The sequence below is a fragment of the Schistocerca serialis genome, chromosome 5 (assembly GCF_023864345.2).
Source record: "Schistocerca serialis cubense isolate TAMUIC-IGC-003099 chromosome 5, iqSchSeri2.2, whole genome shotgun sequence".
Lineage (NCBI taxonomy): Eukaryota > Metazoa > Arthropoda > Insecta > Orthoptera > Acrididae > Schistocerca > Schistocerca serialis.
In genome coordinates, this window is record NC_064642.1 from 28,451,927 (window position 1) to 28,596,105 (window position 144,179).

A 144,179-nucleotide genomic window follows, 5' to 3' on the forward strand; every position below is an offset into this window, starting at 1 on the left:
TCTGTGAATTTACTCCACAAATAATACGTAGTACATGCTTTTGGACTCTGAAAACTTTTGTTTGACTTGAAGAGTTACCCCAAAATATTATACCATATGACATTATTGAATGAAAGTAGGCAAAGTATGCAAGCTTTTTCATTTTTATGTCACCTATGTCTGCTAACACTCGAATTGCAAATACAGATTTGTTAAGGCATTTCTACAGTTCTGTGGTGTGCTCCTCCCAACTGAATTTATTATCAATTTGTAATCCCAGGAATTTAAGACTGTCAACCTCTTCTATCTGCTCTTCTTCATACTTTATGCATATGCTGGGTGGAAACCTCTTACAGGTTCTGAATTGCATATAGTGAGTCTTTTCGAAGTTTAATGTCCATAGATTTAAGTTTCTCATCTACTGCGGCAAATACACCATCTGCATTTTCCATTAGCCACATCTGAACTACTGCTGATTAACAGACCCATATGTATTTGCACTAGCTGCTCTTCACACAAAAAACATAGCACGTTTTCCCACAGCTGAAGTGAGTCTCACTGGCTCAGTTTCAGTTTCAGTGTAAGACAGCACCTCAAAGCTGTATACACTTCTCAAACAGCTTCCCATACAGGGATGACTGCAATCAGATTGGCATAATGTGTGAATGGACAAAAGAAACTGTCTTCCTTGCAGATACCTAGTCAAAATTCAAAAGTGGTTCAAATGGCTCAGAGTACTATGGGACTTAACATCTGAGGTCATCAGTCCCCAAGACTCAGAACTACTTAAACCTAACTAACCTAAGGACATCACACACATCCATGCTCGAGGCAGGATTCAAACCTGCGACCGTAGCAGCAGCGCGGTTCTGGACTGAATCACCTAGAACCGCTTGGGCACAGTGGCCGGCAGTAACAATTGATGAGAATGCTGTGTAGCATGACTCAAAAGACATCAGTGTCTGCTATACCACATCCTATTTCAGTGCTATCACCTGAGTTTCACCGAGCACTGATGACCATGCAGTTGAGTGCCCCACAAACCAAACACCATCATCACCTGAATGTCACAGACAAGAACTTGCTCTCCAACGTGTTGTCTTATTCTTCCATCCACCTGGGCTTAACCTCAGTTAGCTGAAGCTGTCACAGTGCTTACTAATGTACAGTCTTTGACACACCATACCCAATGTCTTTTATTCCATTCCTCCTCACAATACATGAGTCTGTCTTAGCCTGTGTGTTGAATGAATTGTCCACCACTCCTCACTCCTTTACAAACTTCTTCCCTTGCCTTTCCCACAAAACTGTCTACATACTTCTCCCTGCACCTCTCTGTGATTGTATTTATTTGCCTATAACTTCTTACTTTTTTCTTAGTTGTCTCCCTCTGCACAGCAGAGCAATCCCCTAAATGAAGAAGGGGAAAGAAAAAAACACTCCTCAATGTACCTCCTTGCTGGTTGATATATTTCATTCATTCATTCATTGTGTTTCTCAGGTCTTTTTAGAACGCTTGACGCATGCGGAGATAATCAAGATATTTATCTACAGGGTGACGATTATTGAAACTGTGGCATGCAGACTCTTTATTCAATATATAAATGTCACTACAGATATTCGGATTTAGGTTATGACTTGTTTGATATGCCCACCACCATTGGTGATGTGGCACAGACAAATAGCGAAATTCTACATGACCTGCTGAATTGTTGGAACATGAATGCTGTCAATGACCTCCTCACTGGCTGTTTTCATCTCAGTAATAGTTTTGGCTTTATTGCTGTACACCTTGTCTTTAGTATAGCCCCACAGATAAGGAGTCTCATGTGTTCAGACCTGTAGAATATGGCAGCCAGTTATTGCTGTACACTTTGTCTTTAATATAGCCCCACAGAAAAGGAGTCTCATGTGTTCAGACCTGTAGAATATGGAAGCCAATCGAGGCCCATGCTAGTGGCCTGTGGGTACCCCAGAGCCAGAATGCAGTCCAAAAGTGCTCCTCCAGGACATCAAACACTCTCCTGCTTCAATGGGGCTGAGCTCCATCTGGCATGGACCACAGTTTGTTGAAATCAGGGTCACTTTGGATAATGGTGATGAAATCATCTTTCAAAGCCTTCACATACTGTTTGGTAGTCATGTGCCATCAACGAATATCACACTGATTATTCTGTGACTGGATACTGCACACCACACAGTCACCTGTTGAGGGTGAAGAGACTTCTCAATAGTGAAATGCAGATTCTCAGTCCCCCAAATGCATCAATTTTGCTTATTGCCAAACCAATCCAAATAAAAGTGGGCTTGCTAAACCAAACCATACTATTTCCCATCATGCCCTGTGGCCAACCATGCAGTTTGAATGTCCTAATGCAAACCATTCAAAAGTGATCATCATCACTTTTATTTGATATGGTTCAATAATCGTCACCCTGTATAAAAGGAAATGGTTGTTAGAAACTAATTTTATGCACTACACTAATGATTAACTATCACTAAATTGCTATAGTCCCAGAGGGCTCACCACTCTTTGGTGGGCTACCACAGGGCCACAGCCTTTGCAGCACCTTTTCCCTTCCATGCTACATGTCTATCTTCTTGCTATTCTTTTTCCCCTCCCTCGGGGAACATGTTTGGGGTGTTACTGGGAATGTCCTGGATTGTTGCTGATATAAGAACAGTCTCACCGCTATTTTTTCACTCCCTTTTCCTTTCTTTTTTCCCTCTCCTCTCATTTCTCCACTTTGGTGTTTGAGGTTCCTCTATTTCTTCATCCTCCCTGTGTGGTCCTGAAGGCCGGTCCATGCATATGACACATTAGCGGGTGACTGGGTAACGCATAATTCCCAGCCCCGGGTCAACAGGTAGGGTTTGCACTCACCCCCTGGTACAGCCCAGGCCCAGGGAGGGATGACTGCCTGAGCTGCAACCTTCCCAAATTGCCGATTGGCCCCTCTGTCACATGTTCGGGAGGTGTGACCAATCACCTGAGGCTAATGCACCCCCTTGTGAAGGGGGCTTCCAGCTGGAAGGAGCACGCCATCGGAGACACTGGCAATCATGAGGAATTTTCTCGCAATGAGCCAATCATCTTCGCAATCTATGTCTACAAAATGTAAATGTAATGAGGCTAATGATTCAAAGACACTTCCCACTGCAACACGGTTCCTCATGGTCTCACCCACTGAAGACAGTCAGTCCTTCACCATGTAAATCCGTTTATTTTTCAGAAAGATGTTGACACAATTGCTGGCCCTGCGACATCCTGCTCTCGTTTATCGTTTATGGAATGGCACTTCGCTTTAAGAGACTGCTTCCGATTCTCTAGCACAACAACTGCTTGCTGCCTCACTTCGCCATGGCTACCCTGTTCGTGTTGAGGTCCACAGAATTTTGAATTATTCCTGTGGTATTATTTACACTAGGCTGCTTGATGGTCTAACCAAGGCCGAAATCCAATCTTACCTCTCTGAGCAGGGTGTCATTACCATTCATCGGGCGACAGAAAATGTAGATTCCTCCTTAGTGCCCACCCACTCTCGTTGTCTCACTTTTGATGGAGTGGTGCTCCCATCTGAGATCAAAGTACGCTATGAAATTATCACAGTCCAGCCGTACATTCTGAACCCAATGTGCTGCTACCAGTGTCATCCTGTTAACCACACTAGAATGTCTTGTTGACACACAGCCAAATGTGTAACCTGTGGTAGGGATGCACATGAGGGCGTTTATCCGTCTCCTTCTCCCTGCTGTATCAGCCATGGTGCCTCTTCTCCATTGTCTATGTATCTTGATGAGCAGGCTGTCCAAGAGATTCTGGTAAAGGAAAAAGTGCCCTACCCAGAAGCTTGCAAGTTTTTGGCTGGTCACAAACCCTGCATTCTCCTGTCTGGCACCTATAGTTCTGTTCTTGTTACCCCTCACTCCATGAAGGATACGGTCATGCAGACATGTGACCTTAAATTCAGCTCTGAGGTTGTGAAATTGCCCAGTGTCAAGATAGCATCACCATCCCCCCATCCAGATGTGCAACAAGTCATCAAACTGTCACTAACACCTGAGTCTTCCTCTAACTGGAAAGGTTTGAAGAAGCCCTCCAAAGGCAAATGGTCTTCTCCTTCACCGACTCGAAGATCCTCTTCGACGTAGTTGCCATGTGATACTTTAGCTTGGCTGGCCTACGTCTCGCCAGTGTGCACCACAAACTGTTTTTCACTGTCGGACTCCACAGACTGACAGCACAAGCAACCCGATGCTTCTCTGGACCCCATGGAGCAGGATTCTCCTGCGTCTGTGCCCTGTAGCAATGACAATTCACAGGCAGTTCTCGGCAGCCGTCGAGGTGACACTCCTACATCTCTTCCTTCTCATGACTCTCCTCCAATGTCACATTCATGGCCTTCAGTCCCACAAAGAGGATTTATGGCTCCTTTTAGCATCACAGCGTCCCCTTGTGCTCTGCCTTCAGGAAACAAAATTGCGCCCTCACGACTGCTTTAAGCTTTCACATTTCTTCCCAGTTTGTTTGACCTTCCCTCTGAGGTCAGGATACCATCTCATGGGGGTGCCATGCTGCTCATACGGGATGACGTTCACAGTCAACCCTTCTTCCTGGCTACCCCTCTTCAAGCTGTTGCAGTTTGCCTTTTTCTTCCCCACCTGACCTTTTCCCTCTGTACCATTTACGTACCTCCGTCATTTGATGTCACCAGGGCAGACTTTCTTCAGCTTATTGGGCAGCTACCTCCCCCATTTCTGCTACTTGGTGACTTTAATGTGCATTGTCCCCTTTGGGGTACTCCCAGAACCTGTCAGAGAGTGCCCTCTTGGCTGATCTTCTTAATCAACTCAACCTCTTCTGCCTTAACACTGAGGCACCCACTTTCCTTACTGATTCCTCACACACCTGTTCCCATTTGGACCTATCCTTCTGCACTGGCCAGTTTGCCCATTGTCTTGAGTGGTCTGTTCTACATGGTGCCTACTCAAGCGACCATTTCCCATGTGCTCTCCATTTGCTGACTCCTAACCTACCTGCGTGCACACCCAAATGGTAGCTTACTAAGGCTGTGTGGCGGCTTTACTCCTCCCTGGCGACCTTTGAGGAACAAGATTTCCCAGTTGTGATGCCCAGGTGGAATATCTCACAAATGTTATCCTTACTGCTGCAGAATGTTCCATTCCTCACACTTCTTCTTACCATGCCATCCCCCAGTCCGTTGGTGGACTGAGGCATGCTGTGATGCAATTCGCGCACGGAGATGTGCTCACTGCATTTTTAACCTACATCCTACTGTGGCGAACTGCATTCATTATAAGCAGATGCATGCAAAGTGTCGTCACGTTCTTTGGGATAGCTAAAATGCTAGCTGGACTTCATTCACTAGTTCTTTTAACAGTTCCACCCCTTCCTCTCTCATGTGGGCCAACTTCCGATGGCTCTCTTGGACCAAGATCCATTCCCCCATTTCCAGCCTCACAGTAGAAGACGATGTCATTGTGGACCCTATTGCTATCTCCAACACTTTGGGCCGCCATTTTGTGGACGTTTCGAGCTCTTCCCACTATCACCTGCGCAGTGGTTAGACACTGGACTCACATTCGGGAGGACGACGGTTCAATCCTACGTCCGGCCATCCTGATTTAGGTTTTCTGTGATTTCCCTAAATCGCTCCAGGCAAATGCCGGGATGGTTCCTTTGAAAGGGCATGACCGACTTCCTTCCCCATCCTTCCTAATCCGATGAGACCAATGACCTCGCTGTCTGGTCTCCTTCCCCAAAACAACCCCCCCCCCCCCTCCCCCAACCCACTATCACCCTGCCTTCCTCCATCGGAAACGAGCAGAGGAGGCTTGTGTGATACCCTCCTCTTCTCAGAATTGGTAGTGCTACAATGCCGCCTTTACTATGAGGGAGCTAGATCATGCTCTCACTTCATCCAAATCCTCCACCCCAGGGCCAGACACTGTCCACATTCAGATGTTGCAGCACCTTTCTCTTGTGGGCAAGCACTTTCCGCTTAACATGTACAATCGGGTATGGGCAGAGGGCACATTTTGCGGACTCTGGCGTGAAGTCACTGTCATACTCGTGCCTAAGCCCGGTAAGGACAAAAACCTTCCTTCTAGCTACCACCCCATCTCTCTCACCAGATGCCTTAGCAAAGGTGATGGAATGTATGATTCGTGCCTGGCTGGTATGGTGGCTCGAGTCTCACAATTTACTAACGAATGCACGGTGTGGATTTTGAGTGCAGTGTTCTGCAGTTGACCATTTCATTACTTTGTACACTCATATCATGAATGGTTTTCTGCGGAAATCCCAGGCTGTGACCATGTTTTTTGTTTTGGAGAAGGCCTACGACACCTGCTGGAGAACTGGTATCCTCTGTACTCTTTACATGTGGGGCTTCCATGGCCGCCTGCCCTGTTTCCTTCAGGAATTTTTAAAAGACAGAGTTTTCAAGGTGCTTTTGGGTTCTGCTTTGTCAGACACCTTTATCCAGGAAAACGGTGTGCCTCAGGTTTCCGTCCTGAGCGTCGTCCTCTTTGCTATCACCATTAATCCTATAATGGCCTGTCTCCTGCCAGGCATCTCCAGCTCCATTTTTGTTGACGATTTTGCCATCTATTGCAGTTCTCCATGGACCTGTCTCACTGAGCGGCGTCTTCGGCAATGTCTTCATCGTCTTTACTCCGGGAGCATTGACAATGGCTTTCGTTTTTCCACTGACAAAACCGTCTGTTTAAATTTCTGCTGGCGCAAGTGGTTTCTCCCACCATACCACCATATTTACATCTTGGACCTGTTGCCTTTCTGTTAATTGAAACTACGAAATTCCTGGGGCTCATGCTTGATAGGAAACACTCTTGTCCCTCCCACGTGTCTTACGTGGTTCCTCAATGTCCTACATGTCCTCAATGGTACTTCCTAGGGTGCTGATCGAACCACCCTCCTCCATTTGTACCAGTCTCTTGTCCATTCGAAACTCGACTATGGGTGCTTTGTTTATGCGTCTCCGTGTCCATCCCTCTTACACCATCGCAACACTATCCACCATCGTGGGATCCATTTGGGCATGGGCAGCTTTTACACTAGCCCAGTTGAGAGTCTGTATGCTGAAGCTGCTGAACTACCACTGTCCTACTGCTGTGACTTTCTCCTCAGCAGGTATGCATGCCGTTTGTCTGCCATGCATGGCCACCCATCCTATGCCTCCTTCTTCGATTCCTTGAGATGCCAGTATGGGGCATGTTTCTCTTCTCTGCTACCTCCTGGAGTCCACTTTTGGCACTTGCTTTGGTGGCTTAACTTCACACTACCTGCTACTTTCCCAGTGGGTGTGAATCCTTCACCACCTTGGCTTCGTGAAGTGGTCCATGTTAACCTTGCCTTCATTTGATTCCTAAGGGCACTACTCCAGCCTCACTCTATCACCTTCAGTTTCACGGCCTTCACATTGAACTTCATGATAGTATCTTTGTTTAGACTGATGACTCTCAGACTGACCATGGAGTTGGGTGTGCCTTCGTCATTGGCACCTGTGTCTTTCAATATCGGTTTCGGGCACACTGCTCAGTATTTACAGCCTGGCACTTCACCCTGCATCAGGCCGTGGAGTATGTCTGGTGACACAGAGTTTTCAACTGTGTCCTCTGCTCAAAGTCACTCAGTGCCCGTCAAAGCCTATGTGCACCGTACCCCCCCCCCCCCCCCCCCCCCCCATCCCTTAGTGCAGTGGGCCCAGGAAAACTGTCTCTACTCTTGGTGGAGCCACTGTGATGTTTATGTGGGTTCCTGGTCATGTTAGCCTGCCAGGAAATGAGACTGCTGACACTGCTACCAAGGCTGCAGTCCTCGTACCTCAGCCTGCTAGTTCCTATATTCCCTCCGATGATCTTTGTTGCTGTCTGTCCGGAGGTGGTGTCCATTTGGCATTGCTAATGGTCCTCCCTTCATGGGAATAAGCTCTGGATTATTAAGCCTCTCCCAGTGGCTTGGACTACCTCCTCTTGGTCCTCCTACCAGGCGGAAGTCATTTTAACTACGTTGCAATTGGGCACTACCTTTTTTAGCCATCGTCATTTGGTAAGTGATATTCCTCCTCTACTTTGTACATATTGCGCCCAAGCTTTAACTGTCCACCAATTCCTGATGGAATATACAATTTTTAACCTCTTACGTTCCCACTTGGGTTTGCCATCTGAGTAATCAGCCACTTTATCAAATGACACATAGGCTGCTGACCATGTTTTACTTTTTATCCATCAAAGCAAAATGGCAAAGACAATTTTATTTTTAGTTTTGGACCTCCATTTCTGTATGATGTCTTTTTGGGCCTTCCTCCACATCCCTGTTTTTAGCTTGTCTTCTCTTATGTCAATTGGGACTGACGTATAGTCATTTTTTGACTCCTCTCTGTCTTCGTTTTCTCCAGTTTTGACTTGGGTGCATATGACCCCTGTTGCTTTTTTGTGCCCTAAATCAAAACAAAACCAAACTAAACTGCTATGTACTGCTTGTATTTCCTCAGGCTCAAATAAGCATAATAAAATGGCAGGAGAGCTAGTACTTAAAAAAAAAAAAAAAAAAAAAAAAGAGGCTTCCTAACTTATAGTCAATCACCATTGTTCAACTACTGATGCTGTGTTAATATTTGTGTGATTCCAGTGATAATGAAAATAATCACAGTCATCAATGTCTTCTTCCATTCATTTGCTTTGATTTTATTCTTCAACATCAAGCTCGTATTCAGCTCTGGTCAGATCTGTCTTGGATTTGTTTAAGTGTGACACAATGACATTGTTGTTGTTGTTATTGTGGTCTTCAGTCCTGAGACTGGTTTGATGCAGCTCTCCATGCTACCCTATCCTGTGCAAGCTTCTTCATCTCCCACTACTTACTGCAACCTACATCCTTTTGAATCTGCTTAGTGTATTCATCTCTTGGTCTCCATCTACGATTTTTAACCTCCACGCTGCCCTCCAATGCTAAATTTGTGATTCCTTGATGCCTCAGAACATGTCCTACCAACCGGTCCCTTCTTCTTGTCAAGTTGTGCCACAAACTCCTCTTCTACCCAATTCTATTCAATACCTCATCATTAGTTATGTGATCTACCTATCTAATCTTCAGCATTCTTCTGTAGCACCATATTTCAAAAGCTTCTATTCTCTTCTTTTCCAAACTATTTATCGTCCATGTTTCACTTCCATACATGGCTACACTCCATACAAATACTTTCAGAAACGAATTCCTGACACTTAAATCTATACTTGATGTTAACAAATTTCTCTTCTTTAGAAACGCTTTCCTTACCATTGCCAGTCTACATTTTATATCTTCTCTACTTTGACCATCATCAGGTATTTTGCTCCACAAATAGCAAAACTCCTTTCTACTTTAAGTGTCTCATTTCCTAATCTAATTCCCTCAGCGTCACCCAACTTAATTCGACTACATTCCATTATCCTCATTTTGCTTTTGTTGATGTTCATCTCATATCCTTCTTTCAAGACACTGTCCATTGCGTTCAACTGCTCTTCCAAGTCCTTTGGTGTCTCTGACAGAATTACAATGTCATCAGCAAACCTGAAAGTTTTTATTTCTTGTCAATGGATTTTAATACCTACTCCAAATTTTTCTTTTGTTTCCTTTACAGTTTGCTCAATATACAGATTGAATAACATCGGGGACAGGCTACAAGCCTGTCTCACTCCCTTCCCAACAACTGCTTCCCTTTCATGCCCCTCGACTCTTATAACTGCCATCTGGTTTCTGTACAAATTGTAAGTAGCCTTTCGCTCCCTGTATTTTACCCCTGCCACCTTTAGAATTTGAAAGAGAGTATTCCGGTCAATATTGACAAAAGCTTTCTCTAAGTCTACAAATGCTAGAAGCGTAAGTTTTCCTTTCCTTAATCTTTCTTCTAAGTCATAAGGTCAGTAATGCCTCACGTGTTCCAATATTTCTATGGAATCCAAACTGATCTTCCCCGAGGTCAGCTTCTACCAGATTTTCCATTCGTCTGTAAAAAATTCGCGTTAGTATTTTGCAGCTGTGACTTATTAAACTGATATTTCAGTAATTTTCACATCTGTCAACACCTGCTTTCTTTGGGATTGGAATTATTATATTCTTCTTGAAGTCTAAGGGTATTTCGCCTGTCTCATACATCTTGCTCACCAGATGGTAGAGTTTTGTCAGGACTGGCTGTCCCAAGGCTGTCAGTAGTTCTAATGGAATGTTGTCTACTCCCGGGGCCTTGTTTCGACTCAGGTCTTTCAGTGCTCTTCAAACTCTTCATGCAGTATCATATCTCCCATTTCATCTTCTTCTACATCTTCTTCCAATTCCATAATATTGTCCTCAAGTACATCACCCTTGTATAGACCCCTCTATATACTTCTTCCACCTTTCTGCTTTCCCTTCTTTGCTTAGAACTGTGTTTCCATCTGAGCTCTTGATATTCATACAAGTGTTTCTCTTTTCTCCAAAGGTCTCTTTAATTTTCCTGTAGGCAGTATCTATCTTACCCCTAGTGAGATAAGCCTCTACATTCTTACATTTGTCCCCTAACCATCCCAGCCTAGCCAATTTGCACTTCCTGTCGATTTCATTTTTGAGACGTTTGTATTCCTTTTTGCCTGCTTCATTTACTGCATTTGTATATTTTCTCCTTTCATCCATTAAATTCAATATCTCTTCTGTTATACAAGGATTTCTACTAGCCCTCGTCTTTTTACCTATTTGATCCTCTGCTGCCTTCACTACTTCATCCCTCAGAGCAACCAATTCTTCTTCTACTGTATTTCTTTCCCCCATTCCTGTCAATTGTTCCCTTATGCTCTCCCTGAAACTCTGTACAAACTCTAGTTTAGTCAGTTTATCCAGGTCCCATCTCCTTAAATTCGTACCTTTTTGCAGTTTCTTCAGTTTTAATCTACAGTTCATAAACAATAGATTGTGGTCAGAGTCCACATCTGCCCCTGGAAATGTCTTACAATTTAAAACCTGGTTCCTAAATCTTTGTCTTACCATTATATAATCTATCTGATACATTGTAGTATCTCCAGGATTCTTCCATGTATACAACCTTCTTTTATGATTCTTGAACCAAATGCTAGCTATGATTAAGTTATGCTCTGTGTAATGACATTACACTAAAATATTACTGTAGCGATGGCATCCACATCACAGTACTTTTGCATCTGAGGGCTGACGCATTACTCTGTGCTTTATGTTATACATTTTGATGACTGCATATTACACACTTTTCCATATTTGTGAAGGCGTTTTCACATAAACAAAGATTATTAGACTAACAAGCTGAAGAAATCATAATCACATTATTACTCTGTGTTGAGCCAAAGAAGACCCTTATACGAAAATATTCAGAAAATGTCTGTGAACAACCTCTGAAATTTCGTTGGTGGAGTCTGAGTTCATCTTGTATATGTTAATGGTCTAGTGGACGATATGGGAAGCTCAGTAGGGCAGTTCTCGCATAGTGCTGTTGTATTTAAGGAAGTCAAAGTGCCAGAAATTTGTAGTAACATGTAAGAAGACGTGCAGAAGATCAATACTTGGTGCAGGTACTGGCAACTGACCATCAACATACATGCATGTAATGTATTTTACATAAATTTATGACAAGATCCATTATTGTTTGAATTCATTATTTGTGATAATTCATTGTAAACAGTAAACTGTATAAACTATCTAACAGTATCCACCCACAGTGAAAATACATGTAAAAATAGATTGAAGAAAAACAGTTGCCAGGTTGATACTCATTGGAAGAATGCTAAGGAAGTGTAATTCACACAATATATATTTTGTTTAATTGTTGCGCTCATTTGGCAAGCCATGACATAATATCGGCTGTCCATCTGCCGTCCACCATTTGTTTTGCCACTACGTATCTCTTTTTCACTTTCACCTTATCTACAAACTGGTATAGTTTCCTCTGTCTCTTCTGTTCTCTTTTCACTGATCCCTCTGAAGGATATGACAGTAGGCTTTTGTCCTGCTGGACAGTGCCCTAACCAGCTCTTTATTCTCTTTAAAGTCTCCTTTAATATTTTCTTGTTTCACCAACTCTCTAAACTCTTTCTGTCCAGCTTGTCTTCTTCAGTATTCACATCTTGAAGGCCTCCAGTCATTTTTCATCTTCCTTTCTTAATTTCCCTGTTTTTTCACTGTATAAAACCACATCCTACAGAAAACTTGTTCTTAGCTGTCTATTCAGTTTGCACACAATAACTTCTTCTTCTTGTTGAATGCTTGTTTAGCAACTGAAATTCTGATTTCAGTTTCTTTGGTTCATGGCGTTTCTCCTTTTATTCAGATGGTAAAGTATTTACAACTTTTTTACTTGTTCAATTGTGGCCCCTTGTAATCTTATGGTTCTCTTCTTTCACTCTGAACCAATAACAACACTATTGATTCTATCACCCAAGTGGACCAAAACCAGCAAGTCCAAGCTAATAACCATGTGAAGATGATCAGTGGCTCTGAAAATGGACTACTGAAACTACCGATACCACCGGCTGGAGAGGTGTGCGGTGCCGTCAATCAACTTGAAGGAGCATGTGAACTTTAACCACGTAAACATAAAGTGAAATATTATTATTTTGTTACAAAACTGTCAATATGATGACAATAATGAGGTATATTGCCACAGAACTATATTATAAACACTTTTCATTTTTCATACTATGTTTTTCTTATATGTATATGTCCGATGTGTAAAATATCGATATATAACCAAGGTTGGCAGTACTACACAGTTTGTAAGCTCTGTGAACAGGAGCTGGTTGTTGGCAGGTGTAGAGACAATGGGCAGTTGGTGTTGGGATGTCCTGTAATACGCATGCTTTGAGAAGGTCAAGGATAGAGGGAACGAAATGATGTATTGGAAAAGTTGTTACATTGAAAATTATTGAATATTCATCATGATCAGCATTTATAAAATAAAAGTTGGAAGTTTAACTATGTGTCAGTTCTTACGCAGCAAAATGCACACTCTGGACCTCAAATTGATTTAACAAACGACGGATGGCGAGATTCATCACTGGACGACGAGCGTGCAACAACGACCAATAGACCGTGTGGGGTGGCGCAGTGGTAACACACTGGACTCGCATTCGGGAGGACGACGGTTCAATCCCGTCTCCAGCCATCCTGATTTAGGTTTTCCGTGATTTCCCTAAATCGTTTCAGGCAAAAGCCGGGATGGTTCCTTTGAAAGGGCACGGCCGATTTCCTTCCCAATCCTTCCCTAACCCGAGCTTGCGCTGCGTCTCTAATGACCTCGTTGTCGACGGGACGTTAAACACTAACCTAACCTAACCTAACGACCAATAAAGGTAAGAAAGTTATATTACTTTAAATTCAAATTGTGATGATACCTATCTTTCTCCATGTCTTCAACCCTGTATGTAGTCTGTTGTTAGAGTGAACAGCATGATGGGGACTGGTGGTCGACTACGCACACCAGGAAGACCACACAGGTTTAAAATGATAATTTGTAGCTTAATATACTGCTACTGATAATAATTAATATTTGTCCCCCGGAGAAAGAGGTGCATTACAAGGTGGAGGGATCATTATCTTCTGGCATTGTCTGTACTGCAGTGATGTGACTGTCAGCACAGTCTGCTCCGTAATGGATAACCGAAATCAGCTGACTATCTTACTGCCTATGTAGAAAGAAACAGAAAGCTGACACAGGTGATGAATCCTTAATGCAGCCTCCTGGCTGGGGTGTTTTTCCCCCACTGGCAGCCAGCTGGCGACAGTGCTAGCAGGGAGAATACTTGCCCCCTGCCACGAGGCATTTATTTATGCAGAAATCTTGTGCAGGTATCACATGTTTGTTAGGCATCCCAATACAGTGTACTGAGTGAAAGTGTTTCATTTGAAATGGTGAAATACAAGTATTCTATTTTCTAAAGAGTATTCATCAATTATTCGTACTTGCATATAAGATCAGCACATGCAGTAAGGAGATATTATTTCAAGAAGAATTTCCTTATGTTCATGTACCAAATTGGTGTATCATTCATCGATTGACAAAATGAATTTCATGAAATGCAAAGTGTTTCTGACAGGAAACGTGAACAACCATGTACAGTACTCAAGGAAGAAACTCTGCATAACACTGGGCATGCTGTAGAAGCATTGACAAAATCAGTTTGATGTCTTTCTCAGCAAATGGAAATTTGTGTTCAAACAGCCCCCCCATGAACCATGGACCTTTCCATCAGTGGAATGGATTGTATTGCCTAAGCGATATAGATAGCCATACCATATGTGCAACCACAATGGAGGGGTATCTGTTGAGAAGGCAAACACGTGGTTCGTGAACAGAGGAAGTAGCCTTTTCAGTAGTTGCAGGGGCAACAGCCTGGCCTTGTAACATCAACCAAAATGCCCTTGCTATGCTCATACAGCAGATGGCCAAAAGAAAGGGAAATTACAATCATAATTTTTCCTGAGGGCATGCAGCTCTGCTGTATGGTTATATGATGATGCCATCCATCTTAAGTAAAATATTCTGGAGGTAAAATAGATCCCTATTCAGATCTCTGGACAGGGACTAGTCAGGAGGAGCATGGAATGAATGTTAGCTCCCTTAATCAGGCAGGTAGGTTAGAAAATTTATAAAGGGGAGTGGATATGTTAAAGTTATATATAGTGGGAATTAGTGAAGTTTGGTAGCAATAGGAACAGGACTTCAGTCGGGTGAATATAGGGATATAAAACAAAATCAAATAGGAGCAATCCAGTAGTGGATGTAATAATGAATAAGAAAATAGGAATGTGGGTAAGCTACTGTGAACAGAATACTGAACACATTATTATAGCCAAGATAGACATGAAGCCCACACATACCAACTAGTACAAGTTTGTATGCCAACTAGGTCTGCAGATGACAAAAAGGTTGATGAAATGTACGATGAAAAAAGAAATTATTCAGATAGTTAAGGGAGACAAAATTTAATTGTGACATGGGACTGGAATTTGATAGTAGGAAAAGGAAGAGACAGGAAGATATCTGGTAGAGTTTTGCACAGAGCGTAATTTAATCATCACTGGCACTTGGTTTAAGGATTATGAAAAAAGGTTGTGTACATGGAAGAGACCTGGACACACCAGAAGGTTACATACAGATTATGCAATGGCAAGCAGATTTTAAATTGTAAAACATTTCCAGGGGCAGATGTGGACTCTGATCAGAATGTATTGGTGATGAACTGTAGATTACAACTGAAGGTAGGAAATTAAGCAGATAGAACCTGGATAAGTTGAAAGAACCAGAGGTTGCTGAGAGTTTTGGAGGGAGCATTAGGCAACAATTGACTAGAACAGGGGAAAAGAATATGTAGAAGATGAATGGGTAGCTCTGACAGATAAACTAGTGAAGGCAGAGGAGGGTCAAATAGATAAAAAGACAAGACCTAGTAGAAATCCTTGAATAAGACACGAGATATTGAATTCAAAAGTGCAGGAAATGAATCTGACAAAAGGGAATACAAAGGTCTAAAAATGAGATTGACAGGAAGTGCAAAATGATTAAGCAGGAATTACTAGAGGACTGATTTAGGATCATATATCACTAGGGGAAAGATAGATACCACCTACAGGAACATTAAAGAGGCGTTTGGAGAAAAGAGATGCAGCTGTATGAATATCAAGATCTCAGATGGAAAACTAGCCCTAAGCCAAGAAGGGAAAACTGAAAGGTGAAAGGAGTATATAGAGGGTCTGTACAACTGAGATAAGCTTAAGGGTAATGTTATGAGAATGGAAGAGATGAAGATGAGATGGGAGGTATGATACTGTGAGGAGAATTTGACAAAGCACTGAAAGACCTAACTCAAAACAAAGCAACAGGAGTAGATGACATTCCGTCAAAACTACTGATAGCCTTGGGAGAGCCAGCCATGACAATACCCTTCTGCCTGGTGTGCAAGATGTATAAGACAGGCAAAACATCCTCAGACTTCGAGAAGAATATAATAATTCCAATTCCAAAAAGCTGGTGATGACAAGTGTGAATATTAATAAGACCTGGTTGCAAAACACTAGCAACAATTCTTCACAGAAGAATGGAAAAACTTGTGGAAGCTGACCTCAGGGAAATTCAGTTTGGATTCCAGAGAAATGTTGGACACACAAGGAAATACTTACCCTATGACTTAGAATAAATATTAAGGATAGGAAACCTATGTTTATATCTGTGGTTGAGAAGAGACTGATGAGCAGGAGTTAAAGTTCAGGGAGAAGAAATAAAAATCTTAATGTTTGCTGATGAAACTGTAATACAGTCAGAGACAGCACAAGAGCAGTTGAACAGAATGGACATTGTCTTGAAAGGAGGATATAATATGAATGTCAACAAAAGTGAAGCAAGGATAATGGAATGTAGTCGAATTAAATCATGTGATGTTGAGGGAATTACATTAGGTAACAAGACACTTATAGTGGAAGATGAGTTTTGCTATTTGGCAGCAAAATAACTGATGATTGCTGAAGGAGAGAGGATATAAAATATAGATTGGCAATGGCAAGAAAAGTACTTTTGAGGAAGAGAAATTTGTTTGCACCGAATATAGACTTATGTGTTAGGAAGTCTTTTCTGAAGGTGTGTGGCTGGGTGGAAGTGAAACATGGATGATAAACAGTTTAGACAAGAACGGAATAGAAGCTTTTGAAACGTGGTGTTACAGAAGAATGCTTAAGCTTAGATGGGTAGATCACATTATTAGTGAGGAGGTTGTTGTTGTTGTGGTCTTCAGTCCTGAGACTGGTTTGATGCAGCTCTCCATGCTACTCTATCCTGTACAAGCTTCTTCATCTTGCAATACCTACTGCAACCTACATCCTTCTGAATCTGCTTAGTGTATTCATCTCTTGGTCTCCATCTACGATTTTTACCCTCCACACTGCCCTCCAATACTAAATTGGTGATCCCTTGATGCCTCAGAACAGGTCCTACCAACCGATCCCTTCTTCTAGCCAAGTTGTGCCACAAACTCCTCTTCTCCCCAATTCTAATCAATACCTCCTCATTAGTTATGTGATCTACCCATCTAATCTTCAGCATTCTTCTGTAGCAAGTGAGGAGGTACTGAAAAGAATCCGGCAGTCAAGAAATTTATGACAAAACCTGACTAAAAGGAGGGATAGTTTGATAGGACACCCCCTACCTGAACAGGTCAAGGCCATTAGTACAGTGCTTTTGCCCAAAGACTTTCAGGGGCTTTGCCGCTTCCTAGGAATGGTAAATCACTACCGCAAACACATTCCCCATGCTGCCGACGTAGAAGCCCCACTGATGGATGCTCTCGCAGGAAAAGACACTTCAGGCTCTCGTGCAGTCACGTGGACTCCAGCTATGCAATGCGCATTTGATAACCTCAAGTCAGCCTTACAGACGGACGTTACGCTCGCTCATCCCATCCCTGATGCTCCCATGTCTCTTACTACAGATGCGAGTGATACAGCAGTGGGGGCAGTACTTAAGCAATGCATGGGTTCTGTTGTACAGCCGCTCAGATTTTTCTCCCACAAACTGTCCATTTTCCAATGGAAATGGTCGACCTTTGACCAGCAACTATTTGCTATTTATGCCGTTATCAAATATTTCCAAGACGATATTGAAGGTCGCCATCTCGTGGTATTTACCAACCACCAACTCTTTCCGTAACCCAGGCAAGGACTTATTGCCAAGATGTATTCATCATATGGACCTCATTAGTCAGTTTACGAATGACATACGTTACATCAGAGGGGCAGACAACATCGTCGCCGATTTTTTATCTCGTGTGTCAGTATTATCTTCACAACTGGACCTCAGTGAACTCCCTAAATTGCAAACAGATGATACTGAACACGCCACATTGCGCTCTGATGCTAAAACAGGACTCAAACTAGAGTTACGGACACTTACTGGGTTCTCGTCACCCATCTGGTATGACATTTCAACAAGACGCATATGTCCAGTGATTCCTGCACCTCTCTGCAGGGCATTTTTAATAGTATTCACAACTTGGCACACCCTGGCATATGCGCTGCCACATGTCTGATATCTGAACATTTCGTTTGGCCTGGGGAGATAAAACAATGTCGCAGTTGGGCATGAGCATGTGTGGCTTGTCAGTGCGCAAAAGTAGGACGTCATGCACAGCCCCCCCCCCTCCCCCCCCCCCCCCCCCCATGTGTATATTCAATGTGGCAAAACGAAGGTTTCAGCACATACACATCGATATCGTCAGGCCCTTACGCCTCTTGGGCCTCTTCCGTTACATACTGTCTGCCATTGACAAGTTTACCCACTGGGTAGAGTAATTCCCTTCACTACTATCACAGCCGATGCAGTGGCCCGAACCCTTTTATTAATGTGAATCTCATGCTTCGGCTGCCCAGCTTCTATCAGCACTGACCAGGGCTTCCAGTTAGCCTCTGTCCTCTTCCAGCAGCTTTGTGAACTGTGTGGGGTGAAACGATTTAGGACAACAGCATACCAGCCCCAGAGCAATGGGCTTGTCGAACGCTGGCACCGAATGCTTAAAGCTTCCCCGATGTGCCACTGAGGTGAGCGGGCTGACGCCCTACCATGAGTAATGTTAGGTGTTCGAGTCACGTACAAAGAGGACCTTGGCACGTCCCTGGTGGAAGCACTATACGGAGAACCCCTCACACTCCCAGCAGAGCTAGTCGGGCCTTCACTCCTTCCAGATCAAAACTGCGACTCGATATTTGTCAGGCAAGTTAAGGAGCTAATCACAAACATTTGCGTGCCCCATCCTTGACCGCACTCGCTCCCTCCTGTATTCGTGCATAAGGACTTGGCGTCATGCACTCACATTATGGCACGCGATGACACCGTCCGACTGGCACTCAGCCCTCCGTACTCGGGCCTGCACAGAGTCGTATCGCGGCGTAACGACAAGTTTGTAGTGCTCATTAACAGCACACCTCAAACGGTGTCTGTGTGCAGCCTCAAACCGGTGTGGTCTCTGGGAGAACTGCCCGATACCCCACCCAGTTGGCCTCCACCCCCTGCTACACCCGCCTCGCATGAGGCATCTACCGACAACCCATGGATGAGTGACGTCCATTCCCGCACGTGTGACGTTACCCACTCCCAGTCGTGTGACAGTGTTACAGGTGTGTGCGACATTCCCATACAGAGTGATGCATGTGATGACTCCCCCTCCTAGAGGCAGCCCCCCACCTTTAGTGTCGTATCAGGGGCCAGCCTCAGAACGTGTGATGCCGCCGTCGAAGACTCGTGTGGAGATTCTGTCAGCCCCTATACGGAAGGTGCATAACAGGATTTAGCCCATATGAGTCATGTTGAGATTATTTTAAGGAACACTGATTTCATTTGCAGCTCTAGAGTGTTGTTTGTTATGCATCTGGATATTGTGTGTGTATTCTACGAATGAGGCAGCTTCCCCAATGACAACTTGACCCAGATTCATCTTCGCCAGTCTGTCCCCATGCATGTTGGTACTGACCCATCAATGGTAAAAGTCCTTACTGCAATAGACATTCAGGTTCACTACCCTGGCTTCTCACAACCCACCATCCCCTCCCCAGATCCCTCCACTGCTGTACGAGGATTCACCCGGTCGGGGAGGACTATCCGCCCCCATCACTGGCTTGAAGACTTTATTTACTAATGTAATGTATTGCTTCTGTATAAACACCCTCTCCCTCCTGCCCCCCCCCCCTTCCTTTACATGTGTGCTCTCATATTTGTGTTTGTGCTCCACATTCTTGGGGGGGGGGGGGGGAGACTAATTGGGTGACTATCAACCAAGTCGCATGTAACATCTTTGTTTCGCAAGCTATTTGTGAGCAGACTGTGGTCATGCACGAAGTGATAAACATGTATACCGAGAATCAAGAATATGTATATCTGTATGTGTGTGCTTCGGGCCAGTAAATCATGCTTAATACATGTGGTATAGTTTACATCTCTGGATCTGGCAATCCTACTACACTAAACCCGTAGGTGCACTACTTGGTTTGAGGCAAATATACTGCAGAAGAATAATAGTAAAACTGAAGCTATTGTATTCGATCTGAATGCTCCCGGTCATGATGACAAAACAGTAAAATTATTAGGATTTCATACAGATAAAAAGCTCAGCTGGGATACCCACACAGGGAAGATATGTGGCAAATTGGCACATGCCATATATATCTGCTGTACAAGCTGAGGAGCAGTGTCTGTAAAGAACTTCTGTTAGGCTATATGCATATCTTGCGTTCTCCCATTCACACCTAAGTTACGGAATACTATTATGGGGCAATTCCACAGGCTCAAAACTGGTATTTAAATGGCAAAACAAAGCCACAAGGTGCATAGCAGGACTTAGACCATATGAGTCATGTCGAGATTATTTTAAGAAACTAAATATAATTGCAGAGCCTGGTCTGTATATTTACAACTGCATTGTCTTCATTAAAGAGAATCTGAGTAAATTTGACTTAAGGAGAATAGTTCATGAACATTACATAAAAAGTGGACATAACAATTACAAATATCTTGGTCCTGTCTACTTCAACAAATTACCTGAAAATGCCTGCACAGTGCCAGCAAATAAATTTAAAACTAGTCTTTCGAGGTAAATCAAAAGTAAAGTAATTTACTCTGCTCAAGAGTACCTTGAGTATGTGACAAATGACCCAATTTCCTTATGAGAATGAACTATAAATTTACTGCAAGCTATACATATTCCACACTGTGCAACTATTTTATTACTGTTTCATTGATTTGTTTGATTATTTACTTGTCATTCACTGAACTATGTAGTTCATTCATCTTGAAATTGATCTGTTAGGAAACTTCTTGTTGTTCTTGACATTTGCACAAATATGTATTGTATCCATCTTGGATTATTATATTGTAGTTAATAACATCAATCATGTCGAAGTTTATATTATTATTGTTGTTATTATTATTGTGTTAACACTGTCAACACCAATTGCATGTAAATATGCTCAACAGTGGAACAAAACATTCGTATTTGTGTAAAGAGAGAGAGAGTGAGTGTGTGTGAGAGAGAGAGAGAGAGAGAGAGAGAGAGAGAGAGAGAGAACTGAAAAAAGCAACAAAATCTGTTCATACATTTGCAGCTACATGCATTGAACTCGATGGACACATTTTTGAACATTTATTGTGAATGTATTGTGAAATTGTACGTATGGGAATGGGATGCATGTAGAGGTATACTGAAAAAACTGTCCCACAAATATCTGCCCATAAATATATATTTCCACAGTATTCGTATACATGCAGACAGCAAGAGACATAAATGCAGACTGCTAGATTAACATGGCGGCTCGTATGTCCGATCTCAGTCAAAGATCATGTTATTCTTGGTCAATATGCCCTGTCAACACCACACAGCCACCCCCCCCCCCTCCTCCCACAGTATGGAGTACCACAGATGAGTTTTGGCTGGAGACAGTGTGGGCATTGACACTTTTGGAGGTCATACGAGATGTCAGACGCACAACCGGCACCTCCACCTCAACGAGGGTGGGGTGCAGAGGCGGAACGATGGGAGGCAGGTCCACCTCGAAGTTGTTGAGCCAGAGAGGGTGGACGATTTGGCAGCTTGCCCGTGAGCACGTGGGCAGAACAGCAGATGGCAGGGTGTAGGTGCGGCAAGCCCGGATGCTAACTGAGTCGTCCGGCGAGATGAAGGTACGGATTGTTGTCGGGTCACACTCATGAGGGAGGGTGAGGCTATGTGCAACACTGAAGTTTAGCTGGTCGTTGGGTGGCGAGGTTGTGGTGTCTGTGAGTAGAAAGAGAACTCGGACATCGAGAGTTGCGATTGAAATGTCGTCCACGCGGTGTGGGGGTACGTTGCAGAGCAGGGTGACTATGAGAGAGTGTGTCTCCATAGTCGGTGAGGTAGCTGCGAAACCTGCACACAGGGTGGAGGATGACGTATCCGAGAAACCCGCCAATGGCGACAGGGAGGCGTCTTTGTGTTCATCTGTGACTCAAATCCTTCTCTATGTGGTGAGTGGTAATCTACGCTTTTCATATTGTTGTAACAATGAAATACGTGTAGAATTAGATCAATTCTTGAGCGTTGCTGATCTGTTTAGAATCCTTATCAGGTAGGATTAGTAGAGGAGCTAAAGGAGATCCAAAGAAGAGGTGCATGTTTCGTCATGGGTTCATTTAGCAAGTGTGAGAACTTCATGTAGATGCTCATCAAACTCCAGTGGCAGTCACTATAAGAGAAGCACAAGGTCACGTGTCATGGGGAAGCCTCTGTGTCAAAATGCTGAGAATGTATACTCCAGGTATAATCAGAGACATACTGCTTCCTTCGACACACACTGAGTATGCTGTGAAAATCAGAGAAATTTGAGATTGTTAACAATTGTATGCAGCGAGACTTTGTGAGTCGGAGATCAGTGAAGTGAAATTATTTCGCAAAAGCGTGAATTTTATTGTATTAGTTCTTGAAAAGCTTCATGTTTCTCTGTGTTTATGACGTTTTGCAGAATATCGGAGCGCTCAAGGTTTGAAGTGAAGTTTACAGCAGTGGTAACATTGTCTGTTAGAAGAAAAATCGGAGTAATTGCAACCTTGCACACACCTTCTTCTTTCTTACACGAGGGAGGCTCGAAGAGTAAGGTAACAAGTTCTGTGGAAGGAAAGATTTATGTAAGAAATCAGAGAGATACAAAAGTTGCTACGATTGTCTGAGCATTTGACCGATCGGTAAACTAATCGTTGAAACCCACCTAAAAAATGAAGGCACAGATCTCTGAGCCATGTAACTATAGATTTCTGAGCGTCTGCATGGGTTCTGAAGTGACACGTGCCAAATCACACGATATGGGATCCGGGCTATTTGGAGAGTGTTCGAATACAGTCCACTGGAAACGCTCGACCAAATACTGTAACGTGTAACTGAAGCCGTAGGCGATTGGCCATTGCTGCTCAACGACCCAGTCAGTACCTTTCAAAAGCCGTCCGGTCATTTCCTCTCAACCACCTTCTGCAACCGTTCCAGTGTGGCAAAATCATTGACAGCATTCATAGTTTGCCCATGGCTAAGGAGATCAACCTGCATTACACTGTGTTCGGTAAACTGAAAATCTGTGGCCGTAACGTTTTTTGTGGATACCATAGTTTTGAACATCTAACGCAGAGAAAACAAGGGATGTCTCCATGACATCGATGCTTTCTTCATCTAAGATGTTTTGTTCACTGTGACGGTATGGGGCAAGGGGTGATATCCCGCATGCTTAGTATAGCGTTAAACTTAAATCACTTGGCTTTATTCTCTTCTGCGTTTTGCCCAAGTACCCAGCGATAACACGTCTTCTGTGGATGACCCAGAATACATTGCCAGTGGAGATGGCGAGTTGGTGTGCAGTCTGCCTCACATGAACGTGTCGATCAGCTTGAATCAACTCTCTCACACAGCACACATAGGCGTCTGAGGTGGAGTTACTCGGTGACCCACATCTTTGCTCTTCTAGCACATCTCTTCTGCCTTTATCAAATTCTTGGAAGCACAACCACCCTGTATATGTGACATTACACTCGATCTATAAACCTACACTGCAAGGAATTGCAGCTTGGGTCTTTTACCTTAAAAGCAAAATCTTTATTACATTTCATACTTCAATCACTCACGATGTATCCGTCAACACCTCCAACATGGCTCTGAGCACTATGGGACTTAACATCTAAGGTCATCAGTCCCCTAGAACTTAGAACTACTTAAACCTAACTAACCTAAGGACATCACACAACACCCAGTCATCACGAGGCAGAGAAAATCCCTGACCCCGCCGGGAATCGAACCCGGGAACCCGGGCGCGGGAAGCGAGAACGCTACCACACGACCACGAGCTGCGGACACACCTCCAACATGAAATTATGTTTAGAAGCACATCGGCTGAGCTGCCTCCAGTTACTGACTGCGAGATCCAAAGAAGAGCAGCATGTTTCGTCATGGGTTCATTTAGCAAATATGGAATTTCACTCACACGGGGTAGTTATGAGAGGTGTTTAGAAGTATCGAGAATATTATAATTTCGCGGTTCGTATTAGTCCGATTCACGCGATTTTTTGCTTTTCTGTTGGTAAAAACGTCTGGATCGCCTATGTGTACGCTGGTAACCATATTGGATGTTTAGTCTGTCGTCAGTTGTCATGAAGATTACATGGGTTTGCTTACGAGTGGCGAATATCGATTTGTTTTGAAAGTGGATCAGAGCATTGTTGGAGAGTTTGCTATGAGTAAAACAAAGGTTTACGAGTGGTATCAACATTTCCAAGATGGCCGGAAAGACGTTGAAGCTGTCGAGCTATTGGACGTCCCAGCATATCAACAACCGATAAAAAAGTGGAGAGAGTGAAGAAATGATTGTGAATGATCGCCTAACCACTATTAGAGAAGTTGCTGATGATATTGGCATATCAACTGTTTCATGCAATGAAATCTTTTCGGATGTTTTGCGTATGATACTAATGACAGCAAGATTTGTGCCAAATGCACGTGCCCACACTTCACAGCTTGTTTGTGATTTATTGGGGGAATAACAGCACTATAATGATGCCCCAGCCTCCATATTCGGCAGATGTGGCCCCGTGTAACTTTTTTCTGACTTCAAAAATAAAGATAACGTTAAAAGGCCGTCGTTTTACAAGCATAGACGAGATTAAAAACGCATCTCTAGAAGAGCTGTGCTATTCCAAAGATCGAGTTCCTGAAGTATTTCGGGGACTAGAAGAAGCGCTGGCGTAAGTGTATAGTATCTAATTGTGATTGCTTTGGAAGAGATAACATTAATATAGACGAATAAATAAAAATAGTTCCAAAAAACGAAAATTCCCGATACTTTTTCAACAAAGCTCGTAATCACCCTAGAGAACTCTTGTTACCTTATTAAACCACTCTCGACCTCTCCTGGCAGAGAAATAAACTATTTGCATTTTCGTGTATCTGCTTGCAAATGCTCTACTGTCACATACTGGTATGTTTTTCATGGTCAGATAAAACATGAACATAATTATTTCCAATTTGTGAAGCATTCTGCAACCTCTTGTGATTGCAAGCCATTCTCGCTGTTCCATTCCAACCTTCTCTGTTGTAAACTTTCGAAGTTCTAAAGCTGAAGGCCGTTGTAATACTCGGGGAAGCAGCTTGCACACTCCTGCTAAGTTGCAGCAGATGATGTCCTGCAGCATATGAATGAAGAATTCTAAGTTGCCAAATACACAACATGTGCTCTTATTAATTGTGGGGACAAGGAAAAATAAACAAATGGTAATATTGGTATATATTTATTTCTCTCTTAAATATTACAACGACATTACATAAAACGAGGTATAATTTTACGCTGAATCATGAAAAACAAACAACTAAAAAAGAGAACAAACGTACAACAGGTGAGCAGTATCTTTCATTCAACTAATCCTGCAGACCACTTTCACAAGGGAAGGATGTTCCTTACCCGTGAAAATTCTACGAACATATATAACGGACAGTCTCAAAACAAAAACTTTTTTATTTCCTGGCAATTAATCAGCTGGAGGTAAAACCCTGAAAAATGAAATCAGAACGTCTAAAACGTAAACAATTCTGTGAAAAAATAGAAGTGATAGTACTCAGTTTGAGTCATTTGCTGTGGCTCTTCTACGATGTGAAGAAAATGCCGCTGTAAGGCCTTCGTATATAACAAAACAACGCTACTGCTCTCAGAACGCTTTATGACTGAAGTGCTAATTTACGATACATTTGATTTCCTACGAAAGTACAGATATCTTACATCTTTAACTGGCAGACAGAAATACTGCAAAAATCTCGCTAGATGCTGGCGGGGTACCGTATTCACATACCGTACCTACGTTACTACGCTTACCTATTGCGGTGGACACAGCAGAGGCTGTGATTCCACTATTGCACACATTTCTGTATCGAAGCGATCGATAGTCTATAAATATTTACTGTACAAGCAACACACAGTTGGGAACGACGTCCAAGGCTGTCCCGATAATCACTTACTAGTCAGAGCGCCTTTTTCTAGAATTATTGAAATATTAGAGGATGTGTGAAAGTTTATTTACGACGATTAAATATTTTGATGCGTAAACAGTCACTTCGAGTGAACGTTGGGGATGCAGAACTCCATACGAGATGATTAGGAAGAAAAAGACCTAGCGTAGCCATGTTTTTCAGCCACTAGCAACAGCACAACGATCTGAGATTTGCTGTCAAGAAAATCTCTGAACTATAAGGGGTGCGTGTAAAGTGTATGTAAAGAGCTCAACCGAAGCGACTGGGCTGTGCTGTGCTGTGTCTCAAAACGACTGTACATCAGTCCCAATCAACTAGCAGGACACATTTACGTGCTGTGAACGTTCGGACCGATGACCTCGCTATTTGGTCGCCCCCCCACCCCCTTAACCCCCCTCCCCTCCTCTACATCGCCAAGTCAACCAACCAATCATGCTGTGAAATATCGATCCAAACATCCTATGTCAATGATGTGAAGCTCTTACGTTTCTAGCCGGGTGGCATTGTTAAGATACCATTATCTTCTGGCGAAGATTACATTCTTCCGTCAATGGAGCTCCTCGTCATAGTGAATGACACTGTTTTATTCATTTATTAATTGTCCAACGTTAATGAGAGATGCTTTGATAATCACAGAACGAATATATTGGACAGATTTGAAATATGCGTAGCAGTTATAACAGGCAAGGCATATATAACAAGTGAAATGATATACACTCATGCTCATAAATTAAGGATAATGCTGTTACTTGGTGGAACAACGCTCTGGTGGGCGGTTTGCGGTTTTAAATCACCTCACGGTATGACCATGCGGTGCATTTGACCTGCGGTCGTCGCACGGTGGCGCTGGCAGCAGTCCACATACGCAGAGGTGTGTTGGCGCATGTCACAGTACAGCGCAGCGAGTAAGTGTGCAGACGTTTTCAGACGTGCTAATGGTGACCGTGAGTTAAAAATGGCTCAAAGAACACATATTGATGATGTTATGACGGGTAGAATACTAGCGTGACTGGAGGCTGGTCAAACACAGCAGGTTGTAGCACGGGCCCTCCGTGTGCCACAAAGTGTGATCTCAAGATTATGGCAACGATTCCTGCAGACAGGAAACGTGTCCAGGTGCTACAGTACGGGACGTCCACAGTGTACAACACCGCAAGAAGACCGATATCTCACCATCAGTGCTCGCAAACGGCCACGGAGTACTGCAGGTAGCCTTGCTCAGGACCTTACCGCAGCCACTGGAACAGTTGTCTCCAGACACACAGTCTACAGACGACTGAACAGACATGGTCTATTGGCCCGGAGACCTGCAAGATGCATTCCACTGACCCCTGGTCACAGGAGATCCCGTAAAGCCTGGTGTCAAGAACACAGTACATGGTCATTGGAACAGTGGTCCCAGGTTATGTTCACGGACGGGTCCAGGTATAGTCTGAACAGTGATTCTCGCTGGGTTTTCATCTGACGTGAACCAGGAACCAGATACCAACCCCTTAATGTCCTTGAAAGGGACCTGTATGGAGGTCGTGATTTGATGGTGTGGGATGGGATTATGATTGGTGCACGTACACCCCTGCATGTCTTTGACAGAGGAACTGTAACAGGTCAGGTGTATCGGGACGTCATTTTGCACCAGTATGTCCGCCTTTTCAGGGGTGCAGTGGGTCCCACCTTCCTCCTGATGGGTGATAACGCACGGCCCCACTGCGCTGCCATCGTGGAGGAGTACCCTGAAACAGAAGATATCAGGCAAATGGAGTGGTCTACCTGTTGTATCGCTGCACATCTTCAAACCCCTAGGTCACTTCAGGAGCTCCGACAGGCACTGGTGCAAGAATGGGAGGCTATACCCCAGCAGCTGCTCGACCACCTGATCCAGAGTATGCCAACCCATTGTGCGGCCTGTGTACGTGTGCATGGTGATCATATCCCATATTGATGTCTGGGTACATGCGCGGGAAACAGTGGCATTTTCTAGCACATGTGTTTCGGGACGGTTTTTTCAACTTATCACCAATACCGTGGACTTAGAGATCTGTGTCGTGTGTGTTCCCTGTGTGCCCATGCCATTAACGCCAGTTTTGTGTAGCGCCACGATGTGGCGTTGTGATGGCACCACATTCTGCGGTTATCCTTAATTTATGAGCATGGGTATAGTTCTAATAAATTCGATAAAATTCTATGCTTCCGCATGAGAAATAGTTTGTACTGCTACTGTTGTATCCTAAACATGACATGCCGAATCCCCAAGTACGACTCTGAAATATCGGCTTCTTCCAATATTGTGATTGTGATTGTGCGAACGTCCCCAGCAGTACGTCACGGCATCAGACAGTACGTGTAGTTACAGTCGCATTCTGTAAGACGCTGTGCACTCATTTCGGATTTAACTTGGACAGTGGCACACATTCTAGCGATTGCGTTATCACATCACATCCTTTCACCGACCAAACCTAGTGATAAAAGTTGTGTCCACTACCGTTCTCCCCCACCCCACCCTTTTATAGAGACGAATAGATATACTGCAGTAGGTGTTTTTCTTTCAAGAAAATTGTTAAGAAGTCGTTAGTACGCAGGTATTTAACATGGTCGGAACTAGACTTTTATAATGGCTATTTGCAAGTTGCTATTCGACTTCCAAAAGATTATAAATACTCCAAGCCCTAAGGTCTTGCCTCCCCATTCTCCCCGCTCCCCGCCTCCCCCCCATACGACCCCCACTACAAATTAATCGTACGGGCGCTCTTATGAGCGATGGAAGCATAATATTAACAACTGAAGCATTTGTGGATCAAATTACAGTTCTCTGGCTTATATGTACAGTACAGTGTATTGCTAATTTTTGAAATGTAACATTTAACTATGAACGACAAAACTACTCTGGAAACCGGAAAAATTGAGCGTTTGCGTCTGTGTCATCAGTGTGGTAACTATGCTTTATCGATACTGCAACGAATTGAGCAAGTTTTTCGGGAAGAAATGGCAGTAAGTAGGATAGCGCATAAACTCATTCATTTGGTAGCCGTAACATGCAGTTTAATACGATAAATGTGCGTATCGGAGTATATCATTATGATGGTGCATGCAAGGCTACATTCTGGCTAATACTCCACGAGTCTTCCTCGGCAGTCATAACGCGACACTCCAGGAAACTATATTTTCACAATTTCGTTTACGGATATCACAGATTTTCTGTAACTGGTATTTACTGATCTGTTCCGTTATGTCGGTCGCTTCGGCAAAAGTTGACTTTGCTACTGTGTATTTCAGAAGTTTTAGTAATGTTTCAGCGTTCTTTTCACTGCTCGAGAAGCCTGTAGGGTGGTTCAAATTTCGGCCAACAGTCGTATACTACCGGAGACACACATGTAATATGGCTGGAGACGCCACACAATCACAGCGATCTTCTATTTGGAGAAGAAATATGTTTTAGTAATTTTCTTCTACAGTCTTCCGAGGAGCGATTCCGAATGGCAGCCAGTGACGAACGGTGTTGACAATCCGGTATCTTCCACACGCCTCCTGCACGACGACCACCGTGAAGAGGCCAGACTGTAATAACAACAAAAAAGTCTTGAGAGCCGACAGACAAGTACTTCACGCGGTACTCCGCGACTGTTCACTGGGGCATTTCGCTCAGCTGGAGTAGTGCTCGCCGGCCACGCTCAGCGGTCGCTGGGCGGCCCCGACAGGCGCCACACGGCGTCGACGTCCGCGTCGTGGAGGCCGTCGCCGCCGAGGCGCGCCGCGGGTCAGTGCTGCAGCGAGTCGGCACTCAGGGTCAGCGTGGTCAGCACGCCGCGCCGCGACGGGTTCACGCCCAGGTTCTCCCAGTTGATCCACGACAGCCGCGCCGTCAGGTCTGCAACGGTTACGTACGAATACTACTACACTCGTCTACAGCAGCTGCAAAAACTATAGTCGGAGTCACGAACGATGGCGGTCGATTTTAGGACTGTTGTGTGTGTGAAATCTTATGGGACTTAACTGCTAAGGTCATCAGTCCCTAAGCTTACACAATATTTAGCCTAAATTATCCTAAGGACAAACACACACACCCATGCCCGAGGGAGGACTCGAACCTCCGCCGGGACCAGCCGCACAGTCCATGACTGCAGCGCCTTAAACCGCTCGGCTAATCCCTCGCGGCTTAGGACTGTTCTGCGCACCTACGTCACGTAGGTCCCCGACAGCCAATGAGCGTTCAGTGCGTTCTGAGTTCTCTGCTGTGAATGCCGCAGCTAATGCGAGCATTAAACGTGATCGTAGCTATTTGTTTAGTGAATTTCGATTCCATTCGTTGCGAGTTGCTATCGCTGATTGTGCTGGGAAGTGATAAATTCTGCACAAGTAAGCGAAGTAGTAAAGGAGTTTTGCTATTTGGGGAGCAAAATAACTGATGATGGTCGAAGTAGAGAGGATATAAAATGTAGACTGGCAATGGCGAGGAAAGCTTTTCTGAAGAAGAGAAATTTGTTAACATCGAGTATAGATTTGTGTCAGGAGGTCGTTTCTGAAAGTATTTGTATGGAGTGTAGCCACGTATGGAAGTGAAACATGGACGATAAATAGTTTGGACAAGAAGAGAATAGAAGCTTTTGAAACGTGATGCTACAGAAGAATGCTGAAAATTAGCTGGGTAGATCACATAACTAATCAGGAGATATTGAATAGGATTGGGGAGAAGAGGAGTTTGTGGCACAACTTGACAAGAAGAAGGGACCGGTTGGTAGGACATGTTCTGAGGCATCAGAGGATCATAAATTTAGCATTGGAGGGCAGCGTGGAGGGTAAAAATCGTAGAGGGAGACCAAGAGATGAATATACTAAGCAGATTCAGAAAGATGTAAGTTGCAGTAAGTACTGGGAGATGAAGAAGCTTGCACAGGATAGAGTAGCATGGAGAGCTGCATCAAACCAGTCTCAGGACTGAAGACCACAACAACAAGAACAAGTAAGCGAGGGACCTAATTTGCGGGTGTACGCTTTCTTCATGCGGAAAGCTCGCGCATGCGCGAACGCAACTGTCGCTTGGAATCGTCAACAATGCAATCCCAAAGGCCGTGCTCCAACATGCGCGAACCGCCATCGTTCGTGGATCGGGCTATAACAAGAGCGGAAAGCTACCTGTGGCGATTCGGGTGAGGGGTATTTAATTTCATTGCACTGTGTGGAAAGTTTTTTTGTTATTAATGAGTTACATAATTAATTGTTTGTTTGTTTATCTGCAGTCCAGAAACGCACAAAAATCCCATCGCCACAGTGCTGTTAGCACGCCTATAGGGGAAGTAAAACAAGCTGGTGCAGCCTATGGACACCCACAGAGACTCTGAAATTGCAATTTTTATAGTAAGTGAGTTGATCTGCTCGAGACGTATCATACAACAAGAACTAAATTTTAAAGGTGACGAGCCGGCCGAAGTGGCCGTGCGGTTAAAGGCGCTGCAGTCTGGAACCGCAAGACCGCTACGGTCGCAGGTTCGAATCCTGCCTCGGGCATGGATGTTTGTGATGTCCTTAGGTTAGTTAGGTTTAACTAGTTCTAAGTTCTAGGGGACTAATGACCTCAGCAGTTGAGTCCCATAGTGCTCAGAGCCATTTGAACCATTTAAAGGTGACACATAACAGCTTATTATGCGTGGGTTGGATGAAAAGTAGTAGCAACCTGTAATTCTTATATCGATTAGGAGTAGGTTTATTTTAAGCAACTGTGTATCTGCAATTTATGAAGTGTGCATTCTGTGTTGTTTGAACTCCTTGATGTAAGGCAAGAAAATTACAATTTTGTAATGTATATATGAAAAAAGCAAAAGAATATGTGGAAATTTTAAATTAATATAATATGAATATGTTTATGAAAGAAGTATGTTTGTTAAAAGGTAGTTCATGCTTAGGGCACTTGTATTTGTAACATGTAAACGCTGTAGGGAAGTCCCCCCGGAACGAAAGTGGCATGGCGCGATGTAGAAGGTGGGTTTGGCGGTCGAACTGAGCAGCTCCTTTGTGTGAACGACACGCAGCGTGTGGCTAGCCTTAGAACGGTACACCTCGATGGAAGCAATTGGAAGCTGCATTAGAAGGGATTTGTTTCGGATGTGGATCTGGCTATTATTTGGTATTCACGGAATAATGGAATGGCTCTAATATGTTGAAAATCCGACGCCAAGAAGAGATTTTATATTGATTTTATAGAGGATACGCACGTCAAAAACCGTGAATAGAGTTAGCCGCCATTTCGCCTGCCACTAATCTTCGCCACTGCTTCACAGACTTCATACATTCAGTTACGTGATGCATATTGGTGTGGACCAGTTAATTTGTGTGTTGTTCCAATAATAATCACATAAAACGCCGATTCGTGTTCGAAACCGTAACTTCAATCCCTATCACGATCCTGCTTATGATCCTCACCCAAGTGCTACTAAAACCGAGCATCCTGATTTAAATGAACAATTCTGGCACTCATGTGTTTAAAAGGGATTTTTTTTGTCGAAAGTAAAAGGAGTAGCAAAAGTTAAAGTAAGAGTAAAATTTGGATGCTTTGTCCATGGACTACTCCAAGTGAAACTGTTGAGGTAGGAAGTTTAAGTACAAAATTTAAAGATCAGTCAATAGGAAAGTGGAAACCTTAATTATTTGAAAGCTAAAACCATAAAAGTGAAATTGGATAGGCTTTTACCAAAGTATCCTTAGTTTATTATAAAATATAGGTTTATAGGATTACAGTGCAAGATTGAGTAAATATTATTGCCAAGGATATCTGCTTCACAGGTGATTACAGTACAAGTACATATAAATCTTTAATGAAACGATTTGCAGCAGTTCCATTAGAAGTGAAGTTATGCACATTTTCAAAGACAGGGTATTTTTGGTACCAATCATAAATGGTTCCTTTAGAAGTTAATTAGGCCCAGTATTGCATTTTATTACCTTGCAAAGTGATTTAAATGAATGATTAGCTTTAAGAGATAGTTTTTAATTTTGCAATAATCAAAGAACCTTGGCTAGTGAATCTATACCAGTTTATGGGTCCACATCACATTGTCGTCCTATTAAGAAAAAAATGAACTATTACTGTTACTTAGGAAAACTGCTACAAGCAGAGGAGCTTAAACAGTGTATTTAAGATGTTATTCATCTTTATTTGTGTTATTCATGTCAGTCAAGATAGAAGCGCCTCATGTCAAATTTAGTTCTGCACTTCATACAGTGATGTTTCAGTATTTTGAATAAGTAATACTATTGATTGTGGCCGTCATTAGTATGAGCTCGGTGCAATTTTGCTCCCCATAATTTACTGGTGTGTGTGTTATTGGTAACTGCTGCTACACACAGTACAGAGTGCACTGTGTCAATTTGTATCCTGTTTGCTGTGCAAAGGGAAATCTCAACAAAAGTAACTTTAATAAGTAATACCCAATTTTCTCAAATATTTATTTCCAAATTGATGTGCCTAATTAGGCTGGCGACCGTTTATTTTTTTTTCATTCACTTCTAATTTTACCACTTCTGTTAACTCCGCCGCGCGGTATTAGCCGAGCGGTCTAAGGCGCTGCAGTCATGGACTGTGCGGCTGGTTCCGGCGGAGATTCGAGTCCACCCTCGGGCATGAGTGTGTGTGTTTGTCCTTAGGGTAATTTAGGTTAAGTAGTGTGTAAGCTTAGGGACTGATGACCTTAGCAGTTATGTCCTATAAGATTTAACACACATTTGAATATTTTTTTGTTAACTCCCAAGGTTAAGGCCGGTTTGGTTTTACTGTTTGCGAAGTTATAGTCCGATACCCTTTTCCATTAGACACACGCACGGTCGAACTTTGAAATCCTCTCAGAGGGTAACGGTAGCGTGTTTCACGGCACGTTAGTGTTATACGTAGCTTTTCCCATGACAGAACTAAAGGTTCAGTAATTACGGAATAGAGTTATAAACACTGCCGTAGCTTGAAGGATGTGCGTCAAAAGGCAGTGGCGCTGTCTGTAGCTGTGTTTGAGTCAGCTGCAGCGTGCGGGAGGCCAGTTCAAGCGCCGTAACAGCACGTTTAAGGAAACACGAACAACGTGCGTGGATCAAGACTGAGGTGGCACGAGGTCGGAGTGCATGACATTGTTTTCAGGGAGTGTGTGAGGTGCGTGTGTGGGACGCAGCGTTGCCATATCCTATAGTGGCGAACTCCGTGGCAGAGCTCCTGTGTGCGCAGGGGGTGGAGATACTGTAACATCCATTGTATTCACCCGATAGAGCCCGTGCGATTACGACCTGTCAGCCAAAATGAAGGACCTCTTCATGGCATGCACTACGACACAAGAGAAGACGACATTCGCGCCATAGGGCGGTTCTTGCGAAACATCGACAGAGACGGGGGAAGGATATCGAGATGCGGGGCAATTATATTGAGGGCATGTGGTACGGCGAACGCCTGTCAATAAAGTCTGATATGAATTATAACAGTGTTGCCACTACTTTTTATCCAACCTATGTATACCACAGAACTGAATAATTGTTGTAGGTCGATTGGTAATTAAAAGATTAGCATGATTTCACGATTATCTTCAAAGTGCATCTCTTTGTACACTATCTGATCAAGAGTATCAGGACACCTGCTACCGGACCTTAGTATGCGGTGTAAATGACGGCTTGAACTCTGCTGGGGATAAAATTCCTTTACTTCACGTCAAAGATCGCAAATTGTTTCATCATCAGACCACAGTCTATAATGCCCATCTTCAGATCTGTTTTATAAAAACTTGTCCTAATATGTTCAAATGTGTGTGAAATCTTATGGGACTTAACTGCTAAGGTCGTCAGTGCCTAAGCTTACACACAACTTAACCTAAATTATCCTAAGGACAAACACACACACCCATGCCCGAGGGAGGACTCGAACCTCCGCCGGGACCAGCTGGACGGTCATGTCCTAATATGCTGGAACCATAGTGGTATCGTCAAATGCTAAACACTAAATTAGCGCCAGCGTGGTCAAATGTATATACTAAATATCAGTGTTTCGGCAACGTGTTTTAAAATGTGCACTTATTGTATTTCATTGTACCTTTTATTATTACTGTTTTTAACTACCAATGCAAGAAGTGACCCATCGTATATCTAAAAAATCCAATTTATTTTTCACCTTTAAGTTTTAAATCCGATCTAAATATCTCCTCTATCTGTTTCTTGTTTTTTTCCCCCTAATTTAATTTTTATTGTGAACTGGCTGAAGAGCTCGTTGCCTGTACTAGGACTGTTGATATTTTTCAAAATACCTAGAAACGGATATATTGATTTAAAAAAATATGCAATTATGCGCCTCCGATATATCGAGAATAGCATCGGTGACATCGGCATCGACAGCAAAGATATCGACGTGACTGCCTATAAAATATCGGATGCACATTGTAAGCATACTGCCGGTTTTAAAGCTATATATTTAAGTACTGTTTTATTATTAGATATTCTGTACATCAACAAGTTAGCACCCTGCCTTTTCCTTCTAGAACAAGAATTGAAAGGAAAACGATGCACTTTCATAACCACTGTGCCAGCAATGGTAACTGCATGTAAGTGGCACAATAAAAGGTGTCCCATGGGTCCGTCGTTCGGTTTCGTCACATATCGGATTTGCCTGGAACACTTCATGACGACTTGCCTGATTTTTTCGTTTCTGCCAATGCCAGCGACCTCGCGGTTGTAGTGTCAAAACTGTGTGGTATTGCTAAACGTTGCAGTTTCATGTTGGTAGCGCCGAGAGCCGACTACGTCAGCATTTCCCCTCGCACGTTTCCGCCAAACACCAACGCTGTCATTTAGATTTTTGTTCATCATTTTCAGCAACTGTTTTCGAAGAACGCCGATGAGAAAAAGAAAGTAGTAGAGTGCTATTCTTCATATTGGAAAATCTTGTTATTCCATTCACACCCCTGCATCCCTCCCTCCCCCTCCCCCCCCCCCCCCTCCCAGTGCAATTGGACTTCTTTTGTGCCCACGTACACTTACTTGACGCAGTCAGAGAGAAAGATTGGACGTGATGAAATCTCGAAAAGTGGTAAGACTCCTTCACACTGTGAAAGTATAATTGGGCCTAATTGTGCAATAAGGATCCAACCACAATATTCTGGATTTTTGGATTTATGTTGGAAAATGTGCCTGAAGGTGTGTACCATGTTATGCAAAACAGAACCAATTCCTTTCTGTAATGTGCTGCCATCTAGAGAGTGCAGAACTGCCAGCACTAGAATCGAAGGTGCAGTGATTTGCAATACGGAACAACGTCATGTCTACAGGTCCATAGCATGCAAGAACATGACTTTAAAAGAACTGCACAACTCGAAAAGAGTAATGTTAATAGTAAAGAACACATACATCAGAACAAAGTAACCTTGCTGCAACTTCGTCAGATTAGAATCTTAAAGAGCAAACCCTTCTCTGTATTTATGAATACAGAATTAGATGAGAATTTTGTTGAAGTTGATGTCAAGAAAAGAAGAGCTGGCAGCCCAAAGTCTGCAGTAAACTTCTCCTCGCTCCTGTTACCTTTGTGGCCTATTGGAAAGCCTGTATCACAGCCAAAATTGGACGACATCGCATCCATTATACATCTCATTCCGAGTGATGCTGCCACGTTTAACAGTAATCTTTCAATAGATTGTGGTATTGTGGATGATGCTTATGGGATTTATGGGGAGCTGGACTTCACCTTGGAATAACATGGAATTCGTTGTACAAACTGTATTATTTTTCTTGCCATTGCATTGTATTATGTTCATATTGTTTGGTAAGCAATTAATGATGATTTTTGGTTTGTGGGGCGCTCAACTGCGCGGATATCAACGCCCGTACAAGTTCCCAATCGTTGCTCAGTCCAATGTCGCCACTTTTATGAATGATGATGAAATGATGAGGACAACACAAAAAACCTAGTCATCTCAAGGCGGGTGAAAATCCCTGACCCATCCGGGAATCGAACCCGGGACCCAGTGCGCGGGAAGCTAGAACGCGACAGCGAGACCACGAACTGCGGACGTAAATAATTGAAATTGAATATATTAATACATGCTGACATCACTATTGACAGGTTTTTCACGCTCTTGAAGTACACTGTCCAGTCCCTCAAAATACAACACAAAAGATCCAAATGCCATTTTAACCTATTGAAGTAAGCAATAAGGAACCAACTCCCGTTTGGGCCCTTTCCGCCTACGGAAATCTATATTTTATACCTTTCTTTATTTTAAATGTTGGTGTCTAACATGTACACTTTAATAACATTCTCACATTGTCTACATTGTACGTGTTGAATTTTATTTTCAATGTCTCGCAAAACATGATGTAGCTCAAAACTACTAGGGTTGGAACTTAAATAGTAGCAAGTATTTATTTACAGTTCGTACAAAATAGATACGTGTTTCACAGTTTTACTGACCTTCAAAGTCGTCACCAGCATTGTGTATAGCCCGTTGCCAGCGATGTGGAAGTCGTAGGATACTCTTAGCAGTGCCAGTTGTGTTGACAGTTCGAGCGGCGTAGTGTATTGCCCGGCGAATTTGTAGCAGCTATGAAGCGAATGCCGTGAATTGTTTCCTTCAGTTTAGAAACCGAGTTGAACTCGGTACGGGCTTTTGTTCAAGTTTCGAGAACATACCTTCACCGAGGAGTCAAGCAGTATATTGCTCCAGGCATAGCGACAATCTTTCTTCCCACGAACAATACGAGACTGGAATAGAAGGGAGAACCGATAGAGGTAGTCAAGGTATCCTCCGCCACACACCGTCAGGTGGCTTGCGGAGTATGGATGTAGATGTAGATGAACTCACGAGGGCTTAAGTCAGGGGAGTGCAGTAGGTGGTATAGCACTTAGCAGCCCCATCAGTGAACCAAATCAGTAACAGCTTGCCCTGTATGTGCTCGAGCATTATCCTGCAAATTGATGGTTAGATCCTGCAGAAAGTGTCATCACTTCTGTCTCCATGCTATTCATTTTTGGAAGAAATCCTATGACCAGCTTAGAGACAGAAGTGATGACACTTTTTGTAGAACCGGACCATCATTTTGCAGGACAATGCTCAAGCACGTACAGTGCAAGCTGTTACTTATTTGTATGACTGATGAAGCTGCTAAGTGCTACACCACCTACTGCACTCCCCTGATTCAAGCCCTCATAAGTTCAATTCAGTTTCTAAACTGAAGGAAACACTTCACGACATTCGCTTCCGAACTGCTACAAATGCGTCGGGCAATAGACAGCACCGCTCGAACTGTCGACACAACTGGCACTGCTAAGAGTATCCTACGACTTCCACATCGCTGGCAACGGGTTATACACAATGCTGGTGACTCCTCTGAAGGTGAGTAAAACTTTTAAACACGTATCTGTTTTGTACGAGCTGTAAATAAATAGTTGTCACTATTAAAGTTCCAACCCTCGTATAAATTTGGAGTTGGTTCCATATTGGATAACTGGGCCCAATTAGTTGTACTGCAATTTTAAAAGAACAGCTACAAATATTTACCAAAATTTTGAAAAAAAATATAAAATGAAAATATCGACACTCGATATTTTCATTTTTACATCTTTCTTTCTTTCTTTCGCTTTCGGCATAGTCCCGCAGCTATCCCAGGGTCGGCGTGGTTAGAACGGATTTGGCAGTGTTAGTGTGTAGGGGGGGCCGGATGCCCTTCCTGCCGCCTCCCTGTACCCCCAGGGATGGAATCAGTGTACCCCATCTGTCTGCGTCTAGTGTAAATCGTAAAATAGTGCGAACGTGTTTCAAATGCCTGCGACGCGTGTAACTTAGGCGGAACGTGGGGACCAGCCCGGTATTCACCTATCTGGATGTGGAAAACCGCCTAAAAACCACATCCAGGCTGGCCGGCACACCGACCCACGTCGTCAATCCGCCGGGCGGATTCGATCCGGGGCCGGCGCGCCTACCCTAGTGCAGGAAGCAGTGCGTTGATTTGATTTTAACAGGAGAGCTAAAATAGCTTAGGTCTAACCCGGCACTGCCCGCACGGAAACTAGGTTTATTGTGCGGTATCGCTCCCTGTATATCTAGTAAAGCCAACCAGTGCCCTTAAATAGTGCAAGGAGTCCCTCTACCAGTTATTTGTTAGACACAATTTCTTCAGATCTAGTTGTCCCGAAGATTGGTTCAAATGGTTCAAATGGCTCTGAGCACTATGGGACTCAACTGCTGAGGTCATTAGTCCCCTAGAACTTAGAACTAGTTAAACCTAACTAACCTAAGGACATCACACACATCCATGCCCGAGGCAGGTTTCGAACCTGCGACCGTAGCGGTCTCGCGGTTCCAGACTGCAGCGCCAGAACCGCGCGGCCACTTCGGCCGGCTGTCCCGAAGATTCTGTATCTTTTACTCTCCAATGCCATGCATTCAAAGATTAGGTGTGATGCAGTTTCTTCACCCTCATCACGGATCCTACATTTAGGGGCCTCGGAGCGCGTTAGTACTCTCGGCTACCCTGGCGGGTATTTTCATTTTTACATCGATATATCGGAATAAACAGTCGATACACGTCGATGTTATTGGAAAAAGTATTCGCCAACAGCCCTAATCTGTATCACTGACAGGTCCCCCGCCCACATGGTGCGCGGGGGGGGGGGGGTATAAAATGACAAGAATAACAATAGATAAGTAAACACGAGGGAGCGCCAGCGCCGCCGCCGACTGACCGCTGGTGTTCCACTCTGCGCGCTCGGCCGCCTTCACCTCGCCGCGCAGGCAGCGCTCCACGTAGGTGAGCGGGTCGCAGTCGGCCGCCAGCACCTCCCGCAGCAGCGCGATGTACGCGATGGCCAGCCGCAGCGTGTCGATCTTGCTGAGGCGCTTCTCGTACGGGAACGTGGGCACGTGCACGCGCAGTTCGTCGAACGCCGAGTTGATGCTGCTGAAACCACAACAGGGACCGAGCACAGGTTGATGGCGTGCGTCCCTCCGGCGCCAGCCACTTACACTCTACCGTTATCGTTAGCTTCCTAGCGTCTAGCGGGCGAGAGCGACTCTACGGTGCACCTGAAACTGTACAAAGCCGAGCTGATCCATCGTAGCTTAACCGCTCTCCACTGGAGCCTATCCCTCGACAGCATACCTCGTGTGACTAACCTGATTGAGGTCATGCGGCAGTGGTTGCTAGGTGACCTCGGAGGCCAGGAACGCAATTTATACACTACTGGCCATTAGAATTGCTGCACCAAGAAGAAATGCAGATGACAAGCGGGTCTTCATTGGACAAATGTATTATACTGGAACTGACATACGATTACATTTTCACGCAATTTGGGTGCATAGATCCTGAGAAATCAGTACCCAGAACAACCACCTCTGGTATTGAGTCAAACAGAGCTTGGATGCCGTGTACAGGTACAGATGCCTATGCAGCTTCAACACGATACCACAGTTCATCCAGAGTAGTGACTGGCGTATTGTGGCGAGCCAGTTGCTCGGCCGCCATTGACCAGACGTTTTCAGTTGGTGAGAGATCTGGAGAATGTGCTGGCCAGGGCAGCAATCGAACATTATCTGTATCCAGAAAGGCCCGTACAGGACCTGCAACATGCGGTCGTGCATTATCCTGCTGAAATGTAGGGTTTCACAGGGATCGAATGAAGGGTAGAGCCACGGGTCGAAACACATCTGAAATGTAACGTCCACTGTTCAAAGTGCCGTCAATCCGAACAACAGGTGACCGAGACGTGTAACCAGTGGCACCCCATACGATCACGCCGGGCGATACGCCAGTATGGCGATGACGAATACACGCTTCCAATGAGCGTTCACCGCGATGTCGCCAAACACGAATGCTGTAAACAGAACCTGGACTCATCCGAAAAATGACGTTTTGCCATTCGTGCACCCAGGTTCGCCGTTAAGTACACCATCGCAGGCGCTCCCGTCTGTGATGCAGCGTCAAGGGTAACCGCAGCCATGGTCTCCGAGCTGATAGTCCGTGCTGCTGCAAACGTCGTCGAACTGTCCGTGCAGATGGTTGTTTTCTTGCAAACGTCCCCATCTGTTGAATCAGGGATCGAGACGTGGCTGCACGATCCGTTACAGCCATGCGGATAAGATGCCTATCATCTCGACTGCTAGTGATATGAGGCGGTTGGGATCCAGCACGGCGTTCCGTATTAATCTCCTGAACCCACCGATTCCATATTCTGCTAACAATCATTGGATCTCGACCGACGCGAGCAGCAATGTCGCGATACGATAAACCGCAATCGCGATAGGCTACAATCCGACGTTTATCAATGTCGGAAACGTGATTGTACGCATTTCTCCTCCTTACACGAGGCATCAAAATGGTTCAAATGGCTCTGAGCACTGTGGGACTTAACACCTGTGGTCATCAGTCCCCTAGAACTTAGAACTACTTAAACCTAACTAACCTAAGGACATCACACACATCCATGCCCGAGGGAGGATTCGAACCTGCGACCGTAGCAGCCTCGCGGTTCCGGACTGAGCGCCTAGAACCGCTAGACCACCGCGGCCGGCACACGAGGCATCACAACAACGTTTCACCAGGCAACGCCGGACAACTGCTGTTTGTGTATGAGAAATCGATTGGAAACTTTCCTCATGTCAGCAAGTTGTAGGTGTCGCCGACCGTGCCAACCTTGTCTGAATGCCCTGAAAGCTAATCATTTGCATATCACAGCATCTTCTTCCTGTCGGTTAAATTTCGCCTCTGCAGGACGCCATCCTCGTGGTGTAGCAATTTTAATGGCCAGTAGTGTATCCGTGAAGTCTTTTGCTGCTGCGTACTTGTATCAAGGTAGACACGAAACCCACTGACAAAATTCCGCCTGTTGTTTAGCGATATTGTCTGAGTATTTTAGAACAATGTAAGGCGTCCGTGGTGTCTCGTTGCACAGTACTAATGTAATTAAGATCTGTTCGTTGGCACAATTGCCTTCGTTTCTGTGAAACTAACTACACAGCAGTGAGAAAGCAACGTCAAAACGTGCAACACAAAACACACAGAGCCATACAACAGCGACCCTCACATGCTAAAGAAATGTGACGTGCCTGCCGTCTCTTCCATTGCATTCACTGGACCCGTACACGAAGTACGTATAAGCCAATTCTTCATCAGTAAATCTTCTCGTACTGCTTGCGTATCACTGTTGACGTACAACTAACGCTGCTGGAAAAACAAAACCGAAACTGAACCGAAGAGTACCGAATGCAAGCTCGAAGGAATAGAATGAAGGGAGGCGAGACGGGGGGGGGGGGGGGGGGGGTAGCGCTGTCAACAACAGGCCCCAGAGTCAATGAAACAAGTCTGTTTTCAAACGAAACACGTAGGATATAGAGGGTTACAATTATTGATCTATATGAAATAAAGTCGTCATAGCTTCTGAACGGTTTGCGTTAGGACGTTCACACTGCACGGTTGGCCGCGGGGCATGATGGGAATTGCACGGTTTGGTTTTGCGACGAAGCCCACTTTCATTTGGATGCGTTCGTCAATAAGCAAAACCGAGCGAGGTGGCGCAGTGGCTAGCACACTGGACTCTCGTTCGGGAGGACGACGGTTCAATCCCGTGTCCGGCCATCCTGATTTAGGTTTTCCGTGATTTCCCTGAATCGCTCCAGGCAAATGCCGGGATGGTTCCTTTCAAAGGGTACGGCCGTATTCCTTCCCCGTCCTTCCCTAATCCAATGAGACCGATGACCACGCTGTCTGGTCTTCCCCCTCAAAACAACCCAATAAGCAAAATGGCTCATTTGCGGGACCTAGAATCCGCATTTGAATTTCGAGATCTCTCTTCACCCTCAACGGATGACTGTGTGATGTGCAATATCCAGTCACGGAATAAACTGTACGATATTCCTTGATGGCACGGTGGCTACCGAACGGTAAGTGAAGGTTTTGGAAGATGATTTCATCCCCGTTATCCAAACTGACCCTGATTTCGACAAGATGATGTTCATGCAAGACGGAGCTCGACCCCATCGAAGCGAGAGAGTGTCTGATGTCCTGGAGGACAGCATTCTGTCTCGGGTGTACCCAGAGGCCATTGGCATGTGCTTCAATTGGCCGCCATAGTCTCCGGGTCTGAACGCGTACGACCCCTTTTTGTGGAGCTATATTAAAGACAAGGTGTACAGCGATAGCCCCAAAACCATTGCTGAGCTGAAAACAGCCATTCAGGGGGTCATCGACAGCATCGATCTTCCGGCACTTCAGCGGGTCACGCAGAATTTCGCTATTCGTCTGATCCACATCAATGATGGCAGGCATATCGAACATGTCATAACCTGGGTCTAAATATCGGTAGTGACGTCTACATGTTGAATAAGGCGTATGCATGCCGTAGTTTGTAACTAATTTACGTTTTCTTTCATATAGTTCAATAACTGCCTCTCTGTACCATCGACATTTACAGTGTTGTGCACATATTTTGAGTGCAATACACGTGCAAAGATATATGGGGGAAAGCAATTAAACGAAACGCAGTTACTTCGTGGCGTGCCCTTGGTGACTACGCTTCGCTTGTTCCACAATACTCAGAAAATATCCCTGACAAACTTACGAAATTTTCTCAGTGGGGTTCGTGTTCGCCTTCAGTATACAAATGACGCTATAAAGACCTCAGTGATTCAACGTTACAACCACTGCAAAAGCAGCTACTTGCGTTCTGCAGACGAAGCTGAGCAATACACAGAGCGTAACGGATATAAGTGCAGACATTTCTATTGGTGATCGGTATTTACGCCAGTATTTACATCAGTGTTTACGTCATTTGCACACTAATCATTATAGCTACTACGAGTCGCGTGTTTTTAGGTTGGTTACTACCTCCGAGTATGTGTGCCAAGAGCAAGTCATTAATGCTTATTTTTCCCTGGAAACGGTTCGCTGTTGGACTGTGGTCGCACGGAAACAAAACGGTTAGTCTATACTGACAGGTATAGTCCACTTACAAATGGAGCAGTTACGACCATGCAGAAAACATCAGGACATAAGGTTTGTGACGTGCTTATGGGATTACTGCCCGAAGCAGAGAAAAAAACAACCGACACAGTGATGTGTGTACGTATCAAGGCGCTACGTATAAAAATAGCTGCACTTGTACCCGTTACACACTGTATGTCAAACAGGCACACCAAGGTGTGAACAACAACAGCTTGGCATGGATAACGAACTGAAAAGGAACGCTTTTGTTTTGAGAAAAATATATCATTTTTCTAGTATTTAGTCTGACGACAGTCACTAATCTTACAATGAACCAGTTTCAAGCTGTGGCCCACATCCATTATATTGCTTCTTTTATCTCGCCAGGTGACAGTCACTGGTTTTGTACTAGTAGTACCAGGTCGTCCACACACCACTCTAGAACACACTGACCACTCAGCTACGGACGTGGACGCATAAACAAAGAGAAGTCTAAAATTCTGTATGAATCTTCATCTTTCATTACGACTGTCAGATAAAAGATTTATTTTCATATTTACAGAATAATGTAGAATAATTAGGAGACAACACAACGAAAAGACAAAAAAAATCGTGAAACTGCACTGTAATACTATCCATTAAAAAGTCACGTTCATAGATCAGATCATCCTAGCCAGAAGGCTGGCGAGCAAAGCCTTCTGTCGTTTCTATGGTGTGAAATATACTACACTTCTAAGAAATACTTTCCGAAAACACTTTCTAACACATTTACAAATGAATAATAACAGATTTTTCTTTTTCTTGCAACTGCCACTGCGCATTTTACATCCACTTTATTTCTGTACTGTCAGTTTTTGTGGCTGCTCAAATGTAAAAAGTCATCTACTACTTTCAGTGCCTCATTTCTTGTTCTAATTCCCTCGGCAATCAGCTCAACTACACTCAGCTACCCATTTGCTACTTTTTTATGTTCATCTTGTAACCTTCTTTCAAGAGAGTGTCCATTCCGTTTAACTGGCCTCCCGTATCCTTTCCTGTCTGTGTCAGAAGTACAATGTCAAATCTAGAGATTCCTGTGTCTTCGCTCTGAACTACGTATAATTTTCTTTCCAAATTTCTCTTTAGTTTATACTGATTGCTCTGCTTACCGATTGAGTAACTTGGGGGATAAGTTACAATCCCCTTCATATCCCTTTCATATCCTTCGACTCTTATGACTGGAGTCTGGTTTCAGGACAGGTTGTAGACAGTCTTTCACTGCCTGTACCTCATCCCCTATAACTCCAGAATTCCGAAGGGCGTATTACAGTCAATATTGTCAAACATTTTTTCTAAATATACTAATGCTATAAACCTACGTTTGTCTTTCATCAGTCTATTTTCTATAGTTAGTCGTGGGGTCAATATTGTCTAGCGCGTGCCACGTTCTTCTGGAACCCAAGCTGATATTTCCCCTCGTCTGTTTCTATCAGTCGTACCATTCTTCTGTAGATAATTTTTCTTGGTAGTTGTCAAACGTGACTAATTGAACTGGTGGTTTGATAATACTGACACCTGTCAATAGTGCCATCTTTGGTTTTGGGATTATTACATTCGTCTGAGGGTATTTCGCCTTTCACTTATATCCCGAATAGCACCTCGAATAGTTTTTCCGATGTTGTCTCGAAGTACTAAAGGCTTGTGTCGACTAGCAAGTAACTTCTGCATGTACTGTCTGAGATGTTTACACTAGAACAAAAATTTGAGGAGGTTTACTTCAGGAAGTCGCTTGGGCAAGTTAATTTCGGGAACTAGCAGAGGTGTTTCCACTGGAGTTGTGTCATGAGATAGGGAAGTCAAAGTTTACAGTTTCATGGTTAAAAATAGAGCAGCCGCAACCGTCGTTGTAACAGTCGGTTGGAAAACTGGATGCGGAGGCGTAGACATTGAAGTTGTTAAGAAACAGTACTGAATGGACTAAAATCGAAGGATTCCGCTCAGATTAAAAAATTCTTGAGATTTTGTATGCAAATTTGGAACATCTCTTGTCTGCCGTAGAATCAAATGTTCGAAAACAGGGTACAAAAATGCGGCAAGCTATACCAGCAAGAGATGTCATACAATGGCTCTTCAAACTGGGAAACAATGTTTATTACTTTCATTCCAAATATGATGCATTTATCTTCACGCTAACATTAAAAAAATCAGTTGAAATTTAAAGATCTCTGTACTGCCATTCTACTTCCTCTTCAGGCGAAACAAAGTAATCGGCAAATTCATGTTGCACTTTCTTGGTTGACGAACGTCAATTATATATGTTTATGGGTTCTAGTGGTACATTTCTTTAGGCTCGTCAGTCTTTGCGTAACTGAAATTATTGTACAAGCACTGAACACACAAAACTTGTGCAACTTTCAGGAACTGGCAAGCTCGAGAAGTACTTGCAGCAAGATGAATGAAACTGATTCAACCAAATTGCGGAAGTTACTTCCAGAAGTTGATAAAACTTGGGGAAGTCAACTTTCTGTGGGAGTTTTCGACGTCAAACAACTTAGAGAAGCACACTGCTTGAGAAAGAAAGTGAAGCAGGCAGAAGACATGATCGGATGTCAACGTAATTTCGTACGTATACGAGTACACACCGACGGCGGAGAAGTACACTACTGGCCATTAAAATTGCTACACCACGAAGATGACGTGCTACAGACGCGAAATTTAACCGACAGGAAGAAGATGCTGTGATATGCAAATGATTAGCTATTCAGAGCATTCAAACAAGGTTGGCGCCGATAGCGACACCTACAACGTGCTGACATGAGGAAAGTTTCCAACCGATTTCTCATACACAAACAGCAGTTGACCGGTGTTGCCTGGTGAAACGTTGTTGTGATGAATCGTGTAACGAGGAGAAATGCGTACAATCACGTTTCCGACTTTGATAAAGTTCGGATTGTAGACTAACGCGATTGCGGTTTATCGTATCGCGACATTGCTGCTCACGTTGGTCGAGATCCAATGACTGTTAGCAGAATATGGGATCGGTGAGTTCAGGAGGGTAATACGGAACGCCGTGCTGGATCCCAACGGCCTCGTATAACTAGCAGTAGAGATGACAGGCATCTTATCCGCATGGCTGTAACGGATCGTGCAGCCACGTCTCGATCCCTAAGTCAACAGATGGGGACGTTTGTAAGACGACAACCATCTGCACGAACAGTTCGATGACGTTTGCAGCAGAATGGACTATCAGCTCGGAGACCATGGCTGCGGTTACTCTTGACACTGCATCACACACAGGAGCGCCTGCGATGGTGTACTCAACGACGAACCTGGGTGCACGAATGGCTAAACGTCATTTTTCCGGATGAATCCAGGTTCTGTTTACAGCATCATGATGGTCGCATCCGTGTTTGGCGACATCGCGGTTAACGCACATTGGGAGCGTGTATTTGTCATCACCATACTGGCGTATCACTTGGCGTGATGGTATGGGGTGCCGTTGGTTACACGTCTCGGTCATCTCTTGTTCGCATTGACGGCACTTTGAACAGTAGACGTTACATTTCAGATGTTTTACGACCCGTGGCTCTACCCTTCATTCGATCCCTGCTAAACCGTATATTTCAGCAGGGTAATGCACGACCGCATGTTGCAGGTCCTGTACTGGCCTTTGTGGATACAGAAATGTTCGACTACTGCCCTGGCCAGCACATTCTCCAGATTTCTCACCAATTGAAAACGTCTGGTCAATGGTGGCCGAGCAACTGGCTCGTCACAATACGCCAGTCACTTCTCTTGATGAACTGTGGTATCGTGTTGAAGCTGCATGGGCAGCTGTACATGTACACGCCATCCAAGCTCTGTTTGACTCAATGCCCAGGCGTATGAAGGCCGCTATTACGGCCAGAGGTGGTTGTTCTGGGTAGTGATTTCTCAATATCTATGCACCCAAATTGCGTGAAAATGTAATCACATGTCAGTTCTACTATAATATATTTGTCCAATGAATACCCGTTTATCATCTGCATTTCTTCTTGGTGTAGCAATTTTAATGGCCAGTAGTGTAGATGATAAGAACTGCAACTGTCTGTGAAAGGTAGAATGGGCGCCATGGTGCGTTAGTGTAGTTCGTGTTTAGTGTTGTTGCCACGCCTGGTAGGATAAGATGTCGTGTGATCACTGTGAAGGACGTGGAGACGCATGCCACTCGTGTGAGACAGCGTTATCAGCACTCAAGGGAGTTTAAAAGTGGCCTCATTGTAGGTCTCAATTTTTCCCAACTAGTCGAATCGTGCAATATCCAGATATGTGGGGCATTCGACTGTAGTAGTGGCCCGATGTTGGACTGTGTGGGAACGCGAGAGCAGACATACTCGCCGTCAAGGTTCCCGCCGACCACTTTCGTCCACCACAAGGGAGCATCGACATGTGTGCACCGAGGACACTGTAGCCGCTTCACATCTGCGCCTGCCGTCCGAGAACAATTAATGGACTCCCTGCAAAGTTCTATGTCACCTCGCACGGTTGGCCGAATGTTAGCAAGAGGCAGACTAGGGGATTACTGACTCGCACGTAGGCTGTCGATGACGCCGCAACAGAAGAGGCTGCGTCTGGGTTGGTACTGTGACCGTAAGGCTTGGGAGTTGGTGAATGGCGTCGCGCTGTGTCTGTGTTGGGCGATGCTTCGCGGTTCTGCAGTATCAGGGACGACCAATGGCGGCGACCGGTGGAGAGCGGAGAGACACAGATGTGTTAGGCCTACTCCTGACGTCAGGGTCTACAGAGCCATTGGATATGACTTCGGGTCACTGCTGCTAGTGATTGAGGCGACTCTGACAGCACAACGCTACATCACGGACATCTTGCGTTCTCGTGTGTTACCTGTCAAGTGGAAGTATGTAAGCAGCTACAATCGCTTAGTACTGGAAAGGGTTCAGGACCATATGAGATACCTGTAACATTCTATAAAGATTATGCGAAAGAACTTGCTCCCCTTCTGGCAGTAATTTATCGTAGATCGCTTGAGCAACGAAAAAGAGCGCAGGTCATTCCCGTTCTTAAGAAAGGCCGTAAGACAGATCCACACAATTACAGACCTATATCGTTGACGCCAATCTGTTGTACAATCATGCAACAAGTTTTATGCTCGAGAATTATGACGTTGAAAATGAACATCTCCTCTGTAAAAATCATCATGGATTCCGCAAACAGAGACCCTGAGGAACTCAGCTCGCTCTGTGCCTCTGTAACATCCACAGCGCAGTGGACAACGGCGATCAGGTCGACGCCGTGTTCCTTGATTTCAGTAAGGCATTTGACACCGTCCCGAGTTGCAATGAATGAAAACATACGAGTTTACGGAGTATCGGAGCAGACCTGCGATTGGATTCAAGACTCTCTTGCAAACAGAATTCAACACGCCGCTCTTAACGAAACTAAATCGACTGGTGTAAAGGCAACATGCAGAGTACCACAGGGAAGTCTGATAGGACCGTTGCTGTTTACAATGTGTATAAATGATCTAGCAGAAAGCGTCGGATGCTCTTTAAGGCTATTCGCAGATGATGCATTAGAGTCTATACCAAAGTAGCAACGCCAGAAGATAGTAAGAATTTGCAGAACGACCTGCAGAAAATTGATGAGTGGTGCAGACTCTGGCAGTTGATCCTGAACGTAAATAAAGTAACATATTGCGCATACATAGGAAAAGAAATCCACTACTGTACAGCTATACTATTGATTACAAACAGCTGGAGACAGCGTCTGCCGTAAAGTATCTAGGCATAACTATCCAAATTGTTCAAATGGCTCTGAACGCTATGGGACTTAACTTATAAGGTCATCAGTCTCCTAGAACTTAGAACTAATTAAACCTAACTAACCTAAGGACATCACACACATCCACGCCCGAGGCAGGATTCGAACCTGCGACCGTAGCGGTCTCGCCTAGAACCGCGTAACTATCCAGAGCGACCTTAAGTGGAATCACCATATAAAGCAAATAGTGGGAAAAGCAGACTCAGATTCATCGGAAGAATCTTTAGGAAATGTAACTGATCCACGAAAGATGTGTCTTATAAGGCGCTTGTTCGCCCTATTCTTGAGTACTGTTCATCTATCTGGGATCCCTATCAGGTATGACTGAAAGAGGAGATAGAGAAGATCGAACGAAGAGCTCCGCGTTTCGTCACGTGATCGTTTAGCCTACGAGAGAACGTCACGGAGATGCTAAACAAACTCCACAGGCAGATATTACAAGAGAGGCGTTGCGCATCACGAAGAGATTTACTATTGAAATTTCGGGACAGTACTTGTCAGCAGGAGTCAGACACATATTACATCTCGCGTATTGACCACGAGGAGAAAATTCGAGAAACTAGAGCCAATACAGAGGCTTATCGACAATCATTCTTCCCACGCACTATTCGCGAGTGGGACGAGGTTGGAGGGATCAGATAGTGGTGCCGAAAGTACCCTTCGCCACACACCATTAGATGGCTTGCGGAGTATGATGTAGATATAGATGTAAGTGACAGTCTTCAACAGGACAATGCTCTTCCTTACATGACATGTGTGTCTCTGAACTCCCGTGGCCACTTAGATCACTAGAGCTGCCCCCGATAGAACACGTGTGGCAGCAGCTTGGACGTTCCCCCTGCACCAGCGCCATCACACAGGATGCAAGTTGTGGGCCAGAATGCCTCAGAACAGCATACAGGAGTTTCCTGATACGATGCGGAACTGGGTCAGTGTATGCATCCAGGCCAGAGCGGGTAAAACACATTTCTAATAAGCGGTCTCATATTACAAAGTTCTTTGTAAATTTGACCCGAAATTGTAATCACGGAAATAACATCAGACACTATCTCTCAAGCTGTGTAGTTTCATTTCGATGCATGCTTCACTTTTTTTGACAGGGAATATAGCTTGTGCAAGTGAGTTGCGCAAGTTTTCTTGATAGTGGACACACACCTTAAAGATGTAGGGTAGGTGGGATGAAATGACGCTTTGGGAAAGAGTACGTATCAAGTTTTAGGGTGCCTAAAGCAGAAGTTCACCATTTTCCCTCCAGGCAGCGCATACGCCATCATCCCCTCAGTCCTATTCCGGAACCTTGTGGCAGTCGGACACTTTCACCTGGAGAAAATGTTGTAAGTAACTTTTCTAGGTTTTCGATTGAAAATTTGTGTAGCTTTGATTGAGTGTTAAGTGAATTTAAATCTATTTAAAAGTTAGATAAATTACATGGAGAAAGACATCAAGCATGGTTTAGATTAGATTAGATTAGATTAATACTAGTTCCATGGATCATGAATACGATATTTCGTAATGATGTGGAACGAGTCGAATTTTCCAATACATGACATAATTAGGTTAATTTAACAACATACTTAAGTTAATATAACAACTTTATTTTTTGTGTTTTTTTGTTTTTCTTTATTTTTTATTTTATTTTATTTTTATTTTTTTTAATATTTTTGTTTTTTTTTCTTTTTTTCTTAATTTGTATCTAAAAATTCCTCTATGGAGTAGAAGGAGTTGTCATTCAGAAATTCTTTTAATTTCTTCTTAAATACTTGTTGGTTATCTGTCAGACTTTTGATACTATTTGGTAAGTGACCAAAGACTTTAGTGCCAGTATAATTCACCCCTTTCTGTGCCAAAGTTAGATTTAATCTTGAATAGTGAAGATCGTCCTTTCTCCTAGTATTGTAGTTATGCACACTGCTATTACTTTTGAATTGGGTTTGGTTGTTAATAACAAATTTCATGAGAGAGTATATATACTGAGAAGCTACTGTGAATATCCCTAGATCCTTAAATAAATGTCTGCAGGATGATCTTGGATGGACTCCAGCTATTATTCTGATTACACGCTTTTGTGCAATAAATACTTTATTCCTCAGTGATGAATTACCCCAAAATATGATGCCATATGAAAGCAATGAGTGAAAATAGGCGTAGTAAGCTAATTTACTAAGATGTTTATCACCAAAATTTGCAATGACCCTTATTGCATAAGTAGCTGAACTCAAACGTTTCAGCAGATCATCAATGTGTTTCTTCCAATTTAATCTCTCATCAATGGACATACCTAAAAATTTGGAATATTCTACCTTAGCTATATGCTTCTGATTAAGGTCTATATTTATTAATGGCGTCATACCATTCACTGTACGGAACTGTATGTACTGTGTCTTATCAAAATTCAGTGAGAGTCCGTTTACAAGGAACCACTTAGTAATTTTCTGAAAGACAGTATTGACAATTTCATCAGTTAATTCTTGTTTCTCAGGTGTGATTACTATACTTGTATCATCAGCGAAGAGAACTAACTTTGCCTCTTCATGAATATAGAATGGCAAGTCATTAATATATAATAAGAACAACAAAGGACCCAAGACTGACCCTTGTGGAACCCCATTCTTGATAGTTCCCCAGTTTGAGGAATGTGCTGATCTTTGCATGTTACGAGAACTACTTATTTCAACTTTCTGCACTCTTCCAGTTAGGTACGAATTAAACCATTTGTGCACTGTCCCACTCATGCCACAATACTTGAGCTTCTCTAGCAGAATTTCATGATTTACACAATCAAAAGCCTTTGAGAGACCACAAATAATCCCAATGGGTGGTGTTCGGTTATTCAGATCATTCAAAATTTGACTGGTGAAAGCATATATGGCATTTTCTGTTGAAAAACCTTTCTGGAAACCAAACTGACATTTTGTTAGTACTTCATTTTTACAGATATGTGAAGCTACTCTTGAATACATTACTTTCTCAAAAATTTTGGATAAAGCTGTTAGAAGGGAGATTGGACGGTAATTGTTGACATCAGATCTATCCCCCTTTTTATGTAAAGGTATAACAATAGCATATTTCAGTCTATCAGGGAAAATGCCCTGTTCCAGAGAGCTATTACACAGGTGGCTGAGAATCTTACTTATCTGTTGAGAACAAGCTTTTAGTATTTTGCTGGAAATGCCATCAATTCCATGTGAGTTTTTGCTTTTAAGCAAGTTTATTATTTTCCTAATTTCAGAGGGAGAAGTGGGTGAGATTTCAATTGTATCAAATTGCATAGGTATGGCCTCTTCCATTAACAGCCTAGCATCTTCTAATGAACACCTGGATCCTACTATATCCACAACATTTAGAAAATGATTATTAAAAATATTTTCAACTTCTGACTTTTTGTTCGTAAAGTTTTCATTCAACTTGATGGTAATACTGTCTTCCTCTGCTCTTGGTTGACCTGTTTCTCTTTTAATAATATTCCAAATTGTTTTAATTTTATTATCAGAGTTGCTGATTTCAGACATGATACACATACTCCTGGATTTTTTAATAACTTTTCTTAATATAACACAGTAGTTTTTATAATTTTTGATAGTTTCTGGGTCACTACTCTTTCTTGCTGTCAGATACATTTCCCTTTTCCGGTTACAAGATATTTTTATACCCTTAGTAAGCCATGGTTTGTTACAAGGTTTCTTACGAGTATATTTAACTATTTTCTTGGGGAAGCAGTTTTCAAATGCATTTACAAAAATGTCATGAAATATATTATATTTTAAATTGGCATCAGGTTCACGGTACACCTCATCCCAGTCTAACTGCTGTAAGCTTTCCCTGAAATTTGCAATTGTTAAATTGTTGACTGAACGTACTACTTTGGAGGACTGTTTAGTATTGCTGAATGGAGCTATGTCATATATTGTAACTAGCTGTGCACCATGATCAGAAAGACCATTCTCAACAGGCTGAGCATTTATCTGGTTAAACTTATCTTGGTCTATAAAGAAGTTATCTATCAGTGAGCTGCTATCCTTTACCACCCGAGTAGGAAAATCAATAACGGGTGTCAAATTGAAAGAACCGAGTAATACTTCAAGGTCATTTTTCCTATTACCCTCTTTCAGAGAATCTACATTGAAGTCCCCACAAATAATAATTTGCTTCCCCCTGTCTGACAGATAGCACAACAAGGAGTCCAAATTTTTCAGAAATAGATGAAAATTTCCTGATGGGGACCTATATACAGTTACAATTATAAATGTGCCTTTATTTAATTTAAGCTCACAGGCACATGCTTCTATATGTTTCTCTACACAAAACTTTTTTGTTTCTATACTTTTTGCACAATGATAACTTTTGTTCATGGTTCAAATTTCAAACACACAAAACAGAAGAAAACGCCATCAACATCAAAAATGGAAGGAGAAAAATCACACAAAATATTAGGAGAATCAAGAGAGGATTCCATAAAGACACAATAAACTATATAGAATATAATTACCACAAAACCGATTCCACAAACTACTATAAAATCTTTGAGAAACAACTATAACAGCATGAGCCCCCGACGCTAATACTAAAATGTGAAGATGGAAGAATGGCACACAGTAACAGAGAAAATGCTGAAATCATGGAAAAAGCATTTAATAAACATTTTAATTGCAACGAACCCAAAAAACTCTTACAAATCGACGTAAATACCCCTATTAAAACTGAACCTAAGAAATTAGACTCCACAACTTTCCAAGAAGTAGAAGAGTCCTCAAAGGCAAATAAATTATAAGGCGTGGAGAAGATCAGGTTTTTGTTGAAGAGTGAAAATATTCAAGTGACACAGTCAAGACCTCCTTACACAAGGCTCTGACAAAAATTTAGATAACAGAACAATTCCCTGAACACTGGACCACAGCCATCATGCATCCACTACACAAGAAGGGTGATAAGAGCAATCCAGATAATTACAGAGCAATCTCTCCCTAGACTGCAGATACATGATTTCATCCAGGACCCTACCGGGAAGAATCAGGGAGCAACTACAACGGGAGTTAGGGAGACACCAGGGAGGTTCCAGATCACGAAGAAACTGTGCAGAGCAGATCATTAGTTTAAAATTGATTATGGCATACTACATGAAACGGAAAAAAGTCTTGCAATAACATTTGTAGAATTTAAGAAGGCATATGACTGCCTCTAGCGACGTTCAGTACTAAAAATTCTAAGCAATCTATGACTCCATCCAAAACTAATTAGGTGAATAGGCGTCACTTTTACCAAAGCGAAGGTTCAGTTTAGGAAGAGAAGTTTCTGAACCATTCTTTATAAAAACAAACTTAAGACGGTTCAACTGTGCTCTGGAATACATAATGAGAGAATGGTACAAGAATAACCCAAAGAACATAAGAATTGCAAGAGCTAAAAATGATATAAATTTGAACTGCTTGGGATTTGCTGATGATCTTGCTCTCGCAGTGAACAATGTACAAGAAACCAGGCAACAAGTTAAATCACTACAAGACATAGCACAGAAAATTGACCTCAGAATACCATTTGAAAAAAAAACAGAGATACTGCTAACTGACACACCACTTGCAAAGAAAATTGCAATAGGAGAACAAGAATCCAAATTGTGGATAAATGTAAACATTTTGATGAACTCGTAACTTACAGTCGAATTGAGGAACCATCATGCCAAAAGTAGAAAAAAAATGAACAAAGAAAATTACATTACCAAAAACGCATACAATAAAAAGGGCCTATCCATAGATGCAAAATTAAAACATTATAAAACAGTTACACAACTAGAAATAACTTACGCAGCTGAAACCATCTTCAAAACAACTAATACATCTGAAATTGACAAAATACTAAAGATAGAAAGAATAATAATTAGGACATGCGTAAATAAACAATACCAAGTAAATGGCTATTGGAGAATAGCTTCAAATGAAACAGTATACAATGAAATAGAACCAGTAATGAGCACGATCGGGAAGAAATGTATTTCATTCTTTGGACATCTGATGAGAACACCAGAAACTAGAATTTGTGAGGGAATAACAGAAAAATTGTGGAAAAATAAGAGCAACATTAAATGGCTCAGAGAAGTTAGAGAAGATACCCCAAATTACAATAGACGACTTAGAAAACAGAACAGAGGAAACCAGAATACTGCAAGACACACATACCAGGCTACAAACTAAGATCAATGAAAGGGCTACAGGAAGAGTGATCATTAACAAAAAAAGAAAGAAAATATCTGAAAGAATGAAGAAATATTGGACAAACAGAAGAGCAAAACACCCTTTACATAATAATAAATTATAACAATCTCTGTATAACTACCGCACTATTGAATTTATTATTGGATTATAATTGAACTGTATCGTACTATTGAATAATAACAACCGGTATGCACCTTTGCATAACTGACTAGATTGGTCCAATGAAGGCCATTAAATAAAAATAATAATAAAAGTTATATAAACTCGGTATTGGAAATGATGCCTATGAGCTTCCAATTTCCTTCTTGATCTCCATAACTTTAGTTGTTTGTGTTATCTGTAGATAGCCGAAAAAGAACTAAAGCAATGGGGTAAAAGTACGCTAGTCCAATGGGGCAGAAGTTCGCAATACGCACTTTTGCCCCATCAGGAAACTACACACATCAAAAAAAGTATTGCATCACCCCAGTTACAGAACTCCTGAAGACAAACGTTTTTGTGGATATTGTATCACAGACACAGTCCCTTTGACTGTTCAGAGATGTCACTAAACCCGCCCAAAGATGTAAACAACCATGTTGTAAGTAGACACGCTGGTCTAGTCAAGGAAAAGATGTCAAAGAGTGTTATAAACTGCAAACGCATTATCGCTGGGTGTGCGAGCGCGCCAAAAAAAGTAACAGTTCGGAGTCGCGAGGAGGCGATTGGTGTCGTTGGTTGTGTGTATTCACCAGAGTGACTATGCAGAAGTGCGGAGCAGTGAAAACTGAAATGGTTGATTTGGCGGATGTTTAATATGGGCAATCTATGTGTATGGCATTTATTGGGTACAGTACAAATGCAGCAAGAGTAATTCACATAACATCAAGAGTACCGTGGGCCCTTGTTGTTGCCTATGGTGTGGTAAGAAGATCATCCTGTGCTCTATTTTACTGCTAAGTGAAGCCACTCGACAAACCAACGGCATCACGAAGTGAAGTAAGATCTAGACTTTTTATAACTAGAAGTGTAATAGACTGACCAGCGTAGTTGGAATCTTATTGCTTAAATAACATTGTTTTCGTGCATGTTGTCACGTAAACAATTTTCCTAAGTCATCATCCGAGTAGTATCCATCCTATCCCTTTGTATGAACCGAGATAATCAGAAAATGAACTGAAAATGAAGGGAATATTAATTTATTAGATTATCAAAACCTAATTTTTACAACTTTTGGACAATTACGTAATTATGAAATCTTTGGCTGTAGTATGAATAATGTCAGAAATAGAATGATGACTGTCATAAGACAAAGTGCCTGTTGGCTTCTGTCTCGGGTTCTTTGGCCGACGTTCGTCTGATGATTTTTCTGACGTTTCGCTAGCGCTTCATGAGTATAAACAGCTAGTTGTGTTTCACAAGAATGATGTTTTCTAAATCCATTTTGACTGTGTGTCAATAGACCGTTTTCTTGTTTTCTTCTAGGTAATTCATAATGTTGGAACACAATATATGTTCCAAAATCCTGTTGCATATCGGCGTTAACGATATGGGCTCTCATTTTTTTTTTTTTTTTTTTTTTTTTTTTTTTTTTTTTTTTTTTTTTTTTTTTTTTGGGTCAGGGCAACGCACCGGCGCACAAAGCCCTCGCAACGCTGGAAACTCTGCGCCACTGCGGGCTCGAATTGTTATGTCACCCGCTACGTTCTCCAGATTTGGCTCCATCAGACTTTTTTCTTTTCCCAAAAGACCTTTTATTTGAATGATTCTTAGAAGTTATCTACATCCATACTCCGCAAGCCACCTGACGATGTGTGGCGGAGGGTACCCTGGTACCCTGAGAAGGGAACCTCCCCATCGCACCCCCCTCAGATTTAGTTATAAATTGACACAGTGGATAGGCTTGAAAAACTGAACACAGATCAATCGAGAAAACAGGAAGAAGTTGTGGGGTACTATGAAAAAATAAGCAAAATATACAAACTGAGTAGTCCATGGCCAACATAAGCAACATTATGGACAATTTGAAGTGAGGGGCGCCGTGGTCCCGTGGTTAGAGTGAGCAGCTGCGGAGCCAGAGGTCCTTTGTTCGAGTCTTCCCTCGAGTGAAAATTTTACTTTCTTTATTTTCGCAAAGTTACGATCTGTCCGTTCATTCATTGACGTCTCCGTTCACTGTAATAAGTTTACTGTCTGTGTTTTGCGACCGCACCGCAAAACCGTGCGATTAGTAGACGAAAGGACGTGCCTCTATAATAGGAACCGAAAACATTTGATCGCGAGGTCATAGGTCAACCGATTCCTCCACAGGAAAACACGTCTGATATATTCTATACGACGCTGGTGACGGCATGTGCGTCACATGACAGGAATATGTTGTCGACCCACCTAACTTGCACACTTGGCGAATGGGTAAAAAGATTCTTCTACCTTGCCCGATTTAGGTTTTCTTGTGGATGTGATAAACACTCCCAAACAAGTGATGAAAACATAAGAGTTTGTCACATAAACTGCAACAAATAAATGCAACAGTTTCACAGTCGCACAGTTTTCCCTGTGCTGTGTCAAAACAAGTTTTTTTACGTTTTCAAATGTTTCCGTGTGTAGACCGTCAAATCCTGCATATGTCCAAGCAAATCTGAACATGTCCTGGAATTTTGGAGAGCGAAGTTGATTATGTGTGAGTGCCTGAACTTTGATAATTGTCTGAAAATAAAAAATTAAACTTTTCACTCGAGAGAAGGCTTGAACCAAGGACCTCTCGTTCCGCAGCTGTTCACGCTAACCACAGGACCACGGCGCTCGTAAGCTTACACTCTCCTTGATGTTGCATATCTTGCACATGGACTACTCAGTTTGTATATTTTGCTTACTTTTTTCATAGTTCCACAAAACTTCTTCCTGTTTTCTCGATTGATCTGTGTTCAGTTTTTCAAGGCCTACCCCTGGGCCAACTTATAACTAAATCTGAGGGGGGTGCGATGGGGAGGTTCCCTTGTGAGTACCTCTATCGGTTCTCTCATCTATTCCAGTCTCGTATTGTTCGTGGAAAGAAGGATTGTCGGTATGCCTCTGTGTGGGCTCTAATCTCTCTGATTTTATCCTCATGGTCTCTTCGCGAGATATACGTAGGAGGGAGCAATATACTGCTTGAGTCCTCGGTGAAGGTATGCTCTCGAAACTTCAACAAAAGCCCGTACCGAGCTACTGAGCGTCTCTCCTGCAGAGTCTTCCACTGGAGTTTATCTATCATCTCCGTAACGCTTTCGCGATGACTAAATGATACTGTAACGAAGCGCGCTGCTCTCCGTTGGATCTTCTCTATCTCTTCTCTCAACCCTATCTGGTACGGATCCCACACTGGTGAGCAGTATTCAAGCAGTGGGCGAACAAGTGAGCATGCGCAAGTGTATTAGTGTACACAGGTATTATATTGAAAAATAATTGGTAGTATGAAATTTCTGTCGTTCTATTTGTTAGGCTAGAAACTTTTCGACCCCCCCCCCCCACCCCCCCTACGTATTGTGCTGTCAGCCGACCGGCGGCGCGTCCTCTGCACGGAGGAAGCGGGCAGCGATGCGAAATTAACGATAGTAGCGGGCTGTCCGTGACAGGAACAAGGCGCGCCCGCTGCGTGGGAGTGCCAGGCCGCCGGGGGTGGGGGTGGGGAGTGGGGGAGGTGGCGCCGGCGCCTGCGTGTGATGGCCCGTCGTCGCAAGGCGCGGCGCGGCTCGCAGTCCACGCCCCTCTGCCTGGTATTGATTTCCTGCTCCCCACAACCAGTGCAGCGTTAATTACAGCTCTCAAAATACGGACGGAGCTACAAAAGGGTGTCTAGTGCTGGTGAAGCGTGGCCACCCTACACATATCACAATACGATAACATGATAAAAAGTTATCGGTTTGGCATACAGATGGCGATGATCTTCTTCCTCCTCTTATCTTTGCGTTTGCGTCAACATTCCTTCATTGTTTCTCAATGTTTCTTTTTCCTGTCTTTAGACCACCTAGTTTAAGTTTACCTTTCCTTCCTGACTCGGAGTCCGTCCAGTTTTAAGACTTTTCCCCTGAAAAACTCTCTTTCGAATACTTATGTTATTCCTTTCCAAGTCTTTTCCGATCCTCCTGAATCAAGGTGGTTGTTAATATCTTTTCTCTGACATATTTGGAGATCAGCTTCGAGAGTCTATTGTCATCCATAGAAGCCAGTACGTTGTCCTCGATGGGGAGTGTTCATCGGAGGTGAGGGTATCATCTGGAGTGCCCTAGGGAAGTGTGGCAGGTCCGCTGTTGTTTTATATCTACATAAATGATCTTTTGGATAGGGCGGATAGCAATGTGCGGCTGTTTGCTGATGATGCTGTGGTGTACGGGAAGGTGTCGTCTTTGAGTGACTGTAGGAGGATACAAGATGGCTTGGACAGGATTTGTGATTGGTGTAAAGAATGGCAGCTAACTCTAAATACAGATAAATGTAAATTAATGCAGATGAATAGGAAAAAGAATTCCGTAATGTTTGAATACTCCATTAGCAGTGTAGCGCTTGACACAGTCACGTCGATTAAATATTTGGGCGTAACATTGCAGAGCGATATGAAGTGGGACAAGCATGCAATGGCAGTTGTGGGAAAGGCGGATAGTCGTCTTCGGTTCATTGGTAGAATTTTGGGAAGATGTGGTTCATCTGTAAAGGAGACCGCTTATAAAACACTAATACTGCTCGAGCGTTTGGGATCCCTACCAAGTCGAATTGAGGGAGGACATAGATCATCACGCGAGTGTTACGGAAATGCTTCAGGAACTCGGGTGGGAGTCTCTGGAGGAAAGGAGGCGTTCTTTTCGTGAATCGCTACTGAGGAAATTTAGAGAACCACCATTTGAGGCTGACTGCAGTACAATTTTACTGCCGCCAACTTACATTTCGCGGAAAGACCACAAAGATAAGATAAGAGAGATTAGGGCTCGTACAGAGGCATATAGGCAGTCATTTTTCCCTCGTTCTGTTTGGGAGTGGAACAGGGAGAGAAGATGCAAGCACCGTATGGTGGATTGCGGAGTGTGTATGTAGATGTAGATTCTGCAAATGTGTCTAAAAAGTAGTAATCTCCTCTTCCTTATTGTTTACAATGTGAAACTAGTGGACTAAAGCACGAAAAAATATCATTTCAGACCACGGTTGCCAGGTATCACATTTAGGTGCGATTGTCCCGAATTCCCAGTTGAAAAATCGATTCCCGTTTAAACCGTTCGGTATCGGTAAAAATCCCGGTCACACAAAAATGGTCAATACTTCATATAATATTATGGTCTCCACTTGAAACTGTTCGTTGTGATTTTAAAATTGAGAAGCAGTCTTGTAAAAGATACTTAAATTTTAAGTTCTGCTTTTAATTTTAGTCAGAGAGCTAAGCTGGCAAACTTGATTCAACAGCCGTTGTTTACCAGTAGCGAGTCAGAAGTGTTTAATGGTTCTCTTGAAGAACAACTGTGTAGTGCTGTGCAATTTCCGTTATCTATGACATCCTCGGTTGTCAGTAAAGATGATCGTATCAGATGATCCAAAAGAGAAGCGGCCAGTTACTTGCAACTTGATTTAGACTGTTTTGACAAATGACTTGACTTTGAAAAGAGCGTGTACAAAGCTTTCAAACCATTTTCGTTAACAGATAAACAGCGTTCAATTTCAGAATTCAAGGAAATGACTTCTCCATATGAACATCGTGCAGACGAGGATTTGATATTCGAAGAATGTGTGCAATCAAACATATTTCTCAAGAAAGAAGAGGAGAATTTTTTAAAGATGAAGTCAGATGATAAGTGAATGAAATATTTTCGTCGTTGTGACACTGTGGAAACCTGTTCAGAGTTGTCTGTTTCGTGTTTTCTATACTTCACTCCAATGCGTCTAAGGGAAACCATTCGTCAGTGGTTACATTAGAAGCTAAACTAATGGTGAATATGGATTACTCATTAACGTGCTTTCGTTGTTTTCTCGATGGGGAAGAATGGAAGGTCGTACTGAGGACCGGGTGCAAATATCAACTGAATAAAAAGATGTCCTTTGTTACAGTGTATTTTGAATTTTAGGCCTGAGTGTGATTTGTCTAAATTTCGTGAGAAATCCCAATGTAGTACAGAAAAAAACGTGGTAATACTCTTACAGACTAACAATCCTATCTCATTTTGGAATTTCATTTTCTACCTTCTTCAGTGTTCGATTTCAGTGACAGAGTGGAAGGTCCGCTGTAAGAAACCATCATGTTAGGTGGCAGCTAGCAAGAGAAATCCGCAATTGCTTCGTGCAATCCGTCGAGGCCCAGGATTCTGTGGAGTCCCATCTTCCGCAAGAAGGATGAATCACACCATCCTTTGAGTCCTTCCGGGTTTACATTGAAGAAGAGATTCTTTGCACACCCTCTTAATATAAATTCAATGCTAAAAGCTGGCACACAGAAAAACGGAAATTTTTTTAGGTAGACATGAAATCCGGACCTTAGCCCTTCAAGAGACACGATATATAAATGAGAATGTGAGATAGACAAAAGAATATAAATCTTTAACGGTAAACCTGCAATCAAATTTATGAAAGGAACGACAGTACTAGACAGAGCCTTTTATGTTAATAAAACAATAGTTTATGATATTACCCAATACAGATTCAGGCGAAAAAGATTATTTCTTTTCACAATGAAATGAAGAAACAAAAAGTATACATTTATTAACTGCCATCCGCCAATAAATGAAGTTATCAGGAAGAATCCTAGTAAAACCAAAGGACTCTGGAGTCTTCTGGACGATGAAATATCCAAAATCCCAAAATCAAATATTATTATATACCTAGATGATTTTAACGCGCAAACAGGCGTTAACATTCATTTTTATTTTTTTATGGTGCAAGTTGTACAAAAATATTATTCGTCATAGTTACGTTAACATGGCTCTTAAAGCAGTATTCTGTCTGAGTCAGTCGAGTGGATAAATTTCAATACATTGTGTTCATAAAACTTTTGTTTTGGGCAGTTTTTCCAGAACGGATATCCACCCAGAATTTGTGCGGGATTTGTTCTCGAGTGTTCAGGAATGTGTGAGTTAACCTTTTCGTGATCTATTAATTATAATATCACACATTATTATAAAAACTGGTTTTATTCTTTTGGAATGGATACCTAGTGAGGCCATGTTGCTGAATTTCGAATGTTGTTCATAGCTTTATAATTATTTTACGATGCACGTAAGTGTTCCCCTGGACTCAAGGAGGAATAGTTGGTTCCATTTTTTTATTCCTGCTCGCGTCCAGCGAAACGTATGCGTCCCATTTAAAAGGACTTTTCTACTAGGGATTAGACTCTGTAAAAAGAAGGAAGTAAGTACGATTATTATGTCAAACAAATTCCAGAATAATAAATCGGTTACAGTTTTGTCAACTGCTCACCACGCGAAAGGTATAAGATTTGTCACAAGAAAAAACAAAGCCGCTACAACCAACTCTGCCTCCACAGTTGTGATGGGAACCGGCGGAAAGAAAGATACGCTACTAGCAGTAGATGGTTGTTGGCATTAACTTTCTTATATTCTTTTGGGCTCCGCCATAGCAAACAGTTTCATCATGTAGAACTGTAATAACGGAGTAAAATGTGAACAATTTACTTTTCGCTTGCTTTTGTGAGGCACATGTCAGTTGGAAGAAATATAAAGACACGGCGGAAACAAGCATTCGTCACAAAAACAAACCACGAGTTTTTGGAGTTTTTCGTTTCATATCAAATGAATAGAAACAAAACAAGAGTAATGGAATGTAGTCGATTGATGAGATGCTCAGGGAATTAGATCAGGAAACGAGACACTTAAAGTAGTAGACGAGTTTTGTTATTTGGGCAAAAAAATAACTGATGATGGTCGAACTCGAGAGGATGTAAAATCTAGACTGGCAATGGCAAGAAAAGCGTTTCTGAAGAAAAGAATTGTTAATATTGAGTATAGACTTAACGTTAGGAACTCCTTCCTGAAAGTATTTGTATGGAGTGCAGCCATGTGTTGAAGTGAAACATGGATGATTGGATGACGAATACTTTAGGAAAAAAGAGAATGGAAGGTTTTGAAATGTTGTGCTACGGAAGAAGATTAGATGGGTAGATAATTTAACTAATGAGGAGTTACTGAACGGAATCAGGGAGCAAAGAAATTCGTGGCACAACCTGACTAGAAGAAGAGACTGGTTTTCAGGACATATTCTGTGACATCAAGGTAACACTAATTCAGTACTGGAAGGAAGTGTGGGGGTAAAAATCGTAGAGGGAGACCAAAAGATGAATGCACTAAGCAGATTCAGAAGGATGTAGGTTGCAGTAGGTACTGGGAGATGAAGGGGCTTGCACAGGATAGAGTAGCGTGGAGTGCTGCATCAAACCAGTCTCTCGACTGAAGACCACAACAACAACAACAGCATCAAATCATGGGAAATAAAACAACATTACAGCACCGAATAAAATATACGAATGTAAAAATTTTGCCACAAATATTAAAAAAAGACGTAAATAGAAATTATCTACATGCACTGGCCATAACGCTACACTATTAAATGAATTTCAAAGTGTTATATCGATAAATATGTCCACAGATCTGTATTTTAGTAGCAAATAGTGTAAAAAAGACAAAAAAATACCTTTACAGAGCTTATCTATTGCAGACGGGAAAAAATTACATAAAACCGTCAAAATAGAAGGTGCACAATGCACAATTGAAACAATGAAGCGATATCTCGCGCATTAGGTGCCAAATAACGAGCCTGTTGTCTTCAAACAGTTGATATATTCGACGATAGACCGCAGTCCCACACAGACATGGAACTTTCATATCCCTTTGAACCCAAGGAAATAAATATGTAAATATGTAGGACACATATGTCCCACTGATCACGAAATGGTTAACTCAAGCGAGGCTACGTGACCCCTGAAGATGAGCTACCGTCGGTCGTCTAACAACTACAACCGAAGAAGAAAACGTCTAAAACAGGAACAACATGGAATCCGAATGTCGCCGATTAAAGATTTACAGCGTAGATAACGCTATCGCCAAATCAGAAGCAAGGGAACACTTAAGTTTTACCGTTTAGGAAACTGTGAGAAACTTCTGGTGCCTTAGTCCCAAGAACATGCACTTTATATACACTTCTGTAATAAGACTTATGACAATTCCTGAGGCTTCAGTACGATGGAATAACGTAGAACAAAAGGTGTGTGGGGCGGCGGGTGGATTAATTGTAATGTATAATGTGTAGAATGTAATGTAGAGAAGATGAATTTCCCGGTCGATTAGCACCATATGTGGGGCGGCGGGTGGAATATTTGTTATTAAACGTTTTGTATTTATGCTGTTGTTTGCCATTCTCAACACTGGCTCTCTAACTACAATATTGGCAACCAGAAAGTGATTAGCAGAACGTGAAGCCTGTAATTAGAATTCCTAGCGCCCACTTCATCTGAGAAATACACTTATAGCTACAGCTTATAGCTCTGAGGAATTAGGAGATTGTCTAGGATTCATAATCAAAAACGATTCTCTCTAAAATGTTCACGATATTCTGAAAGTCACAGACCAAAAAGGAATCCACACAATCCAACTACCAGAGCAGTTCAGAGTCTAATGCGCTGATGCAACTATAACTGTTCAAATTAAAGGTTTAAGTGAATGCTCGCCATAATTTGATGATAATGTTCATCAAACGCCACGCTAAATAATGGTAGAATGTCTGTCCCGTGGCGGCACGTGAAAATACGACATACGCAAACTGAAGATAGATCATTAAAGTCATACCAGAATCAACACTTCACTCGAAAACGATTTCATGGTTACGCGTATCCCGAGTAACTTATTACGGCATCCGAGGCTGTTTATAGCAATGATACCGATGCGACGCGACTCCCGACACAGATGGTGCGCTAATCAGAGAGAGAGCTGGGGCCTTTTTTTTCTCGCGCAGCGTTCTTATATATAAAGCTGCGGTGCGGACGGCTAAGGGAACGCCTGATTAAATCCGCTCTCCCGACTAGCCGCTTGGCTAGTACTGTACCACTTTAAGTTATTGAATAAATCATTGCTTCCTTTGCTGATGGCCGATGAAGCTCTCAATTTAAAGGTGCAATCAGCACACAGGTAAGTAATCATAATAAAATATCTGACGTGGCTAAGCCAAATATTTTGGGCGATAGAAATAATTTAATTACACTACACGCAGTAGACGAGCTCTGAACTTGCCCTTTGGAGATACGCTATCTCTATAGTTTTATAGTTATTCAGTTGAAACTTCTCATATCTTTATGACTATAGCGGATCTCCCTTCTACTTAAATTTAAACATCCTAGCCTTATTTATTCGCCTACTTAATCTATCTTGCTTCCTTAATTTCTAAGACAAAAACCAGGAAATCATGAATTTCAACTAAAATTTTAATTTGTGAGATCCAGAATACTGTTTCTACTAAATTATTATGAAAAGGGAATCTAAATATAAATTTTTAAGTTTCTAGCTCTTTTCTGTTGCGCCAATGATTTTTACAGAAAAACATCCAAATTTCTAAAATGGTTAAAGTTATTGAACTGATATCCAACACATCTTGATTTTGTATTACTCCTGAGATGCTAGAAACGTTTCAGGTTATTTACTTGATTTTTAAAGTATTGCACAACATTTATGACGTCAGAGCTAGTTACAGCGGACTGGCTGGCACACAATGGAAAGACTGATGTGAATTTTATACGGCGTGAGTAGGCTGCTTCCCTACAGGTGGTTGCTAAGGACCTCGAGAAGGTGCAGAGATTGGCCTACATAGACGTAATAGGCGATATTAGCAGTACGCCCACTGCTGAGATGGAGACCATGCTGGACATGCATCCATTACATATTTGGGCTAGAATGCAGGCAACAACAGATCATACATATTATAAACCGGAAATATCCACACTCCCGCACTAATAGAATGAATGTAAGTACAGGAATGATCGTAGAAATGCAGGCGGACTGCACAATGACATCCAGCTGCTTCAATAAATCTTTCTGTTTAACAAATGCTAGAAGCATCGTAGCATCTACATTCATTTAGACAGTCGAGCAGCTCTGAAATCTCCAATAGCCCCTGCAACGAGCTCAAAGATCGTTGCAGAATGCCATGAACCTCTTATGATGGTAGAGGAAACCAACAGAGGTATTTGCTGTGCGCCCCTGGTCACTCATGTGTTCACAGTAACGACAAGCTGATGGGCTGGCCAGGCCAGGGGCGATGACTCCATGTGTTGGACCGGAACCTGTCTTGATTATCACTAAGGCCATGGTTACAGTATCAGCACCTACCCGCCGACTCGTCTGCAACAGCTTGCACATCGGCGTTTCGCGGGTAGTCTAGCTTCAGGTGTCGTCCGCAACCGATCAGGCGTTCGTCATTCCCGTGTGCACGTGTATCACTCGCACACGCAGATACTGTACTGATTAATTCTAAAGTACGTTGCTGGATCAGGGGGCAGCCTGCAGAACATTCGACTTAATCTTAAAAACGAAACAAACAAGCTAATGGTGCCCAAATCATGTTTAAAGAGAAGTTGTGTAATCCTGGGCTGCCCTCCTCCCCCCCCCCCCCCTCCTCTCTCTTTACCCATCATTTCCTCCTATCCTCGCTCTCTCTGCAGATCACCTCCTTTTCCCCCCCCTCTCTGTTCATTTCCTCACCCCTCTTACCCATACCCCTGGCCTTCAGCCTTGTTCAATGTTATTGCAAACGAAACCTTCCTTGGAAATTGAAGTCGCTTAAAATAAATGGGTAAAACAGTTTGAGTCATTGATATACGGGGTATGAGAGAGAGACCTCTCCATCTGGTGAAACTCTGAGGGTAGCAGCTTCAATTAGAGTGTTTCGCAAAGATTTAATCTGTGAATGGGTAGGATTAGAAAGTTTTGGACGGATCGGATTCCGTAGCGGTATTCTAATCATAAGCCGCAAATATACGAGGGTTGGAACTTTAATAGTGGCAACTATCTATTTACAGCTCATACAAAGTAGATACGTGTTTCAAAGTTTTACTGAGCTTCTAAGTAGTCACCAGCATTGTGTATAACCCGTTGCCAGCGATGTGGAAGTTGTAAGATATTCTCAACAGTGCCAGTTGTGTTGACAGTTCGAGCGGCGCGGTCTATTGCCTGACGAATTTGTAGCAGTTCTGAAGCGAATGCCGTGAAGTGTTTCCTTCAGTTTAGAAATCGTGTTGAACTTACGAGGCCTTAAGTCAGGGGAGTGCAGTAGGTGGTACAGCACTTAGCAGCCCCATCAGTCAAACAAATCAGTAACAGCTTGGACTGTACGTGCTTGAGCATTGTCCTGCAAAATGATGGTCAGGTCATGCAGAAAGTGTCATCACTTCTGTCTATAAGATGGTCGTAGGATTTGTTCCAAAACTGAAAAGCACAGAGGCAGAAGTGACGACACTTTCTGCAGGACCTGACCATCATTTTGCAGGGCAGTGCTCAAGTACGTCCAGTGCAAACTGTTAGTGATTTGTTTGACTGATGGGGCTGTTAAGTGCTATACCACGTACTGCACTCCCCTGACTTAAGCCCTCGTGAGTTCAACTCGATTTCTAAACTGAAGGAAACACTTCTCGGCATTCGCCTCAGAACTGCTACAAATTCGCCGGGCAATAGACTGCGCCGCTCGAACTGTCAACACAACTGGCACTGCTAAGAGTATCCCACGACTTCCACATCGCTGGGAACGGGTTATACAGAATTGGTAACTACTCTGAAGTCAGTAAAACTTTGAAACACGTATCTGTTCTGTACGAGCTGTAAATAAATAGTTTCACTATTAAAGTTCCAACTCTCGTACCTTTTCTGTTCCCTTTAAAACCAAAAACAAGGAATAGAAAACAAGACACTGTTATGCATACAATTTTTTCTTTGAAATTACAAATAAAGAGAAAGAATATATATGTGACAAAACAATTTGTCTAATGGTTTACATGCTTAGGTGTCGTGGCTGAAAGTGACTGCAAGAAAGATAATGGAACTGCACATGTTCACACCACGACGCAGCATTTTCTTTCTCACAGTCGGTGTTAATACGAACTTGCACATCATCACGTGTAGCCTATTCACTCAGAAGGTTTATCAGCGTGTCGTGTAAAAATTTAAAATAAAACCGTCAAGAAATTTTCGAGATTTTTGGTAACATTTCCCCTTTAAGCATTATATAAATATTTATACATGATGTATGTGTTAAAAATATATAGCCTTCGTCCGTCCGAATGTTCATTCGACTATAGGGTAAAAATTTGAAGTACATCGGTCAAAAACTTTTCCAGATTTCTGATAACAACTTTTCCCGTTTAAATATTAGATATTTATATTACAAGTACAATGAGATGACAAAAGTGATGGGATAGCGATGTAGACATATAAAGGTGGCGGTAGTACCATGAGAACAGTTTATAAAAGGGCGGTACATTAGCGCAGCAGACATTTGTACCCGGGTGATTAGTGTGAAAACGTTTCCGACGTAATTGTAGCAGCATGACGGGAGTGAACAGGTTTGAATGACAGAGTTAGACGCTTGGACTTTCTATTTCGGAAATCGTTAGGGTATTCAGTATTCCGAGATCTACAGTGTCGAGTGTGTGCTGCGACAAATTTCAGGCATTACCTCTCAACACGCACAAGCCAGTGGCCGGCGACGTTCACTCGACGACCGAGAGCAGCGGCGTTTTGCGTAGAGTTGCCTGTGTTAACAGATAATGCAACATCGCGTGAAACAACAGCAGAGATCAATGTGGGACGCACGAGGAACGTATTCGTTAGGACAGTGTGCAACAACAACAACAACGCTGTACTATTGTACATATAAATATTATGTTTTTTTTTCTCTTCTGAATTTTCGATAAATTAGTGTAATCGATGTTCTGATTTCATTTTTTTTTGTTTCATGCCATTATGTTAAAGAAACTGTAAACAATTTTCGATGTGAATATTAATGTTTATGTCAAATTTCAAGCAATATTATAACAGAATTCAAATGTAAGAAACATTGAAACTATTGTAAGATGTTAAAATTGTAATTTTGCGTCTGGTCCATACATAGTGTAAGTAGGCTGTTTAGGTTTTTTTATTGGTAACGCCACCTCTGTATGAAAATCACTGGCTGTGCTGTGTGCAGTCTGTGGCTGCTTTGCATTGTTGTAATACTCGCCATTGTAGTGTTAGGCAGCTGGCTGTGAACAGCGCGTAGCGTTGCGCAGTTGGAGGTGAGCCGCCAGCAGTGGTGGATGTAGGGAGAGAGATGGCGGAGTTTTGAAATTTGTCATGAACTGCTATATTTATATATGATGGTATCAAGGTAAATACATTGTTTGTTCTCTAAAAAAAAAAAAAAAAAAAATATGTAACGTCCCCTTTGAACAATTATACAAGACTGTGCTTAAACTGACACACAATATTTTGTTAGCGCAACGCAATCTGACTTTCAAAATTCCCTACAAAAGAATGGCCCTGACTAACATTAAACTATACCTTTCACAAATCACTTACCTCACAAAAATCTTCGCTGCTCAAGCTACTGCAATACAGCGAGCGCCACTACTGCCAGCTAAATAAAAGATTCAAACTATGGAAGGCGCTAACTACTGATAGGGATAGTTAGCAAATGAAAGATATTAATAGAGAACAAACAATGTATTTACCTTGATATCATCATATATAAATATAGCAGTTCATGACAAATTTCAAAACTCCGCCATCTCTCTCCCCACATCCACCACTGCTGGCGGCTCACCTCCAACTGCGCAACGCTACGCGCTGTTCACAGCCAGCTGCCTAACACTACAATGGCGAGTATTACAACAATGCAAAGCAGCCACAGACTGCACACAGCACAGCCAGTGATTTTCATACAGAGGTGGCGTTACCAATAAAAAAACCTAAACAGCCTACTTACAATAGGCAATGTATTAGGATATGTAAAATGCAAAACCTCGGGTGAATACCCTGTCTGTAGGGGAGCGGTAAAAGGTGGATGGCACACGGGCGCTGCACGGGATAACGGGCTCAGCAGTAGTAGTTGGAGTTTGGCATTCGTCTGAGCAACACGTCCTGGATCGAGGAGGCTCTCCTGGAAGACGTAGTTTCATTGAGCCTCGGATATGCCGTTCCGACGCCTATACAGCATGGCAAAATTCCATAGGCACTAAATGAAAAAGTATTGCGACGCTAAGAAGAAGTAAAGTGCCGATACGACAAGAGCCATTGCTGTGGTTGTATGTGTGCTCTGTGCCTCGCCATCTCGCCGCGCGCCAACTGCCGCATCGATACGAACAGCTTGAACTTTTTAATACTGTATTCGTACGGACCAGTGTTACTTTTATTCCATACTGTTCAATAACAACTTAAATTTTACCAGAACTGTCCTATCATTTAATTATCCTCACAACTAACCTAGACAGGGTCCTTTCCAAATGTTGTGCAATCCGAGTGTCCCGAAATGAAGAATTAAAGTTTATGTTAATAATAATTACCTGCAGACCTAGCTATGTTAGAATGATGTTTAAAGAACTTTTTTGTTAATGAACTAATAGACGAATAACAAAGGTCTGACAAAGTTGGAAGATAATTTTGATATTGATTTAGTAATGAAGCTTAATTATTTCGAGACAGATATAATGGTATTTAAATGAGCAGGAAATAAGACAAAAAGAGTAGTAAATCATATATTGGAAATCTTGAGGGCATAATGATTTCAGTAATTAATTGTTTTAATACAGTGAACAGTTTCAGGGTTCCCCCCCCCCCCCCTTTTTTTATTCATTTGAATTCTGAAGTGGTCTAAACTGATTTGACCAGCAAAGTCAAAGCCAAAATAGAAACCAAAATTTATCAGTGTTTTACCTTTATTAAAATTGACATTGTGTGAGTGTGTTTCGAAAGTGCTATTTCTAGGGTAACCTATCCCCGATTTTAATCAGATCAATAGGCAGTACGAAGTTTTGTAGTAAACATTATAGTGTAATGTTATGTATTTATGGTTTATCCATATTAGTACAGAAAGTGAAATTATCAGTTCAGTAGATTTTCTGGTTCTAAAATTTACCATATTATGCAGTGTTATTACGTGTGGTTTTGCATGAACGTACATCAACTTGTACGGGGAAGAAACTCAGTTAATGCCTAATTAGGCTGGCGACCGTATCATTAACAAATTGGTAGCATCTTCTGTGTTGTTTCTTGTCCGTCCTGACGTGTAGTTGCATTTCGGACTTGCTTGACGTATCATTGTTATTACAGAGTGGGTGTAAGTCTGATTTGCCTCCATTCAGGTACACGCGGTCAATTTCTATACAAAAATCCTTTCTCATAAGGTGAAGCCCGTCAACTTACCATAGTACAGGCTTTAAGGAGTATCGTGTGCCCCGAAAGCGCAGCGTTACAAGTGCGGCGAAATGTGGCGTTAATGGTCTATGGCAGCGGATGTGCGACGCGAGTGCCTTTGCTATCAGCACGAGATCCCCTGCGGCGCTCCTTCTGTACTCGTGACCATGTCGGTTGGATCCTAAACAACTGAAGAACCGTGGCTTGGTCAGATAAGTCCCGATTCTAAGAGCTGATGGTAGGGTGGTAGTGTGGCGCAGGTCCCACGAAGGCTTGGACCCAAGTTGTCATCAAGGCACTGTGCAAGCTGTTGGTGGCTCCACAATGGTGCGAGCTGTGTTTACATGGAATGCACTGGGTCCTTTGGTCAAACTGAACCGCTCATTGACTGGAAATGATTATGTTCGGCTTCTTGGAGACCATTTGCAGCCGTCCATTGACTTCATGTTCCCGAACAACGATGAAACTTTTATGGCTGACAATTCGCCATGTCAAGAGGCCACAACTGTTCGCGTTTCGTTTGAAGAAAATGCTGGACAGTTTGGGTGAATGATTCGGCCACCCAGATCGCCTGACATGAATCCCATCGAACATTTGTGGGACGTAATCGAGAGGTCAGTTCGTGCTCAAACTCCTACACCGGCAACGTTTTCTCAATTATGGACGGCCATAGAGGAAGCATGGATCATCATTTCTGTGGGGGACTTTGGCACTTTCAGCGACTTGTTGAGTCCATTCCACGTCCAGCTGCTGCAGTACGCCGGACAAAAGGAGGTCCGACACAGTATTAGCCGGTGTCCCACGAGTTTAGTCGCCTCATTGTATGTAGCCTTCTTCCGTTCGAATTTTCATTAGAGTATCGTGTAAAAATTTGAGGGAAGTTGATCAAGAGATTTTCGAGGTTTATGGTAACAACTTTTCCCGTTTATATGTCACATATGTACTTATGTATAAGACGTATATGGAAAATGTATTACTCATGTTCATTAGAGTATCGTGTTCATTAGAGTATCGTGTAAATCGACCAAAAACTTTTCGACGTCTTCGGTTGCAACATTCCCCGTTTATATACCACACGTATATTTATATATCTTGTGTGTATTGAAAAATATACCGCCTACGTCTGTCTGAACGTCCATTAGAGGATCGTGTAAAAATTTAAAGTATCGGTCAAGAACGTTTCGAGATTTCTGGTAACAATGGTTCCAGTTTATATGTTACATACGTACTTATACATCACAGATATTTAAAAAATCTACAAACTATGTCCGTCCCAATTTTCATTAAAGTCAAGTGTAAAAATATGGAGTAAATATATAAATTGCTTTTCGAGATTTATGGTAACAACGTTAAAGAAAGACTTGTCTTTATATAGTAGCATAAATTAAGGGGATCCGGACATGTTTAAACGTACTAACATTGCTACTCTTTTATCAAAATTATCTGTTCAAACCAAGTGAAAATTGAAACTTGCGTAAGATGTCATAATTTCTTCAAAGCGTATTACTTATTTAACTGTAGCGTTATTATTTCGCTAGAAATCCATAGAAAAGTACGTGACATAAAAAAACCAGCATTTAAAAAATATATAAATATTTGTCACAATCGCCATAATTCTAATGACGTAATTAATTTCTGCACCAAGTTTCACTGAAAAACACAATAAGATAACTTCCTGAAATCATGCGTCTACTTCAAAACACCTCAAACACGTAAACAGAGCGCTGAAGAAACTGTTACGTACACTCGCTTAGCACCAGGGTGACCAATTCGATGAACAGTGGCCAAAGACAAAGGAAGTCTGCTGCAGCCGGGATAAAACAGCTGAACTGACAGCAGACAGAAGGGAGCCTGTCACTGTTTGGTAAATGTTTTCTCTTTCCGATCAATACGCGCCAAACAAAACAGAAAAGATAAGTATTCATGTTCTGAAAGGATCAGGCTACAGCTTAACACAATAAAAAGATTCGTTGCTTCGACGGATTATCACCTCCTGGATCCCTTAATACTAACAGTGTCTGTGCATCTAGTAAACTTAAGTAATCAATTACCTTGCATACCTGTTATGGCGAGTATCAGTAATTCAGTCCGAGTGAATGTAATATTCAGTGAACTCTGGGAACAGCGAAGATTTTACGTTTTTTCTAAGATTAAATTTTAGAGATGTTATAATCATTTCATTAGAAACGTACCAGGTTTCCACCACTTTTAATAGCTTTTTTTGGATAAAATTCTACTTCAATTTGAAAGATCAATTGTTTTACTAATCAATTTTTATATGATCTTTGTTCATGGCTGATATAAGGCATATTAGGGACTTTCTTGTTACGTTAATAATCCAAAGAATACGAAAACACTGAGATGACTCAGTGAGAGGTGCGTGGAGGACGTCAGAAAACTTGCTGGAGCAACTAGGATGAGTGTAGCTGAAAACAAAAATCGTGTAAAGTCTACGGGCGGTCCTTATCCAGTGGTGCAGATGAAATAGATGACATACCGTACCACCAGTACAGGTGGAGAAACTAGAGGGATGCTCTCTATTTGGTTGTATGAAATATTATGTAATTTTTATTGTGCAAAAGCAGCTACGTTTCGCACAGAGAGCTGACAAGCGAAGGCAGTGGTAGCAGCAGCAGCAGCAGCAGCAGCAGAGCGACAGAAGCGATATTCTGAGGGCGAGAAGTGCTCCTCACTTTTTGCCGCCTGACCTCAACATGCGCTTGCGCTCCCGGATGTTGGCGGCGTGCCGCTGGATGCGGTACGGGCTGCCGCCGCCACCCCCGCCGCCCCCGCCCGCCGCCGGGTAGAAGCCGCTGCCGCCGCCGCCGCCCGCGGAGGCCGAAGAAGGACCGCCGGGGTCGTCGCCGGTGCCCTCGTCCGCTCCTGCGGGACACCACACACTCTGCTCAGAGCGGTCTACCACACACTCTGCTGTAGCTGTACATCCACGCACACTTCCGCTACAGCACAGGGCAGAAATCGTGGAAGTTACGTGGTGTGCGAAACTTAGGGACGAATGTAACTTTCACAAATGGTTCACTATGGGACTTAACATCTATGGTCATCAGTCCCCTAGAACTTAGAACTACTTAAACCTAACTAACCTAAGGACATCACACAACACCCAGTCATCATAACTTTCACACGATGTACGTAATGCGAGGGACAATCAAACAATTTAAAATCCAAAACATTAAGATAGTCTACATGACTGAAAGTCCAAATCCGCATTAGCTGTTTACTGTACGTAATTTGAAGGACAATCAAACAATTTAAAATCTAAGACGTTACAATAGTCTATATGACTGAAAGCCCAAATCCGCATTAGCTGTTTACTATGATTTTCCCTTTTTGACGACCAGTTTCATACCCTGGACGTATATCTTCAGATCATATTTGCATATACACAGAGTCGCCAAAGAAACTGGTATAGGCATGCGTATTCAAATACAGAGATATGTAAACAGGCAGAATACGGTGCTGCTATCGGCAACTACTATATCAGACAACAAGTGTCCGGCGCAGCAGTTAGATCGGCTACTGTTGCTATAATGGCAGGTTATCAAGATTTGAGTGAGTTTGAACGTGGTGTTATAGTCGACGCACGAGCGATGGGACTCAGCACCTCCGAGGTAGTGATGCAGTGGGGATTTTCCCGTACGACCATTTCACGAGTGTACCGTGAGTATCAGGAATCCAGTAAAACATCAAATCTTCAACATCGCTGCGGCCGGAAAAAGATCCTGCAAGAATGGGACAGACGACCACTGAAGAGAATCGTTCAACGTGACAGAAGTGCAGCCCTTCCGCAAACTGCTGCAGATTTCAATGCTGGGCCATCAACAAGTGTCAGTGTGCGAACCATTCAACGAACGTAATTCATATGGGCTTTCTGAGATGAAGGCCCACTCGTGTATCCTTGATGATTGCATGACGAAAAGCCTAACGTCTCACCTAGGCCCTTCAACACCGACGTCGGACGAGTCTCGTTTCAACTGTATCGAGCAGAAGGACATATACGGGTATGGAGACAACTTCATGAATCCATGGACCCTGCATGTCAATAGGGGACTGTTCAAGCTGGTGGAGGCTCTGTAATGGTGTGAGGCCTGTGAAGTTGGAGTGATATCGGACCCATGATACATCTAGATACGTCTCTGACAGGTGACACATTAGTAAGCATCCTGCCTGATCACCTGCATCCATTCATGTCCATTATGCATTCCGACGAACTTGGGTAATTCCAGCAGGACAATACGACACCCCACATGTCCAGAATTGCTACAGAGTGGCTACAGGAACACGATTCTGAGTTAAAATACTTCCCTGGTTACCAAACTCCCAGACTTGAACATTGTTGAGTGTATCTGGGATCCCTTGCAACGTGCTGTCCAGAAGAGCTCTCCACCCCCTCGTAATCTTACGGATTTATGGACAGACCTGCAGGATTCATGGAGTCATTTCCCTCCAGCACTACTCCAGACATTAGTCGAGTCCATGCGATGTCGTGTTGCCGCACTTCTGCCTGCGTACGGGGGCCCTACGCGATATTTGGCAGGCGTACCAGTTTCCTTGGATCTTCAGTGTACTTACAGATACAGTAATATTTACATGTGCTTAACTTTATTTTACGTTCGTGAAATTTTTCGGAGCGAAGTAAATTTTGCCGCTTATCTCTCGGGCAGAGGGGTAAGTAGTGCAGGATTTGACAGACGGAAAGTTTGACTGTCTTTCAGATATGTGAACTCAGGGCCGTGCGCGACTCTTACCGACCTTCTGCTTTGGTACAAATTTCGACACGGAAGTGATATGGATTCTTGAATTAGATAGACAGTGATGTAAAGCGATACTTAACTGTAATTGTAGCGAGGACTATGAAATTAAATTGAGGTTATTGTAACATAACGCAATGAGTAGAAGAAAAATTACATTTAAGACAGTTAGCAAACTTTTGTGATCGTCTATATAAGTGCAATTACTGGTATTAATCAGTTAATCATGCGCTCACACATACAACACAACAACACTTCGTCAGCCAATGGCATTGGCACAGTTCTCGTGTCACTGAGGGTGGCAGCAATCTGAAACGCAGAACAATCAACACGAACTGTTCAGAATGGTACCTACTATCAATTATTAGTACTTGGGGGCTTCTATTGTGGGGTCATAACATACCAAATTTATGTAGGTTACCAACCGAAGAGGGGAAACGGAAAACATTCTGAACGCCAGTTTTGCACAAAACTCGTTTCCAGTGCCGTTGTGCTCTCGGTACTCTTTCCATGCAAATAGACTCGTTCCAAGTGTCGTATCATGGAGAAAGTGTTTCAGACATTGATTTTTGGTGGCACCAAGCAGTAGAACCCAAATGCCACGCGTCAAGGCTACCTCCATTTAGCCCGGAATGCTTTAAAAAGATAACACACAAGTTTCTGGTGAGTGGGCACCGTTTTCTGACCTACGACAGATATTTGGCAAATATAGAGAAAAGAAGAAATGTAAACAAGACCTTTGTTGCTAAAGATTTACACAAGACTGTTGAATCAGCTATATCTATGTATCCTTTCCCTGTAATTCCAGTGCAGACAACTGACTTGTTTGATTTTAAAGGTGCTGCTGAAGCACTGTTGCCAACGCAGACGTATAGATCTCCCAATGCAATATGATCAAAGCGTTCCGTGCTCATCTATCTCAAATAGCTATATAAAAATCCTTGCTCTGGAACAGAAGAATGCAAAAATGTCAACGTATTTAAAAGAGGAAAGGCCGTGGCAGATGTATGCCATGTCGTAGTTCATCTGAAAGAACAGCCATGTTTATTAGTTGCAAAACAGAGAGAAAAATGTTAACATTTCTTCCTCAGCACAGGGAATTTTAAGGTAAACTTTGCAATATATGATCCCAAGAATGAGGTCGTTTAAGAAACGGAAGTCGATACTGAGAGAGTTCTTCCTGAATTTAATTATGTTATTCTTTTGTGAAAATCATAAAAGAAATGTGAGCCGCGCGGGGTAACAGCGCGGTCTCGGGCGTCTTGTCACGGTTCGCGCAGCTCCTCCCGTCGGGGTTCGAGGCTTCCCTCGGTCATGGGTGTGTGTGTTGTCCTTAGCGTAAGTAGTGTGTAAGCTTAGGGACCGATGACCTCAGTAGTTTGGTCCCTTAGGATCTTACCACAAATTTCCAAAAGAAATGTGAAACGCTTTTTGTTGACTACAGTTCTAGTAGTTAAAATACTACTGCTATATTCCTGTACTCGTATTACCAGAAATAAAACCTAGTGCCTGTGTATGAATACCGTTTGAAACCAAAACCTGATTAAAAAGTTCTTAATAAATTATTCATTTTCTAATTTGCAGTTCAAAAAAAATGGTTCAAATGGCTCTGAGCACTATGGGACTTAACATCTGTGGTCATCAGTCCCCTAGAACTTAGAACTACCTAAACCTAACTAACCTAAGGACATCACACACATCCATGCCCGAGGCAGGATTCGAACCTGCGACCGTAGCGGTCGTGCGGTTCCAAGACTGTAGGGCCTAGAACTGCTCGGCCACTCCAGCCGGCTCAAAGGAATGGAATGAAGGGTAGAGCCACGGGTCGTAACACATGTGAAATGTAACGTCCACTGTTCAAAGTGTCGTCAGTGCGAAGTAGAGGTGACCGAGACGTGTAACCAATGGCACTCCATACAATCACGCCAGGTGATACGCCAGTGTGGCGATGACGAATACACGGTTCCAATGTGCGTTGACCAAGATGTCGCCAAACACGGATGCGACCATCATGATGCTGTAAACAGAACCTGGATTCATCCGAAAAAATGACGTTTTGCCATTCGTGAACCCAAGTTCGTCGTTGAGTACACCATTGCAGGCGCTCCTGTCTGTGATTCAGCGTCAAGGGTAACAGCAGCCACGGTCACCGAGCAGATAGTCCATGCTACTGCAAACGTCGTCGATCTGTTCGTGCAGATGGTTGTTGTCTTGCAAACGTCCAGATCTCTTGACTCAGGGATCGAGACGTGGCTGCACGATCCGTTACAGCCATGCGGATATGACGCCTGTCATCTCGACTACTAGTGATACGAGGCCGTTGGGATCCATCACGACTTTCCGTATTACCCCCCTGAATCCACCGATTCCATATTCTGCTAACAGTCGTCGGATCTCGACCAACGCGAGCAGCAATGTCGCGATACGATTAACCGCAATCGCGATAGGCTACAACCCGACCTTTATCAAAGTCGGAAACGTGATGGTACGCATTTCTCCTCCTTACACACGGCATCACAACAACGTTTCACCAGGCAACGCCGGTCAACTGGTGTTTGTGTATGAGAAGTCGGTTGTAAAATTTCCTCATGTCAGCACGTTGTAGGTGTCGCCACCGGCGCCAACCTTGTGTGAATGCCCTGGAAAGCTAATCATTTGCATATCACAGCATCTTCTTCCCGTCGGTTAAATTTCGCGTCTGTAGCACGTCATCTTCGTTGTGTGGCAATTTTAATGGACAGTAGTGTATCACGTCTCCACGTCTGGCGATCTTACTGCGCTGTTTCCTTACAACTGACTGGCGCTCACACGACACTTCACTGCCGTAACGTACGTCGGCGTTTGGGGGGAGGGGGGGTCACGTTACCGCCTAGTACCGTTTCTACCTTATCTACAGCACTAGAAAGCGACAAGTATGCTATTTGGGGGGGGGGGGGGGGGGAATAGCTTGTATTTTGTACGGTGAGCGTAGCAAGGCTTCCAAACACATTACATCAGTAATAACGGGATCCCCCCTCGTGGGTGTCGAGTTACTCGGAACAGTGCGCCTGCAGTTTGCAGCTGCGACTGGCAGTCTGTGTCGCTGGCGGGCCGCATCTGCCGCGCGTGCTGCGGGTAGCAGCAGAGCGAGGGGAAGCGTGGCGTGGGCGGCACCTGCCACCTGCTACCTGCCGCTGTAAGGCGATACCAGGCAGTGGGGGCAGCCGGCGCCCGGATGACGTCACTCCTTTGTCAGCCATAGTCACTAAAGTGCTGTAGAAAACGTTAACAGACGTAATGACACGAACGTTATTAAAAATATCGTAAATGTGTGTCACTATAATACGGATGTGCTACTCACAATTTTTCCCATTCTTTATTGTAAATATGATAAACATGTCTTACTCTATAAATCTTTAAATATCACACTGAAGAGCCAAGGAATCTGGTACATCTGCCTAACAGCGTGTAGCCCCCTCCACCCCCCTCCCCCGGGAGCACGCAGAAGGACTCTACTAATGTCTAAAGTAGTGCTGGAGGGAACTGACTCCATGAATCCTGCCGGGCTGTCCATAAATCCGTAAGAGTACGAGGGGGTGGAGATCTCTTCTGAACAGCACGTTGCAAGGCATCCCAGATATGCTCAATAATGTTCATGTCAGGGGAGTTTGGCGGACAGTGAAAGTTTTTAAACTCAGACGAGTATTCCTGGAGCAACTCTCTAGCAATTTTGAACGTGTGGGCTGTCGCATTCTCCCGCTGGAACTGCCCAAGTCTGTCGAAACGCACAATGGACATGAATGGATGCAGACAGGATGCTTACCTACATGTCATCCGCCAGAGTCGTATCCAAACTCCACACGCCCTGCACCATTACAGAGCCTCCACCTACGTGAAAAATCCCCTGCTGGCATGCAGGGTCCATGGATTCATGAGGTGTCTCCATACGTCCATCCGCTCGACATGAAATGGTTCAAATGCCTCTAAACACAATGGGACTTAACATCTGAGGTCATCAGTCCCCTAGAACTTAGAACTACTTAAACCTAACTAACCTAAGGACATCACACACATCCATGCCCGAGGCAGTATTCGAACCTGCGAACGTAGCAGCATCGCGGTTCCAGATTGAAGCACCTAGAACCGCTCGGCAACAGCGGCCGGCCCCAATCGATATGAAACGAGACTCGCCCGTACAAGTAACATGTTTCCAGTCATCAAAAATCCAATGCCGGCGTTGACGGGCCCAGGCGGGGCGTACAACTTTGTGATGTGCAGTCATCAAGGGTACACGAATGGGCCTCTGGCTCCGAAAGCCCTTATCGATGATGTACGGTTGAATGGTTTGCACGCTGACACTTGTTGATGAGCCAGCAGTGAAATCCGCATCAATTTGCGGAAGGGTTGCACTTCTGTCACGTTGAACGATTCTCTTCACTCGCCAGAACAAAAACAAAGATGTGCTGACGCCTGGCGTGACTCAATTGCAACGTAGAACGCGGATAATTCTCTTCTGTCAAAAATCATCAAGGATGGCGAGACTCGGTGTTATCAATACGAATCTACCAGAAAACGACAAAGTGCAGAAATTCACATGAAGGGTCAACACCTTGACGACATAACCGGCGTTCAAGCCAGTGTGAGGCGTGAGCTGAACACCATCCTACAGAAGGACTTTTCTGACGGTTTCACCTGCTCGTATGAACGTTCTGTGCGCTGTACCCACGTTATGTCCGATTAAGTAGAACACATGAAGCATTAAACGCACCATCTTAATTTTTCTCAATTTTTTATTACTTCAGCCTCGAAATTTTTTGGACTGACGGGGATTATTCGCCCTACGCGAGGGCTGTGGTGAGACGAAGTACCTCGCGCACAGCCGTCTCAATGTTAATGTCGTAAATAGGTCAATGTTGATTGTTCAGGCCATAGTGTTGGCAACAACTGACGTCCATTCAATCTGCTGCGACCTGTCCTGGCGCTGGTGCAGTGTGGTCGCTGCATGACATGTCCACCGTCAGACCGTTCAATGAGATGGTAAGAAGAAAATGCGCTGTGCTCGTTCACAGCATAAGTAACGAAGTCCTTTTACATCTACATCTATATTTACGTCTGTACTTCGTAAGCCACTGTGGCCGAGGGTACATCTTACTAATATAATAGATTTTCTTTCTTATACCAGTCAAGTATTTCGCTTATGTTGTTGATGTCGACGAACTGTGTAACTATGCTCTGTTTTTTACATGAGTAAATATTCTTTGGGCTGTAATTATAATATGAACTGAAAATATTATTCTGTATCTAACATGCCGCAAAACGACGTGGCACGGACTCTACTAACGTCTGAAGCAGTGCTGGAGGCAACTGACACCATGAATCCTGCAGGGCTGTCCATAAATCCGCAAGAGTATGACGGGGTGGAGATCTCTTTTCAACAACACGTTGCAAGGCATCCCAGATATGCTCAATAATGTTCATATCTGGTGACTTTGGTGCCCAGCGGAAGCGTTTAAACTCAGAAGAGCGTTCCTGGAACCACTCTGTAGCAGTTCTGGATGTATGGGGTGTCGCATTGTCCTGCTGGAATTGCCCAAGTCAGTCGCATGCACAACGGACATGATGCTTACGTACATGCCACCTGTCAGAGTCGTATCTAGACGTATCAGGGATCCCATATCACTCCAAGTCCACACTCCCCTCACCACTACAGAGCGCCCACCAGCTTGAACAGTCCGCTGTTCACATGCAGGGATTCCTGATATTCGCTGCATACTCGTAAAATGGTCGTATGGGAAAATCCCCACTTCAACGCTACCTCGGAGATGCTGTTTCCCATCGCTCGTGCGCCTACTATAACACCACGTTCAAACTCAGTTAAGGGGCTCCGGAAAGGCTCAAAATCATGAAAAGTTAATTTTTTACTTTTTTGCGTTTTCTGAATCTGCAGACTATTACCTTTTAATAGATATATAATTTATTCAATTTCGAAGACTACAACTATTTCTAAATTTTTTTTGAAATGTGTTCTACATGGGCGTGACCCACTGTGGCGCTGTTAAACTGCTGTCAAATGGTGTTATTATTAACGTCCGTGTTCATCAGGTACATTTTAGTGATTTGAGATAAAGTATGTGTTGTGGCTAACCTGTGATGGTTCAATATATATCGCTGGTGTGATTGTCGATTGTTTCAAACTGTGTAAGATGTATTCATTGTAGTGAAGTTGGTCTGGAACTCTCCATAATAAAGCACGTAGGACTTGCTAGTGACATACAACTGAAATGTGATAAGTGTTCATACATGACCACCTTTTGGAACAGTGTTGCAGTAACTGCAACTGAAGAAAATGGTAGCAAAATCTACGAACACAACAACGAGCGATGCTTGCTTTAGACAAGGAACGCCTTCGGGCTGCAGACAGGGCTGTAAAGAGTCTAGAAATACAAGCAAGAGTAAACAGGAGGAGGAACAAGAGGAAGCTGGAGGTGGAGTTTGCAGAGGATGAAGATAATCCATCCTATGGACCTGGAATGCACTAAAAAGTTAATCCAATCTTTGTCGCTCGATTCCCAAAACTTTTATTTTCTCATACTAATTACATGTTTTCTAAGGATCTTCCAAACATATTTGTTTCAAACTTTCAGTAAATGTTACACAGTACCTTCTGCATAATTTAACACAGCCTTTTCCCAAAAAACTGTATATTTTTGAATATATAAATAAAAAATTGCAAAAAAATGTTGTGAATTTTCATTACAATTGAAAAAAAATCATCTTTAATAAGTGAACTAAAATTTTGTAAAATCCCTGTGTTAAGTTGTAGCCCATATTCCAATAAATAATCTGTAAAAAGTTCAACTTCCTACCTCAAATACTTTGTGAGGAAAGATGTAATTTATAAGCGTTATTTTAACATTGCAAGTATAGGGCGTTCCGGAGCCCCTTAACTCTTCATAACCTGCCATTGTAGTAGCAGTAACCGACCTACCAACTGCGCCAGACACTTTTTGTCTTATATGGGCGTTGCCGACCGCAGCGCCGTATTCTGCCTGTTTACATACCTCTGTATTTGAATATGCAGGCCTATGCCAGTTTCTTAGGCACTTCAGTGAATAATGTCCCTGGTGCCGTGTGTCGCGGCTTGAGGCACGCGTGTACGTGCAGCGTGCAGGACTCGCCCCCGAGTCGTCGCCGAACCTGTGTTGTACCGCAGAATGGCATCAGCCCTGGTCTGGTAATATGTTTTCGAAGAGGCGTAGCAATGAAGTACTTTGCTATATTCGCTTTAAAAGATTAAAGATTTGCTTGCCATTTCTACGTAGTGAGATCCAGTTAGAGATATATTTTATCTATGTAAAATTTCGCCAAGACAAAGGAGTTCCTGTTACCGAAACAAGAGAATGTGAATAGCCGTGTTGGCAAGAAGACGCTCAGGTGTTGCAGACGCAATGTGTAGAGTTTTTTATTGTGAAGCATTTTGGTGACGAATTAGGGCTTGGTCTGTGAGGAATTTCGGAAGTGGTTAGCCAGAGACCCTTTTGGTTGTACTTCGCTATGTGAATACGACGTGAAGGCTGTCAAATAGTAGTTTTGTACGCCGTAGTATTACGTAAATGGAGCTTGTTGCTTTGTTAAACACGAAGGTTGTTAAAAGATTACGGTCATGAATGTGAATAGCGTGGAATACGGAAGTTTAATAAGTGAGAATTTCTTATAAGAACTGTGAACTGTGGTAACTTGATGCTGCAGTGTATCGAACTATGATTTTTCTTCACGGACGAGTTAAGAAGAGATTAAAATTTAAAGCAATGGACCGAAGTTTAAATAGACAGAAGCGGACCGACTGTACGGCCCATTCGCACATTTTGTCCGTTGTTTGTGTGGAATAAAATAAATTTGGACGCTCTGATGAAATAAACTTGGAACGGGAGTGTACTGTTAACTTTATTAACCGTCTATTCTAGCGTCCGTCCCGTGGCTGTTGAGACTTTCAGCACATCGCAAACTGTCGAACAGTGAACTTAAAGCGTGAAATCCATAACGCCGAGTTTTAATTCGTTTTTAAACATGGGAGGTACGACGTTACCAAGATCGTCCATTTTGTCTCGATGCAGCGGCGGTCGCAGCTTTTATTGCAACATCAGCGATGCTACGTCATCCCAAGCTATGTATTCTCTGACATCTCTCTCCTCTTTGACGAAACTCAGCAGCAGCTTTTGGGAACTTTATACGTAAATATGTATTTACGGAATGAAGTTGATAGATGCTAAAGCAGAATTAAAGCTAGTAAAAGAGTAAAAAGGTTATCACTTTCGAGAAAAACTGATTTGTAGTTAAAGATAAAAAATAACTCATCTACTGAGGAAGGTTACGTGACATGTCGAGAGCGAGGTATCTGGTTGACAGCTGGGCAACAGCATTCGACAACCACTGAAACTGAGTAGCATGCAGTATCGTTAATTATTTCATGCCGATATCTAAAACAGAGACGAAAATTGCTACTATTTATCAAGAGGTTTTGAAGTGACAGATATTGAAAGTCGTACAGAATTACTTCCGGCAACCGACTGCTGTCACTAAGGGCCGGCTACTGTGGCTGAGCGGTTCTAGGCGCTTCAGTCCGGAACCGCACTGCTGCTGCGGTCGCAGGTTCGAATCCTGCCTCGGGTATGGATGTGTGTGATGTTCACAGGTTAGTCAGGTTTAAATAGTTCTAAGTCTAGGGGACTGACGACCTCAGATTTTACGTCTCATAGCGCTCAGAGCCATTTGAACCATTTTGCTGTCACTAATCTTTATTTTTCTGTTACGTTAGAACTGTGGCACATCGTGTACTATGGCTGAGAGAAAGCATACGTGTTCTATGTGCTATTTACGCTCAACTCGGACAGATTAGGAATTGAATACAGCATTGTGGAAGAAAATCTGTTTAGTGGAGAACAATGGCAGCCACTAGGAGTATGCAGAGCTATAGTCTCTGTATGTGTCCTCACACTTCATATCTTATTTTCATCATCACTACGTGAGATACAGTATACGACGGCGGCTGTATAGTCCGTAATGGCTGCAAAGTCTTCTTCAAATACAGATACTCTAAATAAACCGAACAGGGTTTCGTGATAGCTACGTCGTATTTCTTTGAAGGATCCCCTCTTAAATTTGCCGAGCACTTCTGTTACACTTCCGTTACTATCTTAGTACCTTGCCATTGAATTGATTCCATACATGTTGCTATTTCTGTCTAATGAGGTTATTACTCTTTTTTCTAATGTTATCTTACATTTATTCACATTCAAAGCGCCTGCCATTCTTTACACCAAGTGAAAAATTTTTTTATGTTTTCCTGAGATTTCTTACGGTCGCCCAGCGACGTCACCTTCCTGTAAACATCATCAAAGCCAGCGAACAATGTTGTACTGCTACTAATCTTGTCTGATTAATCGTTTGTGTATTGAAAACATTAGAGGTCCCATTAGCTTCGTTGGGGCGCGCCCGATATCACTTTCGTTTTTGTTCAACATTCGCCTTTCAGCATAAGGTGCTGGATTCTGTTAGACAAACATTCATGAATCCAATCGCATATTTGCGAAGTTATTCTGTGTAGTTGTATGTTAGTTCGTAGTCGACCATGTTGTACAGTGTGGAACGTCTTTCGAAAATCTAGGAAGACGGAATCCAACTACTCTCCCTCATCTAATGTCTGAAAATGTTGAGTATGAGAAAGCAGACTGTATGTCACGCGAGCGGTCTCTGTGACAAACATCACCTGTCTCAGTGTCAAGCCAGTTTTACTCTTTATGACCAAAATCGTCTACTCGTTGCTAGTGAGCGTCATGCGCTTGCGCGTAAATCAGCCGATCACCCGCCAACCACATCGCGAATGGATCGGTCGCGTCAGTGATCAATAGACTGTGACGTGTGTGGAGTTCTGACATCTTGAGTATGCTGCTGACTGCGCATGCTCAGAAATGGTAGACTGTGGCTTCGTTTGCTAATATAGGAAGCTAACCTATTCTTGCCGACTCCACCACCTGTCGAAGTAATGGATTTTGTGCCTTCTTGTTGTTGGCTATGTTTTCGTGACACATTGCGATGGTTGCTCACGGCTTGGTATTTTTATTGCTCGTGTTTCTTCACAATAGAGACGAAATATCTGAAAGCAGAAAGGTATTTACGTTTCACAGTACCTGGCAAGGAAAAAGCCTACATTGTGCATAAACAAGAACGTTTTTAATGAAAATCGTTACAATTGCGAAAAGGTCATTTCTGTTTAATGAGAAAAATAATTTTCGATATTATTTGACCCAAAGAAAGAAAAAAAAATACAAAGGATAAAGAAGAACACAGTTTTCTGCCTTCTAAATATTGTCTGATGTGTTTGTAAATAGATATTTTTTCGATTAAATTTAGATGTTTTGAAATGTTTTGACGATACCTTTTCTTTCTTTTATTTCCCAGGGGTGTGGAGAATTTATCATACGATCTTTATCATGAATATTCACTATGAACTTTGCTTTTATCATTAGTAATCTACTGTAGCATTCTTGTTCCTATGTTTTATTGCTATATTTCGAGTCTTCGAAAAAAGGATAGTCGCCCATAAAACCCCTTCCACCGTTCAAGTGGTAATTGCACAGAAGCCAACTCTGACAACACGCGTCATTTTGGTGCTGCCGTATAAACGGAAACGACCACTCGTGATAGACGAGAGCAAAGCATGTGCAGTCGCGACGCTAGCGCCCCTAGCGGCAAGAAAGTCTTTCGTCGCCTGACGTCATATAAGTTTAATATTTGTTTTCAATTATTTTTCTACCTAATTTGCGGAATAGCTACTATGTTTCTGAGTCCCAAGCGTTGGTACAATAATCACAAAATAAATGTGAACAGAGCCAAAGCTCATGAATGAAATGACTTTATCTGCAATTTCTTGGTGAAAAAATACTCTGAGAATTGCATGCAATTGTAGCTGTTCCCATTCAAAGCAAAGCGAGCAAATGTAAACACAGTATTTCATCCATTAGAAGCATATGTATCTCAGTTTTAAGTGTCCTAATGATTGGCACTTTCCTCGACAAACAGCAATATTGCTCGAATTCTAAAGATTTACTCATTCTTGCGCTTTGCCCGTCTTTCCAACTGACGAATATTTGTTTAATATAATTACTTGTATTTTTAAAATATGGCTGTGTTGAAAAAATTTGACGTTTGTGGCTCTGATGTATAAGAACTACAGAATTGGTTTCTTTCGCTTCGGGAAAGAGTTTCATTGTTTTTGTCATTTTATTATCACTCCTGTTTGATAGTTTTCTCTTCAGCTAGAGCTATTGTGGTTTAACTGGTATGTTAAATAATGTAAGTGGTGCATTCCATACAAGTTTCCTAGTTTTTTACGGATTTATAAACTGGTATGTTTAGTAGTGCAGTGAAGGAAACTTCACCTTATTGCGTAGACGAGTGACGCCTTTCAACAGTTCATCATATCTTCTGCTGTTTCGTATCTATTTCTTGTTATTGAAAGAAAACGTTATTCTTCAGTAAATGGCTTTAGATTACAAGAAAACTGTTACCAAAAATGCCTGTAATATTCTGTTTCACACCTCTCATGGTCCTTAGGAAATCTATACAGGATGATCCGTTGTTAGTGGAATCCACACAAACGCATAAATTAAAAGTGTCACTAAAATATATTGCCGAGAACACTTAGAAATAGGTGAAAACAGGCGTAAGGGTATTTTATTTTTCGTACTGAGAGATTACATTTCGTATTTACAGGATGTTCAAAGCGTCTACAGAACGTTGTTCAAAGCGTCCAGAACTGAATTCAGAACATGGCTCTGTCCTTCTGCACAATGACCATCGCACGCGTTGGAAAATCTGAGGCATTACCTGAATCGTATTTGCAGCAGCCACTATTTCGCTCCACAGATCTTTTGTGTTAGATCGCTGCGAGAATACATGTTCTCTCTCATGGTAAAGGACGTGAGACCTAGAGACCGTGCTGGCGACACAGCAGATCCTTTACGTCCAGTCGTCCTGCCAGGGTAATGTTCACTCTAATAGTGAGCCACAGCAAGCTGAGATTGTGCAGTGCAGCAGCCACATGTTCTGTCACGTTGCCTCCGGTGGACCAGGAAGAACGGTCCGAATAAACTACAAGCAAGCGACACGTCGTAGTAGTCCAGGCAGTTCAAATGGTCCAAGCAGCTAATCACCAACGATTCCTGCTAAAACACTGGTGGAGAACTGAATCTGGGAATGGTCCTCCAGAGTGGCGTGTGGTACTTCGGCAGCCCAAACAAGGTAACTGTGTTGACTGAAAATGCCATTTATGGCAAATGTTGCCTCATCCATTGCCAGTACTTTACAGAGCGTATGTCGACCTGTGACGTGTTGGTTCAGCAGCCAATCGCGGTGTTGAAAAGCAGGATATGGTTTCAGCTCATGAAGAAACTGCACATGGAAGGGATTCAGTAACTGTTCAGTACTGTTCTTCACACAGACTGCTGTGATTGTCGATGGCTCACGGTAACCTCTGAGTACTTAGTATTCGTAAACCAGCAGCATACTTACGAAAAGCAGCAGCACAATTCTGAAGTTCCTGACCGGAAAACTAAAACCATATCACTCAATTCATGATTTCCATAATCTATCGTCTTCTGCGAACCAAAGCAAGTAATTTACAAAATGTTTATAGCCCATGATAATGCGCTGCAGCGGTGCGTGCACATAATACCAACGACGTTGCCATAGCTCATAAAGCTTTTTCGGTAATATGTTGTAACGACACTCTAAGAGATATTTTTTGGTGCAGATTCCACTAGTAACATTTATCAACTATTACGGGTAACCACTTGGCGCACTGCTTTCGCTGTGTATTACAAAAATCAGCAGGTGTGTCGCGACTGTACGTGTAAAGCGATCCTCATACACTCAGTATTTATTGCACAATAATATTGTGTCAGCGAATTGCACGAAAATGTGAGGCCGAGAACGGCAATATTGATGTTAGGGACGCATCAGTTACTATTATGACACTATGACAGTTTCTTCTGACGTTGTGGCGATGAGGTACTTGGCGTCTCCTACACAGTCAGCAACTTCATTTCTCAAAGTACAGTATGGTTTTTTTATATATACATCCTCCATCACACTGCTTGATCTTTTGTCACTCACTTTATTCAGTTGTTTGCGAAAATTCCTTCGGAGCGAAGGCAGAAAGTGCGTTTTATTCCGCAATGCTACCCTTACACAGTACAATATACACTGAAGCGACAAAGGCCATGGCAGTGATATGCACATATACAGGTGGCGATAGTACTGCTTACGCGGCGTATAAAAGGGCAGTCTATTGGCGGAGCTGTCATTTGTACTCAGGTGAGTCATGTGAAAAGGTTTCAAATGCTTCAAATGGCTCTGAGCACTGTGGGACTTAACATCTGAGGTCATCAGTCCCCTAGAACTTAGAACTACTTAAACCTAACTAACCTAAGGACATCACACACATCCATGCCCGAGGCAGGATTCCAACCTGCGACCGTAGCAGCAGCGTGGTTCCGGACTGAAGCGCCTAGAACCTCCCACATCATAGCCTACGTAGTAAATGTTAGCACACATTTCCATCAGTGCACACACATGTAGCAGCTATAACTGTCATTTTTTTAGACATGTATAAAACAGTAATGCTTATTCTAATGACTTCACAAAGACAACAAATGACAGCTCCCTCGAACCGTACTTAGGGTACTGGCGGCCCGTGTCGGAGTGGGCTCGACATAGGTCGTTAGCAGCTACAACGCAAAGTACAGTACCTTTCCAGCCAGCTGCCGTTTTCCTGTGTTCGTGAAGTCATTTGATCTCATACAAGCATTACTATTTTATACACGTCTAAAAATACCAGTTATGCCCATTGCATATGTGTGCACTGGAGGAAATGTGTGTTAACGTTTACGACGAAGGTTACGGTTTGAGATCGGACAATGCAGTCGTAGACTAGTCACCACAGATAAAAAATTTTGACTTTAACTGTGACAGAAACTAGAAACAACAAAACTTTTTTTTTAGTTTTTTTCCATTTCAGTTCGTATATCTACATGCTTTAAACATACAATTTTCGGAATACATGCTAATTAACACATACCTAATTGTAATTTTTATGAAAAATGCGAGTCTTCTTATTTCTAATTAGTATCGCACAGAAATATCCAGTTTTCATTGAAAATATAAATTGTTAATAACTGATCTTTTATAAAAGACCGCTTAAATTTTGAAAATTACAAGTACAATCTTTTTCATCTTTATGTATTTTACGCTTGACAAATCCCGCCCGAGGCAGGATTCGAACCTGCCACCGTAGCGGTCGCGCGGTTCCAGACTGAAGCGCCTAGAACCGCTCGGCCACACCGGCCGGCCATTACTGACGAACTGCGGTCTTACATGCAAGTAATAACGAATATTGCAGAAAAATCTTAACTTACATGAATAACAATGTCTCAGAACGTGTTGCATATATGAGGAGGAAAGAAAATTTTTTTGCATCTACCCATTCGCGAACGCGTGACGTTCGCATTCCCGCGCGCTAACCACTTTTTTTTTTCATTTTGTTCGTTATTGATCGTTGTGTTTGGCCGTTGCGGACGTCGCAAGACATCCTGTTCAAGTTCGGTGGTTGATCCTTCCACTCAGTTTTTCATTATAGAGGCGAAACGGCTCTCTGACCGAACACGCTGAGCTACCGTGCCGGCACCGCTACAACCCGCCACTTGGCCACCCCAAACAATAGAAGCGCTGACTTCTTTTGCCAAATGGTGCTGTGTAAGTCATACATGCGTGATAGTTTGGAAGGTTTCCAGTATCAGGCTTCACATAATTGCTTTCCAATGTTACTTGAAAGTTGCAAACACGTTTCGATAATTACTAACTAACCTATTTGTGGGAAAAAGTACACAAAGGCACTAGTAACGTCAGTTCACACTCATGTACTATACGTAAGCAGAGCCGATGTCTTGATATTTAATGATATTTAAACTCTTATTTGCATGAAAATAACACGTATTTTGAGAGAATATTGGCCGAAAACGTTTTTTTTTGTAGTCATTCACAGTAACAATCTAACCTACCCATATTTATAACAAAGGAAAATAGTCTATTACGAACTCACTTTCCAACTGGATGCGTCCTCAGGTGATTCTTTAGTAACACGATCACTAAATCCAAAGCTAAAATAGCCAAATATGTTTCAAAAAACAAATTATAGGTGTACATAAACCACAGCTCACCGATCTACAGGGCCAGACCGAAATCCAAAACCTCTCGGTACAATTGTCGTAAAATCGGTAGGAGGACCGTTCGGCACCAAGTCTCAGAAACTTACTGAATAGGATATTTCGATAAAGAACCGAAAATGACGTCACTACCGAGACTAGCCTACTACACCGATCGGTATGAACGATCAGGGGATCCCCCACTACCACTCAGTGTTGCCAACACTCAAAAAAGAAAAAAAACCACAGCCTGTTATGGTCGCAGTACACTTGGATCTCGAACGTGCCTCGTAGAAGGGACTTTAGTGGGATAATGTTGTGAGGTGAGGCTACAAGTTGGTACGGGTACGCGGACGGTGCACCGACCTGCGAGTCCGAGGTAGTGCATGCCGGGGTGCTGGTGCGGCCCGTTGGCGGAGCTGCTGGAGGAGCAGACGGCGGCGGCGGCGGCGGCGGCGGCGGCTGCGGCGGCGGCGGCCGCGCTGCGCGCCGCGAACGCGCACGACGGCAGGTCGGCCAGGTCGTCGTCGCTGCCGTCGCAGGCGTCGTGGCCGCCCGACTGCGACAGGAAGTAGCCGGCCAGCTTGTGCGCCGCCTGCCCGTGGTGCTGCTGGCCGTGCTGGTGGCCCGCCTGGTGGTGGTGGTGGTGGTGGTGATGGTGGTGGTGGTGCGGCGACGAGCTGGAGTCGGCGCGCGTCACCTCGACGACGCCCCCGCTGCGCGGCTGCGGCTGCGGCTGCGAGGAGCCGGGGGACGCCGCCGACGCCGCCGACGACGCCGGCAGCCGGTAGCCCGGGCTCTGGCTGCTCGACATGGCCAGCCTGCTCTTCCCGCTCCCTCGCCTAACACGCGAAACCTCTATTCTGCAACAATGCCCTCTATTGGCAGCCCCTGCATTTGCCGGTAAAGACGCGAATTTCACTGCTACCGAATCCTGTACAGAAATATTATCACCCTCTTTCACTGCCAAACGTGAACTAGCCCGTACAGTAAACTTAATTCCGCTCGCCTATACAGCGCAATCCGATGACAGTTATCAGCTACCTAACGGGTGTTTACCGCACGCTCAACTCCAGTGCAGTTTCAGCCCGACCCTCGAAGCCTGACGCTGCGCACTTCTGCCGTACCGTCTCCCTCCGTGCGAAATCTGAGTCTTGTTCGCGACAATTCTCACGCCACTACAAGCTCCATCTTCCTGCGAATCACCTGAAACAAATGCATATATTGTACGTTAGTGAATAACCAGTATCCTCTCTCCCTCACGGCCAAAATTCCTTAAATAATCCGTATCCCATACAAAAAACAGCTTCAAAGGCCTGATTATTTCACAAATGAGTTGACGTGTCAAGTATTTCGCGTTAAGCGTGTAAAATCTTGAGTACATAAAACGATAATTATGTCGGTTTTATCAGTTTCGGATTATTCATCCATAGATTAAGAAAAAAACTCAAAACAAAAATTGGTAAATCAGAAAAACAACAACCCCTTTATATGAAACTTCCTAGCAGATTAAAACTGTGTGCCCGACCGAGACTCGAACTCGGGACCTTTGCCTTTCGCGGGCAAGTGCTCTACCATCTGAGCTACCGAAGCACGACCCACGCCCGGTACTCACAGCTTTACTTCTGCCAGTATCTCGTCTCCTACCTTCCAAACTTTACAGAAGCTCTCCTGCGGTAGAGCACTTGCCCGCGAAAGGCAAAGGTCCCGAGTTCGAGTCTCGGTCGGGCACACAGTTTTAATCTGCCAGGAAGTTTCATATCAGCGCACACTCCGCTGCAGAGTGAAAATCTCATTCTGGAAACATCCCCCAGGCTGTGGCTAAGCCATGTTTCCGCTATATCCTTTCTTTCAGGAGTGCTAGTTCTGCAAGGTTCGCAGGAGAGCTTCTGTAAAGTTTGGAAGGTAGGAGAGGAGATACTGGCAGAAGTAAAGCGGTGAGTACCGGCCGTGAGTCGTGCTTCGGTAGCTCAGATGGTAGAGCACTTGCCCGCGAAAGGCAAAGGTCCCGAGTTCGAGTCTCGGTCGGGCACACAGTTTTAATCTGCCAGGAAGTTTCATATCAGCGCACACTCCGCTGCAGAGTGAAAATCTCAATCTGGAACCCCTTTATATGGTTATGTAAAATCTTTTTGGCAAAGAATGCATTGTGCCAGGTCGTTTGTTATACGCTTGATCGTAGTAAAAGTAAGTTATAAAACGAAGATCATTAACTGCAAATTAACAATGAAATGTTCTCCAAATATTAAGGTGTCAATTTTATTTTTTTTACGTGGCACCAATATTTACAGTGCAGTCCTGGTATTCTGCGGTGCCTTTTAAGGAAAAGTTAGTGTTTCGCGCATCTCAATCTTTATTATATCATATCTCCTGAACTGCGTGTGGTACAATGCATTAATTTTGCAGCTGCATTTAGTGCTATATGTGGATGCTGTCTGCAAAATGATTTTCTAATTGAGCTAAGTAAGTAATAAACTAAAACGTTGTGCTTCGTGCTGAAGTTTTATTGCATGAAATGCGAAAATGTAGAGAGCGATAAACTCTTGTTCACTTCATTACTTTATGCGTGATATCAGCGAGAAAATATTAGAGAAGGTTTGAAATTATGTGTAAAGCTTGTTGCAAGGTGCTAAGTGCTCTAATCGCAAATTACTGGGCGAATATTGTCTGGATAGTTTGGACGCGATGACTTAAGCCGCCTCAAGACATATAAAGTTATTCACTTTAATTGTTATCTTACAGCGTTAAAACTTTATTGTAAGATTATAATTCTTTCTGAGAAGATTATGTCAGCAATTAAAATTTTTAAATGTAGTCAGTAATCGTACAAATTCTGAGAATAAAATCTTTGTTGACCCTGAAAGCCGTTAGATACACAATCCGCAACAAGGATTGGAGGATTTTAACCTTTTCCTAATATAGACGTCCAGCATTCTGAGCACAGACGGTCTTGTTAAAACTCGACTACGCAGCTTGTCATCTTCTCCCTCCGGCTATAAAGTGTCTCTCTCTTACAAAAATGACGTACAAAAATTGGAAATGATTTTCGGCATATCTGCACTGAGGTGGCAAAAGCCATGTGATACCTCCTAATACCCTGCACCAGCTTGAAGTGGCATGCACTTCACGAGTCTTTGGAAATGTTGAGTCAAGCTGTCTCTACAGCCGTCCACAATAGCGAAAACGTTGCTGGAGCAGGATTTTGTGCACAAATTGACCTCTCGGTTATATCCCATTTCACGTCGGGCCATCTGGATGGCCAAATCGTTTGCTCAAACCGTCCGGAATGTTCTTCAGACCAATCGCGAATAATTGTGATAATTGTGGCCCGGTGACATGGCGCAGTGTCATTCATAAAAAATGGTTCAAATGGCTCTGAGCACTATGGGACTTAACTTCTGAGGTCATCGGTCCCCTAGAACTTAGAACTACACTCCTGGAAATGGAAAAAAGAACACATTGACACCGGTGTGTCAGACCCACCATACTTGCTCCGGACACTGCGAGAGGGCTGTACAAGCAATGATCACACGCACGGCACAGCGGACACACCAGGAACCGCGGTGTTGGCCGTCGAATGGCGCTAGCTGCGCAGCATTTGTGCACCGCCGCCGTCAGTGTCAGCCAGTTTGCCGTGGCATACGGAGCTCCATCGCAGTCTTTAACACTGGTAGCATGCCGCGACAGCGTGGACGTGAACCGTATGTGCAGTTGACGGACTTTGAGCGAGGGCGTATAGTGGGCATGCGGGAGGCCGGGTGGACGTACCGCCGAATTGCTCAACACGTGGGGCGTGAGGTCTCCACAGTACATCGATGTTGTCGCCAGTGGTCGGCGGAAGGTGCACGTGCCCGTCGACCTGGGACCGGACCGCAGCGACGCACGGATGCACGCCAAGACCGTAGGATCCTACGCAGTGCCGTAGGGGACCGCACCGCCACTTCCCAGCAAATTAGGGACACTGTTTCTCCTGGGGTATCGGCGAGGACCATTCGCAACCGTCTCCATGAAGCTGGGCTACGGTCCCGCACACTGTTAGGCCGTCTTCCGCTCACGCCCCAACATCGTGCAGCCCGCCTCCAGTGGTGTCGCGACAGGCGTGAATGGAGGGACGAATGGAGACGTGTCGTCTTCAGCGATGAGAGTCGCTTCTGCCTTGGTGCCAATGATGGTCGTATGCGTGTTTGGCGCCGTGCCGGTGAGCGCCACAATCAGGACTGCATACGATCGAGGCACACAGGGCCAACACCCGGCATCATGGTGTGGGGAGCGATCTCCTACACTGGCCGTACACCACTGGTGATCGTCGAGGGGACACTGAATAGTGCACGGTACATCCAAACCGTCATCGAACCCATCGTTCTACCATTCCTAGACCGGCAAGGGAACTTGCTGTTCCAACAGGACAATGCACGTCCGCATGTATCCCGTGCCACCCAACATGCTCTAGAAGGTGTAAGTCAACTACCCTGGCCAGCAAGATCTCCAGATCTGTCCCCCATTGAGCATGTTTGGGACTGGATGAAGCGTCGTCTCATGCGGTCTGCACGTCCAGCACGAACGCTGGTCCAACTGAGGCGCCAGGTGCAAATGGCATGGCAAGCCGTTCCACAGGACTACATCGAGCATCTCTACGATCGTCTCCATGGGAGAATAGCAGCCTGCATTGCTGCGAAAGGTGGATATACACTATACTAGTGCCGACATTGTGCATGCTCTGTTGCCTGTGTCTATGTGCCTGTGGTTCTGTCAGTGTGATCATGTGATGTATCTGACCCCAGGACTGTGTCAATAAAGTTTCCCCTTCCTGGGACAATGAATTCACGGTGTTCTTATTTCAATTTCCAGGAGTGTATTTAAACCTAACTAACCCAAGGACATCACACACATCCAAGCCCGAGGCAGGATTCGAACCTGCGACCGTAGCGGTCACGCGGTTCCAGACTGTAGCGCCTAGAACCGCGCGGCCACTCCAGCCCGCCATTCATAAAAATTCCATCGTTGTTTGGGGACATGAAGTCCGCGAATGGCGGCCAGTGATCTTCAGGTAGCCGAACACAACCATCTCCAGTGAATTATCGGTTCAGCTGGACCAGAGGACCCAGTCCAATCCACGTAAACACACCCACACCATTACCGACCCACCACCAGCTCGCACAGTGCCTTGTTGACAACTTGGGTCAACGGCTTCGTGAGGTCTGCTCCACACTCGAACCCAGCCATCAGCTGTCACCAACTGAAATGGGGACTCATCTGATCGGCCCACTGTTTTCCAGGCCAGTAGGGTCCCACAGATGCGGTCACGAGCCCAGGAGAAGCGGTGTAGGCGATGCTGTGCTGTTGACGAAGGCACTCGCTTCGGTCGTCTGCTGCCATAGCCCACTAACGCCAGGTTTCGCTGCAGTGTCCTGACGGATGCGTTCGTCGTACGTCCCACACTGATTTCTGCGGATATCTCACGAAGTGTTGCTTGTCTGTTAGCACTGAAAACTCTACGCAAATGCCGCTGCTCTCAATCGTTAAGCGGAGGCCGCCGGCCACTGTGTTGTCCGCGGTAAGAGGTAATGCCTGAAATTTGGTATTCTCGGCACACTCTTGGCAGTGTAGATCTCAAAATATTGAATTCACTAAAGATTTCAGAAAAGGAGTGTCCAATGCGTCTAGCTCCAACTACCATTCCGCGTTCAAATTCTGTTACTTCTTGTCGCGCGGTCATAATCAGACGGGAAATCTTTTCTTACATGAATTATCTGAGTACAAATGACGGCACTGTCAATGCATTGCCTTTTTATACATCGTGTATGCGATACTAGCATGTAGAGCTGCATGGAGAGTTGCACCAATCCAGTTGTAAGTAGGCTGTTTAGGTTTTTATATTGGTAACACCACGTAGCGCTCTGTATGAAAATCACTGGCTGTGCTGTGTGCAGTCTGTGGCTGGTTGGCATTGTTGGAATAGTCGCTATTGTAGTGTTGGGCAGTTGGGTGTGAACAGCGCGTAGCGTTGCGCAGTTGCAGGTAAGCCGCCAGCAGTGGTGGATGTGAGGAGAGAAATGGCAGAATTTTAAGAGCGGACGATCTGGACGTGTGTCCATCAGGGAGAGTAAATTTGTAAGACTGGATGTCATGAACTGATATATATATATATATATATATATATATATATATATATATATATATAAAATGACTTTTGAACACTATTAAGGTAAATACATTGTTTGTTCTCTATCAAAATCTTTCATTTGCTAACTATGCCTATCAGTAGTTAGTGCCTCCAGTAGTTAGAATCTTTTATTTACCTGGCAGTATTGGCGCTCGCTGTATTGCAGTAGTTCGAGTAACGAAGATTTTTGTGAGGTAAGTGACTCATGAAAGGTATAGGTGTCAGTCAGGGCCATTCTTTTGTAGGGATTATTGAAAGTCAGATTGCGTTGCGCTAAAAATATTGTGTGTCAGTTTATGTGTTGATCAGAATAAGTAAAGAGAGAAATGTCTGTGCACGTTCAGTTCTGCTCAGCTGTTTGAAAATCAAGTAACGTAAGGGGTTTATCAGCACAGTAATTCACTAATTTTTCTAAGGGGACGTTTCACAGTCTCCAGACAGACGACGACAACACCACATGCGATACTACCGCCATCTGCGTGTGTGCGTATCGCTAACCCACGACTTACGTCACCCCAGTGTATACTGACTCTAATCGTACCACAAATATGTTTGTTTTTAATTTAATTTCAATAAGGATAGAACCTGAAACAATGAATTAAAGTTTGTGTTACTGCCAAAACTTGGACTCAGGTGTCCTGCGTAGTAGGCATATGTGCTAACCACTACAGCACCATGCCACAGTGGTGTATTAGTTAGCACATCTTACTATTAAGGAGGAGACCTGCACTCAAATTCCAACTGTGGCACAAATTCACAAATTTTAATTCATTGCTTCAACTTCTGTCCTTGTAACAGATAAAGTTGGGACACATATGTCTGCAGGAAAATGTATCTTCCAATTTTAATTAGGGCCAGAGTTACGTTAATATTTTTGAAATTTATTTAATTTTTCCACCTCATTTGGCAACGTATCTTCCCAAAAATGCTTATTTGGTTGCGTATATTGCACATAAGCAAATGAGATTTCTTCTTAATTTTGTCAACATTTGAATCTTAACATGTATGATGTTTGAAATCTCTGTCTCCTAGAAAAATCACGTAAAAATGCTGAAATTCGCATGTGGTATAGATCTCTGCAGTGTCTCTAAGCATGTCAAAATCTGTTCTTAATTTCAATCAGGCACACAATGACTTTTTTCTTGAAATATTCGAAAATTTCGCTTTCGGTTAAGTCCCCTACTTTAGAATTGGCAGTGGCAATCCTTGGCGCAGCAAAAGTGGCAACACAGTGGGAGCCAATTCTACCCCACTGCCTGTCAGACGCCGGCCGACTGCTTTAGGCCGGACTACAGCAATCCACCGACATAACAGGCTAAATAGTATTGGTTCGTGGGTTCTTTTGATCTTGGATGTCAAGCGCGTATCTTACACAAGGTCATACAAATGTAAGACTTACACACTATTCACTCTAACTTAATTTAACTTACAATAAGGACAACACACAGACCCATGCTCAAGGGAGGACTCGAGCCCACTGGGGGGAGGGGGGGGGGGGGCGCCCCGCGAACCGTGGCAAGGCGCCCGAGACCGCGCGGCTCGGGATGCAACAATGAGCACGAAGTACATCTTTATCAGATTAACATGTCTTTGATGGAATAGTTGCTTAAAACTGAATATCTCTCTACAATCGTCGGAAATATATTACGTAGACAAGGATGTAATGCACAGGGTGTTTGGTAACGTCTTTTTTCTGGAATTTTCAAAATACTAACTGGGGGGGAATATTTATTTAGATAGGTAAAAGTAAAAAACACATTAGCCACATATCTGTGGAATTATTGACTTACTTTACTTAATCATTTTCCAGGGAGTTCCAGCAACGAGTTATAATTTTTCAAATAGAATTTGTTTTCTGTCTTGTACCTGATGTAGATAAACCAACTATGTAGGCACAAATTTCTATCAAAATTAGTTAGGAAGCGAGAAACGTTCAAAGTTTCGGGGTGTATGTAACATGTCGTACATGAAATTGTTGTGCCAAAGGGCGGAAAGCTTCCTAGAAGCGCTTTTAATGGAAATTTAATTTATATTGATTAATGCACAGTTTGTTTAAACACATCAGCAACTTAGTAGAAAAAAATAATTTGCTGTTTAAAAAATTGTAACTCGTAGCTGTTACTCTTTGCAAAATTACTAAATAAACTATGTTCATAACTCTGTAGAAAGAGCAACGATTCTTACGTTTACCTGTCTACGTAGATATTCATCTCATTTGTTATTTTGTAAGTCATAGAGCAAAATATTTCAACTGAAACAACCTTTACAGAGCCCGGTATGCGAAAAGGTGCTTTTTGTTGTGGACTAAATTTGCAAGGATAAGGTCATTTTCTTTCGCTGGTGTTAGTTTGCAGTTTTTGCGCAAGGAATGCTGTTGTATCGGGTCACATAGAGAGCCTTTGGATGATACGGTAAATGCAGTATATACATTTATAAATCAGCTGAACGTTTAAAAAGTGGTATTAGTTGAAATATTCGTAACATTATTGTGGACACTTTTTAACTGAAGAGGATTGTCACGAGTTAACGGTGAACTAGAGTAAATTCGCAACTTGTGCAACAGGCTTTGGATGAATTAGGAACAATGTTGTGTACAACAAAAATCGTAATATCGCTGTTATATACAAGGACTTTGAAACTGTTATTCCAACACAGTTATGCCACCTGAGAGTATAGAAAACACAGAAAAAGGAAAATGAATGACTTATTACATCACTGGAGGAGAGGTATTCACGTAGGTATGATGGAATATGAAATAGGATTCTGAAGATGTGGGGTACCATGCATTAGTGTTACAACGCGTCAGCTAGATAATGCGTCTATTAGAAGCGGTCAGTGTTCAGACACATCACGAAAAGCGGCAGAGGGATAGTACAGTTACTATAAGACCCTGTCGTTACTGTTATCGTGTGCTGTCGTGTCTGAGAAGCGAAGCTTTGATAAGTAGCAACACATAGCACTACTCACAACTTGTTTCATTCTCTCAGAAGAGGGCGGCCAACAGAAAATGGAGTTTATTCTTATGTACGCAAAGTACTTTCAGAAAAATGCGAAATTTAGGAGGGCAGATTTTTTTTTTTGTGTACTGTGCATTTTTCATCGAAAACTGGGCATACTTTCACAGCGTCCGTAAATGGGGGACAATTTGTACCTCCCCCTTACGCAAAAAGCATTCACTGCATAAAAGAAAGTAATTAGAATAGTGTTTGGAATTCACACAGGTACATCTTGCAGGTATTTCTCTAAGCAACTGGTAATATTGACCACAGCGTCACAGCATATTTATTCACTTATGAAATTTCTTATCAATAATCAATCTGAATTTGAGAGTAACAGAGATGTAGTAGTACAACACTATCAAGAAAAATGATGTACGTTACCCTTTAATGAATCTATCTTTGGCACAGAGGGGGATTAAATTTGAGCTGTAAACCTCTCTGACAGTCTACCCGTGGAAATAAAATGTTTGACAGGTAGCAGAAACGTTTTAAAATATGGATTAAAGGTGTTCCCCTTCACAACTCCTTTTATACCGTAGAAGAATTCTTGAGTAAGAATAATTAGAAATTTTTAAAGAAAGAAAACCTGTAAATGGGCAGCATTGTCATATAAATATTATTTTTTATATATTTTTAATTGTATGTAAGTGTTCTATGTTTGCTGCGTTGACACGTATCCACATCATAACGTTAATCGCGAATTTTATCTATGGAACAAACTCTTGCGGGGGTGGTGTCAAATATTTGGTACCCCAGGATTCTGTGCGTCTTACAAAAAAATTAATTTGTTCTTAGAACACAATGTAAACGTTTTACCAAATAGCACAGTTGATAATATAATCATGTGGCGCCGAAGAAGACAATAGTTTATACGTTTCACTGAGAAATGCCGTCTATAGGATAACAATGACTCGAAGATTAAGTACGTAATTATCAGACCATAAATCGTTTGTACGATATTTTTGTCTCTTATCGCTTTCTTTACTTCTGGCAGTACGCTGTTGATGTCAAAATTAGCAGAAAGCTCCGTGGTTGGGAGCCCACGTTCAACTGTAGGTCCTGTGATAACTGAATGGTTAAGTCAGTTCAGAGATCGGAGGAAGGCAATGGCATAGCACGTCCCATAGAACACTAAGACGTTCAAATCTTCCTTCAAGTTAAGAACAGCTGTATCTTATATACTGTAACACTGTTTATTATATTGTAATAAAACAAGGAATAAGAGTAAAGTCTGTTTGCTTAAGTAGTGAAAAATTACATTTGGACCTGTGATGACGGAATAAAGGCGAATCAACAGATGATGTAAAATATAATAACCTACTAACATTAAAAGACCCGCATAAATTTACCTGAAAACACATGGGATAAGAAGCTTTATTTCATCATAACAAACTTCACAAAGATGGCAGTCTACACTGATACAAGAACTAACGAACAGGGTCAAGTGATTACCGCAAAAACTTGTATGAAATGTAAATAACTTATGTATGCGGTTTATTTGCTTATTTGCAGCTTCGTTTCATTCTCAATCAATTCAGCACCTTCAGGGATCGCACACAAATCCTTTCTTGGTTATTTGATCAGTATTATAAACGGTGCAAAATGAATTCGCAGAGAGAATACCACAAGGACATAAGGTAAAAGTCTGGCAACGAATGACAATTATTTTAAGGTTAAAAATAAACTTATTTCTCTATGAAGTTTCTAGTAGTAGCCCACTGCACACTGGCTCACATTTTTCGGGAAGGGGGGGGGGGGGGGGGTTGATTCGATACCTGAAGTGTAAATCCTTGATAGCCTGCAATATAGGGATCTACGACATATTAACAGTTCCTTGAACTCAGAACGTACCAAAGCAAGAAACTTACTTAGACATAGATACAGGTGGAACTCAGAGGGTGCTAATTCTGATGAAAGGGATATATGTTCCGACGATTCGAATCTGAACTTCTGGATTTCTCACAATACCGAAGCACATTATTCTATTGCCCTGAAGACAGATGACTTTTTTGATTTTGTCTCACAGGCACCTTCTCAAGCACTTACTTTTATCCGGGTTGTCTAGAAGACTAGTTTAGTATTCGTCAGATATTACTTTATCATAGTAAGGCGATCAACAAGAACAATCTCTTTTGAAAACATTAACCACCATTTTAGTATAAGCTGGGTTATTTTTATTGCAGAGCCATCGGGTTCTGCCGATGCGTTGACTGCCGTTCGTTTCTGATCTGAAGTTGTAGACAGTATTACATCGATGCATAGAATCTATTCATTTTAACTCTCTTCAAGCACTGCCGAGAAAATCGTTTTCCCATTTTCTTTAGGTCGGCATTCAACGAATCTTGCACAATCCACTCCCATACTTTCGGCTCAAATGCTTGTTCCTTATACATGTCACATCTTCGGTCAACGAAGACCCAAAACGATACTACCTGATCTTTCGAATTTTTCGCCTGTGGTGGCGGTTTTCGGACGTCACATGAATCATTCTCAAGAGAAGTACGGTCGTGTTATAACTGTTCAAACAACCTCGATGAACTTCCTTAAGAGATAACCCGCCAAAACAAATACTTGTATGCCGGCAGGGTATTCCAGTTTACGTATTTGAAATAAATTCACAGTATAATCTTACTTTAAAAAGCCTAATAAACGAAGATTATTCCGTGGATCAACTTGATATCAAGCTACATGAATCAACATAACTAAAACAAACATTAGTTGATATTAACGGCGTATTTCTATGATGTCGAGTTAATTATTTCTAATCCACCTGACAACTAATATCGCCTCCAGGCAACTGCAGTATTTAAATCCGAGGTCTTATGGTTAAGCTCAAGGAGGGAATGAACAATATGACACTTGAGAAGTAAAGCAGCCTGCTGGAACAGTAAACGCAATACAATGCACAATTCAAATGCCACAAAAAAAAATTACAGACGAAAATACAGATCGTCTTTTGGAAGAAGTTCTTATCTTAACTCAGCTTCTGTTAGCTATGAAAGTATTTATGTCTCTCCGCCGCAATGTTTGCGGAATTGGAGACCAAAATTTATGTCATGATAGCGAAATCTATCCCAGAAACAATAATGAGGAAATAATAAAAATTGAAAAGTAGTGTGTAGAGTACAAATATAGACTGAGAGGAAATAAAATAATAAAAAAAAGAGGATATCTGTGCACCGTTCAATCTTTCGACCAACTTTGTTGTATGGGAGCGAAAGCTGGGTGGTTTCAGGTTACCTTATCAACAAGGTTGAGGTTACGGATATGAAAGTAGCTAGGATGATTGCAGGTACTAGTAGATGGGAACAATGGCAGGGGGGTGTCCACAATGAGGAAATCAAAGAAAAACTGGGAATGAACTCTATAGATGTAGCAGTCAGGGCGAACAGGCTTAGATGGTGGGGTCATGTTACACGCATGGGAGAAGCGAGGTTACCCAAGAGACTCATGAGTTCAGCAGTAGAGGGTAGGAGGAGTCGGGGCAGACCAAGGAGAAGGTACCTGGATTCGGTTAAGAATGATTTTGAAGTGATAGGCTTAACATCAGAAGAGGCACCAATGTTAGCACTGAATAGGGGATCATGGAGGAATTTTATAAGGGGGACTATGCTCCAGACTGAACGCTGAAAGGCATAATCAGTCTTAAATGATGATGATGATGATAAATGATGATGATGATGATGATGATGATGATGATAAATGATGATGATGATGATGGGTAATGATGGTTAGTAGAAATGAAACGAAAATAAAATTTAGTTGATATTAACGGCATATTTTTACGATGCCGAGTTAATTATTTCTAATCCGCCTAACAACTAATATCGCCTACAGACCACTGAAGAATTTAAATCCGACTTCACTTCAAACTATCGGACCGAATAGAATACGAAGTGAGGGGACTGTGCTGCCTCGGAAGCAAAATAACTGATGACAGACGAGGCAAGAACATAAAAAGCACACTAGCACAGACACACACGCCATTCCTCGCTAAAAGATGTCTTCGACTATCAAACTTGGACCCTACTTTGAGAAAGAAATTTGTAAGTATGTACGCCTGGTGCACAGTATTGAGCGGGAGTGATTCATACGCTATTTGGGATGTGATGTTCTATAAGAATGCTGAAAGTTAAGTGGACTGATTAGATAAGAAATGAGGAGGCTCCCTGCAGAATCGGCAAGGAAAGGAATGTGTGCGATGCACTAACTAGAAGAGGCGACAGGACGACAGGTCGCGTGTTGAGAGATCGAGGAAATGACTTCCATGTCGTAGAGGGCACAAACTATAGGGAAGAACAGAAATTGGAATTTATCCACAATAAGAGATTAGTAGGGTGGCACTGGAGAGGCAGTTATTGCGGGTAGCAAGAAACTAGTCAGAAACTGATGAAAGCACCACGAAGTTCAACGAGAGCCATCGACGATAACATGACATGTACTTGTAACTACCACGATGCAGTTAGCAGCTAGACTACTACGAGACCGGACAATATTGACGCAGATGTCGATAAAGAAGAGAGTGAACGAGTGAGCGAGCGAGTGAGAGAGAGATACCTGCTGGGGCGCTGGGCAGCTGGTGTTGACGGTTCGCTTCCCGGGCGGCTACTGACGGGCTGCGGCAGCTTCAGCAGGGCCGCCTCCCTTCACCCTCACCGCCCCCACCCCAGGGTGGCGCCACCAACGCCTCCTATTGGCCAGACGGGGCGGCTCCACCCTCCCTGTGTCGTCACAGGTCCAGCCGGGATTCACCGTTTCCAAAGAAACAAGCCAAACGACTCCCCGCCAACTTGCCAGTTCTCCGTCGATTTCGCTGGGGAAGGCCGGCCTTCTGCCAATGTCTCACTCAGCGTAAGGCTCACATGTTCGTTTCCACTACATTTACATGAGGCTCCCAACACCAGATTTCGTAAACCGATTATCTTATACCGTTTCTGTTTGGCCATGCAGACACTCCAATATCGATTCTACAAATGCGGTTCTAGCTTCCGGGTTTACTCTTCCGCTATCGATTTTCTCTTCCATGTAACCGATTTTGAAAGATGCTTGGGGGTTAGATTACGAACTGTATTTAAAAATTTTCGGCTGAATTAGGTGGAGAGACTTTTTGTTCAATGAAGGAGAAAAAGAAAAAACTGAACATGAAGTCGTTTACTTCCGGCATTTAACTGAAGGGAAACAGCCACTGCGCTGACTTAATGAGAAACTGGAACAGCTGGTTTCCACAGGCCATACACTTTTTGGAATTTTCCTCGCGGGTCTGCTCCAGGTGGCTTTCGAGAATTGCAATGTTGGAGTACATCTGCATACTAGGAAAGATGGAAGGCTTTTCAATGTCAGTCTTCTGAAGAGTAAGACAATGCGCTACGAGATAGTCACTCGTAAACTCCTGTAAGCTGATGGTGCTGCAATTGTTGCGAACTCCGCAGAAGAGCTGTAAGAGCTAGTATCGAGATTTAGTCACGCATGCCACCTATTCTCGATGAGTGTAAACAGCAGTAAGACAGTAATTATGGTTCAGGGTGCTAACACAAAGCCGAATATCACACTAGATGGCACTACTCTGCAAGTCGCAGATAACTTCTGCTATCTTGGATCTACTATAGAATCAAACATGTCTGTTGACAAGGAAGTTGATGCTCGCATTGGAAGAGCTGCGACAACTTTTGGCAAACTCTCTACACGTGTTTGGAAAAACAACAAACTCTCTTTGACCACAAAAATTCTTGTATATCAAACTTCGTCCTCAGCATCCTTTTGTATGCACCGGAAACATGGACTACCTATGCCGAATAAGAACGTCGCCTTAATGCTGTCCACATGCGGTGCTGAGATCCATCCTCGGAGTAACTTGGAAGGACCGAGTGACCAACGAAGCAGTGCTATCTAAAACTAACTGCAACAGTATTTCAGCTGTCCTGAAGCGGAGACGACTCCGCTGGCTGGGACACGTCTACCGTATGGACCCTGACAGATTACCACGTGAGGTGATGCTTGGAGAGATCTCTATAGCCAAAAGACCTGTAGGACGTCCTGTATTGAGGTTCAAGGACTCCTGTAAACGAGATATGGAGAGCTTTGGAATCGACACAAACAGATGGGAGGCACGGGCTAGAATGAGAGCAGAGTGGCGTGATGATATATCATCTGGAATGTCGAAGCACGATGAAGGCTTGTTAGACAGATTGAGGCAGAAAAAGCTTCGCAATGCTACCACTGCTCCTGCCTCAGCAGCCAGATACACTTGTGACAATTGCGGCAAGAGATGCCGTGCTGCCATTGGCTTGACAAGTCATACGAAAAAATGCAACCCATAAATACACAGACACTGCAACAATCATCTACCAAGATGTCGTGGCCAATATATATATATATATATATATATATATATATATATATATATATATATATATATATATGTGTGTGTGTGTGTGTGTGTAAAACAACTGACGCCGGCCGCGGTGGCCAAGCGGTTCTTGGCGCTTCAGTCCGGAACGGCGCGACAGCTACGGTCGCAGGTTCGAATCCTGCCTCGGGCATGGATGTGCGTGATGTCCTTAGGTTAGTTAGGTTTAAGTAGTTCTAAGTTCTAGGGGACTGATGACCTCAGATGTTAAGTCCCATAGTGCCCAGAGCCATTTGAACCAAGCCAAAGTAACTGACGATCCGGAAACCAATATTTCACCAGCCTAGCAAAACCACTTCGGGACTTTATACGTGAATACCACAGCGAAAAACGAGTTTCCAAATTCGGTTTTCGTCTCCCGGGAGTTGAGTCTTACGTAAACGTGGTGTACGGGAGAGAGACTACATTGCGGCGGCTGCAGGTTGTCGTATGTCGGCAGATTAAAGAACGAGCATCCGATAACGTCACTCCAAACTCCAACTCCCCCCTCCCCGCCCCCCCACCCCCCCTTCCGTCATCCATACTCAGCTTATTCTTATTTGTTATTCCACCTCCTCATTACAGGTGGGTGTTGTCGGGAGCCCAGTGGCAATATTTAAAATCCTCTCTCCACACAGAGAGATGAAAATATATACAACAATCATTTAAAAACGTAAAAATTTGTTAGATAACGTCTATATTTACGTACTGACTTCGCAAGTCACTATATGGTGCATGGCCAAGGGTACTTTGTATCACTACTAGTCATTTACCCACAAATGGAGCGAGGAAAAACGATTGCCTATATAGCGCCATACGAGCCCTGATTTTTCTGATTTTGTTTTCGCGATCCTAGCACGAAATGTACATTGGTGACAGTAGAATCATTCTCAGCTAATACTGTATTCGAACACTACGGGATTGTTTCTCCTGCTCAGTTGCGTTAATTTACATTTTCCTATATTTAGAGTCAATGGCAAGGAAATCGTTCCTGAAGAAGAGAAATTTGTTAACATCGAGTATAGATTTAAGTGTCAGGAAGTCGTTTCTGAAAGTATTTGTATGGAGTGTAGTCATGTATGGAAGTGAAACATGGACGATAACCAGTTTGGAGAAGAAGAGAATAGAAGCTTTCGAAATGTGGTGCTACAGAAGAATGCTGAAGATAAGGTGGGTAGATCACGTAACTAATGAGGAGGTATTGAATAGGATTGGGGAGAAGAGAAGTTTGTGGCACAACTTGACTAGAAGAAGGGATCGGTTGGTAGGACATGTTTTGAGGCATCAAGGGATCACAAATTTAGCATTGGAGGGCAACGTGGAGGGTAAAAATCATAGAGGGAGACCAAGAGATCAATAAACTAAGCAGATTCAAAAGGATGTAGGTTGCAGTAGGTACTGGGAGATGAAGAAGCTTGCACAGGATAGAGTAGCATGGAGAGCTGCATCAAACCAGTCTCAGGACTGAAGACCACAACAACAACAACATATATTTAGAGAAAGCTAGCATTCATCACACCAACTAGAAATATTCTTTCTAAGTCGTCCTGTATACTCCTACAATCACTCAGTGACGACAACTCCCATACAACAGAGCGTCATCAGCAGACAGCTAAAGATTACTGCTGAACCTGTCCGTTAGATCATTTACCTATGATGCACATACCGAATAACAGCGGTCCTATCACACTTCCCTGGGGCACACCTGACGAGGCCCTTGTCTCTGAAGAACATTCGGCAACGAGGACAACGCACTGGATTCTATTACTTAAAAAATCTTCGAGTCACTTGCATGACTGAGAACCTAATCCATATGTTGGGACCTACTCTAACAGCCTGCCGCGCGGCACTGTGTCAAACACTTTCTGGAATTATAGCAATATGGAATCTGCCTGTAGTCTTTCATTCCCAAGAAATTGTGCGAGATAAGGGCAAACTGAGTTTAGCACAAGCGATGCTTTGAAATACGTGCTGATATGTGGGCAGAAACTTTTCTGTTTCAAAGGAAATTTATCGTATTCTTTATTTAATCCTTCTTGTATATGGGAGTCACTAACACTACAGCCGACCGGAGTGGGCGTGCGGTTCAGGGCGCTACAGTTAAGTCCCATAGTGCTCAGAGCCATTTGAACCATTTTTTTGCACGTCTTCCAGTCGCTTGCCGTTTTGCGCTAGGAAAGAGATTCGCGATAAATGCAAGCTAAGAAGGGCCAGTGCCGAAAAGTGTTCTCTGTAGAAGCCTGATTGGTATTCGAACCGGAACTTGCGACTTATTTGTTTTTAATACACACATCAAAAAAAGTTTTGCATCACCACTGTTGCCAGAACTCCTAAAGATAGACGTTGACAGTGGATATTGTACCACAGACACAGTCCCCTTGACTGTTCAGAGATGTCACTAAACGCGCCCAAAGATGTAAATAACCATGCATGAGCAGCGACTATTAGACAGAGGGAGACCGTCAGCCGATCAGTTCCAGTCATTCCACCAGGAAGGGGGTACACGGCTCGTGTTGTCTGTAGTTCAACCATGCCTAGACGATCAATACCGCGGTTCGATCGCGTCCGCGTTGTTACTTTGTGCCAGGAAGGGCTCTCAACAAGAGAAGTGTCCAGGCATCTCGGAGTCAACCAAATAAATGTTGTTTGGACATGGAATAGATACAGAGAGACAGGAACTGTCTATGACATGCCTCGATCAGGCCACCCAAGGGCTACTACTGCAGTGGATGACCGCTACCTACGGATTATGGCTCGGAGGAACCCTGACAGCAACGCCATGTTGAATAATGATTTCCTTGCAGCCACAGGACGTCGTCTTATGTCTCAAACCGTGCGTAATAGGCTGCATGATGCACAACTTCACTCCCGACGTCTATGGCGAGGTCCATCTTTGCATCCACGACACCATGCAGCGCGGTACTCATGGGCCCAACAACATGCTGAATGGACCGCTCAGGACTGGCATCACGTTTTCTTCACCGATGAGTGTCGCATATGCCTTCAACCAGACAATCGTCGGAGACGTGTTTGGAGGCAACCCGGTCAGGCTGAACGCCTTAGACACACTGTCCAGCGAGTGCAGCAAGGTGGATGTTCCCTGCTGTTTTCGGGTGGTATTATGTGGGGCCGACGTACCCCGCTGGTGGTCAAGGAAGGCGCCGTAACGGCTGTACGATAAGTGAATGCCATCCTCCGACAGATAGTGCAACCATATCGGCGGCATATTGGCGAGGCATTCGCGTTCATGGACGACAGTTCGTGCCCCCATCGTGCACATATTGTGAATGACTTCCTTCAGGATAACGACATCGCTCGACTAGATTGGCCAGCATGTTCTTCAGACATGAACCCTATCGAACATGCCTGGGATAGATTGAAAAGGACTGTTTATGGATACGTAATCTACCAATCACTCTGAGGGATCTACGCCGAATCGCCGTTGGGGAGTGGGACAATCTGGACCAACAGTGCCTTGATGAACTTGTGGATAGTATGCCACGATGAATACAGGCATGCATCAATGCAAGAGGACGTGCTACTGGGCATTAGAGGTACCGGTGTGTACATCAGCCTGGACCACCACCTCTAAAGGTCTCGCTGTATGGTGGTATCTCTGTTAATCTCTATTCGAAGTTTCTGTACAAGCTTTGGAACGCTCGGAACCGAGGTGATGCAAAACTTTTTTGATGTGTGTACTTTCAGTTGCTTCTCAAAACCAGAGAAGCCTGTAGGTATAGGTGAACCGTGTCAGGCTGGAGCCAGTCTGCCTTTTCATTCCTTTTATTATCTACATCTACATCTACGTCTACATATATTCTCTGCAAGTCACAGTACGGTGGGTGCCGGAGGGTACCCAGTACCACTACTTTTCATTTGCCTTCGTGTTCCACTCGCAAATAGAGCGAGGTAAAAACGACTGTGTGCCTCCATATGAGCCCTCATTTCTCTCATCTTCGTGGCCCTTACGCGCAATATTTCTTGGCGACAGTAGAATGGTCCCGCCGTCAGTTTCAGATGCCGGTTCTGAATTTTTCCAATAGCGTTTGTCGAAAAGAAAATCGCCTTACCACCAGGGCTTCCCAGTTGATTACCCGAAGCCTCTCCGTAGCACTTACGTGTTGTTCGAACCTACCAGTAACAAATCTAACAGCCCGTCGTCTGAATTGTTTCCAACTCTTCCATCAATCCGACCTGGTACGAATCTCCAAACACTCGAGCAGTACTCAAGAACAGGTCGCACCAGCGTCCTATATGTGGTCTGCTCTACAGGCCAACTATTCTTTCCAAAATTCTTGCAGTAAACCGAAGTCGACCATTCGCCCTTCCCTACCACAGTTCTCACATTCTCGTTCCACCTCATATCACTTTGCAACGTTACACCCAGATATTTAAAAGACTTGTCTGTGTCAAGCAGGACACTAGTATAAGAACAAAGGCTTCCGCGGCCGGTGTCATAGTAATTAGAATTCTTCTGGGTATTATGCCGCGTCATTGCCAAAAACTAACAATAATAAACTAACACAGACGTTTCGGCCGAATTGCTACGGCCTTCCTCAGGGGCACGCCTGGTTTTCAGTGGGGATAGGTGCTCCTGGTGCGCGCGGAAGTGGACTGACATTTGCTCTACAGCTGTTTGTGCAGATACTTCCGTGTCCCGTGTGGCTTCTGCCCCGCGACCGCTCGCGGCCCGTTGGACTGGGATGGCCGGCAGCCAGGACGCCGGGAGTTTGTAGCCGTCTTCTCTGTTGATGTTAGGCTGTTTAATAATTTCGATCGCCCCCCCCCCCCCGTATTTTGCGTTCTCGCATCCACGATTCTTTCGCCAGTACTCGGGCTTCCTGGAACCTGATAGGTTGTCCACAGTCACGGCGGTGTTCTGCTATTGTCGATTTATTATGTTGTTGTAATCGTACATAGCGTTCGTGTTCTGCTACTCGTAAGCTGACAGGTCTCCCTGTTTCTCCTATGTAGGCAGCTCTGCACCCACACCGTAGTTCGTAAACACCTGCAGTGTTTGTTGACTACATCCTTGGTGGAACCTATCATTTCGTGGATCCTGACACAGCCAATAGACTTATCACCAAGGTGTCTGTTCCTCCTAGAATCTACGGAATACCTAAGCTCCATAAGGAGGGTTATTCGCTGAGACCCATAGTGAACGCAATAGATTCACCTTCGTATTATGTTGTGAAACATCTGGCACCTAAGTTACGCCGTCTTGTGGGACAAACAGACACCTACGTGGAAGACTCTTCCCACTTCATACAACAGCGAATAAAGCCATCAGACATTATGGTCAGTTTTGCCATCAAGTCTCTCTTCGCTACCGTACCTATTGAGGAGACTACGCGCATTCTACAGGATCGGATCCAACCAGATATCTGCGATCTGCCGGCCGGTGTGGCCGAGCGGTTCTTGGCGCTTCAGTCTGGAACCGCGCGACAGCTACGGTCGCAGGTTCGAATCCTGCCTCGGGCATGGATGTGTGTGATGTCCTTAGGTTAGTTAGGTTTAAGTAGTTCTAAGTTCTAGGGGACTGATGACCTCAGATGTTAAGTCCCATAGTGCTCAGAACCATTTGAACCATTTTTTTCTGCGATCTGGTGCGCTTATGCCTCTCATCTACGTACTTCACCTGGCGGGGAAAATATTACGAACAGTTACATGGAGTGGCAATGGGTTCCCCACTCTCCCCTGTAGCTCCGGACATCTCCATGGAAGCCTTTGAGCAAACGGCCCTAGCTTCTGCTCCGTTACGTCCCAGTTGTTGGCTACGATATGTGGACGACACATTCGTTATCTGGCCTCACGGTGAAGCGGGATTGGGAAACTTCCTCCAGCACTTAAACTGCCTGCACAAAAATATATAAAGTTCACACATGAGACTGAAAACAATGGTTCCTTGCCATTTCTGGATGTGGAAGTATACAGAGCTGCCGAAGGTAAACTGGGACACAAAGTGTACCGGAAACCAACGCACGCTAAACGGTACCTGCTCGCGGAGAGCCACCACCGCCCAGCTCAAAAGTATTCTGTTCTGCATACGTTAACTGCCCGAGCCTACCGGATAAGCGGTGAAAATAACACCAAAGAAGAATTAAAGGAGCTACAACATACGTTTTGTACCAACGGCTATGATGACAACATCACAAGTAAGGTAGCTAAAACCAAAGCGAGCAGAACACGAGAAGAGTTCAAAGAAGAGAAGCTTCCACTGGTACACTTACTATATGTAAAAGGCGTCGGTGAACGGCTAGGCAACGTCCTCCGCCGACGAGGTTTCAAACCGATTTTTCGAAGCAGTCACAGGATCCACGAATTGAAAGGTTCCACCAAGGATGTAGTCAACAATCTTAACACTGCAGGTGTTTACGAACTACGGTGTGAGTGCAGAGCTGCCTACATAGGCGAAACAGGGAGACCTGCCAGCTTACGAGTAGCAGAACACGAACGCTATGTACGATTACAACAACATAATAAATCGACAATAGCGGAACACCGCCGTGACTGTGGACAACCTATCAGGTTCCAGGAAGCCCGAGTACTGGCGAAAGAATCGTGGATGCGAGAACGCAAAATACGGGAGGCGATCGAAATTATTAAGCAGCCTGTCAACATCAACAGAGAGGATGGCTACAAACTCCCGGCGTCCTGGCTGCCGGCCATCCCAGACCAACGGGCCGCGAGCGGTCGCGGGGCAGAAACTACACGGGACACGGACGTGTCTGCACGAACAGCTGTAGAACAACTGTCAGTCCACTTCCGCGCACACCGGGAGGAAAACTTGCCGACCAGAAGCCGAACGCTGATTGGTGGACAGCTACCAATCGTTGACGACATGGACATCCACGAATAGCGTCTTTCCTTTCATCTTCCCTTACGTCGTGACTAGCCAATCGTATTAGAGGGCCAATTAAAAGTTTTACAACAGTGACGTCAGATATCGATAGTCTGTAGTAAATAGGAGCATCTATCCCCATGCAAAACCAGTCGGTTTTAGATCATTATTTTTGGTTTTTAGCAATGACGCGGCATAATACCCAGAAGAATTCTAATCACTAGGACACTAGTAATTCTGTATCCGAACATTACAGGTTTGATCTTCCTACTCATTCGCATTAACATACATTTTTCCAAATGTAAGGCTAGTTGCCATTCATCGCACCAACTGGAAATTTTGTGTAACTCGTCTTGTATCTTCCTAAAGTCACTCAACTGCGACACCTTACCTTACACCACGGCATTATCAGCAAATAACCGCAGATTGCTGCCCATCCTGTCAGCCAAATCATTTATGTATGTATAGAACAACAGCGGTCCTGTCACACATCCTTGGGGCACTCCTGACCATATTTTTCTTGATAACTGTTGTTTTACACTGAACAGGTGCAAAGTGTTCAAGTAATACTTTATTTGTAAACTGTTAACGTCGGCAATAGTGGCAATATTGTTTTTGTGTCCACATTGTAGAAGGTGCAGACTGATCATTGAGTGGTGTTGCAATGTTACGCGGCCTTCCAGATTTTCGCATTGTAGCTTCAGTTCCATCAGGCGACTCTTGTTCTGATCGGTCAACAATATAGCCGCTACAGTAGTAGCTACCAAGTCTTCTTCTTTGACGACATTCCATCATATGGCCACAAGCCTGTTGCCTTAAAACCGTTTAGTGTTACGCCCATACAAACTGATCTGGAGTATGCATTAGCCAGGAGCTTTGCAATGTTGGCGTGTTTTGTGACACTGCCAGGATCTGAACGTACAGTAGGCACCAAGATGCCGCTTCATTGTGGTTGTTTTTAGTGTTTTAAAGAAGGATATGCTCAATGACCGCAGAGAATGAGATGTGTGAGCAGGAAATGAGACCACGATTCTACCATAATCAGAAGCCACCTGAATTGCTTCTAAATTTTTGGCGTGTTGTGCTATGTCCATCCCGTAGAACTTTTGTGCATTTTATGAAGTGTTCTAGCCATCGGATAAACAGTTCTGAGGTTACCTATCCATGTGTCGAGCATCCAAATGCTGTGTTTGGTGGAACTCCCTTTGTTAAAGCATTAAGCATTCTGATGCGCTTAATATTGACGTCTCATGTATGAATTCGCCGTTCATTGCACATACTAATGTCATTGTAAGATTTCTTTCTCCGCTTGCGACTGCGCCCACTTGGTGTTTCTCTTTTCGCATAATTACTTTAGAACTGTGGATAATGCGGTTTGATCCACATAATGTATTTGGTCAACAGTAAACTTATGCTCATCTAATATATCCTTGTATTTATCAAAAAACTCATTAACACGCTCTTTGTTAAACCCCTTCCTTTGTGCCATTGACATTGCTACACGAACTCGCATGGACAAAATGGTGTAATCTTTTTTAAACCTGTAATACCATTTTGTACTGGCTATCTTTTTTTCTTTATTGAAGCGATACGGTAGATGATACTTCTCAGCAAGTCGGTAGGCAAGTTTCCTTATTCAGTAATATTTAATCCGAAGATACTGGACTCTACATCAATTACATCCTAATTCATCTTCCATCTCTGCTCTCATATCATTTGGTCTTCCGAATTTTGATGATCTATTTGAAAACTTAAATGATGACGCAGTGTAGGCTTCGGTATATTATACACTGAAGAGCCAAAGAAACTTGTACACCTGCATAATATCGTGTAGAGCCCCTGCGAGCACGCAGAAGTGCCACAACAAGATGTGGCATGGACTCGACTAATGTCTGGAGTAGTGCTGGAGGGAACTGACACCATGAATCCTGCAGGGCTGTCCATAAATCCGTAACAGTAGTAGGTGCTGGAGATCCCTTCTGAACAGCACGTTGCAGGGCATCCCAGATATGCTTAATAACTGGGGAGTCTGGTGGTTAGCGGAAGCGTTTAAACTCAGAAGAGTGTTCCTGGAGTCACTCTGTATCAATTCTGGATGTGTGGGGTGCCGCATTCTCCTGCCGGAATTGCCCAAGTCCGTCGGAATGCACAGCGTTCATGATTGGATGCAGGTGATCAGACAGTATGCTTACGTACGTGTCACCTGTCAGAGTCGTATCTAAACGTATCAGGGGTCCCACATCACTCCAACTGCACACGCCCACAACATTACAAAGCCTCCATCAGCTTGAACATGTCCCTGCTGACATGCTTGGTCATGGATTCATGAGGTTGTCTCCATACCAGTACACGTCCATCCTCTCGATACAATTTGAAACGAGACTCGTCCGACCAGGCAACATGTTTCCAGTCATCAACAGTCCAATGTCGGTGTTGACGGGCCCAGGCGAGGTGTCATCAAGGCTACACGTGTGGGCCTTCGGCTCCGAAAGACCATATCGCTGATGCTTCGTTTAATGGTTGAAATCTGCAGCAATCTGCGGAAGCGTTGCAGTTCTGTCACGTTGAACGATTCTCTTCAGTCGTCGTTGCCTGATCTTTTTCCGGTCGCAGCGATATCGGAGATTTGATGTTTTACCACAATCCTGATATTCACGGTAGACTCGTGAAATGGTCGTACGGGAAAATCTCCACTTCATCGCTACCTCGGAGATGCTGTGTCCCATCGCTCGTGTGCCGACTACAACACCACTTCCAAACTCACTTAAATTTTGATAACCTGCCATTGTAGCAGCAGTAACCGATCTAACAACCGCTCCAGACACTTGTCTCATACAGGCGACGCCGATCGCAGCGCCTTATTCCGCCTGTTTACGCATCTCTGTGTTTGAATACGCATGCCTGTAACAGTTTCTTTGGTGCTTCAGTGTATATTCTAAATGCTTCACTGAATCCAGTTCCACGACATTTGAGTATACATTTGTCCATATCCTCCTGCTTCCACTTACTGTACGGTGTCTTCGTGATAGTGACCAGGTGTAACAAACAATTTTTAGCTGGTATGGAACTACCATCAAGGCTTAAATCATGGAGCTAACATCAAGGGTTAAACCGTACCGGTGCGATTAACGAATTCTCCACAGGTGCAACCTAGGCAGTGAGATCGTTAACGTTTCCAATTAGAATTACAGGAATAACTGCAAATTTTTCGACCCATTGATTATGCTTAAATGAATGGTGGAGTACCACGAAAATAGACATGATACGAAACAATTACTTTATCATCATATTATTCTTTGAAATTGCTTACGGGTGAGCGAGAGAATGTAATAAAAACAGTCGAAGAAACTTACTTGTTAATTATTTTTTTGTCATTTCAGTCAGCGGCAAGCTCACTTGTCTTTTCTTACTCGCACGAATATTTGGTTCAGTTTAAAACCACTTGACGTGGGACCAGATATTACGGGTGCATGACTTCGGCTGTGGTACGACTAACGCAACTTTACCCTACCTGGGTGTTGCACTTCCTTCGCACGGACATGAAATGGAACGATCTCATCATTTCAGTCGTAAGTAGGTAGCACACATCGGTTTACTGGTAGAATATTGGGGACATGCAATCAGGGTAGAAAAGAGTGCTTACAAATCACTCGAACGACCGATCTTAGAATACTGCTCAAGTGTGTGGGACTCCTACCAAATAAGACTAACAGAGGGTATTGAACGCACACAGAGAAGAGCAGCACGAGTGGTCACAGGTGTGTCTGATCCGCCGGAGAGTGTCACAGAGATGGTGAAGAAACTGAAGCGGCAGACTCTTGAAGATAGACGTAAAGTACCCCGAGAAAAGCTACTTATAAGACCTGTCGTCAAATGACGACTATAGAAACACACTGAAACGCCCTACATATTGGTACCATAGCAGTCGTGAGGACAAGAGTGGTAATTAGAGCACGCACGGGGCGTTTAAACAATCATTCTTTCCCGTTCCGTAGCTAAAAGAAACCGAAAAAGTCCAAATACGCTACTGGCCATTAAAATTGCTACACCAAGAAGAAATGCAGGTGATAAACGAGTATTCATTGGACAAAAATATTATACTAGAACTGACATGTGATTACATTTTCACGCAATTTGGGTGCATAGATCCTGAGACATCAGTACCGAGAACAAAAAGCTCTGGCCGTAATAACGGCCTTGATACGCCTGGGCATTGAGTCAAACAGAGCTTGGACGGAGTGTACAGGTAGCTTCAACACGATACCACAGTTCATCAAGAGTAGTGACTGGCGTATTGTGACGAACCAGTTGCTCGGCCACCATTGACCAGACGTATTCAATTGGTGAGAGATCTGAAGAATGTGCTGGCCAGGGCAGCAGTCGAACATTTTCTGTATCCAGAAAGGCCCGTACAGGACCAGCAACATGCGGTCGTGCATTATCCTACTGAAATGTAGGGTTTCGCAAGGATCGAATGAAGGGTAGAGCCACGGGTCGTAACACATCTGAAATGTAACGTCCTCTGTTCAAAGTGCCGTCAAAGCGAACAAGAGGTGACCGAGACGCGTAACCAATGGCATCCCATACCATCACTCCGGGTGATACGCCAGTATGGCTATGACGAATACACACTTCCAATGTCGCCAAACACGGATGCGACCATCATGATACTGTAAACAGAACCTGGGTTCATCCGTAAAAATGACGTTTCGCCATTCGTGCACCCAAGTTCGTCGTCGAGTATACCATCGCAGGCGCTCCTGTCTGTGATGCAGCGTCAAGGGTAACCGCAGCCACGGTCTCCGAGCTGATAGTCCATGCTGCTGCAAACGTCGTCCAACTGTTCGTACAGATGATTGTTGTCTAGCAAACATCCCCATCTGTTGGTTCAAGGATCGAGACGTGGCTGCACGATCCGTTACAACCACGTGAATAAAATGCCTACCAACTCGACTGCTAGTGATACGAGGCCGTTGGGATCCAGCACGGCGTTCCGTATTACCCTCCTGAACCCACCGATTCCATATTCTGCTAACAGTCATTGAATCTCGACCAATGCGAGCAGCAATGTCGCGATACGATAAACCGCAATCGCGATAGGCTACAATCCGACCTTTATCAAAGTCGGAAACGTGATGGTACGCATTTCTCTTCCTTACACGAGGCATCACAACAACGTTTCACCAGGCAACGCCGGTCAACTGCTATTTGTGTACGAGGTATCGGTTGGAAACTTTCCTCATGTTAGCACGTTGTAGGTGTCGCCACCGGCGTCAGCCTTGTGTGAATGCTCTGAAAAGCTAATCATTTGCATATCACGGCGTCATCTTCCTGTCGGTTAAATTTCGCGTCAGCAGCACGTCATATTCGTGGTGTAGCAGTTTTAATGGCCAGTAGTGTATCTGGTACAGTGGGACGTACCCTCAGCCATGCCCCTCACAGTGGTTTACAGTGTATAGGTGCAGATATAAAAGTAGATCATTTAGTCTAGACTGTTGACTAAGTTTCTTGACGTAAATATTTAATGTAGTGTTGTTTCTTCTTTCATTTGTGGAAACCATTGCAAAGAGTGTAAGAAACGATGTCTCCCACAGACGCCATGTCGTCAGTTCTTTAAATATCGGTATGAGAAATTCTTAGCAAAGAATAAAGAAGCAATAACTGCAAATGATGGCTGCAACTCGAAGCTTTGACAGTTCGCCTGGTTGTAGACATTAAAACCAGGCGCGATTACAAAAAAGTGCTTAAGGCTCTGGAGCGAAACTTGAGCGACGCTAAACAAAGAGGGATGGAACGATTTATCTGCCGGCTCTTGTGGTGCAGGGAGCCCTCCGCCCAGTGGACGGAGTAATTGCGCCGTTTGCCAGCAGGAGAGGCTGTTGGCAGCAGGCGGACGTCACTTACAGCGGCGGCCTGCGGGTGACAGTCGGGCCATGGCGGCGGTTGGCGGGCCTCCAGCGTGCTGCTGCCGAGGGCGTGGCCGCCGCCCGCCGTCAGCCAATCGCCCGCTTCCCCTCCCGTACGCCCCGCCCACTATTGGCGCGCGCTTCGATGCGGATCAATACTCTTGCGGCTCGGGCGCGGCAACGGAGGGCTGAATACAGCTTTAGGATAATTTTCCACCCGCCAGTAAGTTTCTCTCTTGGAAGTAACTGGGTCTTACAAATGAGATACGCTATACTGAAATCAAATAACGAATGAGGAGCGGTAAAGATTACGGTTCACCTGGAAATCCTCTCCTCCTTTCTCTCTTTTTTTAGGAAGTGTACGAAACTGGCTTCATTCAAGAATATTCGTTTTTTGTTGCTTTACAAGATGCGTTTCGAGCCCTCTGGGTGCATAATTTGTTTATTTACATGTGTTTCGTATCTTTTGAGATGTTACAGCAGGAAAAGAAAGAAGTTTGAGAAAAGCCCGAGGAAAAGTTATCTGGAAGAGAGATCCGACAAGTATTTCTAATAGTAAGGTCCAGTTTAGCGGAGCTTATATTGAGCCAAGACGGTAAATCACGCTCGAGGATATATATTTGTTTGTGGAACCAACATAGTTCAGGAGTACGGTGTACAAAGAATTAGACGTACACGAGGTCTCTTATTCGATGCTAAGTTCATGCAATATATTTTGACATATGGCTGGGCCGTTCAATGGCTGCGTGTTATTCTACAAATCTAAAGGTACAGGGTTCAACCTCTGTCAGCACTAAGCTCTTTTTTTTAATTTTTTTAATTTTTTTATTTTTTTATTACTTCATTCACCACAAACTATGTCCAGTTACTGTAAAGAATTCCAACTTCATCTTAATGGAGTCTAAGGTAGGCTCTGATTTGTAGCTTCTCCTATAACTTATTGCGTAAGTCAGTTCGAAATAATCTTATTCATTATGGATAATGTGGTACGCTACCCTATGATGCGTTTTAAGTGAAGCATAAATACAAATAGCTGCGACAGTCACTTATAAAATATGTATTTCATTTTCATTAATTACTTTTCCTGTCTTTTCAGACTCATCTACAGGTGAGGCATGCAGAAGTTCGCATATTTGTATTTATAGCAATATGCATGGGTCTTAGAGGTTGTTCTTCTGTGACAAGAAAATATCAAACACTTTCATGGATTACATTGTATGGAAAACAATGGTCTTTACTTTCTGCGAGGGTATGGACAGCATGGAAGTTAATATCAAACTCTGTGTTTATAAAACAATAGTGCCAAGTAGAGAATATAATGAATACTGCTTAGCTCTGTGTCTGTCAAACAATGGCAGTGGAAGCTGCCAGGTAGATGTTAACATACGTACTGCCCATACTGTCACACATAGTACACGCTTAAACATTCGTTTTTCGCCTCAGCTTGTCATACAACAGCACACAAGACGATACATTAGATGGTTTTGTATCCTTTTGCCACAGAGAAGCAATCATCTGTACACAGAATCACCCAAAAGAATGACCTCCTGCATGCCTCACCTAAAGATGAGCCACAAAAGGCATGAGAACTAAGTAAAGAAAATAAAACAAATATTTGATAAACAACTGGTAGTAGCTATCTGCATTTACGTTTCAAAGCTAGTTCAGAGGTTGAGGGAAGGCGTGAGCACAACATCTCCAATACGATCGCGCCTACCGAGATAACATTACTTCTACTGATGTGCACTGATATTCTTAGCGGCTTCCATTGTATTTCAGTGCTGGAATTCCTTGGCTCTGTAACAAATGTTCGAAATTACTGAAATGACTGTAACTAGGAGAAATGAGTTTATGTTTACCATGTAGTTCAGGACAAAATAATGGTATCCGATTTTGCAGCTGCAAATTAACCAAATATGTTTCACCTACTCAAATTAGGCCTCATTACTTCTCTGTAAAATAAAGGAACTACATATACGCCTACTCTCTGTAAACCGCTGCGAAGTACATAGCAGAGGCCTACTAGTTCTTAGGGCTTCTTCCTACCTGTTCACTAGCGTGTAAGTAGGCTGTTTAGGTTTTTATGTTGGTAACGCCACGTAGCGCTCTATATGAAAATCACTGACTGTGCTGTGTGAAGGCTGTGGTTGGTTTGCATTGTTGGAGTATATGCCATTGTAGTGTTGGGCAGTTGGAGGTGAGCCGCCAGTAGTGGTGGATGTGGGGAGAGAGATGGCGGAATTTTGAGAGCGGACGATCTGGACGTGTGTCCATCAGAAAGAGTAAATTTGCAATATTGGATATCATGGACTGATATATATATATATATATATATATATATATATATATATATATATATATACAGAATCACCCAAATGACTTTTGAACACTATTAAGGTAAATACATTGTTTGTTATCTTTTATTTGCTAAGTATGCCTATCAGTAGTTAGTGCCTTTTATTTAGCTGGCATATTGGCGCTCGCTGTATTGCAGTAGTTCGAGTAACGAAGATTTTTGTGAGGTAAGTGGTCAAAGGTATAGGTTATTGTTAGTCAGGGTCATTCTTTTGTAGGGGTTATTGAAAGTCAGACTGCATTGCGCTAATATTGTGTGTCAGTTTAGTGATGACGAGAATAAGTAAAGAGAGAAATGTCTGAGCACGTTCAGTTCTGCTCAGCTTTTCGAAAATCAAATAACGTAAGAGGTTTACCAGCACAGTCATTCATATATTTTTCTAGGGGATGTTTCACGTTTTATTCGAGATACTTCATTGTGTTTCAGCTCAGATTACGTTCTGAGATTCTACAGCAAATGGATGTCAAGGATACTGGGTTGTAGTTTCGTGGACCACTTCTTCTGCCTTATTGTTGATGGATGTGGTGTGACCTGTGCTTTCTTTCAAGTATTGGGACTGTTTTTTTGTTACAGGAATCTTCGACGTATTTTGGTGACAAGATTGGCAGCTCAGCTACAGAATCGGTATAGAATGTAACAGGGATTCCACAGACCCTGGACTTTGCTCAGTTTCATCTACTTCACTTGTTTCTCAATGCCACTGTCTTCAATATTTATTTCTTCTCTGCAGTGGTACGAGAATTAAAATGGAGCATTACTCCTGGGTTTTCCTTTGTGAAACAAAAGATGATTATTTAATTATACAAAATGAGGCATGTAGTGTTTCCTGGCAGTACATTCAAATTACCTTACTACTTACAACCATGATTTACCACTTACTTGTATGTCTTCTATTCTTCTTGTGTGTCCACTAGTGCTTGTGTAGACTCTAAATGAACACAGTGCAGGCTGCTAATTGACTGTACGCATCAACTTGCATTTCACAGTACATAACCCTTCTTCTTGCTGCACTCTGTAGTATCATGAGGGCCGCAGAGGGTGGCAATGGATTTGGCAGTTCTGATAGTAGAGACATTCTGTATGTATGTGTTACTTTTTTTAAATTTTGCTTTTATAATTATTTTTATTGAAATATTTTTTATTTCACTATTTTTTTTTTAATATTTTTTCATGGTAAGCTATGCATTAGACAGAACGTTATCTTGTTATTACATCTTTGATCATTGATCATTTTTTTCCATTTTTCTTTATGGCTCTCTGTATGAAACACTCTTTTTGGAAAATGAGCGTTCAATTTGTTTCGTTATTGTAGCTTAAGACTGCTATGTCTGTTTTCATGCAAGTATGGTGGTGATTTTCTTCTAATAGATATTCTGCATATGTGTGGGTGTTGAATTCACTCTTCAGTGCCCTTATATGTCCATGTGGCTGACATTAAAATTTCTTGCAGTCACTGCAATACATTTTGAGTTGCAGCTAATGCAGTTTAGTTGGTATATTCCTGAATATTGTATTTATCATTCGCTTTTGTCACAATTTATAATTTATTTTGTATTGCACATTTGAAGATGTTATTAATTTAGTATGTCGGCTGGTTGCGGTATGTCACAGTGTGTTGTGCTGCAGGATGAGTTTTCTAGAGTGAGTGTGCATTGCCTGTTACTGTTCAGTGTTAGTATGTTTTCACTGTTCTTATTTTTGATTTCTTCTGTTTGTATCTTCTTATTAAGGGTGTTGCATAGCTTGTGTTCTAGCTTGCTGTTGTAGCCATTGTTTTGTGCTGTGTTGATGATCATGTTTAGGCCTATTTGGTACTCATTTTTGCTTGGAGGTCTTCTGCATTGTCTACATTGCATATGTCTGATTGCTACTATTTTCCTGAATGAGGGTGGTTTGATTTCATGTTTTTTTTTTATCATGTCTGTAGTTGTTTCTTTTCTGAAAATGTTAAAACTATGTCTGTTGTTGGTATTTGCAAGTTTGAGGTCAAGGTCAATTGAACATTGTGGTGTACGTCATGTTTCTGCATGTGTAAACTGGTTTTTTTTTTTTTTTTTTTTTTTTTTTTACGGTTTGTCTGTGAGGCATACCAACGCCAGTACATACAATAGAATGCTAAACTGAAAGCACTTTAGCTCGACGATTACTTTCATGGTTTGTATAATTTCCGTCTGTGGTATTTAGGATTTCAGGATTTCCTGCCAGTTGCACTTTTGCGACGTTAATAGTGACACCCAGTGGAACTGAAGTATTCTTTCACATTAAAAGATAATCAGTTTTGCAGTTTGTGAGATGTGCATATCTTTTGTTTTTAGGGTTTATTGTAAGGAGTTTTTATACCTCTGTTGTTCACTGTTTTATAATGATCAGGTAAGTATTGATATGCGAAATATGTAACGCGCTATTTGGAAGCACTCTTCAAATTGATAACTGTTCTCATAGGGATAGTGTCTTTATGTATTCTGGACTGACATCTGAAAGTTTGTGTTACTGAATTTGTTGCGTTGTTTTGTTTATGTATTTTGCTGAGTAAATTTTTTAAAATTCTTTATCTGTTTTCAAGTTAATTTGAAACCTATTGCTTGGCTCAGACTTTAGTTCTTCATTGTTATTTTCTTGTGATAAGTCTTTTGTTTTATTCATGTTTTCCGTTTATTCATGAGTTGAGTACGACAGTGTTACTTTTGTCTGCTTTTCTAGCGATTTCCCCAATTCCTGCAGGTTTTTCTTAAGCGGCTTTTGGTCGTGTTCGGTTCTCATTCGCTAATGTTCGCTCCTTTTTTGCTGTATGTCGACCTCTTAGAAAACCGTGAAAGGGAGAAAGGGAGTTCACATTCTCTCCGTTTCGGAGCCTGCAATACGGAAAGCTTTCGTCTCCTACCTTCTCTTGTTGGGATGAGTTGCATGAGCAATGGAGTGGTGTGAAGAGCAGTGGCGTAGCGTGGTTGTAAAGGTTGGAGAGACTCTACGGTTATTATAGGGAGATAAAATAGAGCAATAAACAATAATTTAAACAAATGAAACGTAATGCGTCAAATAAAACAACAACAACAACTACAGCAATTACTACTACTACTTCTACTACCACCACCACCACCACCACTACCACTACAACCACCACTAATAATAATAATAATAATTTGTTCCAAAAACGATGACAAATTTGTAGAACTCCAGCAGCAAGAGAAGAAGCACTTATATTTTATTGTATACAAGTCCAATGCACCTGTCTTTTCTTTCCACGAATAAGTCTATAACTAGGTCTACAAATATCTGATCACTAGATAGCTCTCCAAGTAGTATCTTTTCTATTGCTAACATGCTCAAACGCGACAGCTGGGTGTTGGACATTGAATTCCTTAAATAATTCTTCACTCGTTTAAGAGTACTCATGCTTCGTTCACTGCTTGCTGTAGTTGCGGTAGGGTCAAAGCCAAACGCCCAAACGCTGGAACTTCGTTGTTTCTTCATAAACAGAGTCTAAATCATTGTTGACAATGTACTTTAAGAGTATTCTTGGAGATAAGTGTTTTTTATCATCAGCGTATATGTTGCGCTGTTCATTGTCAAGTTGTTCTTGTTTCAAAAAATGGTACTGTTCTAATAACTGAAGCAGTTTCAACTTTGGGAATTCTTTTTGATAGTTCGGGAAACACTTTTCGCTCAAAAGTTCAACAAACTGAATTTGGGGAAAGTCTTCTTCTTTCCATCTGAACAATTTGCAAATCCAGTATCTCATAAGTTAGTGCCCTGAGAGATGCCTTTTGACTGTCACAGAATGATATGTTGCCATTCAAACAAAAGCTGCAATTAATGCATTCATCAACGAATGTTTCCGTTCTTAATTGTCGTAAGTTCCTCAAAACTGTTCTTATTTCGTCGTGGCAAGCAGTTGTGCTGACAGATTTTGACTGAAGAACATTTAAGAGATAATCAACATAAACAAAGCACCCTCGGTAGAAGCAAAGCAAGTAGACAAACATAGGATCATCCATCCATCGTTTCATTCCCACAGCATAGCTCAAAGATTCTGGGTCCCACTGAGAGTCTGTATCATCAATTATATAATTAAAAACACTATATAGCTCTCAGAAATGACTAGATATTGTTGAAACTGCCCTGGAACGAAAGTTCCAGCGAGTATTGCTTGCATGTGGCAGTTTAAATCCTTTCTCAGTTAGCAATACAGTTCGTTTTGATGATTTGCTGAAAAACGAATGGAATGCAGTAAGATCACTTACAAACATGCTTACTTGTCGTATGATTTTGGAGGCATGTAACAGTACCAAATTCAGTTGGTGTGCGTAACAATGAATAAATAGCGCATAGGCACAGAACTGCTTCACCAATTGTTGTAGTCCTCTTTCTCTGCCAGCCATTACTGAAGTGCCATCATATGTTTGGCTAAACACTTTTCCTCCCACATTCCATTCTTTCAATACTGCATGAATAATGTTTGACAAACCTTAGTAAAATCCAACGAATCTTTCCTCAATTTTGTCTGCAATACAGTAACTGAATATTATAGTCATTTGACTCTTACATGACACGTCTAATGTTTCATCAGCCTGAATCGAAATGAAATTGCAGTTATGCATTTCAGGTTTTATTTTCTCATTAACTGGCATAGTTATCGTTTCTATTACATCATTCTGTATATCTGGAGAAGTTCTTTTAAAGGTTGTAGATGATGACAGATGGTCTCGGATTAATTGCTCTCCTTGAGCTAGCAAATCCAACAATTCCAGATAGTTACCTTTGTTGCTGGAGGATTCGTCTTCTCGATGGCTGCGAAAGGCTGGTTCTTGTTTACAAAGAAATACAATTTGCTGAATAAGACGAGCCAATACTCTCCTGTTGGATGCAACTTGTTCATTGTATTTCGTTGCCGTCAGACGAGCGGCTTCAGAAAGGGCGTGCTCAATTCTACTTTTGCCCAATAACTGAAATGATTCTTTGTTCTGCAGATGACGTTTTGATATCCGATGCTTTTGTGCTTTCCTGTCAAAGTTCTTTATTGTGAAAATGCCCTCATCGCACCATTCTTTTTCACCACCAAACAGAAGACATATATAAGAACATAATCTGTTATTAACTGCATTCGCAGTCAGCCAAGTATACTTTCCGTACCAGGCTGTCTGAAAAGTGCGTTTTTGTTTGGTTTCACTTAAAACTACACTGAGTATAGGAGTAGGTCGTTTGTCCTTCAATTCGCACATTTTTTCGTACGTTAAAGCAGGAAAAGGCGTTTTTAATAAAAATTCTGTAAGTGTTCAGTAGCTGGCTTACTCATATTGGCAACACAACGAAAATATGCACTAAAATCACACAAGAATGACTATGAACACAAACAGCGCGACTGTTCACTTCCGTGTTAAGAGCCAGCATAGAAGCGGCAGAGACTAGTCTCGATACCTGCTAGCAAGTGCAGCGCACCGGCCGTCGTGGAAGAGGGTAAGTGGAGGGGAGACGAGAATACCAGAAACGCTCAGGCGCACACAGCCGGCTAAAGGAAGGGAGGCAGAGACTGAGAGCCTCAAGCAGGCAGATACACCAATACTCAGGGAACGGCGGTGCGGGCTACAAAAATGACGTCTTCGCACATTTAGTGCTCTTAGTAGAAAGTTGTTTATATTTTTGTTATGAATTACTATTGCGTCTTTTTTAAGCACGAATACAGGAGAGACTAAGTCTCAGTCTCCCCTCACGCTACGCCACTGGTGAAGAGTATTTATTGTTGCTGATGGAAGAATGTTGACGTCATACATGATGGTGGGATCTAAAAGATCCATAGCACATATGGCATAGGAAAAGAAATATGATTGGTAGAAAATTGCCGAAGTACTCAAGAGCCCCAACTAGGGACATGAGAAAGACGATAAATTTATTATGTGGTTTCATCAGCAGGAAACAAAATAAATAAGCTAAAGTTTTGTATTTGTCTTTATTAAAAAGAAAAATTACAGTAAATTTTCCTGGAAGTAAACAGATGCGAATATGCAGGGGAGACCGGGACTAGTGGCGTAACTAAGTTTTTGGTGGGGCCCTCTGCAAATAAATTTTAGGGGCTTTGTTTACTAATGAATCTTCAAACAACAAATATGAAAGCATTAGACATTCACTCAACACAATTCAGGTTAAAAATGAAATAAACTCATCTACTGATGTGTCATTGATTATTTGTCCAACACGCCATGTAGTTTCTCCGTCTCTGAATAACCAGCATGATATTCAGTACACTGCACTTCAAGTAGGGGAATAGTAGCACCAAACTCGTTCAAATTTCTGACCTGTTTTAGAATAACTATAATAATAACCACAGTTAAACGACCTTTTGGTCTTGGTATCTCTAGGGAAAGGACCATGACGATTGCATGACCTGCTATTTATAATTTTTAGTTCAGTCTCTTCCGTCAGTTTACCTTGAAATAACCCTCTTTCAGTGGTAAATGTTGCATTTTGCTGATCATTTTGAAGTTGAGAAGAACAATGTGTTGGTGCGAATCGTCGTGTATTGCTGATGGCATTTGTATCACCAGAATTTACACAGCTGATATCGTGTCCTCCATGAAACTGCAAACCGTGAGACATTCCCTCCATTTCATTTTTGCAACTCATTGACTTTCAGTTTCAGCTTTTCAGTCGCCAGACTTTTCTTCAATTTCACTTTCGTTATTAATTTTAGCACGTATGTGTTCAGCTACATAGCTGACTGCTGGAAGATTGTATCTGTCTTCATTGTCTTTTCTACTTCTTTGTATCGGCAGGTTCTTAGCTTCCTTTTTTGAGTACAAGTAAAGTAAGATCTATTTCTAGACATTGTGGTTCTGGCTTAATGTGGACGTTCGAGAGCAGCCCATATAAGAAAAACTAGCAATACGTGTTACATTAATGTAAACACAGCTTGCGAGGTGCCGGGGCTAGCAGTGTATTTAACACTAAATTCTTCTAGAATCTACATATGTAAATGATGCTCTAAGCCCCCGCTATTCTAACTCCGACTTTTGCTGTTGCACATGGATTAAAAAGAAACGAGAACTGACTGCAATCGACCCTGCAAGTGGAGTAGAAAAGAGTTTGGCACCTGCAATAATTTAATTTGATAAATAAGTTAAATAAAGGAAAGTTTCATTAACGTAGTGAGAAATGATAGGGTTGCTCTACCGATTAACAGAATGAAAGTTCTGTCCAAAATAACAACATGATTTATTATGACTAAACTCAAAATAATAAACAAAACACATGAAACATTTACAATACATCAAATTGGCTCAAATTGGACACTCAAATAAATGCTCTGAAGGTGAAGTTGTCTCTAAACTAGATTGTGACATTTATGACGAAATGGTATGTGGAGCCAATTTCTTGCAACTCAAATCTTAAGAGAAACACCCAGCCAACCCAACATTAATTGCTGCTACAGTAGTGAGAATTCAGACAATGAACACCCAAGACAGAACAAAGTTAGAAAAGACTAACAGGCGCGCTCTGCTGAGCTCTGATTATCACCTAGCAAAATTGCCTGCTTTGCCGGTGCTGCGGACATACATTACCAAGCTGTCTTCTTAACTGCAAGGACATGATCTGGCGTACCGGAGGCGATGGCTGGTTGCTTCGACGTCCCGTCGTGATGATGATAATGTCGCGAGTATAGCCCGAAACAAATTATCCTGGTCTGGTTGTTCCAGACTAAAGACTTCCTAGCAATACAAATGCGCCTCTGAGGGAGACGAAGAAGGCTCGCCACACAATCACTGACGGTACAGTAATCGATTTTAACAAGCGAAGTCACACAGTAACTCCGATACAGTCAACTTTAGCCAAAACTGCTCAAGACAGACAACATAGGCCGCTTGTATGCAGAACACTCAATTGCCAACTGTACTCGGAAAGTTATGTTGAAGTCGAAACTTCAGCAACTTCGTCAAACAGTTACAATTAAATAAAAGTATATTAGACAGCCAACGGAAGGCAGGCTGTCCAGAGCAGTGAGAGCTCAGTCTTGTAACCCACTCCGACTGAAAGGCGAGAGCTGACTCCCACAAGAGCACCCGTACAAACCGAACACAGAACATTCCCGCCCCCACGACAGTGGCCGTGGTTAAACGTTCCAATCAGCAACTCGAAAACCGGCGGAAAATTCCACTCTTTTGCTGAAGCACTACCATTCCACCAATGGAGATTCTTGGCGCCAATTTCTGCGCCGATTTTGCTACGTCACGGAGCTATGCCCTGAGCAAGCCAATCACAGTTACGATTTTGCAGAAAACGCGGGAATTTGCCCGCCAAGACTGCCTGGGTACACAAGTCATTCCCACGCCTCGCTGGTAGCCCGCCAGAAAGTGTTTCCGCTAAGTTTCTGTGAAGTAACGGAACCTCTAGCCCAGCCGCTCCTTCAGGCCCCTGCGGGCGTGTCTCCGCCGCTATTATGACAATGTCGGCGTCTGGAAAGCATTCACTCGACTCCCTCACACCCGTTGGCTTAACTCTTTCAAGATCAGCAGAGCCCGCCTGTCACCGGACTACCTGGGTGACGAGAGACGCTGTGTGGGAAGTTCGCGTGTGAAGGAATAGCAGCTTTTCACTGCATGCAATTAGAGAGGAAAATCGAATTACTCAGAGTAAGATAGAAATATGAGAGAGGGGCTTCTGCCACCTCTCAAGCTTAGATGAAGAGGAAATAAACTACATTACATAGGTAATTGATGTATAGAATTGTAATGACCAAGTCACTTCCTATTTGAAGCTTAGTTGCATTGTAACACTGCATCCATCACAAACAAACAAAAAAATCTTAAGGGATTATTGGCAGGAAAGTCTATTTTTGTCAAAACTAATTGGTTTACTGGCCGCTGCTTGTGTAGCAAAATAGCGTTGGTAGAATCAGTGCACTGCGCGTAATGCAGTAGCATTCTCACCAACGTTAAGCAAGCAAGGCTAGCAAATGTTTGTTGGCAAACTTCAGCGAAATTGAAAATAAGAAGACCCAAACAAATAGGGGTCCTCTTAGCAGACTCTCCCCCTCCCATCCCGGCATTGTGGGTTTTGCAACACAGGTCGGAAGTGAGGCAAATGAGAATCTAATGGTGCAGCTTGCGTACATTAGAAAAATTTAGGCGCTCCGATGATGTGAGTGCTAACCGGCGCCCATCGTTTCAGCTTCAGTTCCGAGAGTATGACGAATAACTCTGGGAAATTTGGCGCTGCGGTCGCTTCATACTCGTCTACTTGCTCCCTCTTACTGAAGGGTGCAGGAGTGTAAGTCTAGTCCTGACTTTCTGTTAGTACGGATGGTGGGTATACGATCTAGATGTTATAAAGTAGCACTGACGGGACGAAATGACCGACTGTCGGGATCAGATGGCCTTCAACGAAGCTGTGTTTTGTGAGACTGAGGAGGGCGTAAGATGAGAACTAACTTATGCAAAGTACACAACTGTGAATGTATTCCATAAGAGAAGGAATGACATCTGGTATGCTGCGCGTTTATATTCTTGGTCATTCCACGTCCACTAAGATAAAACGTATGTGCTGCGTCAAAGGGAACCTGGCCACAGAGCAACGTCACTGTTTTATCCTTGCGACAAAAAAGCGCGCTATTTCCTTGTTAATTTGGTCATGGAAACATGCGTTTATGGGCTAATAGAAAATTGTGTAGCTTATCCTTTATTTCTGCAGTTTATTTCAATAATTAATCACCATTTAGAGATTGCACTTCATCCTCATGTTGTGTTTTGTGGTATTGTAGTTACAGACTCTGTAACCTTTGGAAAGTTTGCGTATTTCAGTGAAACAATTAGACATTCTCTGAATAGATATTAAATATTGAAACAAATAAAGAGCAGTCTTCGAAAAAGTGTTATCTGTATAAATGTATGTATAATCATAACGGTATTCACTGCTAACCGAAGTGACGTTGTATTACTATATAATTTGCTTCTGTCATTTAGATAGGTCTGACATTTTGTGACATTTCAACTGGCATTTAAGAATGGCTATCAAGCCGAAATCATGATTGTGTGAAATAAATGAATAGTAATTTAGAGTTTAATGGCAGAAATTACTTTCAAAACTGTCGCTTACGTAACGGGAATGAGGCGAGTCCGCGGGTAACTCGCTTACTCGCTCTCCTTTCTGAGCCAAGTCGAGTCCACTTCTAGGCTACCCGACACAACAGACAGACTCACGTAACGAGTGGGCTGCGGCGAAGACCCACGCACGAGTCAAGACTACGGACACACGGAGACAGCTAGTTCGGAGCTGACGTCACAGGACCCGCTGGCGAATGTAAAGCGAGTATACGGAGTTCGTTTCTAATCTCCAGTTTGCGGTGCCATTATTTAAGCCACTGACCTGATAGGTCAGCACATCCACGCAGAGCACTTTTCTCGGAAGCTGTTCTTGCTGTAGCGCTACCGACAATAGCAGATTAGTACCGCCATCTACTGAGGGCTCTCTCAAACTTCACGACACCAGTTGACAGAACATCTTAGCGTGAAGAACATATCTGTGTTTTTGTGCAAGATAAGTAAATTTTATTACTCGAATTCCGAAGCTCCTAGGGAGTATACGTTTTACAACTGAGATTAGATGAATACACTCTAGCAAGGGAAACTTCCAATAGCAACTCCCTCAGACTTATTGGTAAGATGGCCCGGTGGACAGCCCGTGAAAAACTGAACACAATTTAAGCATGGAAATTGGAAGAAGGTGTACCCGACTGTTAAAAAAATGCAAAATCGAAATAGTGAACGGTTCAAGCTCAAGACGTGCAACATCGAGCAAGGCAGAATAACCACGGCGTCGTGACTATGTGATCACGGTGTTGGGCTGCGAAGGGGGACATCAGTGTTCAAATATTCTGCATGTCACTTTCTTTCCACAAAATTATGAACTATCCGTCCGGTGATTGACGTGTCTGTTCGCTGAATCCAGGTTTATGTCTGTGTACTGGTGTAACGTCCGTCTGTAACAGCGACATGTGACGAAGGGGCCTCCAGGCGTACATACCTCCTATTTGTGCTACAAAAGCTATGACGCTTGCGTTCAGCTTTGGAAATTTTAACTCTTGACTTCCTTTGTTGTAACATAGCTCACACCCGTTTATGTGTTGTTTGCATTTCAGTGAGAGATCTATGCGACATCTCGCCTGCTCTCACTAGTCATCACATTTACTTTCGACGATAATATATTCTTACCATATGACTCATATTGTCTAAACAATGTATAGTTTGACAACTGTAAATTCTACAGAGGGAGACCAGGCACGTCAGTGACCGGACGGAAAGTTCATGTTGTTGTTTTGGTCTTCACTCCTGAGACTGGCTTCATGCAGTTCCCCATGTTGCTCTATCCTGTGCAAGCTGCTTCATCTTCCAGTACGTATTGCAGCCTACATCCTTCTCAATCTGCTTAGTGTATTCATCTCTTGGTCTCCCTCTAAGATTTTTACCCTCCACGCTGCCCTCCAATACTAAATTGGTGATCCCTTGATGCCTCAGAACATGTCCTACCAAGCGATCCCTTCTTCTAGTCAAGTTGTGCCACAAACTCATCTTCTCCCCAATTCTATTCAATACTTCCTTATTAGTTACGTGATCTACCCATCTAATCTTCAGCATTCTTCTGTAGCACCACATTTCGATAGCTTCTATTCTCTTCTTGTCCAAACTATTTATCGTCCATTTTTCACTTCCATACATGGCTACACTCCATACAAATACTTTCAGAAACGACTTCCTGACACTTAAATCTATACTCGATGTTAACAAATTTCTCTTCTTCAGAAACGCTTTCCTTGTCATTGCCGGTCTATATTTTCTATCCTCTCTACTTCGACCATCATCAGTTATTTTGATCCCCAAATAGCAAAACTCCTTTACTACTTTAAGTGTTTCATTTCCTAATCTATTTCCCTCAGCATCCCCCGAGTTAATTCGACTACATTCCATTATCCTTGTTTTGCTTTTGTTGATGTTCATCTTATATCTTCCTTTCAAGACACTATCCATTCCGTTCAACTGCTCTTCCAAGTCCTTTGCTGTCTCTGACAGAATTACAATGTCATCGGCGAACCTCAAAGTTTTTATTTCTTCTCCATGGATTTTAATACCTACTCCGAATTTTTCTTTTGTTTCCTTTACTGCTTGCTCAATATTCAGATTGAATAGCTCCAGGGAGAGGCTACAACTCTGTCTCACTCCCTTCCCAACCACTGCTTCCCTTTCATGTCCCTCGGCTCTTATAACTGCCGTATGGGGAAAGTTTACAATTTTTTTTTTAAAAAAAAGGGTGGTACGAGGGAGGTTTGAATACAGATCTCCCGCTCTGCCGTCCAACACCGTGACCATACAGCCGGGACGCCGTGGTTCTTGCGATTCGCTCGATGTTGCTTGAGCTTGGGCCGTTCATTGTTTCTATTTTGCCTCAGTTTTCGCAGTTCGGTACACCTTGTTCCCGTTTTCATACTTGATCTGTATTCGGCCTGGAATCTCACTGACTGGAGTAGAATTGACTTCAGTGATGAGTTCCGCTTCCAACTAAGCCTCGATGACCAGCGAAGGCGTGCCTGGAGACTCTCCGGACAGCGGTGGCGCACTACCCTTACAGTCGCCCGACAACCAGGAGGGGTGGTCTGGGGGTGCCACTTTTTTTCATAGCAGCACCCCTTTGGTTGTGATCAGCGGCACCCTTACACCACAGCGGAACGTCGGCGATGTTCTGCGCCGCATATTTTTTTCCCTTCATGGCAAGCCATCCTGGGCTTACATTTCAGCAAGATAACGGCCGCCCAGACACAGCGAGTGTGTACACTGCTTGTCTCCGTGCTTGCTAAGCACTACTTTGGCCAGCAAGGTCGGCGGATCTCTCCCCACTTGAAAACGTCTGGAGGATTATGGGCAGCGCTCTCCACAAACTCGGGATTTCGACGATCTAACAGGCTAACTGGACAGAATGTGGCACGATACTCCTCATCACACCCAACAAATCCATCAAGCAGTGCCAAGCGGAATAACTGCTTGCATAAGGGCCAGCAGTGGTCTGGTACCGCGCGCCGCGGAATTTGAATCCCCGCCGGACGTCATGGACGTCGAGGACCCCTAGAGGTCTCGGCACCATCGCGCCGTAAGCTGTGGCGGCGCGCGCCTCCTGGCCCACATTTAGTGTGAGGGGCCACATTGGAACACGTGGTACCAGCGGCCAATAGCGGAGCCCTCGACAGCGTACTTAAAAAGCCGGCCTCTCGCTCAGCCAGCCAGTCTAATCTTGCGTACGTCTCTGGACACATCGCCTCGTGTTAGACAGCTTACTTACTTTCTTGTTCTCTGTACGAGTGGACGCGGTTGTTAGGTTTCCTTGTGAGTCCGCTGTTTCGATCTTGTTGTTGTTCGTTTTGTCCTTCGTTGGTCGTGACCGTCCTCTCCCGTTGTGTTGTTCGCTGGCCGCTCCGCGGGTCCCGCCGCGCTTTCCGTCACTTCAACCCCGCGACCGTTCCAGTCGCAGTTACAACAGGCGGACCAACACGTTATTGAATTTGCTGAATTTCTGTAGCTCTTTTTCTCGAATAAATCGTCCAATTTTTGTGAAATTGTAATCATTTCTTTGTCTGTACTCATGTACATCACATCTACAGGTTTCCTTCGCGGAGTGTCTTTTGTTTTTGTCTTAGAGTCTATACGCTCGTTTACAAGAGATTATTCTGCTTTTCGTGGTACATTTGAATAGTTCGAAAGTCTGAAAAGTACTACTGTAGTTTCGGAACTAATTCAAACATATCGAGGGGACACGTTTATGCAATTCTCTTGGGCACGTTTACGCTGGATTTTGCATTGTCATCTTGACTGGTACCCCAGTGAAGGAAATTTTAAGATAACAGGAGTCGGAAATGAAATCTACAAAAATGAAGGCTCAGAAGAATAAAAGGTAGAATTTGCTAAGAATGCTGGAATGAGATTTTCACTCTGCAACGGAGTGTGCGCTGATATGAAACTTCCTGGCAAATTAAAACTGTGTGCCGGACCGAGACTAGAAAGCTAGTTGAAGCTAATGAATCTCCAGCAGAAAGAATTAATTCTACGAGAGCAAGGACTGAAGAGGGAAAGAAATTGCTAAAAGCAAGAACAAGGGAAAATGCGGATGGGACTAACTCTTTTGTCATCATTAGTGTTCTGTCGACAGGCAGGTTTTCACGTGGCAACTCTCCATGTTCTGCTGTGTTCTGCCTCCCTCTTCACATGAGCGTACTTTCCGCTTCCTTTTATGTCGTCTAACATCCTCCTTCTCTGTCTCCTCTCACAAACCAGAGCGCCTGTTAGAACGCACTCCAGTTTCAACGAATGTCCCGTCCAGTATTTCTTCCTTACTGTTATAGCCCTGAGTAGTCTGGTGTAGAGGATGAAAATTGCCTTTGTATTCACTGCCTGGCGGAAATTAAATTGTGAACGGGCCCACTGCCTTACACGTAAAAGGTGGGCTCACGGCGATTGTGCCACAGGAAAAACATTATTTCTTGTGAGCATAAATTGCAACTTGGACAATCATCATGAGTAGGCTTTTAATTAAAACTGAAAGTTCTGTGTAGGCCATATTATGGTAATAGGTGGAAGTTCTACAAAAATTTGTATACTGCCAGTAAAATTGTAGCGTTTTGCCATGTTAATTGCTGTAAGTAATCCTGTTATTGTGCTTACTGCCAACAGAATACATCTTTAAAATTTTAGTAGTGTTTTTTGTTCACTCGTTGTTATTTTCTATGGTATATGTAAACGAGCCCCCACAAGTGTGTAAACCTGCCCCATAACTGGAGCACGTTTATGAACTCAACTTGAGCCTACATAAAATTATTTTGCACTCTTAATGTAATGTTGAGTTAGAGGTATACTTTAATAATCATACTGTAATAACACTATCATAAGACCAAACATTTTTAACACGATGAATCTAACCAAAAAGTTTAAAATATTCCGAAAAGAAATCCACGTGTATGAGTTCTGGTCTCCTCTATGTATTATGTGTATTGAAATTAAATATTTACGAAAGACCTGAGCATTCTCGTTGCTTACGGTCATGTTAGCCGTAATTACAAGCTTGACGTGTCACTGTTACGTTAGAGATTTTGTTAGTTTACCCAAGATAACGCTATCTGACCACTAACAGTTTATATAGCAGATTTTATCAAGAAGGCTATGTGACACGTCGTATGTATATTTCACATTTCATTAACCATATTTTATTGTCATTAGCCTCCTTATCCGTACTTCATCAAAGTCCTTGAAGTGTTTAGCATACGTCCCTGCAGGAGTGAGAAAATGTCTGAGATATGCCTACGGCATCCACTCAAATGCCAATCACTTCAGAAAATGTCTCCAATTGCTAATAAGCAAGGTGTCAGCGCTAGCCTTTCTTCAGGTTGTGTTGGTACTCCGTAATTTGCCTTCTGTCGTCCTCAGTTACAATGAGAAGCCAGCGTAAAGCGTCAGCCTACGTATGTGCAAAGTTCTGGAATAACGCTAAGGATAGCTGGAGCTACAGTTCAGTGTTAAGAGCAACGCCTCCAAGCAGTGCACTCACCAGGCAAAATAATCCTCTATGAATGTCAAAATTTTGCATCGTGGATCTATCTATACAGTCCTCTATCCTGTGTGCCGATTATTAGCATCAAAAAGCAATAGCGCAACGTTCATAGGCTTTGCTCATTATCCTGTGTTCTGTTCCGTTTCCTCTGGTGCAAACGCTTATCCACAGATAAAAGCGAATGACAGAGAGCACAGGCGAACTGACTACGAATGCGTCCGTTCGTTGCGGTGTGTACCAGGCGCCAGCGATGTGCGGCGCGCGAAAGGCAAATTACCGAACTTCCTGCTATGGCGAACTATTCGGAAATGTTTGAGGGCGGACGCGGGTTAAGCCTCAGCACAGCTACAAGGTAAGTTAAGGGCCCAAAATAAGATCAGCGTGATCTTATTTTGAGCCGCGAGACGAGGCTAAAACTGCCACTACCCCTGAGCCGCCTGTAAGTGCCCTGCAACAATACAGACACTTCCAAAGACTCACGTTAGACCACTTCATTCGAACACTACAGAAAGCCACTCCACCGACACCAAATGGTTTCCAGTAACCCCTGTCGATTATCTCGTCCATAAATAAAGTCAAAAAGCGAAAGGACGTGCACAACAGAACTACACATCAGTTTCCTATAGGAACAAACGGAGTTTGTCGTCTTGTATCACATGCCATGAGGTCCTTATCGTTCGCTGAACAGCCCCTCCACCCAGCCATCGGCACCACTCCCTGCTAGCGTCCGCGCAGGATCCAGTGCCCGGTACGCAGTCACCAATTTTCGTCCGGAGCGCTGAGCGAGTTTATTCGTATGTTCCTGAGGGGAGGCCAGCATCGTTTGCCCGCTTTTGGCCCGTTGGCGAGGCACTGCGATGACAGAATCGCGGCGCAGGTCCTGCAGCCTTTCTCAGAAACTGTATGGTAAGAAAAAATTCATGTCTGCATTGGTTATAACTTTAAAAGTCAGCTTCATGATGATGCCATCATTGTTTCGTTAATGGTCATATTAATTGCATTTAAGTAAGATACTGCACGAAATTCGAAAACGTCTGTAGTGAGAAACAGCGGTGGCTATGATTTTGTATTTGGTGCATGTTACATAATATGTTACTGCGTATGAACTTCAGGTAATCTACTGAATTTTTCTGTGGGCTTAGGTAAAGGTCTCTGTTTGTCACCAATCTCGAGAAAATTGGTCTTATGTAGCGCACTCATTTGTGATGGTGAGCGCCAGCGACATAGCCAGAATGCAATATCCAACCCAAGATTCCTCATATCTCGTATGACACCAGATTTTGGCAAATGACAGCACGCAAAGAGATGAGTATTTTGCCATATGGTTGTTATGCGAAATTTCATTACCTACCATGTTATTCCACTAACTATAATCTTTGTCGATGAAAGAATGTAATTTTTAAGGGCCATTGACAGTCGGAGAGTCGATAAATGCTGTGAGTTTTGGAACATCGTAAGTGAAGACATTACATGTTTGTCTCTGCACAGGAGGAATAAAGGCCAGCCAACCTGTTGCAAAAAATGGTGGTTTTCAAATAACCTTGACCACGGTTCGACGGTTCTAAACTCTTCTCCTTCAGAAAGACAGATAAACTTCATATTAGCAATGCACTCAGTAAAAGCTGCCTCCACATGAGATTTATATGCGTCTGTATGTGCATACCTAAAAACTAAGGCCGCTAGATGAAGGACTTGTGACATAAGTGAAAGAATCATGTCGGCATGTAGCTACTAACATGGTCTGTTATCCTAAGTGATTGTTGTTACTGATATGACAAGTCTTTGATTCTAGGGGCCTTAATTTTTACATATGGGCATACAGAACGTTCCCGATAAATATCAGTTTTTACCTAGTGAACTGCTAATGTGAAGTTTGTCTGTCCTTCTGAAGACGACGGGTTTAGATCCGTCGAAACCGTAGTCAAGGTTATTTCAAAACCACCACTTTTTGCAACTGGTTGGCTGGCCTTTTTTCCTTCTGTTCTGTAACCATTGCTTTAGTACAGACGTGTTCAAAATACTGTAGTTTATTTTTGTACTGAGGATAGAGTTTTTTACTTGATGTTACTTGTCCTCAGTTTGACACATAATAAACTTATTGAATCACTATTTCGGAATTGTCTCGCAGCAGCATCTGCGCAACATGTTAGTGTGGTGACACTGTGTAAGCTCCGACGTGTTTTGGCAGAACAAGCAAATTTTAACATGGCAGCATGATAAATGTAGGATTTGCTTAGAATTCGCCACTCATGACGCTTCTCTTAAAGTTAACAAGTCAGGCAAAAATAAACCCCATCTTTTGTTGCATTGTCAGCACAATTCTTTTTAGATACTAACCAAAGAAGAGGTGACAAAAGATCTTTTCGGATAGTCACCTTGCAAGTCCGAGTGTGGAGAGGCTTCACTTACCACGTGCAAAGAATGTGAGCATAGCCCTCAATTGAGAACGGCACTTCCCCTGTAGCTCGCTGGCCGCCGGACCGCAACCCCACCCCTCCGCTCCCAGCATGCTTGCCCTGCTGACTGCGCATATGCCACCCACATTATTCTACCTCCGACTGGCGAGTTCGTGTCGACTCAGCAGTCGTAAAAAAACCGACCAATCTCCAGGCTGAAATGGAATGCCGCGCATGGGAGCATACCTGCTAAGCGTTTCAAATCTTTTCACATAGTCAGAACCGCTTTATTGGTCACTGATGACCACTCACTCCCAAACAGATACACTTAACGAGCTCTGTCCCACAGAAGTCACTGCTCCCTTTCTACACCACTGAGTACCGTCCAGCGACTCGCAGTTTCGCAACCTCCAAACTATTCGATGAAATTTTTTCTACATTTTGGGCTTTCAACCACTCAGCCCCCAGAACAGAATTCAGGTGTTTCCATTGGTCATCTCCTGTTGTAGTTCCTACTGCAACTTCTTGGTAAGGTTCTGTTCCAGGCAGGACGTATCAAAAATTTTTTTCCTAGTGGTGGTGGGAAACACCAATCATTATGAGGATTCATAGGCCATTAAGCCACAGTGTGGGCACCACTTACTACTCGTTAACAAGAACTCGACTCATCATCTGGTGAATGCTGCCTTCTCCTGGACACCAGAAAGTGACTGTAGTTAATGGCCGATTTTCTTACAAGAGCCTTATAAGTGAAAGTGCCTGCTCAGATAAGATTTTTCGGTTTGACGGTAAGCTATGAAAGGAAGCATTGTTACCTGATGAACACTTTGGTAAACTTGCAGCTTCATCTTCTCGCGGCACACTGAATAATCCATGAGGTTTATGCCATACCATCGCCCAAACTATTTACGCTATGTGATCAAAACTAAACGGACACCTAGTAAAAGACATTAATGTGGGGTATATACATCCTTCGCCTTGACGACTACTTGAACTTTGCTGGAGACACTTTCAATGAGGTGTGTAAATGTCTGTGGAGGAATGGCAGCCCATTCTTCCTCAAAAACCGAAACCAGAGAAGGTAGTGATGATGGATGCTGGGGTCTGGAGCGAAGTCGGCGTTCTGACTCATTCCAAAGACGTTCCATTCGGCTGAAGAGGGGACTCCATTTCAGGAATGTTACTGACTATAAACCACTGCCTCGAGAAGCTGCTTTGCGACAGGATGCATTGTCTTGCTGATACGAACAATCACCGCCTCCGGACTGTCCCTCTGCTGCACGTGGTGGACACTGCTGTAAAATGTGTGCTCATTCTTGCTCTTCTCTATATCTACATCTACATCCATACTCCGAGAGTCATCTCACGGTGTGTGGCGGAGGGCACTTTCAGTACCTCTATCTGTTCTCCCTTCTATTCTAGTCTCGTATTGTTCGTTGAAAGAAAGATTGTCGGTATGCCTCTGTGTGGGCTCTAATCTCTCTGATTTTATCCTCATGGTCTCTTTGCGAGATATACGTAGGAGGGAGCAATATACTGCTTAACTCCTCGGTCAATGCCTTTGTTCTCGAAACTTCAACAAAAGCCTGTACCGAGCTACTGAGCGTCTGTCCTGCAGAGTCTTCCACTGGAGTTTATCTATCATGTCCGTAACGCTTTCGCGATTACTAAATGATCCTGTAATGACGCGAGCTGCTCTCTGTTGGATCTTCTCTATCTCTTCTATCAACACTATCTGGTACGGATCCCACACCGGTGAGCAGTATTCAAGCAGTGGGTGAAGAAGCGTACTGTAACCTACTTCCTTTGTTTTCGGACTGCATTTCATTAGGATTCTTCCAATGAATCTCAGTCTGGCATCTGCTTTACCGACGATCAACTTTGTATGGTCATTCCATTTTAAATCACTTCTAATGCCCACTCCCAGATAATTAATGGAATTAACTGCTTCCAGTTGCTGACCTGCTATATTGTAGCTAAATGATAAAGGATCTTTCTTTCTATGTATTCGCAGCACATTACACATCAGCACATTACACTTGTCTACATTGAGATTCAATTGCCATTCCCTGCACCATGCGTCAATTGGTTGCAGATCCTCCGGCATTTCAGTACAATCTTCCATTGTTACAACCTCTCGATATACCACAGCATCATCCGGAAAAAGCCTCAGTGAACTTTCGATGTTATCCACAAGGTCATTTATGTATATTGTGAGTAGAAACGGTCCTACGACACTCCCCTGCGGCACACCTGAAATCACTCTTACTTCGGAAGACTTCTCTCCATTGAGAATGACATGCTGTGTTCTGCTATCTAGGAGCTCTTCAATCCAACCACACAATTGGTCTGATAGTCTATATGCTCTTACTTTGTTCATTAAACGACTGTGGAGAACTGTATCGTTTATTTAGGCGCACTACGGAAACTACACCGAAGCCTCCAAAAGCACAGCTGTGTACTTCACTGCTCGATCGACATATGATGATAGGTAATATCCTCCAGGCATTTGGCGAACCCAGATCCTTCCATCGGTTTGCCACAGGGTATAACGTGATTCAGGAGTCGAAATCACTCTTTTTCAGTCATCTACCGTCCAGAGGAATCGCTGTTTAAACCAAGTCAAGCCTCTCTTGATATTGGAACAGAAATGCGTGGTTTACAAGGAGTTGCTCGACTACTGTACACCATTCCTTATAACTCCCCACGCACAGCCATTGCGCTGGCAGGACTTTGGAATTAACGAGTGCTTCCTTCCGCTGATTTAGTGCGATTTTTTACAGCCATCCCTGGCGACGGTCAACGGTCCTTGTCCAGCAGGACACGAGGCCTCCCTGGTCTTGATTAAGCTGTGGCTGTTCCTGTTCGTCTTCGCTTCACAGTCATATCAGCGTCAGTCGACGTGGTCAGCTTTAGGAGGATCCAAGTGTCCCTGGTGGGTTTGTTGCTCTGATGAGACCCAATGATTAGTCCACGTTCAGTGGCTCTGATCTCTCGTGACCGATCCAGTGTGTTGTTACTGCTTCTCTGCTGAAAACGCAATACTTCCCACCTTATTTTATGCTGGTGGGTCCGCCTGTGGTGACACCTAATGGTCAGTTCCGCATTACACAGCAGTGTCTGCACGCTTTGGATCAGATATAATAGGGTATCTTCATCTGCCAGAAGAACTTCTGAGGTTGCAC

At 43.2% G+C, this 144,179-nt stretch overlaps 1 protein-coding gene across 1 annotated transcript; it reads right to left on the bottom strand.

The window, feature by feature from the left end:
• Window positions 1–29,819: 29,819 nt before the first annotated feature.
• LOC126481722 (pancreas transcription factor 1 subunit alpha) lies at window positions 29,820–93,189 on the bottom strand. Its single transcript, XM_050105674.1, has 4 exons — window positions 92,742–93,189; window positions 75,073–75,247; window positions 39,755–39,969; window positions 29,820–29,929 (listed from the first exon to the last, which is right to left on the bottom strand). Exons 1-4 carry the CDS (start codon window positions 93,187–93,189, stop codon window positions 29,820–29,822), a joined length of 948 nt encoding a protein of 315 aa, XP_049961631.1.
• Window positions 93,190–144,179: the final 50,990 nt, after the last annotated feature.

Coding starts and splice junctions, on each gene's coding strand:
- LOC126481722 (XM_050105674.1), bottom strand. CDS start 93,189: ATGTCGAGCAGCCAGAGCCCGGGCTACCGGCTGCCGGCGTCGTCGGCG. Junction 75,248..92,741: donor GCACTACCTCGGACTCGCAG/GTCGGTGCACCG, acceptor GGTGTCCCGCAG/GAGCGGACGAGGGCACCGGC. Junction 39,970..75,072: donor GAGCGCAAGCGCATGTTGAG/GTCAGGCGGCAA, acceptor TTGTGGTTTCAG/CAGCATCAACTCGGCGTTCG.